Genomic DNA, 144,179 nt, shown 5'->3' with positions numbered 1-144,179 from the left:
AGCTTGTAAAGTATGCAGGAGCTTGTCAAGTTTATACTCCTACTCCTTCTAGGGAAAGACTAGGAGATGGGATTTTTGCCTGCTTCTTCTTGCTAAGCCCTGAGGTGATAGGCAAGGTAAGTGCTTATGCACCTGTTAACAGCTGCTTCTTTGTTTGCTATAGTCCTGTGGGGCTCATGAATGCAAACCCCTTGGGCTTTCAGAACCAGGTGATTTGAGAGCCCCATCGCTTGGGTGGAAGCCTTAAAAATTGAGGAACCAGTTTTGTGGTCCAAATCCTCTGCTCCTCAGGGACAAACTGGGAGTTGGGCATTCCCTCCTGTCCATATGGCACTGTACTGGGGGTGGGATTTATGAGAGAGAGAGAGAGAGAGAGAGAGAGAAGTAGAGGGGAAGGAAAGGGAGAAGGAGAGAATCTCCAGCAGACTCTGCTGAGCACAGAGCTCAACATGGTGCTCAATCTCATGATCCTGAGATCATGACCTGAGGGAAAACCAAGAGTTGGAGGCTTAATTGACTGAGCCACCCAGGCATCCCTTGGAAGGGAATTTTTAAATAGGGGTGTTAGGAACATAACAAAATAATTTTTAAAAAATTAGTATTATTAAATGAAAATGTAAAAGTTACAACATGTACAGATATTCAAAATAGATACATAGTGAGTTCTGATATTAATTTTCAATCTCTCTTTCTTAGAGAACTAGAAACAACTGGAAAAAGTAAAGCTAAAGTAGTAGTCTGTTTCATACTGGATTATCCTCCTGTGTTGTCAGAATCCCTCCAGGCGATATGGTAGTGCTTTTCTTTCCTAATTATTTTATTCAAATTGCTAATAGCCTGTTTTACTACTGAATAGAAATGACCATTAAGAATCATAGATGTGACCTAGCAATGTTATAGCCGAAACATGTTCTATTGATTTCAAAATAAGAAAATAAAATCACAAAATTGAAATCAATATATATTTAATTAAATGTTTGCAAAATATAAAATTTTGTCAGTTAGTCAATAGCAACACAGCACAAGAATCTAAAGTTACATATATACTCTTTTCCATGAGGGGTATGGATACACTTTAATATAATCTATTTACTATGAGTTGGGGCTATAGCGCATGAAATTGAGGAGGATGTATGAATGGCTACTAAGCACATGAAAAGATAGGTGGTCAGCATTATAACCATCATTGAAGTGCAATATAAAACCAAAAGTAGATATGTCATATCCACTCCAAGGGCTAGAATAAAAAAGACAGGTTATAACAAGTGTTACTGAGTTTGGAGAAATCAAAAGCCTCCTCATATACTGCTGGTACAATTTTAAGATGGAGCATTCACTTTGGAAAACAGTGTGGCAGTTCCTGAAAAGGCTAAACATTAAGTTATCATGTGATCCAGCAATTTCACTTTTAGGTATATACTCAAGAGAAACGAAAAATTGTGTCTACATAAAAAGTTGTGTATAGATGTTCATAAATATATCTTTCATAATAGTCCCAAAGTGGAAATAACCCAAATGTCCATCAATGATGAATGGATAAATAAAATGTAGTGTATCCACATAATGGAAAATTATTTGGTAGGTAGAAAGAAATGAAATGCAAATGCATGCTACAACATGGGTAAACTCGGAAAATAATGTTAAGTGAACAGGGGACCACATATTATATGATTTTATTTGTATGAATATCAAAAAATAGGCAAATCTGTAGAGATAGAAAGTTGATTAGTGGTTGCCTAGAGATAGGAGGAGGGGTTTTAGAATTAACTGTGAAGGAGTATGGGGTTGGAGGAGGAGTTAAGATAGCAGAGTAGTATGCTTGCCTAGAAGTACTATGCTTGCCTAGTCCCTCAAACATAGTTAGATAAATATCAAATCATTCTGAACATTCAGGAAATCAATCTGAAGACTGAAAGAACAAACTGCACAACCAGAGAGAGTAAAGAGGCCACATCATGGAAGGTAGGAGGTGCATAGATGTGATCTGGGGGAGAAGAGAATCACTGGTGCTGTGGAGGGGAGTGAGCCTTGATCAGGGAGAGAGTGACAGAGTGCACACAGTGTGTGGGATTGCACAAGAAAAACACTTCCCCAAAACAATTGACAGGGAAAACAAGAGAGACTGATTATCACAAGTTTTTATAAATAGCAGCACTCAAAATCTGAAGTTATAGAAACTTGTGTCATTGCCAGGGTAGAGCTTGGTAGGCATAGAAGTGCTCCTGTAGAGAAAGAGGGCAGAGGCCTGGAGCAGACCGTGAAGTCTAAGGATCCCTTAGGTCATATTGAGGGAGACAGTTCCCCTTCTTGGAGTGCATTTAGGAAAGGTTGCACTGTCTCTCGAGAGGACAAAAGAGCCAGTGGGCACCATTGGGCTGCCTCATTCATTAGCATAGGAGCAGAGGCACCTGCTGAGGGGAGCTAACCTTGGACAACAGCTTTTTACTGCATTTTACCATAAACTCCAAGCCCCTGCATGTTTGTGCTATGGCTCTTCTGGGACAAACTGGCACCAGCCACGGTGTGATAAGACCCTCCCCCAGAAGATCAGCATGGGTCCTTGCCACGTAGGATCCCTAAAATTTGGAGTTTTGAAACCCAGCCAGCGTGTCTGAGGTTAAACACAGGAGCACTGCCCTGCAGAGTAGGTGGATGGCTTGGACAACAAAGGTGAAGGCAGGGATCTGAGGGATTCTGGGGGCACATGAGGGGAGATTGTTTGCTCTTCTGTGAGGGCTCCCTGAACAGTGGCAGGTTCAAACTCCCAGAGAGTGGGTGGTTGACTCCCCCCACCCCACTCATCAGCACAAATGGACCTCAGTGAGCAGCACAGTATCTACAGTAGAGGCTTGAATTGTTTACACCAAGCCCCACCCCCTGTGTTTACAAGTGTATTTTTACTAGGCAAGTGTGCCTGAGAGAGCAGCAGTGGGCCCCTCCCCCAGAAGACCAGCACAAACCCCCCACATGGACCAAGTCTACTGACCATACAGTGCTGCAAAGCTTCAGCTCTATGGGAAATAGGATCTAGCCTCTTTTAACAAAGAAACCAAAACACATCCAGCTAAAACTGGCCACACACTGGACAAGGTCCAAAGACTCCCCACTGCAGGCAAGGAGAAACCATGCAGAGGACTGACCTGAAGGAAAGAGCAGAGTTTACACAGCACACACTAGAAATACTTCCTGAAGCATCATGCCCTGGAAAGTATATGACCTCCTCTTAATGTATCATTACTCTCAGGAGCAGAAAACATAACAGCCTTTCCTAACATATAGAAGACAGAGACCTAGACAGAATGCCAAAGTGCAGAAATTCACCCCAAAAGAAAGAATGAAAGTAGGTCATTATCAGGGATCTAGTCAAAACAGATATAAGTAATATACCTGAACTAGAATTTAAAACAACAATCATAAGGATACTAACTGGGCTTGAGAAAAGCATTGAAGGCACCAAGGAGTCCCTTACTACAGAGATAAAAGACCTAAAAACTAGTCAGGCCAAAATAAAAAATGCTATAACTATGATGCAGAACTGACTGGATGTAATGACCATAAGGATGAAAAGAGCAGAGGAATGAATAAGTGATATAAAAATAAAATTATGGAAAATAATGAAGTAGAAAAGAAAAATATTGGATCAAGGATGTAGATTCAGGAAACTCAGTGACTCCATAAAGCACAATAACATTTGTACCATAGAAGTCCCAGGAGAGGGATGCCTGAGTGGTTCAGTCGTTGAGTGTCTGCCTTTAGCTCAGGTCCTGGGATCAAGTCCCACATCAGGCTCCCTGCAGGGAGCCTGCTTCTACTTCTGCCTATGTCTCTGCCTTTCTCATGAGAGACACACATGATTTAAGATTTTTAAAATCTTAAAAAAAAAAAAAATAGAAGTCCAAGGAGAAAAAGAGACAGAAAAAGGAGCAGAAGTTTTATTTCAGCAAATTATAGCTGAAAACTTCCCTACCCTAATATGGGGAAGGAAACAGACATCCAAATCTAAGAGGTGCAGAGAACTCCCATCAAAATCAACAAAAGTAGGCCAATGCCAAGATATATTGTAGTAAAATGTGCAAAATACAGAGATAAGGAAAGACTCCTGAAAGCAGCAGGGGAAAAAAGGGAAGACAAAGCAGCAGATCTATCCACAGAAATTTGGCAGGCCAGAAAAAAGTGGCATGATATATTCAGCATGCTGAATGGGAGAAATATGCAGCCAAGAATACTTTATCCAGCAAGGCTGTCATTCAGAATCAAAGGAGAGATAAATAATTTCCAAGACAAACAAAAATAAAAGAGTTTGTAACTACTAAACAAGCCCTGTGTGAAATATTAAAGGGGGTTCTTTGAGTCGGGAGGAAAGAACAAAAGGAACAAAGACTAGCAAGGAACAGAGAAAATCTCCAGAAATGATCTCATATGTTACTTTACAGGTAATACAATGGCACTAAATTTATATCTGTCAATAATCACTCTGAATGTAAATGTACTAAATGTGCCAATCTAAAGACATAAGATATCAGAGTGGATGAAAAACCAAGACCCATATATGCTACCTACAAGAAACTCATTTTAGACCTAAAGACACCTGCAGACTGAAAGTGAAGGGATGAAGAACCATTTATTATGCTAATGAATGCCAAAAGAAAGCCAGAGTAGCCACACTTATATCAAACAAACTAGATTTTAAACCAAAGACTGTAAAAATAGATGAATAAGGGCCCTCTGTCATAATAAAGGGGTCTACCCAACAAGAAGATCTAACAAACGTAAATATTATGCCCCCAGCTTGGGAGCATCCAAGTATACAAATCAATCAGTAACAAATAAAAGGAAATAAATAATAAATCGGTAATAAATAAAATAATAGCAGGGGACTTTAAACCCCACTTACAGCAATGGGTAGATCATCTAAGCAGAAAATCAACAGGGAAACAATGGCTTTGAATGAGACACTGGACCAGATGGACTTAACAGATACATTCAGAACATTTCATCCTAAAGCAGTAGAATATACATTCTTTTCTAGTGCATTGGAACATTCTTAGAATAGATCACATACGTGGTCACAAATCAGGCCTCAACAAGCACAAAAAGATTGAGATCATACCATGTGTATTTTCCAACTACAATGCTATGAAAGTAGAAGTCAATCACAAGAAAAAATTTGGAAAGACCAGAAATACATGGAAGCTAAAAAATGTCTTATTAAAGAATGTAGGGTTAACTAGTAAATTAAAGAAATAAAAAATTACATGAAAACAAATGAAAATGAAAATATGATAGTCTGAAGCCTTTGGGATGCAGCAAAAATGGTCATATGAGGGTAGTATATCGCAATACATACCTACCTAAAGAAGCAAGAAAAGTCTCAAGTACACAACCTAACCTTATACCTAAAGGAGCTAGAAAAGGAACAGCAAATAAAGCCTAAAGCTAGCAGAAGGTGTGTGGGAAATATCAGAAAGGGAGACAGAACATAAAGACTCCTAACTCTGGGAAACGAACTAGGGGAGGTGGAAGGGGAGGGGGGGGGGTGAGTGGGTGATGGGCACTGAGGGGGACACTTGACGGGATGAGCACTGGGTGTTATTCTGTATGTTGGTAAATTGAACACCAATAAAAATTAATTTATTTAAAAAAAGAATAGAACAGGGACATTATGAATTCAGAAAAAATAAAGCTAGCAGAAGGAAAATAATAAAGGCTAGAGAAGAAATAAATTAGAAATGAAGAAACAAAAACTAGTAGAACAGATCAATGAAACTAATAGCTCATTCTTTGAAAGAATTAAAAAAAATGACAAACTTCTAGCTAGACTTATCAAAAAGAAAAGAGAAAGGAACCAAATAAATAAAATCATAAATGATAGAGAGATCATAATCAACAATACAGAAATACAATTACAAGACATTATGAAAAATTATATGCTAACAATTTGGGCAATGTGGAATAAATGTATAAATTCCTAGAAACATATAAACTATCAAAACTGAACAGACCCATAACCAGCAAAGAAATTGAATCAGTAATAAAAAATCTCCCAACAAACAAGAGTCCAGGCCCAGATGGCTTCCCAGGGGAATTCTACCAAACATTTAAAGAAGAGTTAATACCTACTCTTCTCAAACTGTTCTAAGAACTAGAAATAGAAGGAAAACTTTCGGGGATTCCTGGGTGGCGCAGCGGTTTGGCGCCTGCATTTGGCCCAGGGCGCGATCCCGGAGACCCGGGATCGAATCCCACATCGGGCTCCCGGTGCATGGAGCCCGCTTCTCCCTCCGCCTGTGTCTCTGCCTCTCTCTCTCTCTGTGTGACTATCATAAATAAATAAAAAAAACTTAAAAAAATATATAAAAAAAAAAAAGAAGGAAAACTTTCAAACACATCCTATGAGGCCATCATTGCCTTGATTCTAAAACCACAGACAAAGACCCCACTAAAAAGGAAGATTACAGGCCAATATCCCTGATGAACATGGATGCAAAAATTCTCAACAAAATACTAGCAAATTGAATCCAACAGTACATTAAAAGAATTATTCACCATGATCAAGTGGGATTTATCCTGGGCTGCAATGGTCATTCAATATTTGCAAATCAATTAATGTGCTACACCACATTAATAAAAGAAAGGATAAGAATCATATAATCCTCTTAGATGCAGAAAAAGCATTTGACAAAACACAACATCTATTTTTGATAAAAAAATCTACAACAAAGTAGAGATAGAGGAAATATACCTCAAATATCATAAAGGCCATATACAAAAGATCTACAGCTAATATCATCTTCATTGATGATGATGAGAGCTTTTCCTGTATGGTTAGGAACAAGACAGGATTGTCCACTCTTACCACTGTTATTTAACATAGTACTGGAAGTCCTAGCCTCATCAATCAGACAACATAAAGAAGTAAAAGTCAATGGAGTCATCAAGGAAGAAGTTAAACTTTCACTATTTGCCGACAACATGATATTGTAGTAGAAAACCTGAAAGACTCCACCAAAAATTGCTAGACCTGACATAGGAATTCAGCAGAGTCACAGTAAGTAAATCAATATACAGATATCTGTTTCATTTCTATACAGCAATAATAAAGATGCAGAAAGAGGAATCAGGAGATCAATTCCATTTACAATTGTACTTAAACTCATAAGATACCTAGGAATAAACCTAACCAAAGAGGTAAAAAAACAAAACAAAACCCTGTATTCTGAAAGGCCCTTTATGATAAAGATACTGCCCACCTTTCACCTCATGTTTCACTGATTTCAGTTTCCTAAATATTTTATATTCTCATCTATTTCAGGCCCTTGTGTATGCTGTTCCCTCTGTCTGGAATTTCCTTTTTCATCTGGTTTCTTTCTTTCTTTTCTTTCTTTCTTTCTTTCTTTCTTTCTTTCTTTCTTTCTTTCTTTCTTTCCTTTCTTTCTTTCTTTCTTTCTTTCTTTCTTTCTTTCTTTCTTTCTTTCTTTCTTTCTTCCTTTCTTTCCTTTCTTTCCTTTCTTTCCTTTCTTTCTTTTTAGAGAATTCTTATTTTATCCCTCAGGATCCACCTCATGTCTCATACTCATTTGGAAGCTTGTCTGCTTTCCAAGCATAGTTACATGCTCCTGTGTGAGTTTCCACATACCCTGAATTCATCTCTATCACAGCACTTATCAAATTCTATTGCATTGTTTGTGTTCATCTGTTTCTTTGGTAGACTGTGAGTTCTTTAATGACATGACCTCTGCTTTGCTCAACTCTCTGCCCCCCAGCACTTTATTTCATACAAGGCCTCCAGGAGGGACTCACTGAGTGTGTACTCAGTGAATGAAGTATGGAAATCTTATCTCTTGAATAGGAAACATGCATAGGACATTTCCAAATTTAGCCAAGATGAGGATTAATTCTGTGTCTTGAGCATCTCCTTAAACTATCATTTGGGTACAAGGCCCCTAGAATATGATCCCATCATTTGGGTACAAGCCTTATGATAAAAGTGATATTCATATTTCAGAAGAAGAAGAGGATAGCAAAGAGCAAGGAATTTTCATGTGAAAAACCCAAGAGCTGCATATGGATTGATCTGGTTAAATGATTTCAAAGGGAACAACATGCAGAGTAATTGGCATGTGGAAAGACACCAGAAAAGAACATTCATCTTCAGAATTTCATGTACTCTTAAGGTTGTGTGTAACTTTGAAGGACAAAATGGTATCATTTTGAACTATTCTCTGCTTCACAGAAATAGCTTTGTTGCATAGAAATCCTATAATGCGATTTTATTAGTGTCTCTAAAAAATAAAAAAGTATTAAAAAATCATTTGTGGTTCTAAGGAAATTGGTAATACCTAACTGTAGGAGGCAGCATGAATAGTGGAGAGGTTTCCCAGATCAGCCTCTAACTAGATTTGTAAACTTAGGCAGACTTTAAGCCTCAGTTTTACCATCTATGTGTAATAAAGGAGTTGGAGTAGGTATAGAAACTATAGTGACTGTATCCCTTGGCTATTTGATGTGTGTGTGTGTGTGTGTGTGTGTGTGTGTGTGTTTCTGTAATGGAAAAAATTGGTCTCTGGAAGACTAATTATAGATTATTTATAATTACAGTATTGTTAGTATTTAAGGTTTATTTCCCCAGTGGGACAAGGGAATGATTAATTTAAACAAAACACAGAGAATATATTCTGATGTCTTAAGGGATGCTTATTTGGTATAAAATTCCCCAACTCAGAGAATAAGTGTTATTTATGTTTGACAATTGTCAGTGAGTGACTGGCCAAAGGAAGTGATGTAGCATAAGGGAAAGAACATTAAGCTTAGAGTCAGGAGGCCAAGAGCCCTGGGATCTGATTCCAACATTATTACTTAATGAGCTTTGTGACCTTTGCAAGTTATTTTTCCTCATGTAAATTGAGGGGAGACTTGAATTATTTTATTGCTAAGATCCAGTGCATCTCAAAATTTCATGGTTTTTTAAATAATACATTTGGTTGTTACAGTTGAAAGCTAAGGTCTCAATTTTGTGTTTCAGAATCAAGCTCCTGAATAATTGAGAGCAAAAGCAGATGATCAGATTGATCCAGGGTATAATAAGGCAGCAAGTTAAGACTATAAGCATGCCAATTGTGTGACTCTCAGGATTGACTGTGCTTACAGGGATCCAGGATAATAAACCTTAAAATGGCACAATAAGTAACAGATTGGCTATGAATCTATGAGTTGGTAATTTTGGGGGCAAAATCAGGATATTAGAGATAGAGGTAAAGTTGAAAAATAGATGTGATGGGAAATATGGTGGTAAGAGATGTGTAGTAGAGTACAGGTTTTGGTCAGAAAATGGAATAATAGAGCCTGATATCAGAGGTAGAACAATTCTACATGTTGACCAGGAAGATCTAATGTTGGCAATGGATTTGGGTTCTGTGGTGAAAGTAAAGCAAAGGTCACTGGTACTAAGGAATTCAAGGAACTGTGTGACCACAGCCTGTGTATGTTGTCCATACCCATATCGGAATTTACCAAATGGTGGTGATGTTAAGAGTGGAGAGGAAAACTAATCAGATGTCAAAATTCTCAGTGAAGGTGAGGCTGGAATCAGAAGAGTGGTGGATAGCTAGCACAGCAGTGTTCATGAGGGGAAAAATGGATGACTTGAGGGACTTTTGCATAAAGATGGAAGAGGAAATTTCTGGAAGTAACAGTGGAGATAAGAGCGATGCTTATTTTATATTCTCACTTGGTAGCAGTGTGGGAGAACAAGCAGTTCCTATTTGAGAGACCATACAATGCTGTGATGCTGTTCTATCTAGAGATCACTGCTTTCACTTAAGGAGTGTGCCATGGTAGAAAAAATAGGCACTTGAAACTTTCAAATAATTTGGTGGCCTTACTTTTAAGACTTTTTTTTACCATCTAGTTTCCACAACATTGACTTTTTGGGGGGCTTAAATATTCTCCTCAGTCCTCAAACTTCTTTTGAAGAGTGGTAGATATGTGGTTCCTCAGCCTTAAAAGAAACTGATTTCCTGGGCATCCTGGGTGGCTCAGTGGTTTAGCGCCGCCTTCAGCCCAGGGCTGATCCTGGAGACCCGGGATTGAGTCCCATGTCAGGCTCCCTGCATGGAGCCTGCTTCTCCCTCTGCCTGTATCTCTGCCTCTCTCTCTCTCTCTCTTTCATGAATAAATAAATAAAAAATCTTAAAAAAAAGGAAACTGATTTCTTTGAATGGAAAATTCAGGAAATCATTGTAGTAATGCATATTGATTCCTTCTGCTCCAGCAGCTGGATCAATGTGAGGAGTGAATGTCATTATTTTCTGTGCTGTCTATAATCCCATATGTGTTCACAGAGAAGTTTCACTTGGAATAATTGTGAAATAGTTTGTTTTGCCTCTGGAAAACTTAGGGCAGATATCTAGTTATGCCTGTTTGTGACCAAGGCATTGGCAAAGATCAGGAAGTCTGGAATCCAAAAATGGTGGCCTTCAGTTCTTGCTTCTTCACGCTATAGGATTATGGGATGAAATCCTAGAAATCAAGATTACCTTAAACTGCTTACCTGTGAATATGTAGAATTGATACCTATACTTTTTCTGAAATGAATATCATCATTTATCTTGGATTGAGATTGAGGTAAATATGAACAAACTGCATCATCTTATAGTAAATTATATACTATAGAAACAAAACTTTAGACCATAGTTTAATGTCATTATTTTGCAACTGAGTAAACAGAGTCCAGAGAAGTAAAGAGACTTCCCCTAAGTTACCATCCAGTTAGAGGAGTATTGAACCTAGGACCAGGTGTCCCCATTCTTCTTTGGTTGCCTAATGATCCTTAGTGGGGTATATGTATATAAGTGGGAATAGTATGTAGTTTGAAGATAAAACAGTACTTTGTTCCATGTTGGTACTTGATCTGTTTTGAATTTTAGATGATGTCTAAAGAAAAATAAAAAATGTTTGAAAGACACTGAGGTTTTCTGGGAAGTCTTAAGACCTCTTATGGTAAGAGAAAAAGGTCATTCTCAGAGTGGCCTTGTGTGCAGAGAATGGCATTGGTGTGGGGTCCAAGACAAGTTGGGTGTTGGTAAATCTGGAGGCCCTGGCCTGGGAGGCAAAGAAATATAGCCATTTAAGGTCCAGGAAATGTTGGAAGATGACACCAAGATAATGCTAAACTGAGGGAATGGATCCACTATGGTGAAGAGAATAGCTAGGGTTGGGGCATCCAGACAAAGTGTCCTGGTCATCCTTCCCATGATGATGTTATGTTACAAAATTTCTGAACAGTCTTAAAAACTATCATGTGGTTTTTTTTTTCCTTAGGAGAAAAGTTCTGGGGAGTTTAAGGAGATAGTAATAATACATATTTTTAAAAAAAGGAGATAGTAATAGAGTGCCTAGAGTGAAATTTCTCAGTATTTTCAAATAGTATCATTTAGATGCTGTTTATTTTTCCTAGAGATCCAGAAGGAAAGTATGTGTTCAATTTCCTTTTCTCAAGAAAAAGGTTATTGTCCATAACTCTATCTATTTTAACATATTGGGAAATAATTTTTAAGTTATGTTGTTTTGGGCACATGGATTGCTCAGTTGGTTAAGCATCTGCCTTCAGCTTAGGTCATGATCCTGAGGCTCTGGGATTGAGCCCCAAATTGGGCTCTCTGTTTAGTGGAGAGTCTGCTTGTCTCTCTCTCTCTCTCTTCCTCTGCTTCTCCCTCCCACTCATGCTCACTGTCTTCCTCTTAAATAAATAAATAAATAAATAAATAAATAAATATTTTAAAGAAGGCTATAATATTACTGCTACAGTTAGTTGAAAAAAGAAAAAAATCAATCAGGAAAAAATATTGTGGAACAAATGAATCTACTTTGATTTTTTTTCTTGGTGATTTGGCTGCTTTTTGGGCAAAACTGGTTAGCTACTTTGGCACAATTCATTCACAACCTAGGATAGCCTTTACAACACAAAGTGATTATAATAAATTCTTATTTTATTTGGAATTGTAGGGGAATAGTATATTCTGGTGAACTGAGAGTTATCACTGAGGTTACATCCTATGTTGAAAATAACATAACTTTTATAGGTCCAAATATGGACTCAATCAGGTTTTTTAGAAGCATGCACCAGAAGCTGGCTATGGCTGACTAAGCAGAAAAAGAGATTGTTGTCCCAGTGGAATAAGTCAGACAGAGAAAGACAAATACTATAAGATTTTACCTACAGGCAGAATCTATAAGACAAAGTAAACAAACAAACAAAAAGCAAAATCAAACCCATAAATACAGAGAACAAACTGATGGTTACTAGAGGGGAGGAAAGTGGGGAATGAGCAAAATGAGTGAAGGAAAGTGGGATATGTAGGCCTCCAGTTATGAAATGAAAAAGTCATGGGAATAAAAGATTCAGAAGGAATATAGTAGAATTATGGCATTATGGTAGAATTGCATGGTAATAGATAGTAGCTACATTGTGGTGAGCATAGTATAATGTGTAGTTGTTGCATACGTGAAACTAATATAACATTGTGTATCAACTATATTTAAATTTTAAAAAATGAAAAAAATGTGTTAAAAGGTTATTGGGAAGCTTATAGAATCATTGGCCTGACAGGAGAAACAGGACTGAAGGTAAATTCTCAGGAATCATGTCCAAAACCATACCTCAGTAGCACCACTGGCAGTATCCTCAGCTCCCATGACAGGCACAAGTAACTTGGCTTTGTTATTATTCCCAATGCTAAATCTGGACATCTTTTCTGTCACCTGCAGAAAAACAATATGGATTTCTCCCACATTAAACATTATTAAGTTTCTCATTTCTGAATCTTAGTCTCACATGGGATCCAGAACACATGTCCATGTGTTATCTTCTAAGAAGTTTGGGGTAGTGATTTTTTTAAGATTTTACCTTGATATGAGATTTGTCTTAGAAGATTTTCCAAAGATAGCAAGGTGTTCAAAATGTTCTGGGTCTCTAGAAAGCATTATAAATACCCACTATCCTGTGTGTCTTTGGGAAGATAATGTATTTCATTGAAGCCTCAGGTTTTTCATTTGTAAAGGTTATTTTTCCTCATATCCTTTGGAAAAATTGATATATAAGCAAATGGTATCCAAATAAACATCCAGGGACCCAGAGGTACTTATTTTTTTCTCCTGGGAATTTATGATTAGCCATGGCAGATTTGATTTTCATACTGGCTCCCAAGCTTTCTGGAGGGTAGTAATGACATCATTATGAAAATTTATAAGTTTATTTAGTGCTCTATTTATCACTACATTTCCTATTATAAAGGATTGGCCTGCCAGAACAAAAGATAGGTATACCATGGCAAAATATGTTGTCTTCCCCAACTGAGGATTCAGTATTATATGTGTCCTACTTCATGAGTATTGGAAATGAAAGTTATGGCTCAGCACATTACAGAGCTTTATTTACAATAGCTTCTTCCAAACTGACTTAAGAGGATTTTGGTCCTCAGTGTGGAGAAATATAATAAGAAAGGCTTAGGCTGTTTTATAGCTTGATGGAGCATTCACTAATTTCCTAGAAACTGCTAAGTGCTTCCTATATATTATCTTATTAAATTCTTATTATACTTCTATGATGCATACATATAATCATCCTCATCCTATAGATCAGGAAACTGAGTCTCAGAGGAAATATGTTATTATTCCAAAGCCACAGGGATGTAAGTGACAGGTCCAGGGCTTGAGCTGAATAGTTAAGTGCTCTTAACTACTGTTTATGGTGTACTGTGAAGCCCTCAGAACTGTGTTCACACAAAGGACTGGTAGTCCTGAAACATGGAGCATCACTGAAGCCCTCCAAATAATGTTTGGTTCCAGTGAAATCATAACCTCAATCTGCCCAGCATTTCTAATTTTGTTCTAAGCATGTTTTTTACTTCTCATTTGACCCTACCCTGTGACTTGATTTAGACTCAGATGTGCTCTCCTTTCCCAAGGAGAACATTCCCTTTTCCTATTTTTAACATTGTTTTTTCTGATCCAGTTTGGTTCTTGTCTTGGATAAAGATATTTTTTCTCATACTTTATTAATTTCTGACCTTGGATATCCTGGGACTCCATTCCTGAATCTTCCGGAGGGATGGTGCCAATATATGATGATTCCTTGGCCCTTAAAACTTTGCAAGTGGATGTAGACCCTTCTCAAGTCATGAGAAACACTGTCTACTTCATCAGTTTCAACGACATCACCCTACCCCTTTCCTTCGCCTCTATTTCTGCATTCCTCAAAGCACAATTGATACCCTTTGATTCTTTTTTTTTTTTTTTTTTCTATTCTCTCACCTTTGGAAAGGAAATCTTATCCATTCCGAGGGCTTCAATGAGCCCTTATGCTAAGGATTTCCAAATCAAGACTTTTGGTTCCAACTTCTTTCTCAATTTCTATTTGTATATCTCTAGTTTCTAGAGATATTATCTCCATTTGTAAAGGTTATTTTACACTCTAACTTCCAGCATGACTAAATAAAACCCCTTATCTCATCTCATCTCATCTCATCTCATCTCATCTCATCTCATCTCATCTCATCTCATCATCTTATCTATCTTTCTCTTCTGCCCCATTCTTTCTTTTCACTTTATTTCCAACTACTTTTATCCTATATTAGAACCACTAGTGTACCTATTGGTATCTTAGGAACAGATACTCTGCACATGGATAGCTCAGCATTTTTTATAGAAGGATTATAAATTCTTATTTAATAAAATCTATTTCTCAGAGTGTCAGTAGTAAGCAAGGAAGTTCACAATCAGAAGTGTTTATCTGACAACAAATGAATATGGGGGAAAAAGAGAAGAAAACCAAGAAACAGTCTCTCTCTCTTTTTTTTAAAGAGATTTATTTATTTATTTATTATTTATGAGAGAGAGAGAGAGACAGGGGCCTTGATCTTACAACCCTGAGATTACCACCTGAGTTAAAGTCAAGAGTTGGCTACCTAACTGACTGAACCACCCTGGTGGCTGGAGAAACACACTCTTATCTACAGACAACAGACTGATGGTTAACAGAGGGGTGGGGTGATGGATTAAACACGTGATAGGGATTAAGGATGAGATGCACTTGTGTTGAGAACCAGGTGTTGAATGGAAGTGTTATGTTACTAAATTATTATAATATGTTAACTAACTGGAATTTAAATAAAAACTTGGAAGGAAAAAAATTGGAGTTTATCTTAGATACTGAGAGCTAAGTGAAATCAGAAGGATCAAACCATAGAAACACACTAGAGTGGAACAACCAGATAACTGGAAATTTAAAACATTATTATTCTTTTTTAAACGTGCTGCTGATATGAGCTCACTGAACTGACCTCTGGCCAGTGGATTTAGTTCACCCTTAATATCCCATGTCATTAAATAAGCAACCTCTTCTGTCTCTCTGAGTCTAATTCTCTCATTCTAACACATCTTTCAACCCAACAGTAATAGGATATTTTTTTGGCAGGGTGGTGGTGTCAGGGTGGTGGTGGGTGGTGGTGGTGGTGGATGGCTGTGGGACTTATATCAACTTGTTAGCTCTAAAAGCTACTGGATTGATTGCTAAGTTTTAAATGGATTTGTCATCCACCTTGGCAGATTCGAAAGCAGATTTTATAGCTTGCTTTAAAATAAAGTTCAATTTAATTCTTCCATTATATCCCAAGAGATTTGCCTTTTTGAATTATTTAGGTCTTGCTAACAATCCCATGACATATTATCCCTCAGCTGTGATGGATTAAGATAGGATAGATCTGCTTTTAGTGCCAAAGAATTCCGAAGACACTACTTCAAGTCTAGTTCATGAATTATCTCCTTTTTGAGTCTATCACATTATTAATTACAATCAGGAATAATTTACGTGTCTATTCTGAAATCATGAGTTGTTTCCTTAGTGTTGAGAAGTTATGACAATTTATCAAATAATGACATCATGTGATATAGGGCTCTAATACCCAAGGTAATAGCAATATTTGGGGACACATTTGCAATGTTTAGAGCTGGCCAAATCTATTAAGATACCTGTACAATGTGGAAAAGGATGTCTTCTGTCATTATTATGAATAAAAACTACCACAGGATGCCAAAATTTATGTGTAGCATAAATGTCTCCTGATCTTATCATGTGATGACAAAATGGGCTCAGATTTATATTTATATCATATATACATAATATATATTACACAATTTATAATATATTTTATAATTACAATAATTTATAATTAATGTAAACCTGTATTTATATCCATTCCTAAATCAAAATGACTGTTGAAAGCTTTCTTGGCATTAACTTAGTCCATAAAGTATTTCCCCAGACATATTTATGAACCCCCAAGATATGTGCCATATACAGATAAAACTGCTTCATCAAATGTAGGGACTCTTAGTGTTTTTTTTTCTTTTTATTGTGGTAAAAACCACATTACATAAAGCTTAACTTTACATTTTTAAGGATAAAGTTCAGTAATGTTAAGTATAATCATAAACATTCCAAATTCCCCACATTTTCACCAGCACTTATTTTTCCTTTCCTTTCCTCCTCCTTTCCTTTCCTCTCCTTTCCCTTTCCCTTTCCCTTTCCCTTTCCCTTTCCCTTTCCCTAACCCTTTCCCTTTCCCTTTCCCTTTCCCTTTCCCTTTCCCTTTCCCTTTCCCTTTCTCCTTTCCTTTCCTCTCCTCTCCTCTCCTCTCCTCTCCTCTCCTCTCCTCTCCTCTCCTCTCCTCTCCTCTCCTCTCCTCTCCTTTCCTCTCCTTTCCTTTCCTTTCCTCTCCTCTCCCTTTCCTCTCCTACCTCCCCTGCCCTGCTTCTCTTTCTTTCGATAATAGCCATCTTGACATGACAGATGTAAGGTGATTTCTCATCAGCTTTTAAATTTGCATTTCTCTAATGATTTGTGATGTTAAACATCTTTTTATATTCTTTTTTTTCTTTTTATATTCTTGTTGGCTATTTGTATACTATCTTTGAAGAATTATGTAAGTCCTTTGACCATTTTGATTATTTGATTTTTTTGTTGAGTTTTTTTGTTGTTGAGTTTTAAGTGTTCTTTATTTATTCTAAATATTAGCCATTTATCAGATATATGATTTTTAAATATTTTCTCTCATTTCCTACCTTTCCTTTTCACTCTATTTATCATGTCCTTTGGAACACAAAGTTTTAAAGTTTGATATAGTTACATTTATCTATTATTGCCTTTGTTGCCTGTGCTTCTGGTATCATATGCAAAAATTGTTACAAAGTCCATTGTCATGAAATGTTTTCCTATGGCTTTTTTTCTAGAAGCTTTACAGTTTTAGTCTTCATTTTATGTCTTTAAACTATTTGAATCAACTGTGATATTCGTTTAAAATGTGCTTCCAATTTCATATTTTTCATATTTGGATATCCAGTTTTCCTAGCACCATTTGGTGAAAGACTATCCTTTCTCTATTTAATGGTCTTGCTATCCTCATCACACATCATTTGACCATGTATTCAAGGGTTTATTTTGGGGCTCTCTATTCTATTCCATCAGCTTGTTAGTCTTTATGGCACTACTATGTTCTGATTACTAGAGCTTTGTAATATATTTTGAAATTAGGAAATGTGAGCCAATGACTTCGTTCTTTTCAAAACTGTTTTGGCTATATGGAATCTCTTGAGATTCCATATGAATTTAATTTTTTAAATTTCTGCAACAAAAAAAATGCCATTGTGACTTTGACACGGATTGCACTGAATCTGTAGATTGCTTTGAGTAGTATGGACATCTTAACAATATCATGTCATCCAATTCCTTAACTTAGGATGTCTTTCTATTTATTTGTGACTTCTTTAGTTTTTTTCAGCAATGTTTTAAAGGATTCTGTCTTCAAGTCTTTTGTTTCCTAGGTTAGATTATTCCTAAGTATTTTATTTTATCTTACTTTATTTGTATTTTTTTAAATATTTAAAAAGATTTTATTTATTTCTTTGATAGAGAAAGAGAGCAAGAGAGCACAAGCAGAGAGAGCAGCAGAGGGAGAGGGAGAAGGAGAAGGAGAAGCAGGTGCCCCACTGAGCAGGGAGTCTGATGCAGGAATCAATCCCAGGACTCTGGGATCATGACTTGAGCTGAAGGCAGATGCTTAACCAACTGAGCCACCCAGGCACCCCAAAACAAAGTTTATTGAGGATAGTAAAGTTACAGTAAAAAGCCCCTGAAGAGGGAGGGGACCAGAGAGTGTTACTCATTTTATTTTACTTTTGATGCAATTGTAAATGGAATTGTTCTGATCACTAGTATTTACTTCCATACCCTCGACTGACTGTATATGCAAAGCTGTTTGAGGAGAATTTGCCACTCTGTGTTGCAAATGCCCATTCTGGACATGCCATTGTCCATTCCAAGGGCATTGTCTACTTATGTCAGTGATAAGGAAACTAGAATGCTGTCAGATTCTTTGCAGAAGTAAAGTGAATGGTTACCTCCCTACATGGTTCCCTAAACCTCCAGTCTGTTCTGCTCATGCCTCATCTCTCATAGTCCATTTCTTTTTGTTCATCTGCCCATGACCACAGTATGTAGAATCTTACATCAATTTTAGGACTTCATTCCATAATCATAACTTCAAATCTAATATAATGGCTTCAATCCAGTTATTCAGAAATAGCATCTGTTACTATCTATACTTATATGTATATCAGTTCTCTTCCTCTCCCTCTCTCACTTCCTCTTATCTGTGCAGCTTCAGTTTAACTTGAATGGACAAGGTGATATTATGCAGTGAAGATGGAACCCAAGAAATTTGGTAAAACCTATCTGCTCCAGAGAAATCCTAGAATCAATTCAACATATCTTTTAGCTTTTTAGCTTTTTTGCCCCCAACTAATTTCTAATGCCCATGTGTTAGGGATATTTCTTTGCAGATTTTAATAATTTCTTGGGCAATAAGAGAGGCTGGTATAGATTGAAATGATGATGAAATTTCCTGAGTAGCTTCCTTTTCTAGAAAGATGAAATCCTAGAAGGGTCATGGGCCAAGGAAGTTCTCATTGAGAACAGTATGGCCACTGCATTAGAAGATCTAGGACTGAAAGGATCAAGGCTCTCTCTTCCCTTGTGTCCTAGGCATCCCTAGTATTCACCACGTGAATAGGTGGCTTGCTGGGAAATGTGTAGCCTGGAACCAAGGGATGCCAGTCTCTAGACATGCAATAGAAAGACAAGCAGTATGGGAAAGTGTGTTTCTGAGGTTAATTCAGGTAAAGATGACTTGATTTTGCTGACTTGTACCCTCCATAGCTCCTCTCCCTGCATGACACACACACTTAGGGAGTAATTCAGATTTGTGTGTGTGTGTGTGTGGGTGTATATGAATATGTGTAACTTCATTGACAAGTGTCAAGATATGCATGCTTTGCCATTTGTGTGGGTGTTAAGACTATATTTTTTGGTTGGGAAGGTGGATCTTGTTTATAATGTATCTATGATTTGGTTGTCTAGATGAGAAATGTCTAACACATATTTTTTTTTCTCCCAGAATAACTTATCAAGACTAGCTCCACAGAATTGAATTGAGAAAGAAGGGCAATACATTCATTTCAGCAGAAAATTGACTCAGTTGAAAAAGCATGATATATTGACATCTTAGGTCATAAACATGATGAGTACTGGGGAGAGATTAAATTCTTCCCAAATTAAAAAAAAAGTAATTGTGGATATTAGTTTGGTACATGTGATTCATTTCTCCTATCATGCCTCAAACACAATTGATTTGGGAGAAAAGATGAAGTAATCATGAATATACAACTATTTACTTACTGGAAATAAAGTCACCAAACTTTATTGCAATTCAGTGGCAAAGATTGTTCAGACATCCTAGCAATGAACCAATAGAAAATAAATGATTTCTTTTCTCATTGAATAGGAGTTCTGATAGGGTGTTTGGCATGTCTTCCTTGTACCATAGATTGGGTGTACCTCAATTATTTTGGATGATTTCACTAGTAGTGGTTATAGCACCTAAATGATTACAGCAGTTGAGGAGCAGAACAGCCAAATATTTAGTTTAAGATTAATAGACTTGGAAAGTTCAAAGTCAGAATCATGCTTCAGTTTTAGACATGGCAGTCCCCACTGTCCTGAAGGAACTTAATTCAATAAAAATTTGAGTTTCTACTGTATGCTATATACTATACCAGGCACTGGGGAAGTAAAAATAAAACAGGCATTATTCTTGCCCTTGAGAAATGCCAAGTGCTGATAGACGAGACATATACACAAAGAGTAATGATGATATTAATAATGCTATTATGATAGGCAATGCTTATATGATGCATACCACATACCCAGCGCCATTTTAAGAACTTTATATATATTAACAAATTAAAATAATAAACTAAAATTCAGTGAGATAAGTGAGACATATATAATAATTAGGGAAACATAAAAAAGATTGTGGGAGCTGAAATGAAGGATCAATTTATTCTGTCTATAAGGATGAAAAGATAAAAGAAAGCTATAGAGAGGAGATAATATTTTATTTCAGCCTTGATGAATGGAGTTCACCTAATTGATAGAAGGTGGAGTAGAGGGTTTTCCAAATGGAATAAAGATCTTTAGCAAAGTAATGAAAATATGGTAGGTGCAGGACACAGTTGATATGTCCTCCAGTGCTATAAATGACTGTCAGAAAACCTTAGAGGGGGGCAGCCCTGGTGGCTCAGTGGTTTAGTGCAGCCTACAGCCTAGGGTGTGATCCTGGAGACCTGGGATCGAGTCCCACGTCAGGCTCCCTGCATGGAGCCTGCTTCTCCCTCTGCCTGGGTCTTTGCCTCTCTCTCTCTCTCTCTCTCTCTGTATCTCTCATGAATAAATAAATAAAATCTTTAAAAAAATTATTTCTAAAAAAAAAAAAAGAAAACCTTAGAGGGAAGTACTAGCATGGCTTATGATACTGGGACGAGGAATGGGTTGAGAGAATAAGGGAGGGAAGAATGTATTTCTTCCCACAACCCAATATAACAAATTGGATAAATTCTGGGATTCTGAACATTTCAGAAAGTTAGTTCTTTTTTCCCAAAATTAGCCAAAGAACAAACAGGTTTTCATCAGAGAGGGGTTCCCATTTTTAATGTTCCTTTTCTCCTTCTCTCAATCAGTTAATGACATTTATTCTTTCTTTGTAGGAATCAGGTTCTCTTGCAAATTTATTTCCAGAGTTATGTATACCTGCTTTCTGCAGGTGAACCACATATATAGTTAGAAAAAACAAGTTTTTAGAACAGTCTCCAGTTTCCCACTTGCATGATATTCACCTGAGTCAGACCAGATTCCTGATATATGAAGCCCATGATTCTGTCTGACAATAATAGAAAAGAGGGCATAATATCAGATGATAAGATTTTCCTCTGTGACATTAGCTTCAAAGAGCATGTATTCTCTCATAGCCTCAGTTTCGCTTAACTGACTAGGGGATGGTCATCCTAACTTATTAATAGTTCCAGACACGGGATCCTTGGGTGGCGCAGCGGTTTGGCGCCTGCCTTTGGCCCAGGGCGCGATCCTGGAGACCCAGGATCGAATCCCACGTCGGGCTCCCGGTGCATGGAGCCTGCTTCTCCCTCTGCCTATGTCTCTGCCTCTCTCGCTCTCTCTCTGTGACTATCATAAATAAAAATTAAAAAAAAAAATAGTTCCAGACACCACTATCTCTTGGGGATAAAGAGTTCTTTAAATTTTCAGACATGTACAAAGCACTTTGGATAATATGTTAAGAATTTTTTTTTTTTTTTGGTAATTTAGGTGCTATTTTTCAAATCCTGTATTCCAATTCTGATAAAGAGAATCAAGATCAGAATAATTGGGAAAACATTATATTCATAGTTGAATATCATAACATTGTAAATTTGTCATTTTCCCACATATAAATATATAAAAAAAGTTTAAGTCTATATTAAAATTTTATCAGAACTCTGGAGAACACAGAACATTTATTCTAACATATACGTTAGTGATCTTGTATATACACAATCCTAGAGACTCCACCAAAAAACCTGTTAGACCTAATAAACAAATTCAGTAAAGTTTCAGGGTGAAAAATTCAACATACAAAACCAGTTATAGTTCTATTCACTAATAATAAACTATTTGAAAGAGAAATAAAGAAAACAATTCCATTTATAATAGCATCAAAAACAATAAAATACTTAGAAATAAATTCAACTAAGGAGGTGAAAGATTTATACACCAGAAACTGTAAGACATTGATGAAATAAATTGAAGAAGACACAAGTAAATAGATATCTCATATTCATGGCTTAGAAAAGTTAATATTGTTAAAATGTATATATTATCCACAGCCATCTATAGATTCAATGCAATCCCTATCACAATTTCCATGGCACTTATTACAGAAATAGAAAAAGCAATCCTAAGACTCATATGGAACCACAAAAGATTCTGAATAGCCAAAGCAATCTTAAGAACAAACAAAGTAGGAGGCATCATACTTACTAATTTCATACTGTATTACAAAGCTATAGTAATTTAAACAATATGGTACTGACATAAGAATAGACACATGGATCAATGGAACAGAATTGAGAGCCCAGAAAGAAACCCAAACATATATGGTTAACTAATATTTGGCAAGGGAGCTGAGAATACTCATTGGGAAAAGGATCCTTATTTTAGTCACTAAAATAAGTGTTGCTGGGAAAACTAGATATCTACATGCAAAAGGATGAAATTGGATTCCTATTTTACACCACTTACAAAAATAAACACAAATGGATTAAGAACTTAAACATAAGACTCAACCACAAAACTAGAAGAAAACACACAAAAAATCCTTTGATGAAGATTTTGGTGGTGATTTTCTGGTATGACATTAGAATCACATGCAACATAAGTAAATCAACGAGTGGAAATACATCAAACTAAAAAGATTTGTTTGTCAAAAGAAACAACTGACAAAATGAAAATGTAACCTACAGAATGGCAGAAATTATTTGAAAACTGTTTCACTGATGAGTGGTTAATATCCAAAATATATAGGGATCTCATACAGCTCAATAGCAAATAAACAATTCAATTAAAAATAGAAGACTTGAATAGATATTTTTTCCAAAGAAAACACACAAATGGCCAAATATATGAAAAAGTGTTCTGCATCAGTAATTATCCAGGAAATGTAAATCAAAACCATAATGAAATATCACCTCACATCTGTTAGTATAGCTATCCAAAAAAGAACAAGAGAAAACAAATGCTGGCAAGGATGTGTAGGAAAGAGAACCTGGTGCACTGTTGCTGGGAATGTAAGTGGTATAGCCACTCTGGAAAAAATATGGAGGTTCCTAAAAAAATTAAGAGTAGAATTACCATTCCACCCACCAATCCTACTTCTGGGTATTTGTCTGAAGGAGATGAAATCACTGCACCAAAGAGATATCTGCATTCCCATGTTCATTGCAGCATTATTCACAATAACCAAGATGTGGAAACAACTTAAGTGTCCACTGGCAGATGAATGCATAAGGAAAATATGGTATATATACATACAATGGAATATTGTTCAGCCTTAAAAAAGAAGGTAATCTTGCCATTTGTGACATGGATGGACCTTGAGGGCATTATGTTAAGTGAAATAAATCATAAGAGAGAGGAAAATACTGTATGACCTCACTTGTATGTAGAATCTAAAAACATAAAATTCAAATTCATAGAAACACAAAGTAGGCAAAGAAGAGGAACACTCCCTATTAGATATGAAGATATGAAGATATACAGAAAACTAATAGCAATAATAACAGTGAAGAGTGGCACATAAATAGACAAGTAAACCAATAACAACAGAATTGAGAATGCAGATGGAGAGTTATATATATGTGACCTTAATATATGATAAAAGAAACATCACAAACCAAGGGTGGATTTTTTGGTCACTGCTGCTGAGAAAATCTACTCCTTATATGGAGAAAAATAAAGTTGAATTCTTAGCAATTACTATATATGAAGATGGACTACAAACGAATTAAAAAGCCAAGCATAAAAATTTAAGTCTATAGAATTAAATTTTGGCAAACATCTTTGGTATGGAAAGGATCTTTATTTATTACTTTCAATCCTAAACCTTAGGGTGAAAAATTTATACTGTTAACAGTTGGGGAGAAACCAGGAGAAGATATTTCCAATGTATAAAACTGCTAAGAAATGAATATTAAGAATATTTAAGGGGTGCCTAGGTGGCTCAGTTGTTTATATGTCTGACTCTTGAATTTGGCTCAGGTCATGATCCCAGGGTCATGAGATCGAGCCCTGCATCAGGCTCCAGGCTGAGCAAGAAGCCTGCCTAAGATTCCCTTTGTTTGTCTCTCCCTCTGCCCTTCCCACCCTGCTCATGTGTGTAAGAATATTCAAGAAACTCTTGAAAATAATCAGGAAAAAGGCAGTATATCTGATAGAAAAGTGAATAGAGTTATAAACTGGGAATTTATAGAATAGGAAGCCCAAAAGCTAATGAATATATGAATATGTGTACAAATTAAGATTTATAGATATGATTCTACACCAATCAAATGGGCAATCACTATTGAAGATATAAAAGAAATTCACTTATAGACTCCTTTACAAATCATATGCCAGAATATTCACTATAATTGGATTGTTTGGGTTTTTTTTTTTTTTTTTTTTTGGTGTTGAGTTGTATAAATCCTTTGCATATTTTGGGTATTATTCCCTTATGAGATACATCATAGACATTTTTCTAAAGAAGATATATGGATGGTCAACAGACACATGAAAAGATGCCCAACATCACTAATCATCAGGGAAATGCATATCAGAACCATAATGAGATATCACCTTATATAAGTCAGAATATCTAGTATCAAAAAGACAAGAAATAACAAGTATTGGTGATGATATGGAGAAAAAGTAGCCCTCATGCACTGTTGGTGGTAATGTAGATTAGAATAGAGACAAGGGGAGCCTGGGAAGATGGTGAAGTAGGAGGATCCTAAGCTCATCTCTTCCCATGAACACACCTAAATAACAGCTACATCACTGCAACTAACCCTGGAAACTAACTGAAGCCTGACAGAACAGAATCTCCATAGTTAATCATAGGGTGGAGGCCATGTCAAAAATAGGGGGAAAGGTGGAGTCAAAGCTGGGAATCAAACTAGTTGGTGAGACTAACCATAAATGGGAAGGAGACAGCAAGCATGGAGAAGGGAGAGGAACAGACCTCACCACAGGCACTTCGGGTACCCCAAGCACCCCAGGCATAGGGGACCTGCAGTGGAAGACAAGTCCCCATAATACTTGGCTTTGAAAACCAGCGGGGCTTAACTTCTTGAATTTTTACAACTGTTAGAGTTCAACACTGGGAACTTTAGAAATCAGGAGTCTCAGCTCTGGGAGAGCTGGAGGGCATAGGAACTGAGTCCCTGACTTTAAAGAGCCAGCATAACAAAAAAACGAAACAAAACAAAACAATCCCAACCTAGATACCTATGGACACCTGTGGGAACCAAAAAAATATTCTCAACATAGCTTCATAACATTGTGCACTCTGACCCCACATTCTGCTGTGGACTTTCCCCATCCAACCTGCCCTGCTCACCAGAAGTCCCTCCAAAGGTACTTTATATGTCTAATTCTGCAAGCAACCCCAACAGTGACCAGCACCACTGCAAAGTGACTCTTGCCCTGAGGAGAGGGGAAGATAGCCACACACCAATTCAACTGCAGTCCCAATGGTGGGCTAGAGGCAGATATCTGATCTGACTGCTAGCCCTATCCACAAATAAAAACCTCAAAGGGCAGCACAAGGAGAGAGCCCTGTAGTTCAAGGTCACTGCAACCCAAACAGACGGACTGAGAGCAGACATGTGGTCTGACTGCAGGCTCTGTCCACCAACAAAAGCCTCTCTGGTGACAGTGTAGGGAGAATACTCTGAAGTTCAATCCTGGCAAATGGACTGAGAGAGGCAGCTAGCCTGACTCAACTACAAGACTATGGCAGTCCCAGACTGGCCCCTAATAGCACAGGGACCAAACTCTGCCCACAATAAAGAACGCCATTGCAGCTGACAGGACTGAAGAAAACATACCACAGTCACAATAGTACAGTGCATGCAACACACAAAGAGTCACCCCTGAAACACTTGGTTCTTGTGAACAGGGAACATTGTACCACAGGGCGCTAGAGGACCTCTTATTCATAAGGCCACTATATTGAAGATTTGAGAAGTAGTTGACTTTTCTAATATATATATAAACAAATACAGAAAGTTAGACAAAATGAGGAGACAGAGAAACACATCCCACATTAAAGAACAGGACAAATCACAGCAAAATGAAACAGAGATAAGCCATATGCCCTATAGAGAATTCATAGAAAGAGTCATAAAGATACTTACTGGACTTGAGAAGAGAGTAAAAGATCTCAGTGAGCCATTCAACAAAAAGAGAAAATGTAAAAAATAATCAGAGATGAATAATTCAATAACCTATTTTAAGAATACACTAGAGGGAATAAATAGTTGAGTAGAGGAAGCAGAAGAATGGATCAGTGACCTGGACAACTGGGTGATGGAAAGCGACCAACCCAACAGCATAAAGAGAAAAGAGTAACAAAAAATGAGAATAGATTAAGCGAACTCAGTGATGTCATCAGGTTAATAATATTAACTTAAAGGGATTCCAGTAAGAAAAGAGAGGAAAAGGGGGCAGAAAATTTATTTGAAGAAATAGGATGAAAATGTCCCTAATCTGGGGAAGAAAACAGGCATCCAGTCCAGGAGGCACAGAGAGCCCTCATCAAAATCAACCCAAGGCAGTCTACACCAAGACACATCATAATTAAAATGGCAAAAAGTGCTAGAGAATTTTAAAATCATCAAGAAAAAAGAAAACAGTTGTATACAAGAGAAACCCCATAAGGCTCTGAGCTGCTTTTTCAGCAGAAACTTTGCAGGCCAAAAGTAAGTAGCATGATATCCTCAAAGTTCTGAAACAGAAAAAAACCTACAACCATGAATAATCTATTTAGCAAGGATATCTTTCAGAATAGAAGGAGAGATAAAGAGTTTCCTAGACAAACAAAACTTAAAGGAGTTCAGCACCACTAAATGAGACTTACAAGAAATATTAAAAAGAATTCTTTGAATGGAAAGAAAAGGCCATAATCAGGAGTAAGAAAATTAGGAAAGGAAAAGTTTCACAGGATAATACAAATATAATAAAAGTAGATTAATCATTTATAAAACCAGTATGGAGGTTAAAGCACAAAAGCAGTAAAATCAGTTATATCTATAAAAATCAGTCAAGAGATTCACAAAATAAAAGGATGTAAAATATGATATAATATGTATAAAATATGGGGGAGAATAAAAATTGAGTGCTTTTAGAATGGGCTCAAACTTAAGTGACCATCAGCTTAATATAGACTTATTTATACACCTAAAGGCAATCACAAATCAAACAGTAGTAGATATGCAAAAATAAAAAGAAAGGAATCCAAGCATATTCCTAAAGGAAGCCATCAAACCACAACATAAGGGAGCAAGAGAAGAAAGGAACAAAGAACTACAAAAACATCTGTAAAACAAGTAACAAAATGGCAATAAGTACATACCTACTAATAATTACTAATAATGTAAATACACTAAATGCTCCAATCCAAAGACATACAGTGATGGAATGAATAATACGAAAAAAAAAAAAAAAAAGCAAGACCCAATTATATGCTGACTACAAGAGATGCATTCCGGACTTAAAGACACATACAGATTGAAGAGGAAGGGATAGAAAACCATTTGTTATGCAAATGGAAGTGAAAAGAAAGCTGGGGTAGCCACACTATATTGGACAAAATAGACTTTAAAACAAAGAATGTAACAAGAGACAAAGAGGGACACTATATAATTATAAAAAGAACAATCCAACAAGAATATACAATTGTAAGTATTTATGTACCAACGTGAGAAGCATCCAAACAAACATAAAGCAACTATTAACAGATATAAAGGAAGAAATCAATAGTAATACAATAATAGTAGTAGACTTCCAACATCCCAACTACATCAATGGATAAGTCATCCAGACAGAGTATAAACAGGAAACAATGGCTTTGAGTGACACATTGGATCTGATGGATTTAACTGATACATTCAGAATACTCCATCCCAAAGCAGGGAAGTATACATTATTTTCAAGTACACATGAAATGTTCTCCAGAATAGGTCACATGTTAGACCACAAAACAAGTCTCATCAAATTCAAAAAGATTGAAATCGTATCATGCATCTTTTTTGGCCATATGGTATGAAAGTAGAAATCAATCATAAAAAAATATGGAAAGAACATAAATACACGGAGTTTAAATAACATGCTACTAAACAATGAATGGGTCAGGGTCCTTGGGGTGGCTCAGTTGGTTAAGCTTCTGCTTTCAGCTTAGGTCATGATCCTCAGTCTAGCATCTGAGCTCCCTGCTCAGTGGGGAGCCTGCTTCTCCCTTTACTCCTTCCCTCTGCTTGTGATCTCTCTCTCTCATGCACTCTCTCTCTCTCTCAAATAAATAAATAAAATCTTTTAAAAAAAACCAAGACAATGTATGAGTCAACCAAGAAATCAAAAAGAAAATAAAAAAGTACGTGGAGACATATGAAATTGAAAACACAATGCCCCCAAACCTTTGGGATGCAACAAAAACTATTCAAAGAGGGAAGAGTATAGCAATGTAGGCCTACCTCAAGAAGCAAGAAAATATCAAGTAATCTAACCTTACACCTAAAGGAGCTACAAAAAAGAACAAAGTCCAAAGTAGTAGAAGGAAGGAAATAATAAAGATTAGAGCAGAAATAAATGAAATAGAGGCTAAAAACCAATAAAACAGATTACTAAAACCAGGAGCTGGTTCTTTGAAAAAATCAACAAAACTGATAAACCTTTCACCAGACTCATAAAGAAAGAGAAAGAAAGAAAAGAGGACACACACACACACACACACACACACACAGAGAACTCAAATAAATAAAATTAGAAATGAAAGAGAAGAAATAAAAACCGACACCATAAAAATACAAAGGATTATAAGAGAATAAAATTATAAAAAAAAATTATATGCCAACAAATTGGGAAACTTAGAGGAAATGGATAAATTCCTAGAAGCATAACCTCCCAAAACTAACTCAGGAAGAAAGAAAATTTGAACAAAATACTAGTAATGAAATTTAATCAGTAATCAAAAACTCCCAACAAACAAAAATCAATGACTAGATGTCTTCACAGGTCAATTCTACCAAACATTTAAAGAAGAGTTAATACCCATTCTTCTCACACTATTCCAAAATATAGAAGAGGATGAGAAGCTTCCAGATTCATTCCATGAGGCCAGCATACCTTCATTCCTGAAAGAGAGGAAGACACTATGAAAAAAGAGAACTGCAGGCTAATATTCTGAGGAACATAGATAAAAAATCCCCAATGAAACATTAGCAAACTGAATCCAACACCAAATTAAAAAAATAATTAACCACAATCAAGTGGGATTTATTCCTGGGTTGTAAGGGTGGTTCAATATTTGAAAGTCAATGTAATAAATCACATTGAGTCTTCTTGGTTTATCTCTCTCTCTCTTTTCCTTTGCTTATTCACTTTTTCCCTTAAATTCTACATATGTGTGAAATCATAGCTATTTATCTTTCTCTGACTAACTTATTTCACTTAGCATTATACTCTCTAGCTCCATCCATGTTGTTGCAAACAGGAAGATTTCATTCTTTTTTAATGGTTGAATAATATTCCACTGTATATATACTCCAATTCATTGTCCATTCATCTATTTATTGATGGATACTTGGGTGGCTTCCATAATTTGGCTCTTATTAATAATGTTGCTATAAACTACAGGTGCATGACTCCTTTTGAATTAGTGTTTTTTGTATTTCTGTGATAAGTACCCAATAGTGCAATTACTGGATTTATTTATTTATTTATTTATTTATTTATTTATTATATTTTTATTGAAGTTTGATATGCCAACATATAGTATAACACCCAGTGCTCATCCCTTCAAGTACCCTCCTCAGTGCCCGTCACCCAGTCACCCCATCCCCCTGCCCTGCCTCCCCTTCCACTTCCCCTTGTTCATTTCTCAGAGTTAGTCTCTCATGTTTTGTCTTTCTAAGAAACCTCCATACTGTTTCCACACTGGCTGCAACAGTTTGCTTTCCTACCAACAGCACAAGAGGATTCCCCTTTCTCCACATCTTCACTAACACTTATTGTTTCTTGTGTTTTTGATTTTAGCCATTCTGACAGATGCAAGGTCATATCTCACTGTAGTTTTGATTTGCATTTCCCTGATGATGAGTGATATTGAGCATCTTTTCCTGTGTCTGTTGGCCCTCTGTATGTCTTCTTTGGAGAAGTGTCTGTTCATATCTTCTGCCCATTTATAATTGGCTTATTTGTTGTTGTTTTTTTCTCATGTGAGTTGTATCAGTTCCTCATATATAGGGATACTAACCTTTTATTGGATATGTAATTTGCAAATATTTTCTCTCATTCCATAGGTTGCCTTTTAGTTTTGTTGATTATCTCCTTTGCTGTACAAAAGCTTTTTATTTTATTTTGATGTAGTCCCAATAGTTTATTTTTGTTTTATTTTCCTTGCCTCTGGACACATATTTAGAAAAATGTTGCTATGGCCAATGTCAGAGATATTACTGCCTGTGCTCTCTTCTAGGAGTTTTATGGTTTCAGGTCTCACAGTTAAGTCTAATCCACTTTGAATTTATGGTTGAATTTATGGTTCTAGTGTAAGAAAGTGGTCTAGTTTAACTCTTTTGCATGTCCAGTTTTCCCAACACCATTTGTCAGAGACTACCTTTTTCTCGTTGCATATTCTTTCTTCCTTTGTCAAAGATTATTTGACCATATAATCGTGGGTTTATTTCTGGGTTTTCTATTCTGTTCCATTGACCTATGTGTCTATTTTCATGCCAGTGCCATACTGTTTTGATTACTACAGCTTTGTAGTATAGTTTGAAGTCTGGAATTGTGATACAGCCAGCTTTGTTTTTCTTTTTTCAAGATTGCTTTGGCTATTCAGGTTTTTTTGTGGTTCCATACAAATTTTAGGATTGTTTGTTCCAGTTCTATGAAAAATGCTGTTGGTATTTTGATAGTTATTATATTACATCTGTAGATTTCTTTGGGTAGTATGGACATTTTTACAGTATTTGCTCTTCCAATTCATTAACATGGAGTATCTTTCCTTTTTTTGTGTGTGTGTGTATGTGTGTCTTCTCCAGTTTCTTCCATCAATGTTTCATAGGTTTCAGAGTACAAGTCTTTCACCACCTTGGTTAAATTTATTGCTGGTGCTATATTATTTTTGGTGCAATTATATATATATATATGTATATATTTTAAATATTTTATTTATTCATGAGAGGCACACACACACACACAGAGAGAGAGAGAGAGAGAGAGAGAGAGAGAGGCAGAGACACAGACAGAGGGAGAAGCAGGCCCCATGCAGGGACCCCGACATGGGACTCGATCCCAGGACCCCAGGATCACGCCTCAGGCTGACAACGGCACTAAACCGCTAGGCCACTGGGGCTGCCCATTGGTGCAATTATAAATGGGATTGTTTCTTAATTTCTTTTTCTGCCGCTTCATTATTAGTATATAGAAATACAACAGATTTCTGTATGTTGACTTCGTATTCTGCAACTTTACTGAATTCATTTATTAGTTCTTGTAGTTTCTTGGTGGTCTTTAGGGGTGTCTATGGTATCATGTCTTCTGAAAATAGTGACAGTTTTATATCTTACTTGTCAATTTGGATGCCTTTATTCCTTTTGTTTTCTGATTGCTGTGGCTAGGACTTTCACTACCATGTCAAATAAAAGTGATGAGGGTGGACATTCTTGTTTTGTTCCTCACCTTAGAGGGAAAGCTCTTAGTTTTTCCCCAGTGAGTATGATGTTTGCTGTGGGTTTTTCACATAAGACCTTTATTATGTTGTGGTATATTCCTTCTAAATCCACTTTGTTAGTAGTTTTTATTATGAATGGATATTAAATTTTGTCAAATGCCTTTTCTGTCTATTGATATGATCATATAATTTTTATCATTCATTTTGTTGATGTGGTATATCATGTTGATTGATTTGGGCATATTGAAATATTCTTGCATCATTGGAATAAAGATTTCCTTCCAATTTTAAGACTTAATAATATTATGTTGTGTTATGAAGCACATACCCACATTTAAAAAGAAACATTTCAACAGATATTTAGATTTTGTTTCCATGTCTTGGCCACCTTGAATAATGCTGCATTGACCATGGGAGTGCAAATATATCTTTAAAAATACTGATTTTATTTATTTTAGGTAATTACTCAGATATGGGATTGCTGGATCATATGGTGGTTCTATTTTTTTTAAAAATTTTTAAGGAACATCCATACAGTTTTCAATAGTTGCTATACCAATTTACATTCTCACCAACAGTGTATAGGAATTCATTTTTTCCACATTCTTGTTGTCTTCTGACTTTTTGATAATACCCATTTTAGGAAAGTGTGAAGTAAAATCTCATTGTGGTTTTATTTACATTTCCCTAATAATTAGTGATGTTGAACAGCTTTTTATGTAACTCAGTGCCTATTTATATTTCTTCTTTGGAAAAATGTCTATTCAAGCCCTTTATCGAATTTTAAGATTGGGTTATTTGTTTATTGCTATTGAGTTGAATGAATTCCTTGTATATTTCAGTTATACAGAATATACAGTTTTATCAGATATACAGTTTTCAAATAATTTCTCCTATTCCATTGATTGCTTTTTCATTTTCTTTACTGTTTTTTTTTGTTATACAGAAATATTTAGTTCATGCAATTGTATCTGTTTATGTCTTATTTTGTTTTGTGTGGTTTTGTGTCACATCCAAAGCATTATTGTTAAGGCAAATGTCAGGACCTTTCTGCTTATATTTTCTTTCATGAGTTTCTTGGTATCAAGTCTTACATTTATTAATCAATTTTTGAGTCAATTTTTGTGTATGGTGTGATTTAAGGGTCCAATTTCATTCCTTTTTTTTTTTTTTTTTTGCTTGTGGATATGCAGTTTTCCCAACAGTATTTATTGAAGATACAATCCTTTCCCCATCAGTACACAGTATTCTTGACTCAGATGGTAGATTTTTATATAAGAGTAGAACAAATTTTATCTTATTTTTAAGATTTTTTCCCAATATTATCCAGTATTTTCTTCTTCTCTTTGTCATGACAAATGTAATGAATTGCTCTCTTAGTAATATTTTTAGTCTGTAATTATTCTTGTATTTCTTTCCTATCTAACTACAACTTGGATTTCAAAATTTTATAGGCATATATGAATTCATTTTCTTTTAACAAGTATATTTAATCCTGATCTACATTGCATTTCATTTGACAATTTTCATTTCACTTACATGATTTATTCCTATTGGCTTGGCATTTCACTACCTGGAAGAACTAATATCTTCTGCAAATTTGGCTGTACTGTTGTGAATTGCCTTTTTAGATCTCTTATAATAATGTTAAATAAGAAAGGTTTGTGTAGGATGTCATTATTATTTTTTCCCCCAAGAGAAGTGCCTATTTACTTATTTTTAAGATATCTTGGTGTAATATGGTTTTTAGTCCACCAAGAAATGCTTTCTCTAACCTACCTAGACCCATAGTATATATTTTTTGTTGTTTTAAATTGTCTTTGCCATGGAACTTTTTCAGATATTTCTTTAAAACTAAATAAGTTATGACTATTGCTTCATTAGGTGTCTATGTATTTATTATTTATTTGAAGGACCCTGGTATATGAGTTTTGGAATGATCATGTTAGTTCTGGCACACTTTCACTGTTACCATATAGTTTGCATTTGTTCAATAAGCTAGAACTTCATTTTATTTACCATCTATCTAAATTTCTAATTTAATTTGCTTGTGAAAATGGTCTGTTTTAAGATCCATGATTATTTTCAGAAATTTCCATATTGCCAAAGTTGGTATTTAGCCAGTGTACATATATTTTATTGTGACCAGTGTATATTCTGACTGGCTAGTGCTAAGCTGTACTGGTTGTTAAGTATTTTGGATGTCATCTAGACATATACAGATATATGTTAGGTGTGTGAGTGAGAGAGAGAAACCAGCAGAAGAAGGTAAAATTAATACAAAATTAATAGCAAAAGACTCAATAATAATAGTATCTAATATTTAATGAGTGCCAAGGAGGTACTTTGTGCTGTATTATATATTCTTTCCTTGAGTCCTGGAAACTATACTTTATCATACACATTGTATAGAATAATAAAAGCAGGGAGGAGGTGAGACTTACACAATGTTACATAATAGTTAGTGGTGGAGATCAGATGTGAATCTAGTCTATTTGGCTCCCAAATCTATGCTCCTAAACTATATGCTATCCTGCCATGTATTAAGCTAAGTTCCTGATAAAGAAATAAAGACATAAAAAGCTGAGAAGTGAATGTTCCTTTTTTCTTAGAGAGATTAGAACAGGAAAATTAATTCATCTTTGTCTGAGTGATAAGTCATATTCTAATTTTTTTCAGAATATAAAACAGAGAAGAGCTATAACCTTACTCTCTTTTTCAATCTATTTCCCATTGCCAAGGATGCAGTGATGTTCCAATGAAACAGATTTTTTATTTTCCCCTTTCACATTCTGTAATTTTCCTCTTATGTGCTGTTGCTCATGCCTCTGTCTAGGATACTGTTCCAGCCCTTGAGTAGACCCTAATTCATTCTTTAATGTCCAGGTCAAGAGTTATTTCTTTCATGACAATTTTTACATTGCCCAGATAGAAGTAGTCTCTTCCTTTCTTTAATTGCAGCAAAATTTTACTAGTGCCTCTCTAAACACACATCATGTTTTCCTTGGATCATTGTTATGTATGCCTAGCTCACAGTCAATGGAGTTGACATAACACTATCTGTGTTCAAGTCCCAAGTGTGCTACATGTTACTGTGCAATTTCTGAAAGTTACTTAGCTTTTCTGTGCCTCAGCCTGCTTATCTTTAAAATTGGTACATATTTCACAGGCTTCCTGGGAGAATTAAGTAAGTTGGAGTTAATATTGATAAAGTTCTTAGAATATTCCCTGGCACATAATAAGTGCTATTTAAATGTTTTCTATAATTGTCATCACTTTTATTGTTATTATAATATTTTTTTCTGGTAAAATTTCAGCTTCTTCAAAGGGAAGATCCAAGATGGATTTATTTATCTTTATATCCTTTAATTTGCTTAAAACAATGGTTGGCATGTAGGGGCCATTCAATAAAGTTTTATTGACTAAATGAAGAGAAACATAGAGACAGTGGAATATTTTGCTTAAAAACATAGGCCTTTGTTTTTTATTTTTTTAAATTTATTTATTTTTTGAAAAGATTTTTATTTATTTATTCATGAGAGACACAGAGAGAGAGAGGCAGAGACATAGGCACAGGGAGAAGCAGGCTCCATGCAGGGAGCCCGACGTGGGATTCGATGCCGGGTCTCCAGGATCAGCCCTGGGCTGAAGGCAGCGCTAAACTGTGGAGCCACCCGGACTGCCCTATTTTTTTTTTTTAATTTAAATTCAATTAGCCAACATATAGTACATCATTAATTTTAGATTGTAGAGTTCAGAAATCCATCAGTTGCATGTAACACCCAGTACTCATCACATCATGTGCTCTCCTTAATGCCCATCACCCAGTTACTCCATCCGCCCCCCCAATTCCCCTTCAGTAATCTTCAGTTTGTTTCCTAGAGTTAAGAGTCTCTAATGGTTTGTTTCCCTCTCTGATTTTTCCCCACTGTTTCCTCTCCTTTCCTTATGATCCTGCTGCCCTATTTCTTATATTCTGCACATGAGTGAAACCACATGATAATTGCTTTTTTCTGATTGACTTATTTCACTTAGCATAATACCCTCCAGTTCCATTCATGTTAATGTGAATGATAGGTATCCATCCTTCTGATGGCTGAATAATATTCCATTGCATATATATTTTCACCACATCTTTATCCATTCATCTCTTGAAGGACATGTTGGCTCGTTCCACAGTTTGGCTATTGTGGACATTGGTGCTATGAACATTAGGGTGCAGGTGCCCTTTCTTTTCACTTCACCTATATCTTCAGGGTAAATACCCAGTGGTGCAATTGCTGAGTTATAGAGTAGATGTATTCCTCACATATTGAGGCATCTCCTCCGAAATGTTTTCCAGAGTGGCTGTACCAGCTTGCATTCTCACAATCAGTGTAAGAGAGTTTCTTTTTCCACATCCTCACAAATATTTGCTGTTTCTAGTGTTAAATGGTATCTCATTGTGGTTTTGGTTTGTATTTCCCTGATGGCAAGTGATGTGGAACATTTTTCATGTGCTTATTGGCCATTTGTATGCCTTCTTTGCAGAAATGTCTGTACATGTCTTCTGCCTGGATTGTTTGGTTTTGGGTGTTGAGTTTGATAAGTTCTTTATAGATCTTGAATACTAGCCCTGTATCTGATATGTCATTTGCAAATATCTTCTCCCATTCTGTAGATTGTTTTTTAGTTTTGTTGACTGTTTCTTTTGCTGTGTAGAAGCTTTTTATCTTGAAGAAGTCCCAGTAGTTCATTTTTTTGCTATTTTCCCCTTGCCTTTAGAGACGTGTCTGCAAAAGTTACTGTGGCTGAGGTAAAAAAGGTTGCTGCCAAAACAGGGGCCTTTGAACTAATTTGGAGTTCTGGTGTTATCTTTGCCTTGCTGTGTTGCTTTGAGGTACTTAATGCCTCTGACATCAGCTTCTTTATTTATAAAATGGAGATAATAATGGCATATAACTTATGGTGTGGCAATGAAGATTGCATGCGATAACTTATGTAAAGTACTTGCACAGTACATTGATATAGTGGGCATTTAATGCTATTAGCTATTGTTTTTACTAAATTTTTAGTTGAAAGTAGCACTCAGAGGGCAAGTGAATGCCTTTCCATTGGTCATCTTGGAAGCATGAAATTTGAGCTTGTAAAGAAACAAGGGCAAGCCTGTAGCCAATAATGCTAGAAGCTAATGAAAAGCAATTAGCAAAATCTTTGACCCAAGGTCAAGATTCAGAATGATTTGTGGAGTTTAACTTTCTTAATTTCTAAATATTACATTTAGAAAAGTGAAGAAATATGTGTGATGTGTTTCATATTTTCTCTTGCTGTGATCTTTTTTGATATCTTATGAAGTTTGGCTACTTTAAAAATATTTCCATTACAGTGTATGCTGAAACACATGGTTGCACTTCACTGAGGTCTTGAGGAAGGAACACCACCTTAGATCTGAGGGGAAGGGGAATCCCATCTTTCAGTTACCTCCTCTGTGCTTTTCGGACATTCTTTTATTTTATCCTTACAACTCTCTCTCTCTCTCTCTCTCTCTCTCTCTCTCTTTTTAAACACAGTTTTGCAGACAAGAAAAGTGAACCTGGCTAGGGCCAGTAAGTATAGGAGTGTTTTGAACACAAGTCATCTCATTCTCTCTGCTTTTAACACATGCTTACTGTGGAACTTACTGCATATGACCTGAGAATTCTTTTTTGTCTCTTTGCTGCCACCATTTCTGTTTTATTCTAAAGAATAACTTTAGGACCAGGATGAATAAAAACAATCTCCCAATCTTCCTTTGGCCTCCTTCTGTGGTAATGAGGTTAGATATTTCTTGCAAAGGCCTTCTTCAAGTTCTTTGTCTGCCTCTGACTCACCTTCCTTCTCTCTTTTGACTTGTGATAAATCTCTTGCACTGGAATAACATTCCTATTGTGTTGGAGGAGTGTCATCTCCCATAAAGATATGATTCAAAAAAATAAACTGGGTTTATCACTGGAAAGGTGACTGTTGTCTGGTGGTAATGTAAAGAGAGATTTACCCTTCCTAATTGTGAATCCAGAGGCTGAACACTCTGGTCTCTAGGTGAAAGATTGAGGTAGACTTGAGTTGGCCTGAAAAAGGGAAGGGATTTCTAACCATCAGATACTCATTTGGACATAATATAATAGAGGGGTTTTGAAAGTCAGATAGAACTTGTTAGGTTCCAACACTGTGTTGCTATGATTTTAAGAAGGAAATGATGAGAAAATCAGACAAGGGAGGGGAATGAAAGGGAGAAGGTGAGAAGGTGAGCGAGAGGCAGAGATGGAGGTACGGGAATATATGAGAAAGAATGTAAGAAGGAAGAGGATTTAAGAAGGGGAATATTCAAAGAGAGCAAAGGGAACAGCCTTAAGGTGTTTGGGCAGCCATGTAGTAGCCATTGGAATTTCTTTCTTTCATTCTTTCTTTTTGACAAATTTATAGCATGCTTTATTGAATTTAGTGATGAGAAATAAGCTATTTTTATATCTCTAAGAGCAACCTAAAGCCCTAGGACTGCCCTGTCTAATCTTTTAGGGTAGGAGTCTGCATATGTTTTCCAAAAGGGCTGGTTAGTATTTTTGGCTTTGTGAGGCTATAAATTCTCTGTTTCTGCTCCTCACTTCTGCTATTGTAGCATGAAAGCAGCCATGCCATCAAAGAGAGCACTGTGTTCTTTTTTCTTTAATTTTTTAATTTAAATTCAATTTGCCAACATATACTATAACACCCAGTGCTTATCCCATCAAGTGCCCTCCTTATTGCCCATCACCCAGTGGAATTTCAAGTGGGGTTGGATCTTGTGTATCCAAAAGTGGGCTCATAGATCAGAGATGTGGGAGTGCTGCTCCTTTCACAGAATTTCCTTGAGTGTTAGATTGTATGTTTCTTATAATGACTGCTGCTCTTTGTGTCAGGAAGGGACACAAATGCTGAATTTAAATGGGCTTTTATAAAAAAAAAAAAAAAAAACGCAGAAAGCACTTATCTAGTAGAAGAGAGAATAGGAAAAAAGATTTACAATGAACGTGCTTTCTCCCTGTCAATGAGTAGCATTCTTAAGCAAAACCTGAGGGCAGATGAATGTGAAATGTTATTTCAAATGACTAGACATTTATTTTAAACATGATTTTTCTCTTTTAGCAGAAAGAGTGGAAAGGGTAAAAATACATCTTTAAACTGTTGCTAAGTATTCGATTGTTAAAGAGCAGTGTGTAAGGTGATGGGAATTAAGTTCTCAGGGAATGGCTTTCGAGACTTCTTTAATTATAGATTAAGGCAGACCTTGACAGTGTCCTTTTGGATCAATATGAAATACAGAGCATAAATCAATACTATTACACAGTATAGTGTAGAAATTCTTAAAAATAATGAAAAATACAAATTGTCTTAAAGAAAAAATGATTTTACTTGACAATAAATCCATTTTGACCAAATTAAAAATTACACCGTGCAGATGCAGCTCTACTTAGATTTCCTATTTGTTCATCAGGATGTGCTCATTTTTCCCTTTGTGAAAATGGCCCAGGATTAGACATCTGTCCAAAACCAGCTCTGCTATTAATTAGTGAAAAAGTTTCTTAATTTCCTAGGTCCTACTTCCTTACCTTCCTTACCAAGAGAATTGGACTAGATGACCTCGAAGTGCCCCCATTTCTCAACTATGTTAAGATCTTTTTATCAGAAGGATCTTTGAAATTTACTTATTCCAAAGGGTTTGAGGAAATGCTAGATATATAAAAGTATTGAGATTACAGGAAGAAACTGGGTAAAGAAGAGTAAAAGTGTCTATTTGTCTATAGCAGAGAGGAAAAGCTGGCTTAAAAAAACTGGTGGAGATGTTGAAACTTTTACTTATATTCAATTTCATACTTGGAGAAAAGTTTCTGGTGCATTGTTGTGTATGAGACCTTTGATAAGGAGTTTCCAATTTGATAGATGCTTGGAAGTATTGCAGGTTTTTGAGGAGGATGGTGTGTTTGAAATGATTCTTTAGTAATTTGGTGATTTAATATTTATAAATGAGTTAGAACAGTGCCTGGCATATTGCAAGTGTTTGTGAAATAAAATATAACTGAGTCATCTAATTATTCTTTCTTTTTCTGAATTTATTTTTTAAAAAATATTAGAACTATAGATAATGGAAAACTGTATCAGACTCCAGGAACTGGGTAGTCTTTTTCAAATAAAGAAACTTACTTTGAATAGTTTCAGGGAAAAATATGTCTAGTTTGCAGAAAGTTTGGATAATAAAGACCTTTAGCTATTAGTTAAGAGTCCTTGGTTAGTCCTTGCTTTGCCATCAAATAACTTGGTGTGATATTGGGCAATCATGTGACTTTTTTCTGAGCCTTGGTTAATTCATTTGTGAAATAGGAATGAAAATACCTGATATCCTAGCTGATGAAACTGTTATCAATGTCTAGAACAGTGCTTAGCATATGCAATATACTTGGTATATATTTCTTGAATGAATAAGTGCATTTAAATTAGATAGCATATATGAATGGATATATACATACAAGCTATTATTACTTTAATTGATTCCCTATAATGGAGATTCCTGAATTGTCTGTAGAAAAAGTGTTCTAGGTTTCTATCATTTCATTCTACTCCCTGCCAGAAGCTCAATTTCAGGATGGTATGAAATGTGTTTCTATGCAAAGTTGCCAGCTGGCCTTAAGGAAGGTGATAGTCACCACGTACTTTTCTGGGAATGAGACAGAGAAATGGCAGGACAAAGTTAGTAAGTGGACTGTGAGGGTGAAGTAGAGTTGCTTGGATTTGAATCTTGGCTCAACAACACTTGCTGTGGGACTTTGGAAGATTCTTTAAATTTGCATGCTTGAGGTTTTTTATCTGTTACTATTATATAGATAGTATAAGTGGAACTGTGAGAGTGAAATAGAGTTGCTTGGATTTGAATCTTGGCTCAACAACACTTGCTGTGGAATTTTAGAAAATTCTTTAAACTTGCATGCTTGAGGTTCTTTATCTATTTCTATCATTATCCTCAGATAATGTGTTTTTGTGACATAAAGTACTTAGCAAAATATATGACAGCTAGTAAAGATTCAATAAATGTTAGATATTTTTTTGTTATCCAAAGGAAGGATGAATAGTATTACAGACTAAAAATAACAGAATAAAGGTATCTTTAGTGCCTAGGATTTGAAAGAAGTAGACAAAGAAGGATTGGCCATGAATATCCAAGATAGGGACATTCTAAGTTTGGAGCACATAGAGTTCTCAGAAGATACCCAGGTAGCCAGGGAAGAGTTTGGACTATATAATCAATGTTCTGCTTCTATATCTTGGGCCTTATTAAATTTAACATAGCTTTGATCATATTATTCAGAAAATTGCTATGGGAATAACATAGAGAATGATTTGGCCATGAGACTTTTGATCCTTTGGCGCATTAGAATGGTTCAACAGTGAGATGATTATTTGAAGAAAGCCTGCTAGGAGTTATAATTATTTTTATTATTAATTTTGTTCAATTTGGGGCATGAATGAGACCCAAAGAATAGCCATGTGATATAATCTTAAAGCTCTCTTTGTGGGCCATGATTTCTAATCTCACCTCACCTTACCCCCCAGGAATGAATAAATCTCTCTATCTCATATATGATAAATACATTTACTCATTCAATTATTGTTAATTGACCAGGTACTATTTATATAGGTATTTGGGATACAACAGTGAACAAAACCGTCAAAGATCTTACCCTTCTTAAAATTAACATTTTACATCGAGTTTAAGTTAAAATTAACAGTTTTAAGTTCCATGGAGAGGAGGTGAGGAGACAGTCAATAAAAAGGAAACTATATAATATGTTATATAATATAATAAAAAGAAAATTATATAATATGTTATAAGATGGTAAGTGCTATTGAACAGAGAAATACCAGAACAGAGAAAGGGGGATTAAAATGTAGGGTGCAAATTAGTTTTAAATAGGATAGTCAGAGTAAATTTCATTGAGACAGTGACATCATAGACTTGAAGGTATCAAGTTAGTTATTTGTATATATGACAAAAAAAATTTTAGGTGACAGGAAGAGTCAATGCAAAGACCATGGTGGTGAGCCTTGTCTGGTCTGTTTGAGGTAGAATAAAGAGAACAGAGCAGCTAGAACAGAATCAATGAAAAGGAGAATAAGGGGTTAGGTCAAAGAGGTAAAAAGAGATGGTATAGATCATGGAGAGTCTTATAAAGATTATAAGGATTTTGGCTTTTAATCTAACTAATATGAGGAGGAACATGATTTGATTTAGTTTTCAAAAATTTTCCCTCCAGCTGCTGTGTTGTACATAGGTGGGGAAGAGGTGGGGATTCTAGTGAGGTTTTGTTGAATAATTCAGGAAAGAGAAGATGGTTTGAAGGGCATTGGCAGTGAAAGGAGTGAGAAGTGGTCATATTTTGTGTATATTTTAAAGGTAGAGTCAATAGGACTTGCTGATAGATTAGATATGTCATGTGAGAGAAAGTGAGGAGCCAAGAATGACTTCGTGGTATTTAAACTGAGCAACTGAGATGGAGAAAGTTAAAGATGAAGCAGATTTTAATGGTCAAATAGCAGAGGCTCAGTTTTGGACATTCTGAGTTTGAGATGTCCATTAGATATTGTAGTTGGCAGAATTCTAATAATGTTCCTCTTACCCAGACTTCCTATCCTAATTCCTGGGACAATAAATACGAGGTGACATCTTGCCTGTGAATGCTATGTTACACGGCAAGGGGACTTTGCAAATGTGATTAAAGTTGCTTATCAGTTAATCTTAAGGTAAGGCGACTACAACATCAGCTGTTTAAAATCATAGTTTTTCTCTGGCTAGTGGTAGAATAAGATAGCAGAAGGGAAAGCCATTTTTGAAGCATAAGAAGATTTCTATCCACTGGTGGTGGCTTTAAGATGGAAGGAGCCATGTGATGAGGAATGTGGGTGCCCTCTAGAAGCTAAGAGTGAGTAGTCCCTAGCTAACAGACAGCAAGAAAACAGGGACATCTGTCCTATAGCTGTAAGGAACTGAATTCTGTCAACAACTTGGAAGGAAGATGGAAGCCAATTTTTCCAGGACCTCCGAATGAGAACTCATTCTAGCCAACACTTTGATTTTGGCCTTATCAGATCTCAATCAGAGAACCAATTCAGTTCACCCAGACTTCTAGCCTACGGAAACTGGAATAATAAATGACTATTGTCTTAAGGAACTGTTCTTTGTAATTTATTCTACAGCCATAGAAAAGTATGGGAGACATATAAGTGGAAATGTCAAATAAGCAGTTGAAGACTGGAGTTCAGGGAAAAAAATTTGGATTACAGATATCTGTTTGAATGTCATTAGCATAAAGATAGTATCTAAAAACCATATAACACTTATCACCAAAGGAGTGAGTAAAGATGGAGTAGAGACTTCAACCAAGAGTTAATTAGCTATATTTTAAAATTATTTTTATTTTTATTATATTGAAGTAAGAACACTTAATACAAGATCTATTCTTCTATGAGGTTTTTAAGTGTACAATAAAATGTCAAGTATAGCCACAATGTTATATGGCAGATCACTAGAGCTTATTCATCTTGCATTACTAAAGCTCTAAACCCATTGATTAGGAACTCCCCATCTTCCCCTCCTCCCTCCAACCTTTTAGCAACCAGTATTTTTCTTTCTGCTTCTATGATTTTGACCATTCAAAATACCTTATATAATTGGAATCATATAGTATCTGTCTTGATTTCACTTAACTTAATGTCTTCCATGTTCATCCGTATTGCTGTATATTGCAGGATTTCCTTCTTTTCAAAAGCTTAATAGTATTCTATTGTATATATTTTTTGTTTATATATTTTTTCTATTCATTCATCTATCGATGAACATTTAGATTGTTTCCACATTTTGACTATTATGAATAGTGCTGCAACAAACAAGAGAGTGCTAATATCTCTTTCAGATTATGATTTAAGTTCTTCCAGATAAATATCTAGAGTGGAATTACTGGATCATATGGTAGTTCCATTTTTAATTTGGGGGGAGTTCCATATTGTTTTCCACAGGGAATACACCATTTTGCATTCCCATCAACAATGTGGAAGATTTCCAAGATTTCAGTTTCATCACATCCTTACCAACACTTGTCCTCTGTTTTTTTTTTTAATAATATCTATCATATTATGGGTGAAATGATATCTCATTGTGGTTTAGATTTGCATTTCCCTGGTAATTAGTGAGGTGAACATTTTTTCAAATACCTTTTGGCCATTTATCCATGTCTTCTTTGGAAAAATGTCTCTTCAAATCTTTAACCCAATTAAAAATCAGATTATTAGGTTTTTGTTGCTGTCATTGTTTTGCTAATAAGTTGAATTCCTTATATGTTTGGAGAATAACAAAGCTACAATAATCAAAACAGCATGGTACTGGCATAAATATAGACATATAGATCAATGAAATAGAACAGAAAGCCCATAAACAAATTCATGCATATGCAGTCAATTGACATTTGGCAAAGGTACCAAGAATACACAATGGGGAATGAATAGTCCCTTCTACAAATGATGTTGGGAAAACTGGATATTCACATGCAAAAGAATTAAATTAGATGCTCATCTTGTACCATGTACAGAATTCAACTCAAAATGGATCAAAGACTTAAATGTGAGATGTGACACTGTAAATTTTCTAGAAGAAAATAAAGGAAAAAGTTTCTTGACACTAGTCTTGGCAATAGTTTCACGGATACGAAATCAAAAGCAAAAATAAACTAGTGGGACTTTGTCAAACTAAAAAGCTTCTGCACAGCAAAAGAAACAATCAGTAGAGTTTAAAAAACAACCATGGAATGGGAGAAAACAATTTCAAACCATGTATCTGAGGTCCTTCAATATTAAGAGTCAGAAGGAAAAGAAGTAACAAGGAAAGGAGACTGAGAAAGAGGGAGCAGTGAGGTAGGAGGAAAATCAAGAGATTATGATAGCTTGGAAATCATGTGAAGAAAGTATCAAGGAAGAGTTATGGATTGTGTCAAATGCTGATAAGTCAAGTAAGATGAGGTCTAAAAATTGACTATTAGATTTAGCAACATGGAAGTTTTAGTGACCCACTCAAGAGCAAGCAGTTCTGGTGGAGTAATATAGACAAAGAAGAGCTAATTGAAGTGAATTTAAAAAAGAATGGAAAAAGAAGAATTAGAAACCCAAATTATAGAATACCTTTCTGAGGAGTTTTGCTGCAAATGATATAAAGGAACTGGGCAATAACTTCTGGGGCAAGTGAGTCAGTATAGAAGGTTTTGTTTATTTATTTTTACATGGAAAAAATAATGGCATTTTTGTGTTCCTTTGGAAAGGTTCAGCAGAGATGAAAAAAAATGACAAGGGGAAATTTTCTGAAGATGTCTTTGAATGGTGAAAGGGGTGGGATTTAGTGTGAAATTGGAGGGAAAAGCTTTAGATAGGAATATTTTAGTACATCTTATTAGGTGGGAAGGCAGAGCACAGAGGGATAATGATATCAGGAGGATTGAAAGGAAAGTTGGAGTCTGTGTATTCTAGTAATCAGAAATGAGAAAGTCTAGTATATGACCATGGGAATCAATAGTTGAGATAGGGAAAGGTTAAGATGATGTAAAAGAGGAGGTAAGGAATGTAGAGGCCAGGGTATTGGAAGGATCATTTATATTTGTGTTGAAATTGTCAAAAATTAAAATAGGAGTAGTATTAGGATAATAGTGAACCAAGAGCTAAAATTAGTGAGGAATGAGGTGAGGTTGGTCTAGGGGTTGCTGGATGACAGTAATAATGAGGGGTAGGAGTGGATATAATATGATAACCTGAGATTCAGAGCTAGAGGATTTTAGGGAAAGGGGAGGGAGAATTAAAATGGTAATGAAGACACAGGCTGATACATACCACACCACTAAGTCCAGTGGTTTAATGGCTGTAGAGGAAAAATAAGCTCCATTGTAGGAGACTCAGGGAAGTAGTAACCTTATGGGAGATTTAGTTAGAACAATATATTAAGGGAACTCTCAGAGAGGTAAAGATAGAAGTAGAAGATAGAAGGATTTTTCTGATGACTGACTGAATTCCAGAGAGCATACCAGACTGGTTTCAGGAGTTGGGGAGGGGTGGTAAGGAGGAAGAGATCGGAGGTATGTACAACCTTTTGAGGATTAGAATGTAGAAATGAGGAGTTATCTTAGAGTCTTGGGATTCTTATAGTGACTGTTATAATCAGGGAAACAGGCTTAATTAGATTAGTGCTATGGGATTCAAGCAAATAGCAGCAAGGCTGTGAGTGTTGGGAAGCAAGGAGCGCAATTATTAACATATTTTGTCCATATTGGCATGCCCTGCAGCCAAGTTAAACATGATCTAATTTATTATAAACAAACAATCCTCACTTGCATAATAGGAGCCTGTTGGAAATGCCAACTCCCTACTGGAAAGTCACCAGTGGCTTAGCTCCCAAGAAAAATGTCAAACACTTGGCTTGATTCTAACCGGGAAAAAACCAGGAAAATAATTTCCCCTCAAGTGATTCATCCCTTAGCCAGGTTATTATTACTTTTGATATTTTTGATAGGCAAGAGTTAATAGGAGAGAAACAGGTCTTCGTGGGTATGAGGGCACTCTATTTTCCAGGAGGAAGGGGATTATCTCTAAACAGTGACATCCAGCCAGGTATGAGCTACTGCAATGAGCCCAGATGGATACATTCCTAATTTTCTGGGAAACCTTCCAAATTTAAGTTTCTGGTACCTCCACGAAAAGCTTGTAATGATTTCATAGCAGAAGCTGAATATGGAAAACTTTTATGGGTGTGAACTCACAGAAGTATTGATAGAAGCATAAAATATTAGAAATAAGACGGGTCTTAAAATGAACAGGGATCATTTAGTTTTATGGTTTCAAAAAGTTTTGCATTTTGCAGGGAAAGCCGTATTGTATCTTATTTTTTAGAGACCTTATGAGGAACTACAATATAGATAAAACAGATAAAAATAAAACCACATTGGATGGATTTTGAGATGCTTTTGCATTTCTACTGTTTGTTCTCTATCACTTTATGAGAGTGAGAACCTCTGGGGAAACAAGGGATTGTGTAACATGAAATTTGACAAACATTGATCCAAATGCCTTGTCTTGGCTTGGGTTAAAAAAGCATACTCTGTTACAAGGGTTTGAATGCCAAGTTGTTTCTTCAGGGGGTGATCCCAGGGAGTACCAGTAGGGGAGTAGGGGAATGATACAGGAAGAGGAAGACAGCCAATACAGAGTACATTAATGTATAGATCACCATGGTGGGCAACTGGGAAAGCAGTGTAGAACAAACCTCAAAACTGCCCTACCTGAGGAGAAAAGAAACTGGTTTGTTTATCTATCAACCACCATGTGATATTGGTCAAAGTCACTTCAGGTGATAACTCCTTGGCACTTCCTCCCTACTCTGCGTGTGGCAGAGTACACCTCTGTGGTCAGGGAAAGCCTTCAGGTAGAGAGTTGGAGGTGCTTGCAGCAGGAAACTCTAAGTGTGCACTGAATGGCAAGTATGAAGGGCAAATAGCTGGGGCACCAATACTGTCTGCACATCCTTCTTTTGAAAGGTAGAGAAGTGGGTGTCCTGAAGAGGGAGAGACATGATGGTAGAGTATGACATTGGATATTTATTCTCTTAATGCTCATGCTTCATGACATTTCCCTGTCTCTTAAAAAAGTACATGTGTTAAAACATATATGAAGTTGTTCAACAAATATTTGTTAAACATCTAATATGTACCAGCTAGTATTTTAGGCACTTGAAATATATTAGTGAACAAAACATTCCTGGTCTTATTATGCATGTATTCTAGTACAAGAATTAAGGTTATAAATAATAAATGTAAGCAATAAATAAAGTACATAATAAGTTAGAAGATGATAAGTAGGGCAGCCTGAATGGCTCAGTGGTTTGGCACTGCCTTCAGCCCAGGGTGTGATCCTGGAGACCCAGGATCGAGTCCCATGTCGGGTTCCCTGCATGGAGCCTGCTTCTCCCTCTGCCTGTGTCTCTGCCTCTCTCTCTGTGTGTCTCTCATGAATAAATAAATAAATAAAATCTATTTTAAAAAAGAAGATGATAAGTATTATGAGGAAAGGGTAAGGGAAAAAAGGCGTGAAATAGGAGATTGAAAAGGGGGAAATTAACCAGATTCTGGATGTAGATTGAAAGCAGAGCCAACAGGGGTTAGGGTAGCAAGGGGAGGGAGGATTGTAATTTTAAATATGGTTGGTTAAGGGAGACCTCATTGAAGGGCACCATTCATGAGAGGTCAGGGAAGTAGCCATATGGGTATTTTCAGGAAAGTCCTTCAAGCAGAGGGAATAGTCAGCACAAAGGCTTCAAGGAAGGAGCCCATTTTAGCAATAGTAAGGAACCACACTAGCTAGAACAGAGTGAGTGAAGAGACAAGCAGTAGGATATAAGGTTAGAGATGAACAAGGAAGCCAAGAAAATGTGAAGTTTTATAAAACTTTGGGTTTAGTCTGAGTGGGATGGAGAATTTTGAGCAGAGGACTGAGATTATCTGATTTAGGTTTAAAAGGGATCAGTTTGGTTGTTGCTTTAAGAGTAGATGTTAGGGAGCCAAGGGTGGAAGCAGGGAGACCAATTAGGTTTCATAGCAATCCAGGTAAAAGATGAGGATGACTTGGACTAGGAGGTAGCAATGGAGATAATAAGAAGTGGATGGATTATGGACATATTTTGAGGTGTTTACAACTGTTGAAGATAGTTTTGGATGTAGGGTATGAGAGAAAGAAAGAAAGAAATCAAGTATAATGCCAACATTTTTGGCCTGAGCAGCTAGATTAGCGCTGTCATTGTTTAAAACGGTGAAGACTACCAGTGAAGTTGGTTTCTGGAGGGACAATAGGAATTGAATTTTGAACTTTTTGAGTTTAAGATATCAAGTAGACATCAAATGGACACGTTGAGTAGGCATTTAGGTGTGTGAGTCTGGTATTCTGAAGAGATGTGTAGGATAGCATGTTAAGTTGAAAGAAGTTAGGAGACAGATGGTATTTAAACCCATCAGACTGAATAAAGAAGTCCCCAAAGAGCATGGATAGCTAAGGAAGAGTTCTGTGTCACTACAAAAGTGACAGGACTGAGATAAGAGGAGGAACCTACAAGGAAACAGAGGAGGCACTTATGAGGCAGGAAGAAGTCTAGAAAGTGTGGTGTTTTGAAAGTGTCATAGTGAAGAAGACTGAGATTGCATTGGAATGAGGATCATGGAGGTCATTTGTAATCTTAACCAGACAAGTTTCATTGGGGTTACATAAGAAAACATCCTATTTGAGTAGGTTTAACTGAAAATAGGAAGAGGAATCTGTGAAAGCAAACCTAGACAACGCTTTTAGGAAGTTTTGCTACAAAGGAGGGAAGATAATCAAATAGATGTCAAGGGAAATAGGTTTAAAAGATGGTTTTATTTTTAAATATGGGAGAAATGAAACACATCTCTGATAGAAAAGATCTACCGAAGTGGGAAAATCAATGTGAGAGAATGTTGAGAATTGCTAGAATGATATCCATGACTGGGCTTGAGGGGATAGCATCTAGTGGATAAATGGGAACATAGGCTTTTAAGATAGGATTATAAATAGTTGAACTTTGGAACTTCAGGAAGGCACTATGCCTTACATACACTATGTATGAGTACAGATACTGTAGATGGGTAGATAAAATACTGAGGATTTTCTTAATCCTCAAGAAGGAATCAAGGTCATTGGTTGAGAATGATGATTAGGGGTATAGAGTTTAGAGGCTGAGAAGAGAGGAGGATATATGAAATAATAACCTAGGTTTATGGAAGAGTGACCAAGAAAATAAAGTATGACTGTTGGACAACATTAAGAGCCTACTTGAGGTTCATTCTTATGGATTTGAAGTGAAACCAGTTATAGATTGTAAGTTTTTCTTCAGTCATATTCAGCTGCACAGGGCAAAGGCATAGCATAGGCAGCAAGTTGGATTTAATGAGTGTTGTGATTTTGGCACACCCAATGTAATGAAGTAAGAGAGAGGTCAGGCAGATGAGGGCATACAAGGGAGTGAATTTATTATAATTATTTACCATGAAATATGCTAGGTAAAGAGGAAGAGAAGCTATCAGTGGGTCAGGGAGAATAAGTTGGCAGGACCAATTAATTGGGGGATCTTATCAGAGGTCCTAGGTTGATAAAGTCTGGGTACCAGAGTGTGTGAGCCAAAAAGGTATATGGTGGTCAGGGAGTAAGATGCATGAAAGTTGATTAATAGAGGTGCAATTATTGGTAAAGACAAGGCCATTATAGACATAGTCAAAGGAGTGAGTGGCTGAGGTAAAGTGAAGGACAAGGTCATTTGTGGAGAGGAGTTCTAGGAATGAAAGGCTGGGATGTTGGAATCATATGTATATTGAAATCTGCATTAATTAGGACCAAAACAGTGTTGTACAGGAAAAAGAATAGAATAAAAATGTATTAATACGTCTGTGGGGTGTTATCTGAGTGGAGAATCATTGTTGCTTTAAATTTATTTCTTACAATTCATGTATTACTTTATAATCAGAATTAAATGATTAAAAAAGATAAATTTTTGTTTCAGTTGGAGTTCATCTAGGAAAACAGGAATTTATATAATTTTATGCAAGTATTCATATGGGAAGCCTGGAGGAGTGAAATTCAGAGGATCAGCCATAAGTGTTAATTTTGCCATACTCCTATGGTCCAGAATCAGAGTGCTGTCACCTTAGAGGCAGAAAGCTGCAGGAAATTGCTGCTGGCTTTACTGCTTCTTAACATCCTGAGATGAATGGATAGCAGGGGAAGGCAGAGGCTGTTGAAAAACTTGCTTGTGCAAAGCCTATGTATTTGATGTTAGTGCTGGAGGAAGAAGGAAATGGCTACTGCCTCCTTTACTCCTTTCAATTCTTATGTGAAAGCATCTCCCTGGCACAATGTAAATCATATCCATCCCTCTGCAGGCAAGGAAATCTGCACATAGTAGTTCTAGGTACCAGCCCCTATGATATCAGGGGAGATCATAGGAATGGAATGGGAAGGAATGCTGATTATAGAACAAAACAAAGCAAAGCACAGTAAGTAATATCCAGTCTACCAAAACATTGCTTCATGGAATCAAAATGTGTTTCATGGCTCTATTTGTACTGTCCCCTCTTAAGGTTGGGATTATGTCTTCATAACTTAAATTCTCCCTGATTTGTATTCTAGTGAGTCTAGAGAGAAGGACCTTTCTCTTTCTAGCATCATTTTTGGAGACTGTAGGATCCAGCATCAATGGAGAGATTTCTTAAAAATTACATGTATATGTGCGTTCAGGGCACAAATATGTTTACCCCATAAATATTCCCTAATCTTAAATGAGGGAAGATATTGGGTTTTGGTGGAAGACAGTCACCAATGTATCCAGATAGAGTTTAAAGAATCATAATAGCAGAGTAAAGGGAGAGAGCAAAGTGGGCCAGCATAGTAGGAGATATCTTTGTGTAAAAGGTAGAACTTTATCTAGGCCTTGAAGGATAGGGAAGTGGAAAAACTCATAAACAGTGCTGTAGTTTTGACTCAGTACTTAACTAGCCATGGTGACTCTGGTTGTCCTTAATGCTGTTCACAAACATTGCTGCTCTCTTCCTTTTGGCTGGGATCCAGGAAAGCATTTCTCTATCCTCTTAGAGAGGGATTGAGCCCCACATCAGGCTCCACACTCAGTGCAGAGTCTGCCTGAGATTTCCTCTCCCTCCATCCTTCTCCCTCTTAAAATCAGATGTGGCCTGTGACTTCCTTGGGCAATGAAATGTGAGTAGAAGAGACATACATCATTTGTGTGTAGAAGCATCAACTTGCTAGTGGCTGATGACATCTTTCCTTATCTTGTTTTGTTAATCATATAAGCATACACTGGGGGATCCCTGGGTGGCTCAGCAGTTTAGCGCCTGCCTTTGGCCCGGGGCACGATCCTGGGGTCCAGGGATCGAGTCCCACGTTCGGGCTCCCGGTATGGAGCCTGCTTCTCCCTCTGCCTGTGTCTCTGCCTCTCTCTCTCTCTCTGTCTATCATAAATAAATAAATAAATCTTTTTTAAAAAATCATATAAGCATATACTAAGATGGAGCCTCTGTCAGTCTGAGTCTCTGAAGGATTATAAAGAGATGTGTCAGAAAGACATATGTGTAGTGTGAGAAAGAAATACACCTTTGCTGAGCTAAGTAAGCCACTGGGATTTTTGAAGCTCTTGTTAAAGTGGTGTAACCCTGCCCATCCTGGTCCTTAGGGTGACCTTGAGCAAATCTTTCCTGTGTGGAAGCACCAGTGTCCATGGTTAAGATGAAAGACTTAGAATAAATAGATTGCTTTAAACAATTTTTCTTTTCCAGCAGTAGATTTTTTTAAAAAAATTACCAAGAAACCTAAAGTGTAAATGGATGCAAATAATGCTTGGTGTCCTCTAGGTGAAAAATCCTGGTTAGAGACCAATTACATTTTGTCCAGCCCCAGCTCATTATAAGTCTCTTGGATGACCCAGAGTTTGGCAATTCTGGCAGTTTGGCCAACTTCTCTTTCACTGGAGCAAATCTGACTAGTATAAATTTCAGTAGCACACAGAAGTTTTCCTGGGATTTCCACTCCTAGGTAAAGTGAACATTGTGATTCTGGCTTACAGAACAATCTGCAGAGTCTGACTTAAATGCCTTCCATGTTTCTTCCTGACATGCCGTGATGAAGGCAGGTAAGATGACCTACTCCTTGATGGGAAATGAGGCATGTGATTGGGAGATAACACTGAGGATTTGCCACTGAATTCCATTACTAATGCTAGAGTGGACTCAAGTGACCTCAGCTGGGGAGATACTGGACCACTTTATCAGGGAGTGTGATGGTGTTTCAGAAGCTGGAGGGTGGCAATGCTGAGTGGCTCAGTTGGGTAAGCATAAGCTCCTAATTTCAGCTTGGGTCATGATCTCAGGGTCCTGGGATTGAGTCCCACATCAGGCTGCACACTCAGTGCAGAGTCTGCCTGAAATTTCCTCTCCCTCCATCCTTCCCCCTGTTCATGCATGCCTGCTCTCTCTCTCTTTCTCTCAAATAAATAAATAAAATCTTTAAAGAAGCTAGGAGAAGAACTGTTAAATAGACTAGTGTGGGTTTCAGAGCTATCACTGGTTTGAGCTTTTTCTAATAAAGGGGGGCCTGTATGTCTCCTGACATCTCTTTCTTCCTCTCCTAGTCCTCAGTGGAAGAATGATAATTGGATTCAGACAGATCTGGGGTTGAATCCCAACTCATTTAATGGTTGTCCCTAGGCAAGTACTCTAATGACTCTGTGCCTCAATTTCTTCAATTGTAAATTGGAATAATAATAACTACTTGGTTAGGAAATTATGAGGATTAATGAGATAAAACATGCACAACACTAGACACATACTTCCTTCTCACTTCCACCCTCCTGATCTCCTTCCCTTTCATTTCAATGTATTTAGCAATTCCTATGGCTCATCTTTCCTATTTAACATATTGCTTATATCTTCAGAAGTGCTATGTTTTTATTTATTGGAAATTTGTGGACATCACTTTGCACTTAGGTAGAGAGGACTTTGGAAAGTTCTATACTTTGATATTTTATAAGGATGTGTGTTCAAGATCCATCTTAGCTGTTGCCAAATACTTTCTTGCATAGTGGATATACCTAGCTGCATTTTTTTGAAACTAGAGGGAAGTCTTAGAACGCAGTCAAATCTGTTTACATTACAACTGGTTCTTAAAGCTCTTTCTGTGCTGAGTTGGACATATGCAGAAAATGAATGATAAGACATCCTCAGCAAAGGGAAGAAAAGTTTCTTGATTCAGTGGCATTCACCCTTCGTTTGCTAGGGGGTAAAAATGGCAGTCAGGAATGTGGTACAGAAATCATGAGAGGCCCTAAGTTTGTAAACCGGGGAGGTCACTTCAGTTTAAAATGAGAACCACATCTAATGGGAGGGCCTGTGGCTTAAGGGGTGATATGGATGAGAATGAAATGAAATCAGAGCAAGATTCAGAGCCAGAAAACCTGTGTTCGATCCTTGACTTCAATACCAACCTTGAAGAAATTTTATTTTGCCGATTCTCACTTTACTCATGTGTAAAAGGGAGACAGCATTACTTAAGATCAATGTTATCTGCTTTAAAGATAAGGTACATGAAAAATACTTTGTGGACTCTAAAGCACTATACAATGTTTAGAGTTATGATGGTCATCTCCACACTTATGTCTTACTGGGTAAATATATGGGTAATGTCTTACAGGGGCCCCAGGGACCATATTAAGCAAGAGACCTCAGAGGCAATGCCTGTGAGGTAGGGCTGTTGACTTTGGCTCTACCACTCTCTGGTATGTTTGGCATAACTCCTGTTTGGTGATTGTGGGACTCAGTGTAGGTTGTGATAAGTAACTTGATGATAATCTTATAGAAATTGTTAGCAGAGTTGAGACTAGAATTTATATTGAGTGTATTCTTGTATCCTGGTTAATCAACTACTGCTCAGAGAATGAGATTAGACTTGGCATAAACGTGTAAGAGCTCTGTTGTAACTTCCTAGTGGACTTTTGTGTGTTTATAAAATGGCTTTCCAGAAAACAGATAATAGGCAAATTCATTCATAATGAATATTGACAACATTTGGAAAAATTTGGGGTCATTTTCCTCAAGTATTGTATTATACATCCATTGCATCTGAGGAAAAGACCATTTTTCTCAGGTATTGTATTTTATTTAAATTCTATTGAGGGCAGCCCGGGTGGCTCAGCAGTTTAGCGTTGCCTTCAGCCCAGGGCGTGATCCTGGAGACCCAGGATCGAGTCCCACATCAGGCTCCCTGCATCGAGCCTGATTCTCCCTCTGCCTGTGTCTCTGCCATTCTCTCTCTCTCTCTCTCTCTCCCTCTCTCTCTGTCTCTCACGAATAAATGAAATCTTTAAAAAAATTTTTTTGAAAAAAAAAATCCTGTTGAGATTTGTGCTATTTCCATTCCTGGAAATTATCATTTGTCACTTATGGCTTTATACAGCAAACATGTATTGAGTATCTTCTGTGCTTAAACTGCTATGTTAAAATACCATGGATAATTATTTCCTTCAACATTTTATTATAAAAATTTCAACCATAGAGAAAATTGAAACAATTTTATAACCAGCAACTGGGTTATATAATTACATATCTAAACACATTTATTTTTTCTGTTTATCCATAAATCTACTGTTCCCCTACACACTTGAGCATGCATATCAGAAACCACAAAATGTTTTTGATCAGGGACATAATAAAATTTAAGTTGCCTATTACATAAATGTTTTCTATTAAAATATGGATGTGATGGTGCTGGTCCTGGTGGTTGTGCCCTTCTCACTGTCTTTTACCTTCCTTCTCTTATTTTTAGGAGAATCAGTCATTGACTGATTAATGGGAAGGGCAGAGAGTTCCTATAAGGTGGATGGAAGAGATTAGGATGATGCTGAACAACACAGATATGCTTTCATACATATACTGGAAAGATGATACTGGGATGTGATCATGTGGCATAGAGCTATTTAATGTTTCTAGGCCTAGTTTATCTAGAGCATCATTTTCCAAAGTGTGCAGCTTCTGTGCTAGGAGTTTTATCCATATTTTTTCTTCTCATCTTTGAGATAGCCCTTTGAATTGTTATTATTCTTCCCATTTTACTGATGTGTATACTGAGTCTCAGAAAGCTTAAGTCACTTGCTTGAATTATTTGTCTGGGAGGTGGTACAACTGGACTCAGACTCTAAAGACAATGTTCTTTCTCCTTCATTCACTGTTGCCCAGAGCTGACGTTTGTTCTATTACTTGTAAACCACAGTACTTCAGAAGGAAGTGTTAAAAGAACAAAGGTTAAAACAAAGTGTTAAAAGAAAAAATGATGTCTCTTCTAATAGACAAATTATAGGATCCCTACAGTCATATGGCAGCAATTATCCAATGTTCCTTTTAATCTGTGGATATTGATGAGGAAAGATTTTCCTCTTGAGCATTCTTCTAATTTGATATTGCTGGCACACTATGCACCTCTCTCCTGGCCTGGACTCAGCTGATCTGATTGGCTTCTGTTCACCAGTAGTATTAATTTCCCCCCACATAAGGCACTCATTGCCTTTCCTGGCCCACAAATGAGAAACCTTCCTGATTTCCTAACCTCGTGAGGGACTAGGTCCTTTCCTAATGCTCATTTCCTAGCAATATGAGGTCAGATTAGCAACTTCCTTCTTGAGAGCAGCCTGCTTTGTTTTGTAATAAAAGATGGATAAAGGGATCCCTGGGTGGCGCAGTGCTTTAACGCCTGTCTTTGGCCCAGGGCGCGATCCTGGAGACCTGGGATCGAATCCCACGTCGGGCTCCCGGTGCATGGAGCCTGCTTCTCTCTCTGCCTGTGTCTCTGCCTCTCTCTCTCTGTGACTGTCATAAATAAATAAAAATTAAAAAAAAATAAAAGATGGATAAAATATGGAGAGACTGTTACTTTTGAGAGATTTACATATGCCTTTTTTTAAAAGAATAGTGATAAAAATATATATAAAATATGCCATCTTAACCATTTTTAAGTGTATAGTTCAATGGTGTTTTATTTATTCACATTGTTGTGCAACTGATCTCCAGAATGTTCCTATCTTGAAAAACTAAAACTATGCCCATTAAACAACTCCCCAATTTTCCCTCTCCTCAGCCTTGGACCTTCTGTTTGTATGAATATGGCTACCTTAGATACTACATATAAGTGGACTCATACAGTATTTGTCTTTTTGTGACTGACTTCACTTAACATTCGTCTTCAAGGTTCAGCCATGTTGTAGCATGTGACAAGATTTGCTTCCTTTTTAAGGCTGAATGATATTTCATTGTATGTATATGCAACATTTTATTTATTGATTTATTTGTCAATGGACCCTTGGGTTGCTTCCATCTCTTGGTTATTGTGAATAATGGGACTATGAATATGGGTGTACAAATATTTTTTTGAGATTCTGCTTTCAACTCTTCTGGGTAAATACCCAGAAGTGGAATTGTTGGATCATATAGTAACTCTATTTTTAATTTTCTGGGGAGATTCCACACTGCTGTCCACAGTAGCTGCATCATTTTATACTCCCACAAACTGTACAAGGGCTCCAATTTCTCCACATCCTCACCAACATTTATTATTTTTTTTCAGTAGTAGCCTCCTAATGGATGTGAGGTGATATATGATTGTGGTTTTGATTTGTATTGCTCTAATGATTAGTGATATTGGGCATCTTTTCATATGTTTGTTGGCCATTTGTATATCATCTTTGGAAAAATGTCTGTGTAAGTCCTTAACATTTTTAATAGGTTTATTTGTTATTGCTAAGTTGTAGGTTTTTGAGAGATTTATTTATTTATTAGAGAGAAAAAGATTGGGAGGGGAAGGGTAGAAAGAGAGAAAGAGAGAGAAAATCTCAAGAAGACTCCCCTCTGAGAGCAGAACCTGATGCAGGGCTGATCTCACAGCCTGGATATCATGACCTAAGCCAAAATCAAGAGTCAGATGCTTAACTGATTGAGTCACCAGGGTATCCCTGTAAGAGTTCTTTAGATGTTGTGAATATTAATCTTTTCTCAGGTATATAATTCAAATATTTTCTCCCATTCTGTAGGTTGCCTTTCACTCTGTTAATTGTGTCCTTTGATTACATTTACCTCTTATTTGAAGATCAGCTTCTATGTAAGAAGAGCTTCTCAGATTAGGACTTATTACCTATCCTGGTGTAGCATCTACTACATGCAACTATCAATTAAGATGTTTAAAAAAAGGTACTGTGTACCATTCAACTCTGTATTCGTAGTGCCTAGATCAATAAATGTTTAAAATAAAAATGAAATTAAATTAATTTTCCCCTTAGCTCTCATTTATATACTTAAGTTTTCTTCACCCAGAGTCAATTTCCTCTTTTTGCTAGAGCTTTCAGGGCAGGCCAATTCATCAGTTAGGCCTTGAGTGGGAGGGTTCAAGCAAGGAGGACTGATAGGAACATGGAGTGGTCATCATCCATTTCTACTGGCAAAGCATTTTCTAAAGTCTGAAGATTCTGTAGGGTCAGGCATAAAGAGTACCAAGATAGTCTAAGAGATATAAAGAACTTTGGGCAGAATTCAGAAGATTTGAATTAATTCTAGAGAGGCTTCTTACATAGGATGTGATCTTGAGTTTTGGGCAAGTCATTTAGTCTTCCAGGCAATTTGTTTCCTTGCTTTTAAAATCAAAGTTTTATTTCTGCTGGGTGGTACAGTTGGCTAAGCATCTGACTCTTGGTTTCCACACAGGTTGTGATTGCAGGGGCCTGAGATTGAGCCCCATATCGGGCTCCGTGCTCAGTATGGAGTCTGCTTAAAACTCTCTCTCTAATTGACAAATAAATCTTAAAAAAAAAAAAAAAAAAAAAAAAAAAGAAAGCTTTGAGCTCTAGGTCTCTTTTAGTTTTCATGATTAATCTGTAATTCTCTTAGGTATTTTCTAATTGTTCATGGAATTGAAGTGCCGGCTTGCTTTTTCACCTGATGTGGTATTCTAGGAATTCCTGAACTTACCTGTAATCCTTTCACATTTCTGAAGAGGAAATAGACAAAGTAGCTAGGGCAACTGTTATCTATTAGTAATTTTGACATGAATTCCTATAATATTTTCAATATTGTGTTCCTTTATAAAAGGATATACTGGGATCCCTGGGTGGCTCAGCGGTTTAGCGCCTGCCTTCAACGTACGGTTGTGATCCTGAAGACCCGGGATCGAGTCCCACTCGGGCTCCCCACATGGAGTCTGCTTCTCCCTCTGCTTGTGTCTCTGCCTCTCTCTCTGTGTCTGTCATAAATAAATAAATAAAATCTTAAAAAAAAGGGGATATACTAATATTATTTATTTGTTTTATCTAATAGCTACTTGTCTAGTAGCTTTACAATGGGCCCAGAGGCTAATAAATTAATACTAATTATGGCACCATTTTCATTTCCTTATTGACTCTGACAAAGACTAATCATGATTTTACACTGGGTTAGCATTTGTTTACTTATTCTGCAGATTTTAAAGTGATTGGAGGAACTGGTTAAAAGTTCCCATACTGAGTTAGTGTTGATATACTGAATCACTTATCCTTTCAAACACACAATTTCGGAAAATATGCATGTTTGAAATGTCTTGGAAGTCTAAAAATGTTTCATGGTTCATTTAAAAGGACTATTAGATGGAAAGCAAAGAGTCTTTAGCTGTAGTTGTTGTTCCCAATGGGATCCTGCCGCCATCAATTATATCAGGGAAGAGTGCAAAGTCATGGCGCGTCATTGCTAAAAATAGTCCAGACTGTGGATCAAGTCCAAGTCATTGCTTATGCGGCAGCTACATACCAGGCTTGTTTTGCTGCACCTGAGCCTAGGGAAGCCTGGAGCCAGGCATTCAGTCACATTTCCCCCTTCTCCTTGCCCAAGCAGACCCCACCACAACATACATCTACAACACCCTCCCCCACATGCATACACCGCACACAATACCACCTACACAAATAGGTACCATACATCACCACCACATACCCCACAAACACGTAGAACACGCATACATAGAAGCTGAGAGATCCGATGCCTCACTGAGCATGTGTGTGGAACAAAAGATCCATGAGCAAGAGCAGCTAATTAAAGCAACCAAGTTGCTGTCAGGAATGGGTAGGACTCCCTCATTCGCCTCCCTCCCTGGCCACTCTCCCTCCACCTTTCTGTATTTGCTCCTGCTTATGCTCTGTTCTCCAAGTCTTTGTCATCATACTGCTGAATCTGACTGAATTCCCTTTCAGAATTAAAGGGTCTTTGTGCTTTAAAACACTCCAGCACAGCTTGGTGTGAATTACCATGTATTAAGGGGGCAGCCAGGGGCCAATTGGGTCTGCTCTCCTGTGATTCTCTAAACGCTGCATCTGGGATCCCTGGGTGGCGCAGCGGTTTGGCGCCTGCCTTTGGCCCAGGGCGTGATCCTGGAGACCTGGGATCGAATCCCACATCAGGCTCCCGGTGCATGGAGCCTGCTTCTCCCTCTGCCTGTGTCTCTGCCTCTCTCTCTCTCTCTGTGACTATCATAAATAAATATAAAAAAAAAATTAAGCGCTGCATCTGGTTACAGCAGTGTTGCCTGACGCACAATTTTGTTTTCCATGAGTGACTGACACTTCTCCTAGGAGTTTCATCAGCCAAGTCCTTCTGTGCTTGAAGGCAATGTTTTTAGGAACCTAGAATAAAGTGAAAGTCTTCCTAGAAATTTTAGTTCCTTGTCATTTTGATCCAATGCCCTAGTAGTCTAGCATTGTGGGTTTTGGGCTGGTTGTGCAGGTCACATGAGAGAGATTATAGATCATCTAGGACATGAAAGCAGTCTCACTGCATTAATTATTTATCAGAAATCAAGTGAAGGAAGGTAGGGGTGAGATTCAGAACGCAATAGTAAAATTCTGCACTTTTCAATTTCATCATTTTTATGCCCTCAAGGCAGCAGGAGTGAGTTGGGCTGAGTTTTAGCTGATTCTATACAGGTTCTGCATAGATGGTATATAAGTTTCCTAGGGATGCCATGAAAAATTACTATAATCTGGGTGGCTTAAACCACCAGAAACTTATTCTCTCACAGTTTTGGAAGTCAGAATTCCAAAATCAAGGTGTTAGCAGGTCTATACCCTCTTTGAAGGCTGTAGGGGAGAGTCTGTCCCTTGACTTTCTCTGTTCCTGGTGTTGCCAGCAAAGCTTGGAGTTTCTTGGCTTTTAGATGCATCATTCCAATCTCTGCCTCTGTCATCATTTGGCATTCTTTCTGTGGGTCTCTATGTTTCTATTTTTATAAGGACATCAGTTATATTGAATTAGAGCCTGTCCTGAGTATGACTTCATCATGACCTAAATATATCTGAAAGACTTTATTTCCAAATAAGTTTATATTCATAGGTACTGAGTGTTAGGACTTCAGTATATTTTGGGGGGGGGGCATAATTCAACTCATGACATATAGGTTGGTAAGTGAAGCTGGCATCCACAGTCTTAGAGCTTCTATTAAAATTTAGACAACAATGATTGCATTTCTTCATGTCGAGATTTATTAAATATCTTGGATCTATTGGTTTATAGCTTTTTTTTTATTTTTTTATTTTTTATTTTTTATTTATTTATTTTTTTTTATTTATGATAGTCATACAGAGAGAAAGAGAGAGAGAGCCAGAGACACAGGCAGAGGGAGAAGCAGGCTCCATGCACCGGGAGCCCGATGCGGGACTCGATCCCAGGTCCCCAGGATCGCGCCCTGGGCCAAAGGCAGGCGCCAAACCGCTGCGCCACCCAGGGATCCCTGGTTTATAGCTTTTCATCAAACATGGAAAGTTTTTGACCTTTATTTCTTCAAATATTTTTCCCGTCTATTTCCTTTCTTCTATCCTTCAGGGACTCCCAATTACATTTATATTAGGCCGCTTGAGTTCCACAGCTCACTGATGCTCTGTTGTTGTTTATTCTTTCTAATTTTTATTTAAATTCAATTTACTTAACATATACTGTATTAGTTTCAGAAATAGAACTTAGTAATTCATCAGTTGCATATTAACCCAGTGCTCACTACATCAAGTGCCCTCCTTAAAGTCCATCAAACAATTCCCCCATCCCCCACCCACCTCCGCTCCAGCAACCCTCGGTTTATTTTCTATAGTTAAGAGTCTCTTTTGGTTTGCCTCCTCTGTTTTCCTCTTATTTTATTTTTTCTTCCCTCCCCCTACGTTTATCTGTTTTGTTTCTTAAATTTCACATATGAGTGAAATATTTGTCTTTTTCTGATTGAGTTATTTCGCTTAGTATAATACACTCTAGTTCCATCCATGTCATTGCAAATTGCAAGATTTCATTCTTTTTGATGGCTGAGTATATATATATATATATATATATATATATATATATATATAGTATATATACAATATCTTTATCCATTCATCTGTTGATGGACAACTCGGCTTTTTCTGTATCTTGACTATTGTGGACATTGCTGCTATAAACATTGGGGTGCATGTGTCCCTTCAAATCTTTGGATAAATACCTAGTAGTGCAATTGCTAGGTCATAGTTTTACTTTTTGAGGAAACTCTGTACTGTTTCCCAGAGTGGCTGCACCACTTTGTATTCCTACCAGAAGTGTAGGAAGGTTCCCCTTTCTTCACACCCTCATCAACGTCTGTTGTTTCCTGAATTATTCATTATAGCCATTCTGACTGGTGTGAGGTGATATCTCATTGTGGTTTTGATTTGTATATCCCTGATGCTAATTGATGCTAAGTATTTTTTCAAGTATCTGTTGGCCATTTGTATGTCTTCTTTGAGAAATGTCTGTTCATGTCTTCTGCCCATTTCTTGATTGGATTATTTGTTTTTTGAGTGTTGAATTTGATAAATTCTTTATAGGTTTGGATCAGCCTTTTATCTGATGAGTCATTTGCCAATATCTTCTTGACCATTCTCTAGATTTTCCTTTAGTTTTTTTTGACCGTTTCCTTTGCTGTGCAAAAGCTTTTCATACAGATAAAGTCCAAATAGTTTATTTTTGCTTTAGTTTCTCTTGCCTTTGAAGATGTGTCTAGCAAGAAGTTGCTGTGGCTGAGGTCATAGAGGTTGCTGCCTGTGTTCTCCGCTAGGATTTTGATGGATTCTTTACTAGGTCTTCCATCCATTTTTAATCTACTATTGTGTATGGTGTAACAAAGTCATCCAGTTTAATTCTTCTGCATGAGGCTGTCCAGTTTCCCCAACACCATTTGTTGAAGAAACTGTCTTTTTCCATTGGATATTCTTTCCTGTTTTGTCAAATATTAATTGGCCATAGAGTTGAGGGTCCATTTCTAGGTTCTCTATTCTGTTCCATTGATCTGTGTGTTTTTGTGCCAGTACCATACTGTCTTGATTATTACAGCTTTGTAATACAGCTTGAGGTCTGGAATTGTGGTGCTTCCAGCTTTGGTTTTCTTTTTCATCATTACTTTGGCTATTTGGGGTCTTTTCTGGTTCCATACAAATTTTAGGACTGTTTGTTCCAGCATGGTGAAAAAAGTTGATGGTATTTTGATAGAGATTTCATTGAATGTGTAGATTGCTCTGGGTAGCATAGACATTTTTCACAATATTTGTTCTTCTAATCCATGAGTATGGAATGTTTTTCTATTTTTTTGTGTCTTTCTCAATTTCTTGCGTAAGTATTCTTTAGTTTTCAAAGTACAGATTTTTGGTTTTTTGGTATCATATGGTTTTTGGTACAATTGTAAATGGGGTTGATTCCTTAATTTCTCTTGCTTCTGCCTCATTGTTAGTGTATAGAAATGCAACTGACTTCTGTGCATTAATTTTATACCCTGTGACTTTGCTGAATTTCTGTAACAGTTCTAGCAATTTTGAGGCCGAACCTTTCGGTTTTCTACATAGATTATTATGTCATCTGCAAATAGTGTAAGTTTGACTTCTTTTGGTTTTCTACATAGAGTATTATGTCATCTGCAAAGAGTGTAAGTTTGACTTCTTTGCCATTTTGGCTACCTCTTATTTCTTTTTGTTGCTTGATTGCTGAGGCTAGAACTTCCAGTACTATGTTGAACAACAGTGGTCAGAGTGGATATCCCTGTTGTGTTCCTGACCTTAGGGGAAAAGCTCTCAGGTTTCCCCATTGAGGTCGGTATTTACTGTGGGTCTTTCATATATAGCTTTTATGATATTGAAGTATGTTCCTTCTATACCTATATGGCACAGGGTTTTTATCAAGAAAGGATGAGTATTTTTTCAAATGCTTTTCTACATCTATTGAGAGGATGATATGGTTCTTGTCTTTTCTTTTATTAATGTGGTGTATCACATCCATTGATTTGCAGATGTTGAACCAACCACCCCTGCAGCCCAGGAATAAATCTCACTTGGTCATGGTGAATAATCCTTTTAATGTACAGTTGGATCCTGTTAGCTAGTATTTTGCTGAGAATTTTTGCATCCCTGTTCATTAGGGATATTGGTCTGTAATTCTCCTTTTTGGTGCCCTTTGTCTGGTTTTGGGATCAAGGTCATGCTGGCCTCATAGAATGAGTTTGGAACTTTTCCTTCCATTTCTATTTTTTTTTTTTTTGAACAGTTTCAAAAGAAAAGGTATTAATTCTTCTTTAAATGTTTGGTAGAATTGCCGTGGGAAGCCATCTGGCCCTGGACTCTTACTTGTTAAGAGATTTTTTATTACTGATTCAATTTTTTTTTTGCTGGTTATGGTCTGTTCAGGTTTTCTATTTCTTCCTCTTTCTGTTTTGTTTGTTTATATGTTTCTAGGAATTTATCCATTTCTTTCAGGTTGCCTAATTTGCTGGCATATTGTTGTTTATCATATAGCCTTATAATTATTTGTATTTCTTGGTGTTTGTTGTGATCTCTCCTCTTTCATTCATGATTTTATTTATTTGGGTCCTTTCTCTCTTCTTTTTGACAAGACCTGTTAGGGGTTTATCAATCTTATTAATTCTTTTAAAGAACTATCTCCTATTTTTATTGATCTGTGTACCATATTTTTTATTTCTATGTCATTGATTTCTGCTCTAATCTTTATTATTTCTCTTCACCTGCTGGTTTTAGGCTTTTTTTCAGTTCCATTAGGTATAAGGTTAGGTTGTGTATTTGAACTTTTCTTGTTTCTTGAGAAAGGCCTGTATTGCTATACTTTCCTCTTAGGGCCATCTTTGCTGCAGCCCAAAGGTTTTGAACTGTTGTGTTTTCATTTTCATTTGCTTCCATGAATTTTAAAAATTCTTTTTAATTTCCTAGTTGACCTATTCATTCTTTAGTAGGATGTTCTTTAACCTCCATTTATTTGTGGGCCTTCCAAGTTTTTTTTCTTGTGGTTGAATTCAAGTTTCATAGCATTGTGGTCTGAAAATATATATGGTATGATCTCAATCTTTTTGTGCTGGTTGAGACTTGAATGTGATCCAATACATGATCTATTCTGGAGAAAGTTCCATGTGCACTCGAAAAGAATGTGTGTTCTGCTGCTTTAGGATGAAGTGTTCTGTATATATCTGTTAAGTCCATCTGGCCTGGTGTGCCATTCAACACCCTTGTTTCCTTGTTGATCTTCTGCTTAAATGATCTGTCCCTTGCTGTGTGTGGGGTATTAAGATCTCCTACTATTATTATATTATCAATGAGTTTCTTTAATTTTGTTAATAGTTGGTTTATATATTTGGCTGATCCCATGTTAGGGGCATAGATATTTATAATTGTTAGATTTTCTTGTTGGTTAAACCCTTTTATTATGATATCCTCCTTCATCTCTTTTTACAGTCTTTGGTTTAAAATCTAGTTTGTCTGATGTAAGGATTGCTACTTCAGCTTTCTTTCGATGTCCATTGGCATTGTAAGTGGTTTTTCTACCCCCTCATTTTCAATCTGGAGGTGTCTTTGGGTTTAAATGGAGTCTCTTATAAGCAGCATAATGATGGGTTTTGGTTTTTATCCATTATGATATCCTATGTTTTTTGATTAGAGCATTTAGTCCATTTACATTCATACTAATTATTGAAAGATATGGATTTGGTGCCATTATATTACCTGTAAATTTGTTTTTGCTGTAGATTGTCTCTATTCCTTTCTGGTTTTTGTTACTTTTGGGCTCTCTCTCCATTCAAAGGATCCTCTTTAATACTTCTTGCAGGGCTGGTTTAGTGTTAACAGATTCCTTTAGTTTTTGTTTGTCCTAGAAACTCTTGATCTCTCCTTCTGTTATGAATGACAGTCTTGCTGGATAAAGTATTCTTGGCTATATATTTTTCCCATTTAGCACACTGAATATATCATGCCAGTCCTTTCTAGCCTTCCAGATATCTGTAGACAGGTCTGCTGCCAGCCTTATGTTTCTACTCTTATAGGTAGGACCTCTGGTCCCAAGTTGCTTTCAGGACTTTCTCTTTCTGTTTGAAATTTGGAAGCTTCATTATCATATGTAGAGGTGTAGACCTATTTTTATTGATTTTGAGGAGGATTCTCTGTGCCTTCTGGACTTGAATACCTATTTCCTTCCCCAGATTAGGGAGATTTTCAGCTTTAATTTGTTCAAATAAACTTTCTGCCCTTCACTATTGCTCTTCATCTTCTGGGATCCTTACTATCTGGGTATTAATTTGCTTTATGGAATTGCTGAGTTCTCTAAGTCTCCCCTTGTCATCTAGTAGTTTTCTTTTTCTCTTCTTTTCAGCCTTCTATTTTCTACCATTTTATCTTTCTGTATTACTGGCTCCCTCTTCTGCCTCATTTGTTCTAATTTTTAAAGACTCCATTTGGGACTACATCTCAGTAATAGCATTTTTAATTTTAGCCTGACTAGATTTTAGTCATTTTATCTCTTCAGTAAGTGATTCTCTGGTATTTTCTATGCTTTTTTCAAGCCCAGCTAGTATCTTTATAATCATTATTTTAAATTCTAGTTCACACATCTTACTTATATACATATTGATTATATACATATTGATTAAACTCACTGGCTGTGAGTACTACATCCTGTTATTTCTTTTGGGGTGAGTTTCTCCATCTTGTCATTTTGTCCAGAAAAGAAGAAGGAAAGAGAAAAAACAATAATAACAATATCAACAACAGAAAAAAATAGAAAACAAAAAAAAAACCCCAAGCCAAACCAAACCAAAACTAGATCTTGGGCATGTTTTGGTCTGCCTGTTAAAGGAAACTATATCCCAAAATAAGAAAGAAAGAAAAACTAATATATGTGTGTGTGTGTGTGTATATATATATATATATATATATATATTATACTATATATATAGCATAAAATACAATGAAAGGAAATAAAAAGTAAAAAGTATAAGAACATATATATATAAATAAAAATTTAAAAGAATAAAAAAAGAATTGAAAAGAGATGATAACTGAAAAATAATACTAAAAGACAAAAGAATAAAAATACAAAGAAACCTATATATTGTTATCCCTAAGATCTGAAGCTTTGCAGCCCTCTATGATCAGTACACCTGATGTGAGTGGGTTGTTTGTTCTGGTCTTCTGGGGGCGGGGGTGCTGGTGCACTGATTTTCAGGTGGACTTACCCTAGTGCAAATGCATCTCCAGTGTGCACAGCAGTGCTCAGTATAAGCAGCTCTGGATTCCACTATGTGGAGCTGTTTTACTTCCTGAAGGCCTTCAGCACAGATGAGTAGGAAGAATGTAGCTGCACCTTGCTCTCTAGCCTTGGAGCTGAAAATTCTCCCCTTCCCCACTCTTCAGTGAGTCCACACAGAAAAGCAATCACTCTTGTTTCCTCATTCTTCTTGTGATCCTGGGGATCCTGAGGCTATACTGTCACTTCTGGGATTCCACCCTGCTTCACCACCTGAACGTTTTTAAATCTGGGACATCCCCCATTAGAGCAGACTTCTAAAGGTTCCTATTTTGTACTCCTCTGCCTATAATACTTTGCAGTAGCCTCCTTAAGCAGGTTTCCTCCCCTCTGCCATATGCTCAGCTATATCACATCAGATTCAAGTCTGCATCTTCTACCTTCCAAATGGTGGTTTCTTTTCTACTTGTAGACTTTCAACATTTGTTTTCTCAGACTCTGATTGATTTCTTAGATGTTCAGAATTATTTGAAAACTATCTAGTTATATTCAAGGGAGGAGACAAACTTAGGGTCCTCTACTCCTCTGTCTAACTCCACCCCCTGCTTTGTTGACTTTTTCTCCTTTGTTGTCTTTTTTGTATTTCATTTTGGATTTTTTACTGCTATATCTTCAAGTTTACTATTTTCTTTTGCAATAGCTCATCTGGTGTTAATCCTATGTAGTGTATTTTTTATCTTGGAAATTATAGTTCTTATCTCTAGAAATTCTATTTGAGTCATTTTTATATATTCTATGTCTTCACTTACCACATTTAATCTTTCTTCTAGCTTCTTGAACACATGGAACTCAGTTATAATAACTTTTAATATCCTTATCTAATTTATTACCTATGTCATTTCTCCATTGGTTTCAGTTGATTTGTTTTGTTATGGATTCCACTTTCCTGTTTGCTTGCATTCCTGATAATCTTTGATTGGGTATCAGACATTGTGAATTTTAAATTGTGACACTAGATATTTGTGTATTCCTATAAATATTCTTGAGCTTTGTTGTAAAATGCAGTTAAATTATTTAGAAACAGTTGATCCTTTAAGGTCTTGCTTTTAAGTTTTGTTATGTAAAGATGAGAGCAGCATTTAGTCTAGTGCAGAGTTTCTTAATCTTGTCACTATTGACATTTTGGGTGGATAATTCTTTGATTTGGAGGGCTGTTCTGTGCATTGTAATATGTGTAGCAGTATCATTGGTCTTTCTATACAGGTAACATCTCTCCAATGTGATGATCAAACAATGTCCTCAGATATTGCCACATGTCCCTGGGAGGCAGGATTTCCCATGATTAAGAGGTATTAGTCTCGGGCTACTATTTTTCCCCAACTACTGAGGCCAGACTTTCTCAAACACTCTATCTGGTGCCTTGGGTATCCAGAATGAGGTTTCCCATTCTAGCTAGTGGGAACAGGAACTATTTCTGGCTCTGAGACCAAAGGATTGTTCTCTCTGGCCCTCTTTGAGTTTTTTTATCCTGGCCTTAGCTATAGTTTCTTCATATGCATGTGCTGATTACTTAAAACTCAAAAGGGACACTGCAGATCTCCAGAGTAGCCTTACTCTCTGTCTCTGCCTTTGTTTCTGTTTCTCTGAACAGTTCTATCATCTCTGGTGTCCTGGTTTGTGAATTTTAGGTGCCTTGGCTTCCCAACTCTGTCTCATTAAGAAAGTCAGCCAGAACCTGCCTATGTTCCCTCTTTTTTTTTTATCACAGCCTGGAGACTTTATTCAAGCATTAAGTCAGGGCAAGCATAAAGCTCACCTTGCCTGTTTCATTTTTCAGGGATTATTGTCCTTTCGTTGTCTGATGTCTAAAGTTTTGAAAACTATTGTTTTATGGATTTGCCTTTTTTAGTTGTTTCAATTGGAAAGATATATATGGCTTCTGTTACTACATCTTGGCTAGAAGCAAAAGTTAAGACTATTCCATTTTAACACACAGACATATATAGAGTGCATATATGTATACTGATATGGAATATACTTTTTAATGTTTTTTGAGACTCTGATCTTGCATTATTACTCTTTTTATTTGATAGGTTTGTTGTCCAAAGGGGACACAGCTACCTATGGCCATTTAAATTTAAATAAATCAAAACTAACAAAATAAAAAATTCAGTTCCTCAGTTGCAGCAGCCACATTTCAAGCCACATATGTCTGATGGCTACTGTATTGGGCTGTGAAGAGAGAGAACATTTCTATCATCACAGAAATTTATATTGGACAGTGCTGTTCTAAAGTCTATTTGGAAGAACTATTTCAAGCCTATGACTTTAATTATTATTTGTTTTCTAAGAACTACAAATCTATATTTTCACTAGATGTTTTTCCATCATCCCATATCTGTGTAACCAATACCTATACATCTTTATATGGCTCCTTAAATACATTTTGTCTCAAATTAAACTCACCAGGGTCTTCTTTCTGCTCAACTATGCCCTAATATTTCCTCTCAGTGAATGGTATCATCCACTTCCACCCAATTACACAGTCCAGAAACTGGACTTTTGCTCTCACTCAATGTCTCATCCTATCAGAACTGAGTTATATTATTTTAAGATTTCTAGTGGCCACATGCCCAACTATAGCACTCCTTTTTCTGCCTTAATAAAAGCCCTTCTGCCTTGATTCCAGTGTAGGTCTGCTAACTGAATTTTTCTCTTTCCAACTTCCTATTTCCAATGAAAATGCCTCAATGCTACCTAACTTCAAGAATGTGGAAGATTATGATCCTACTAAGCTGGAAGGAAGAGAACCAGACCCATTGCTAAAAATCACTAGTGACTATCAAAGAATATAAGAAAATAACTCCCAATTCTTTAATTTTATATTCTGACTTTTCAATTAATTTTCCTACTAGATTTGGAGAATGGGTTGCCTCCAACTATTTATCAGGCTTCTTTGTATCTAATGTCACCCATCCTTGGCTTAGCTAGTTTGTACATGCAATCAAATTGTCATAACTTTATTAAGCATGATGGGGCTTTTAAACTACTCTATGAAAAGAAACAGTTGATATTGCTTGATATTCAGGCACCTGCCCTAGAGAGTTTTAAGTTGATTTTTCAGCACTTAGCACAGTGCTTGAAACATAAAAGTATTCAAAAATATTTCTTGAGTAAAGTGAGTTTGCTCTGCATATTAAATATTAAGTATTTTATCCTCCCAACCTTATTGTATAATAGGTTTTATTTTAAAGAGAAAAGTATGGAAGGACTGAAATATTAACACTGATTATTTCAAGAGCTAGAATGGTGGGAAGGGGTAAGTTTTTAACTCCTTATATAAAAAGAGTTTTCTCTGTATTTTTTAACTTATTATCCAGAGCAATGTATTTAATTTAATAAATACAGTGAGGTGAAAACAACAATAATAAAAATTCTCCACACTCTGAAGGAAAACTAGAATGAACCACTAATGGCAGCTGGGTTGTGGACTGATTAGATGGAGAGCCAGACACATTCTGGAGTTAAGACTATGGCTGGATAGTAGTTCTAAAATGAGAAGAAGGGAAGACAAGGAAGAGAAGAGATTCAAATAATGGAGAAGGTGTACTGATAGTTGCAGCTACTTAATTTTGCCATTGTAGTGAAAGAACAGGCACAGATAATATGTTAACAAATGGATGTGGCTGTGTTATTATAAAATTTTGATTGCAAAAATCAGTCAGCTGGCTGGATTTAGCTCACATGCCACCATAATTTGCTGACTTTTATATCAGAGGGAGGGAAAGATTGAGGTAAGGTTGGAAATAATCTGGGATTCCATTTATCTGGGATAACAAAGAAGTTCTTTGCATTCAGGGACTTCCAGTGATAGGCATTCTGGTTGCCTGTGATGCCTCTAGCTATACTAGTGTGAGCTGCTGAGACCCACAGCTCTGGGTTTCCATTAGCCACATAAACAATCATACCTCTCTGGGGAGGTATGTGACTAATAAATTTAAATAGTTAAGTGTTTCAACGAATATAATGTACTTTGGATATGATATACAAAGTGAATTTAACTGTTACCAACATAACCTTCTCAAACAGAGAGCTGATGAGGAGCATGGGTCAGTCCAGGCTAGGCCAGACTTGGTCAGTGTGCATCTACTTTATTTTCTTGTGAGTCTTATAAGGTGCTCCTAGCATCCCTTCACTATGTCTTTGTATCTGTGGTTTGCTGACCTCTTTTCACAACTCATTGTTTGAACTCATTCTTGATAATGCTTTTTTCTTTTGGACAATTTCTTACCTGCTTGATCTCCATGTGAGGAGGTAGGGGCTCTCTCCTGCTTCCTTTGCTCTTCCTCTTGTTATTGGGACTTTTAAGTTGTCAGCCTCTCAGTGATAATGAGATCTTATCATTAACACCTTTGGTGTTATTTCTGTTGTGTGGATGCTTTCTCATTTTGCTCACTTTAGGTAGTCTTTATTTTCTGCTTCTCAGGACTATGCCAGCATTTAGAGGATTGTCTTGGACCTTTCTTAGCAAAATCCACAAATAGTATATGGAGTAATTTTGGAGTAATAAATAGGACTCTGAGCTCTTTTTAATGGGCTGTCAGGGCAAAAGAAAGACTTTTATATTGTCCTAATCTCTGAAATATTTCCTGGGCACTTTATTTCAAAGCAACCTTGAAAGATGAGAATATCAAAGAGTTTTTCAGCCCCCTGACTTTTAGCATCCGTGGAAGAGCTGTTTGGTTGTAATTCTTTACTGAAGTCCTTACAGCTGCTTCTCTTCCCTAATGCTCCATTGCAGGGGTGAACTTAAAAAGACAAGATGTTCTGACACAGTCATGCTGAAGTCTGGTAGAAGGCCCTCAGGGTCTTGACGTATTTTATGCTAGAATCTATCCTGATGTTGATTATGGTTCTGTTAGGACTGTGAAAGAACCTCAATCACCCTGAGAAGGTCCTAACAGAGGTGGAGAAAATTTTGTTGTCTGGAATGATGCATCAAGAGATCTTACAAATGTTTACCTTCCAGGACAGTTCTCACTGGCTGATATTATGGATCGTAATCTTGTTTTCAGGACAGAAGACTCAACGTAAGGTCAAGTCTGACCTGTATTTCACTTAGAATCAGAGGGGGAAAAAAAGCTAGTCTAAAAAACTTTAGTTCAACAATAGTAAATACAGCATTGAAGATGTCAGCTGCTAATATTGGATAAAGAGGGGGGCACTTGATGGGATGAGCACTGGGTGTTATGCTATATGTTGGCAAATTGAGCTCCAATAAAAAAAAAAACGATTAAGTAAACTGAAAAAAAATAATATCGGATAAAATACCCTCAAACTAACTATATTGTAAGTTTACCTCTTTTTCTATAGGCATACATCTTTTCAGGATGTCTTTTGCATTCTGCCACAAAGTATGTTTGTATATTAATTTTTTAAAAAATATTTTATTTATTATTTATTTGAGAGAGAGAGGGAGAGCACACAAGTTGAGGGCGGTTGCTGAGGGCATAGGGAGAGGGACAAGAAGACAATCCACTGAGCAAGGAGCCCAATATGGGGCTCTATCCCAAGACCCATGGAATCATAACTTGAACTAAAGGCAGATGCTTAACTGACTGAGCCACCCAGGCACCCCTGTATATTAATTTTCTTATTTCTGTCTTAAAAAGATTTATTTACTTATGAGAGAGAGAGAGAGAGAGAGAATCTTCAAGCAAACTCTCCATCGAATACAGAGTCTATGTGGGGCTCAATCCCAGGACCCTGAGATCATGACCTGAGCTAAGATCAGGAGTCAGGTACTCAACCAACAGAGCTACCCAGGTATCCCTGTAGATTAATTTCCAATTAGCCATCAGGAAAAGAATAGTTGCTATCTGTTGAACAAATATAATTAGAAACAAAATCTCTCTTAACCCAGAAATCCTCTTCACAAGGGTAGTAGAGAAAGAAAACAAATTTACTAATGAATAAGCATTAAACCAGAATGTCCTGCACATGACAGGCAATCTGCTAAGAAATTGTAGGCAGAAAAGAATCACACCCCCTTATAGAATCAATCACCTACAACCAATTACATATATGTTTTCAAGATAAATAATAACTGATTCTTAAATAAGAGGACTTGACAACTCCATTTGTTACACATAATTCATCCTAACTTTACCTGGTAATTGGGGTGACCATCTGTGTTAGCTAAATTGCTTTGATCCAAAGGAAAAAGAAACTTCTCTTCTTTTTATAACAGGAGGCAATTTTACAAATTTGAGTAAAATGCCCACTGAAATTTGGCCCCTATTCTCCATTAGAAAGAAACATTATGCTCTCTGTTGTTGGGATTTCAAAAAGATAGTTCCCAGGTACTTGAGAAAGCCATTCTGGGTCATAAGATAGACAAAAGACCAGCTGACAAAGGTTTATTTGGGCTTCAAAAGGATTTGTATACACTTCAAAGAGCTGAGGAAATACAATTCTGTTTTTTAAGGTAAATGCTCAAGGAAAAAGGAGGAGAGGAAAATCTCTTCCCCCTATTTTCAATTGGGAGAATCGACTTATTTTTAATTTGTATTTGTCTTTACTCACCTAAACACTCTAGAGTAAGAGGACTCCAAGAAGGCTGAACAGAGCTATAAGAGTTAAAGTGATAAAAGAATAAAATCTACCTAGAATATTTATTCTTCCAATCCACCTACTCAACTCTATAGTCAACTAATATTTGACAAAGCAGGAAATAATATCCACTGGAAAAGGGACAGTCTCTTCAATAAATGATGTTGGGAAAATTGGACAGCCACATGCAGAAGAATGGAACTGGACAATTCTCTTATACCATACACCAAGATAAAATCAAAATGGTTGAAAGATCTAAATGTGAGACAAGAATCCATCAAAATCCTAGAGGAGAACACAGGCCACAGTAACTTCTTGCAAGATACATCTATGAAGGCAAGGGAAACAAAAGCAACAATGAACTATTGGAACTTCATCCAGATAAAAAGCTTCTGCACAGCAAAAAAACAGTCAACAAAAGTAAAAGACAACCTACAGAATGGGAGAAGATATTTGCAAATGACATATCAGATAAAGGGCTAGTTTCCAAGATCTATAAAGAACTTATCAAATTCAACATCCAAGAAACAAACATACAATCGTGAAATGGGCAGAAGGCATGAACAGAAATTTCTCCAAAGAAGACATACACTTGGCCAATGAGCACATGAGAAAATGCTCTGCATTACTTGCCATCAGGGAAATACAAATCAAAACCACAATGAGATACCACCTCACACCAGTGAGAATGGGGAAAATTAACAAGACAGGAAACAAATGTTGGAGAGGATGTGGAGAAAGGGGGACCCTCTTGCACTGTTGGTGGGAATGTGAACTGGTGCAGCCACTCTGGAAAACAGTGTGGAGGTTCCTCAAAGAGTTAAAAATAGAGCTACCCTATGATCCAGCAATTGCACTGCTGAGTATTTACCCCAAAGATATTGATATGTGAAATGCCAGGACACCTGCACCCCAATGTTCATAGCAGCCATGTCCACAATAGTCAAACTGTGGAAGGAGCCAAGATGTCTTTCGACAGATGAATGGATAAAGATGTGGTATATATATACAATGGAATATTACTCAGTCATCAGAAGAGATGAATACCCACAATTTGCTTCAATGTGGATGGAACTGGAGGGTATTATGCTGAATGAAATAAGTCAATTGGAGAAGGACAATCATCACATGGTTTCACTCATACGTGGGATGTAAGAAATAGCAAAAGGGATTTTAAGGGAAAGGAGGGAAACCGAGTGGGAAAAATTAGAGAGGGAGATAAACCATGAGACACTCCTAGCACTGGGAAACAAACAAAGGGTTGCAGAAGGAGAGGTGGGTGGAGGGATGGGGTAACTTGGTGATAGGCACTGAGGAGGGGTTGAGCACCGGGTGTTATACTATATGTTGGCAAATTTAATTTAAATAAAAAGTGTAAAAAAATAAAAAAGTAGACTTACAAGAAAAAAAAATCTACCTAGAAAATGGGTAGGGGGGTTCTTGGGAGGAAGGAGGTAGACTAAGCATGTGGCTCACTCTTATATAGATCCAAATAGGATTCCCTTGCAGTAAAGAAATATATTTGCCTAGGAAGGAAATGGAAACTCTAGGAATTAAGGGTGGTATAGAAGCAGTAAGGAACTGATTTCACTGAAGTCCAATTGACTATTCTTTCCATTCCTGATCCCAAGCCTGTGAGTTACAGGTATTATTTAGTGATTTCTTCTCTTTGATATTAAAGACATTTCATTATGTAGCTTCTTTCCATCCTTTCCATGTTTATTCTTCTTCTCTATGTCTCAGTCTTTCTTCAAGCCTCAGCTTACTACAGATTTTAGCCAACATCACAGCATTTTTAAAGTAATTCTAACATTTATATCCATACCCAATGATGCATCTTATTTCCAATTTTTCTACAATTTTAGAGATTTGGGGCTCACCAGAGAACCTCCAGGGCATCTACACTAGTCCCTCCTTACTTAATCTTCTTTCTCCTATTCTCATTTTGAAAAAAATCTCATATATCACATATTTGAAAAATTTTATATTCTTTAGATCAGGATTTGATGCTAAATAATAAAAATTATTTAAAAAATCTTCCAACTTTGTGAGTTTCTTTCTTTTCTGAAGATCAGAGTATAGAATAAATTTTACTTTTATTTTGAATGTCTTGGAATCTGGCTTCCCAAGTAGTATATATTCTTGACTGGGCCAACTTCCCCTTTTGCCAGCTGTTGCAAAATCCAAGGTTATGTGGTTACTTTCTCTCAAGGGTTTAACATTTCTTTTTAACCAAGTCTTTATTTCCTGTTAGAGAAGCAGTTTTACAAGTTACTTTCTACACTTTCAGAGAGAAACACATTTCAGAAGCAAAGTCCAGAATTTCTAAGATAGGATTTGAGCAAGTGAGGTGTCTTGATTATTGATCTCCTATATCACTTGTATAACTTGTGCTTATAAAGTTTATAATCTATATCAAAGTTCATTCACATATTTTATCAATCCAGGATGTGGTGTGTTGTATACTTATAGAATTATTTCCTTCTTCCTCCAGCCTCATTTTTCCTAAAATCAAATACTCTGCAGCTTCCTTCTGCTCCCAAATTTATATATTTTCTTATACGTATATACTTTCTTAATAATTAAATTTATTACGTATTTCTCCTAATCGGCTGTTTTTTTCTTAAATGTGGTTTCTATTTCCTCTGCTGTATTCCAGCTGTATCTTGGTGAAATTTGTGGGGTAGACTTACCACTTTCTACCTCATTGACTACTTGTTTTAATAACTTTTTGCTGTGCTGCAACTTTTATAATGGGCAGAAACTGTCTTTATTTTTATTTTTCTCTATGGTATATATCATAAGGTTTGATGCATAGGTGGTTGGTAACTATAAATAAAATAGTGAAGGCAGGGTCTGTTAGTCCTAATTATAAATTTTTTTTAATATATTTTTTAAATTTTTTATTTATTTATGATAGTCAGAGAGAGAGAGAGAGAGAGAGAGAGAGAGAGAGAGAGAGGCAGAGACATAGGCAGAGGGAGAAGCAGGCTCCATGCACCGGGAGCCCGATGTGGGATTCAATTCGGAGTCTCCAGGATCACGCCCTGGGCCAAAGGCAGGCGCCAAACCACTGCGCCACCCAGGGATCCCTTAATTATAAATTAATATAAGACTAATATTTGAAAATATTTTTTTATCTTCTTAAGCCAAAATAGAGTAATCAGGCAGATAAGGAAACAGGATACTTAAATCTAGAAGTGTGAAAACAGGACAAGCAGACCGAAATTGACAAATCAGAGACAAAGATCAAACGAGAGTAAAGTAGGTATGTTTATAGGAACAAGAAGCAAATAAAAATGGAAGTATATTCAGGGCAGAGTGATTCATAAACCAAAACTAGTTTAAAGGTTTTATTTATTAGAGAGAGAGAGAGAGAGAACACATGATGAGACCAGGGGGAGAGAAAGAAAGGGAAGGAGAGGGAAAGAATCTCAAGCAGATTCCACATTGAGCATGGGACTCGATCTCATGGCCCTGACATCATGATCTGAGCTGAAACCAAGAGTAGGATGCTTAACCAACTGAGCTACTCAGGTGCCTCAAACTGAAGCTAGTTTAGAAGGCCTTTTATAATTGGTTATTTTGTTTATCAATACCTATATAAGTAATACATGCAGCAATAGTATTGAGTGGAGTTCTTATCTACCACATTCATAATTCTGAACAGAATAATGTCTGATAATCCCATGCTTTGAAGTCTCTAGATTCTCAGCCTTTGAATATATATTGTGGTTTATTTTGATGGTAAGTGTGAAAGAGTAATGGGAAAATATCCCCTGAGTTTAAAAAGTAATTTGTAGAAAAAAACAAAAGCAAAGTCTTCCTTTGGGTACTCAATGAGGTTAAGGCCTTAGTAAATTTGTTAGGTTTAAACTCGTCATATGCATATGGTAGATTGCCTGAGTAGGTATGTATCTTCCAGTGATGGATATGCTCTGCCAGGAACTTAGCCTGCTTCTTTATTAAAACAATTGCTAAAATAGTTCAAATTCAACAACACACTTTGCCATGGAGTGAGGATAGTAGAGGGTGATGATATGAAGAAACACATGGAATCTTACTGAATTTTAATATGGGAGGTAGGAGGAGTGAGACTCGGATTTGGCGTGGACTCAGACATGGACCCTGAGGCTTTGTCTCTTTCAGCTTTTATTAAGAAAGATAGCAGGGATGCCTGGGTGGCTGGTTGAGTGCCTGCCTTTGGCTCAGGGCCTGATCCCAGGGTCCTGGGATAGAGTCCCATATGAGGCTCCCCACGGGGACTCTGATTCTTCCTCTGCCTATGTCTCTGCCTCTTTCTCTGTGTCCCTCATGAATAAATAACTAAAATCTTTTTTTTTTTTTTTTTTAAAGAGAGAGCTAGCAGATTAGCTATAGGAATGATTAACTTTGGGAAGCAGAATAAACATGTTTACTTCAATGGGTTAAAAAAAAAAATAGGCTATTAACTCAAGGTGGGGGCAGAGGATCTGAATTTGGAGAACAATGTGGAGAAGAATCAGTGGCCTGACTCAGGACCTCACATATCCCCAGTGCGCCTAGGACTATGACACTCATTTCTCAGATAAGCTCTGGAGCTGGTTCCCCACAACACCTAAACAAAGTTATAGGATATAAATACCATGAAACCATATAAAATAAAGATTCTTCACTTTTGAAGAATTTTGTCCCTTTTTAGGTGAAGTTCAATTATGGGTAGTATCTAGGGAAATATTTTGGGAGTTAAAGGTATTTAACTCTCAACTACAAATCCTACCCCATAAGCTGCTTCTGCCTGTCCATCAGGCAAGCATGGCTTTAGTAAAGAGAGTTTTCCAATTGCAAAAGCAAGATAAAAACAGAATATGGGGAAAATAAATTTGTCTGACCTGTATGCTGATGTCCCAGAAGAAGGCAGAGAGGGTGCTTTCTGTTAGTGGGTACAGAGTAGGCAATCAATCCAGACAACAGAAAACTTTTACTTGTTGGAATAATAAATTATCCTACCACTGTGCTTCAGATGCTCCTGAGGGTACCCTTTGGAGTTTTTCTTTCTGAAAAACAAGTGAGAAACACACTTTTCAACTCTTCTGGCCAGCCCATGTTCCTTTTCAGCATATCTTTGATCCCCTCTCCTAGGAAACGGACTTAACCTTGCTGTGCCAGGTTATGTGAGTAGGTGGAGGATGGGTTAGATGGGTATGGATATTAAGGAGGATGCTTGTTATAATGAGCATTGGGTGTTGTATGTAAGTAATGATTCACTGAATTCTACTTCAGAAACCAATATTTCACTGTATGTTAACTACTTGAAATTTAAAATAAAAACCCCAACAAAACAAAACAAGACAAAAAGATAAGACAGATTAATAAAATGCTCTGCTTTTTGAAATTTAATAGGAGAATACCAAGAAAAAAAGTTGTAAGCTGGTTCCCTTTTAAAACTTCCAATGGTAAAACAAAACAAAACAAAACAAAACAAAACAAAACAAAACTTCCAATGGTTTGTCTTGCCTCATATACATCCAATCAGAATGTCTGAGCAGGGGGAGAGCCAGACATTAGTATTTTTAAAAGATAGCTGGTAATTAAGAAACACTGCTCTTGAAAAAAACAAACATAAGAAATATTTTTTTACCTTGTTAATTACAGGAGCTTTCTGGACCAGAGGCAGGGTATTTTTTTCTGCCTTTGGTGGTTCTTTACTTTGGAAAGTTGACACCGTTCCTTTTGCTGACATTATTGTAGTTTGGTGTATAGATCTATTGGCAATTGTCTTTATACACCAGAAGTTTTGGTGACAGCTGTGTTTGATCTCTTATTGATAATTTGGGTGCACTATGTGTAGATCCAATACCTGGTTCTCTACATGGAGTGATTTCTTTTTGAAGGGAATCTTTAAGATCTACCTTTAAATATCTTCTTTCAACAATCTTTCTAAAACTTTCACATTTGGGGGCACCTGGGTGTCTCAGTCAGTTAAATGTCTGCCTTCAGCTCAGGTCATGATCCCTAGGGTCCTGGGATGGAGTCCTGCATCAGACTCCCTGCTCAGCAGGGAGTCTGCTTCCTCCTCTGCCCATCCACCCTGCTCGTGATCTTTTTCTCTTTTGCACTCTCTCTCTTTCTTAAATAAATGCATAAAATCTTTAAAAAATTAAAAAAATAAAATTCTCACATTTGGAAAAAGTCCAATTTTAAAAAAAATCAACATGTTACCCTTCTTTAGTTAATATGTTCATCAAACAAATATTTGTTAATCACTCATTCCATTCCTAGGACCTCTTCCAGTTACTGGAAATATGGAAATAAGCAAGACAGAGATGGTCACAAATCTCATGGATATTACATTGTAGAAAGAGAAGGGAGTGATGAGACTGAAAATGAACAAGGAAGTAAATGTACAAATTCTATGATATAATTTAGGATACTCTAAATGCTTTGAGAAAACCAAAATGAGGTAATAGGATAAAAAGTATTGGAGGTAGGGTGAAAGTCACCACTTCAATTGTGTGATCTAGAAAGATATCTATGAAAAAGTGACATTTGAGCTAAATTCCAGTGACAAGAAGGATCCACTATGGGAAGGTCTGGGGGCAGATCATCCAGGTATAAAGGGACTCAATGACAGATCCTCATATAGAATGAGCTTCGTAGGTTCAAGAAATTGAAGGCCACTGCAGCTAGAACTAATAAATGAGGGGAAGAGTGGGAGGTGGAAGGGATGGGATCTGAGAGGTAGTGACCCAGGATGATCTTAAGTGTGAGAAACTGAGAACTATGACTCAAGTCGTTGCAGTTGGTTTAGATACTATATTCAAGCACAATACATGCAGGCGAATATGTGTGGACTCTACCAAAAAAAACCAAAAACCAAAAAACAACGACAAATGAATAAACAAACAAAAAGAAGAAACACTGTTACAAATGTATAGAACAAATTGATGGTTGCCAGAGGGAGCATTATGGGCAAAATGGGTGAAGGAGAGTGGGAGATACAGGTTTCCAGTTATGAAATGAATAAGTCATAGGGATAAAAGGCACAGCATGAGGAAGACAGTCAAAGGTATCATAATAGCATTTGTATGGTGACAGATGGTAGTTATACTTGTGGTGAGCATAGCATAACATACGGACTTATCAAATCACTACATTGTACACCTGAAATTGAAGTAATGTTGTGTGTCAACTATAATTTTAAAAAAAGAAGAAGAAATACAAGACTTAAGGAATCAGAAATTCTGGACATGTCATCCAGTCATCAATGTTTTCACAAGCTTTCCAAGTGATTCTTAGGTACACTCAATTGTTATTTTTAGCCTTTAGCCATATTACAGTTAGTTGATATAGGTTCCTCTTGGATATGATAGTTTCTCAGATTTTCTTGTTTTTGCTGACAGTTTTGAAGAGTACTGGTCAGGCATACGTAGCATGCTTTTTGACTGGAATTTGTATTATGTTTTTCTTGTGATTAGACTAGGCTTTTGGGTTTCTGGGAAGAAGGCTACAGAAGTAAAATGTCATTTTCCCCAAGAGTACATACTATCCATATGATTTATGACTATTGATGCTGATCTTGATCATCTGGGCTGAAGTAGTGGTTCTCAGATTTCTCTTTTGGGTGGAATATCTACATAATTTATTTGGAATTCTTCTGCATGAGAGATTTGTCTCCTCTCTCCATTTGTTACCTACCCATTCATTTATAGATTTTATACTTTGAGTTATAATCCAATACTACTTTATTTCATTGCTCAAATTATTACAACTTTGGCCACCAGAAGCTCTTTCAGGTAGCTCCTGTGCTCCTTTGATGTATTTACATCAGTAAGTATGTGTTAGCACTTCCTTACTTTATGATGTTACAAGATGCTCCAGGCTCATCTTGCATATTTCCTGTCTCAGTCCTAGAATCATTCAAGTTTGAGAACAACTGTTTTAGACTAATCATTTGAGGAAAGAATATATGCTTAGGAGGAAAACATAGGTTCAGACCATCAGAAATGTAGACCAAAGTAAAGAGTTAGATATTATTCTAGCCATCTTAAACACCACTGGAAATTTTAGTCAGGGGAGACATATTCTTTGATATATTTCTAAATGGAGAATAGATTGTAAAGGAAAGCAAGAATGAACATAGAGAGACAATTTAGGAATTTAGAGAAAACTAACAAAACTTGAACTAAAGTGGTAGGAATGGATATAGTGAGAAGTGGCTGGATATAGTGAGAAGTGGCTTGAACTAAAGTGTAGGAGTGGATATAGTGAGAAGTAGCTGGATTCAGAATGTGTTTTGGAGGCAGAACCCAAAGTATTCATTGATGGACTGATAAATGGCACATGGAGATAGAGTAGAGAGCTGAAGGGAATGAAGGAAACAAATCATAGATAAAAAATAAAGGACCCAACTGCATGAAAGACCTAAATATGAGACAAGAATCTTTAACCTCAGCCACATCAACTTCTTGCTAGACATGTCTTCAAAGGCCAGGGAAATAAAAGCAAAAACAAACAATTGGGACTTTATCAAGATAAAAAGCTTTTGTACAGCAAAGGAAACAGTTGGCAAAACTAAAAGCCAACAGAATGGGAGAAAATATTTGCAAGTGTCATATTAGATAAGGGCTAGTATCCAAAAGTCTATAAAGAACTTATTAAACTCAATACCCAAAAGCCAAATAATCCATTCAAGACATGGGCAGAAGACATGAACAGACATTTTTCAAACAGGACATACAAATGACCAACAGACACATGAAAAAATGCTCAAAAAAATAAAAGAAAAAAGAAAAAAATGCTCAACATCACTCACGTCATCACTCACATCAGGAATTACAAATCAAAACCATAATGAAATATCAACTCCCATCTCTCAGAATAGCTAACATTAACTATTAGGGAAGCAACAATGTTGGTGAGGATGCAGAGAAAGGGGAACCCCCTTACACTGCTGGTGGGAATGCAAGCTAGTACAGTCACTCTAGAAAACAGTATGGAGGTTCCTCAAAAAGTTAAAAATAGAACTACCCTATAACCTAGCAATGACACTAACTAGGTATTTATCCAAAGAATACAAACATAGTGATTCAAACGGCACCTGCACCCTAATGTTTAGAGCAGTAATGTCCACAATAGCCAAAACTATGGAAAGAGCCTAAGTGTCTATCAACAGATGAATGAATAAAGAAGATGTGGCATATGTTTATAATGGAATATTACTCAGCCATCAACAAGAATGAAATCCTGCCATTTGCAATGATGGAACTAGAAGGTATTATATACTAAGTGATAAATATCTGACTGATTCTTATCAGTCAGAGATAGACAAACATCATATGATTTCATTCATGTGGAATTTAAGAAACAAAACAGATAAACATGGGGGAGGGAAGGAAAAATAAAATAAGATGAAATCAGAGAGGGAGACAAACCATAAGAGATTCTTAACTATAGGAAACAGGCTTGCTGGAGAGGAGGTCGGTAGGGGAATGGGGTAACTGGGTGACAGGCATTAGGAGAGCACTTGAGGTAATGAGCCCTGGGAGTTATATGCAACTGATAAATCACTAAACTCTACACCTGAAACTGATAACATACTATATGTTAATTAACTGATTTTAAGTTAAAAAAAAAAAGACCAAGAGTTAAGGAGTCAAGAACAGGTGAGGTAGGGAAGTTTGCAGAGGAGTAGGTTTGGGGATTGAAAATCAATTTCTGTGTTGGACATGTTAAATTTGAGATGTCTATTAAACATACAGGACACATTAAGTGAACGAACAGCTTGCGTATTTGCAAGTAGATAAGCAGGTATGAACTTGCAGAAAGTTCAGCATTGGAGATGTAAATTTGGGAATGCTTAGCACTGAGATGGTATTCAGAGTCATGATAATAGTATTCCAAGTTGTGTAACTGCATAATAATGTCTTTCAGCAGAGGAACAAGACTCAAGAAAGGAGACTATGAAAGAAAAACCGATAGAAGAAAACATGGAATCTGGTGTCACAGAAGCCAAGGTAAGAATGAGTTTCAGGAAAGAGATAATAACATTGCAGAATGCTGCTGAGAGACTGAGGAAGATGAAAGCAGAGAATTGCCCATGGAATTTGGCAAAAGCAGTATAGGCGATAATTTTGACAAGAGTTCTTTCAGTGGAATGATGGGGATGCAAATTTGTTAGGAGTGGTTTCAGAGAGAGTAGATAGTGAGAAAGTACGAATAACTATGGACAACTCTAGATTAATTTTATTGTAAAGGGGGTCAAAAATGAGATAGTAGCTGTAAGTTAATATGGGTATTGGTTTGCACACTGTCCCTCTTACATGGAATGGCAGAACACTCCAGATCAGTAGGTGGCAGGTTTTAATAAGCAAGGGAATTTGTTTATAAGCCTTGTTTTGGGGAGCTGCAAGATGAATAGATCCCTGCACCCTCCTGCCAGAATCTTAAAGTTTATGTGGAAGCCTTAACCTGGGTTCAGTCACATAATATATCCAGATGATCTCAATAACACTTTATTCTCTAAAGGCTGTGTCCATAGTCAGCCTCTAGTGCAGGGAAAGCAAGTGAAATGCATATTCCAAGGACAAGGAAGTGAGCAAGGAGTCTCTGATTGCCTCAGTCCTGCTTGGGGTCAATCAGCTGTCATATCCTTTCAATGACCTCTTCAAACTATGGGCTCAAGGAATATTTTTTTAAAAGATTCATTTGTTTAGGAGAGATGGAGAGAGAGAGAGAGAGAGAGAGAGAATCTCAGCAGAGTCCATGCTGAGCTCAGAGCCCCATGTGGGGCTCGATCTTGTGACTCTGAGATCATGACCTGAGCTGAAACTAAGAGTCTGATGCTTAACTGACTGTGCCACTCAGGGACTTCTCAAGGAAGATTTTTTTAAAAGATGTGAAATATTTGAATATGCTTGTATGCCAGTGGTAATGGTCCAGTTGAGAGTAATAAAATGATAACTAGAGAAGAGAGGAGATTATTGTTATTTAGCAGAAAACCAAGAGACTTTATTATGGGATGGTTACATTTGTTAGAGAAAGAGAATGTAAAAAGGCCTGAGTAGTGAGAGGTCCTAGAAACTAAAAAGAGTAAGTGAAGTATGCAGAAGACAAACTTTAACTTAAATTTAGGATTTGGGTTTGCTCCAGTTCTGATGTTTAAATCTGTACCTAAGTTTGGATAGATATCTTTTCTGCACATGTCTTAAACTGAAAGGTTATATAGGGATGAGCATGTTGAAAGGATGCAAAGAAGTACAAATGAAATTTAGTTAAACTGAAAAGCATGTTGGCTAATGAATGAATGAACTATAGTAAGATAGCAGTATAAACAAGAAAAGGCATACACTCAAAAAATCAGGTGACTATTGTAATTGCCTTTTGAAGGATAGATAACTTGGATCAAATTGAAAGACAGGGAGAGTAGAGGGTTAATTGGACATGGTGATTTATAAGTTTGTATATCTTACATTTCTTAGTCTATGAAAGTACAGACTCTGTTATGGTTATGTAGGCAAGAATTGTGTATGAAAAAAAATAAGCACATTCTGGTGATTTTTCAGAAGTATACTGACAGTATCACCTTTGAAGAATTGCATTGTGACCCTTCTAGGACAGGACTGAGAGCTCTGCAGTTGACAACTTGGCCTGAGGGGAGAAAATGAGAAGGACAATTATCAGGATACTGGTAGCACATGTACCACACCACATCATTACAGACACTATATTCTTCCTTCTCAATACTTCATTTCCACCCTGTATGCACACCAATATTTCTATCAAAGATGATAAGGAAGAAGGTAGCTATTTTAGAGAGCTGGTAGTGGGCTGTTTAAGAATTTGGGCTTTGGAATAGATAACCTGTGTTTTTTCTATCTCAGTTTTATTACTCATTACTTAACATTTTTTAGCTTAAATTTTCTCACTTGTCAAACTGTAATAACAATAGTACTCTCCTACTCAATGGGATAGGTGTGAGGTTTACATCCAATCCTTCCCAGAATCATACCTTTTAAAAGAAAATATACCTTAATTCATGGAAGAGGAAGCATATAAAGTTGATGACCTACAATGTCTATGGTGTTTTATGTATATTATGATATTTACTATTCTTAAAACACTTTGAGTTAGTTGGTTTGGTTTTATCTCCATTTTAGAAATGAGGAGACTGAAGTTGATCAAACTAAAGACTTGCCCAAACACACTGAACCAGAGAGTTAGTCAACTATGTTCTTTCCCTTACATGATGTTACCATTCACTCCACTGATTTTAGGTTTAGACCATAAATAAATTAAATAGCTATGATTTTAAAGCCAGCATAATTGTGATTTGTATTTATTCTGGCATACTGTTTATACAGACATGCCCACTGCTATTCCCACTGTTTATTTCAGAAGTATTTTTCAGTGTTGGTTGCAAATTGGAATCATCTGGGCAGATTAACATCATCGTTTCTTGGTTCTCACCCAGAGATTCTGAATGAATTGTTTTGTAGACACAGAGTTTCCAGCTCTTTAGGTTATTCTAATGTGCAGCCAAGATTAAGAAGCACTGCACTAAAGGAAACTGCGTTCCCTACAGTCTTTGTGAGCAGCAGTGGTTATTTTAGGATCATATGATCCTGCAATATTCACTCTTTCCCCCACAATTGGTTGGGTTAAAATTAGTCAATTTATAGGATGGTTAAACTCCCATCATATAGTTGTATAAAACTGGACAGCAACACAGAAGAATGAAAGTGGACCACATTCTTACACCATACACAAAATAAGTTCAAAATGGATGAAAGACCTTAATGTGAGATAGAAAACTATCAAGATCCTAGAGGAGAACACAAGCAGAGCCTCTTTGACCTCAGCCACAGCAACTTCTTACTAGACACATCACCACAGACAAGGAAAACAAAAGCAAAAATGACTTACTGGAACTTCATCAAGATAAAAGCCTTCTGTACAGCAAAGGAAACAATCAACAAAACTAAAAGGCAGTCTATCAACTGGGAGAAGGTATTTGCAAATGACATCTGATAAAAGGTTAGTATCCAAAATCTACAAAGAACTTATCAAACTCAACATCCAAAAACCATATAACCCAGTTAAGAAACGGGCAGAAGACATGAAGAGAAACTTTTTCAAAAAAGACATACAGATGGGCTAAAAGTCACATGAAATGATGCTCAACATTATTCATCATCAGGGAAACATAAAACCACAATGAGATACCATCTCATACCTGTAAGGATGGCTAAAATCACCAACAAAAGAACAAAAGAAATAGGTAGTAGGAAAGATGCAGAGGAAGGAAAACCCTTTTGCACTGTTGGGGGTAATGCAAACTAGTACAGCTATTCTGGAAAATGGTATGGAGGTTCCTCAAGGAGTGAAAATAGAACTACCCTATAATCCAGCAATTGCACTACCAGGTATTTACCCAAAGGATACAAACATAGTTATTTGAAGGGACACCTTCACCTCAGTGTTTACAGCAGCATTATCAACAATAGCGAAACTATGGAGAGAGCCTAAATGTCCATCAATTGATGAATGGATAAAGAAGAAATCATACACACACACACACACACACACACACACACACTATATCTAAAATGGAATATTACTCAGCCATCAGAAAGAATGAAATCTTGCCATTTGCAATGACATAGATGGAGCTAGAGTGTATTATGCTAGGTGAAATAAGAGAAAGACAAATGCCATATGACCTCACTCATCTGTGGAATTTAAGAAAGAAAACAGATGAACATATGGGAAGGGGGGGAAGAAAAAATGGAGAGAGGGAAATAAGCTATAAGAGACAACAGAGAACAAACTGAGGGTTGATGGAGGGAGATGAGTGGAGGATGGGCTAGATGAGTATTGGGTATTAAGGAGTGTGCTGGTTATGAGGAGCACTGGGTGTTGTATGTAAGTAATGAATCACTGAATTCTACTTCAGAAACCAATATTGCACTGTATGTTAACTACCTAAAATTTAAATTTAAAAAAAATCAACAAAACAAAAATATGGGTTAATCAAGTGCTCTCATTTTTGAATTTTTAAAAAGATTTTATTTATTTATTCATGAGAGACACACAGAGAGGCAGATACATAGGCAGAGGGAGAAGCAGGCTTCCTGTGGGGAGCCAGATGCGGGACTTCATCCCAGGACCCTGGGATCACACACTGAGCTGAAGGCAGAAGCTCAACCCTTGAGCCATTCAGTCACTCAAACACTGAGTACCCAGGTACTACATCGCTTTAAAATTTAATTGGAAAATACCAACAAAAGAAAGTTTTAAGCTAGTAGTTCCCAGATTTTATTAGGCATTAGAATTACCTGGAGGCTTTAAAAACTCCAGTGACCTGCCTTGCCTTATATACATCCAATCAGAATGCCTAGGGTGGCAGCCAGGCATTAGTATTTTTAAAAGATATCAGGTTATTACAAGGTGCATCAAAATTTGGGAACCACTGCAGTGAGAGGTAGGAGTTTAAGTCTAATGGTCATGCTATCAGCATTATTTCTCAAACTTAAATGCTGATTCTGATGTAGTAGGCCTGAGATGGGGCCGAAAGTTTCTAAGAAACTTCCAGGTGAAAACTAATAATGCTGTTCCAGAGACAACACTCTAAGTAGCAATAAGAGTCTAAGAAACTGTGAGGGAGGCACAAATTAGAATGAGGGAAGTGGAGATTATGAGATTAACAACAACAAAGATGTAAAATAGAACTTCACTATAATAAAGATCTCTAAGCTCCAGATGTGAGATTTGTAGAGTTTCCTTGGATATAGAAAGACCTTTAAGTTCTTGTTGTGCCTTAAAATTAAGTTTAGATTTCCTGAGCTTATTGGTATGTTTGTTTTTACACTAAACCTTCATTAACTGAAGCGAGTTAAACAAGACAGTTCGGTTGCTCAAGATGTTTTTTCTTTTTCCTCTTTCCAATTTGCCTACTTATTGTATTATCTATTTTTGCATAACAAAATATCCTCAAAATTTAGTGGATTACAACAACATTTATAATCTTATAGTTTCTGTGGGTCAGGAATTTAGGAGCAGCTGATATGGGAGGTTCTGGCTTAGGATCTCTCATGAGTTTGCAGTCAGGATAATAGCAAGGGTTGTGGTCATTTGATGACTTGTTTGGAGCTGGAAGATCCATGGGCAAAAGGGCTCACTCACATGACTGTTGGCTGGAGACCTCAGATCTTTACCATGTGGGATTCTTTAGAGTGTCCTAATGACATGGCCATTTGTTTCCTTCAGAGTGAATGATTCCAGAGCAAGATAGACCAAGATGGAAGCTGAAAATTGTCTTATGACCTACTATTTACGTCATAGACCATCACTTTCACTTTATGCTACTTTTTAGAAGTAAGCCATTAAGTCTAGGTCATAGAAAAGGGGAGTTAGAGTCCACGTATTGAAGGGAGTTTTATAATTTGTGGACATATTTAAATAATCATAGATGTTTACTAATACAAAGCCATATATTTTAGAGAAAGCTGCTCTAGGCAGTGGTTCTCAAAGTGCATCAAAATCATCATAACTTGGCAAATGAGTATGAAAACACTTGGGCTCTAGCCTAAAAGTACTTAATAAGAAACTGGGGGTGGGACTCAGTGATCTGTAGTTTAATTAGCTATACAGGTGATTTTAATGCAACCTCCAAATTTAAGAACCATCAGCTTCATCTAGTCTTGTTAATTAAGTTACTATTGTTAGGTTGGAACTAAATTCTGGCCAATTACCTTTGGGTATATATTGGGGCTTCTGGGAAAGGCTCATTGCTCTTAAGGAGCAGCTATTGGATGTGTTGGGATGTATAGTATTGAAATGGATGCAAACTGCCTTGTTACCAGACTAAGGTGGAAGACATCAGTGAGAGCAGTTTGGCAGAATTTTGGAGATGTATGGCTGCACCATGGGTGTACCTTTATAGAAGTCTGCCTGTGTTATGGATTTCTGACTGTGTAAGTTAATAAATTCCTTTATTATTTATGCCAACTTGAGGCAATGTTTTCTCTTGCTGTTGAAATCATGATTGATAATCTAAAGTGAGTATTTATAACTTAAAGTGGTCAGCTCAGTGATTTTACTCAATCCTAACTGCATATTTGGGTTATGTGGGAAATTTTTAAACATGCAATTTTGGGTCAGTTCTAGGGAATCTAAATAGCCTGGCTTAGAGCTCTAATGTTGAATTTTTTTCAGTATGTGATTCTGAGGTATAGGCAGTGCTGAGAACCATGGAAAACTACAACTACTGAAAGTCTGCTTGTCCAGCTATTGACCACTTTTCTAAATTTGCAAACTAATTTTCTCTGATATTTTGAGTTTCTTTTCAGTCTATGGGTAGTTCAGTCTGGATGGTTAAAGGAAGACATTGGTGTGGAAGCAATTCTTGTTAGTGTCTTGAGTCATTTTTGTTGTTTGCTTACATAAAAAGTCAACTCTGGCAACACATCTCTAACATCATTGAAAAATTAAGTCTTGTGTTACTTCTCCACTAACTTCCAACCATTACTTCTCATTTTGTAGTTATTATTCCATCCTGAAATAGCCTGGTAGAAGGTGGGTATCAGGATTTACATTATAACATTGCTGGAGGTAATTGGGCATTGGTGGTAACCTAAGTATCTATCACTTGGGGAGTTGGAAAATGAAATAGGGTAGATGGAATACTGTACTGCAGTTAGGAGTAAAATACTGTACTCCATGGAATACTGTACAGCAGTTAGAAGTAAAAAGTGAGCTATACATCCATCTGCTTGGTTAGGACTTAAAAACCTCTTGTTGAATGAGAAACATAAACAGCAAAGTCTACACCATAATATAATTTTTGGCAGTTGAGAAACAGATCAACTTCAAAATACATTATATCTAAAGGATTATATGTAGCTTTGTATATTTCTACATACATGCATACATTTGAATATATATAATCAGTGTTAAACATACTATGCTTTCTGTAGGGGAGGGGAAAGGAGAAAAACTAGTGATGAAGAGAAGAAATGTAAAACAAGAGTCTTGTTGGTTTGAGCCCACCCAGGAATGCCAAAGGGAGGAAAAAGCCCCCAAGAGTCTGGCAAGGAACAACAATAAATGTATCCCATGAACAAGGGAGTAGTGTTATCCATTCTTTGTACCTGATATTACTATCCACACCCCAACCTTACAAAGGCCTCTAAAACCTTGAAATATGCTATGGAATTTGAAAACCTGTAATTGAGCTTGAGAATTTCATATTAAATAGGTATAAAATTTAAGCCTAAGAGCTTTGTTTAAACAGGAATATCAGGGTGACTGTCTGCCTGTCTTTGTTCAAACAGGAATATCAGGTGAAGGAATTATTAAAATGTAGCTAGTGCTACACTTGCTGCATAGGAAACTTTTTTTTTTTTTTTAATTTATGGGAAGACACCATATGGACTAGTGGAGCCCCTGTTGTAACTTTGATTTTAGTAGTTTAGTGCAAGCTCCAGGAAGGTGGAGATTGTTTCCTTCATATGCTGTGCCAGTAATTCACACAGTGCCGAGTCATATGGTTAGTCCCTAATAAACATTTTGAAACAGTAAATTAAAAGTGTTTGGCACAATATTTGGACAGTTTGAAGCTTCTGGAAGTCTAATTTAAGTGGAATATTGGTGAATCCTCTTCAAGACTCTACTACATATACATATAAATTAAACATTTACATGGTGGTGTAGAAAAATGCCTTAAGCAAAACTTCATCTTAGTAGACTAGGCACAGTATGGTCTATTGGTCAAGAGTTTGGGCCCTGGACATGGGCAGGGTAAAGTAAGAATCTTAGCCTTGGATCACCATCACCAACACCTGGTAAAACCAACACTTGTTAGCACTGTGTTTTTGGGGTTCTTACCTAGGCAGGAATTCTGGAGGTGGGGCCCCAGCAATCTGATTGAGCACCCTCTCCAGGTGATTTTGATGCCTGGCTAACATTTGAGAATGCCTAGCTTGAACCATTTATTATACTACATTCTCTCTACCTTTCCTCTTTTGCAACCCATGCTTTTACTTTAACATTTGCTTAAAGATCAATTGCTGTGTTTAGACTGTATCTATTTTTTTCCATTTGCAGATAGTGGGAACCAGTCTTGTGATATATCCTATTCAGATGGGTTTTGCATTCAATGGAGCCTGATAATATGTATTGTTCAGTTTATTTCTCTGAGTGATGCATATACAATCTGGAGACTAAAAGACCTATTAGAAAAAGGGGTAATAAAAATAGTCAACATTTCATTGTAACAAATCATTCTTTCTACTCCTTTGTTTTAGTATGGTTCAAGGAGGCTATGGTGGTTTTAAAATATGCAAATGATGAGGTACATAGGAAGAGAGGGCAAATATTTAATAGGTTAAAAATTATGGTGGGAGAAAAGAATAAATCAATTGCTTATAAATAAACATTAAGCAGTAATAGTAAATCAGTAGTGAAATATGTGCTAAAGAAGGCACTTGGGAAATAGCCTCATTATAGGGAAAGTCATGGTACTGAATTAATTTTTGAGTTGAGGAAAATTAAGTTTCATCTTAGCTTGCTTTGTGATGCTACCAATTAATGGAACATAAAACAACTGCCTTTTAATACCATAGACCTAGAAACTTTTCTAAAGTGAAAAATGGTAATACACTAGTCAACAAGAAGTATACTGTATTATCATTGGCCTACATAAGCCTCTTATTTTTCTTTTCACCTCTCTTTCCTGCTCTTCCACTTCCTCAGGTAACCATTCAGATGCGTTTTATATATATTTTATTTCTTGTCTTTTTTTCTTTTTCTTTTCTTTTTTTTTTTTTTTTTGTAAAATTTGTGTTTTGTATACAAGCATTTTTAAAGATTTTATGAGGGAGGGGGAGAGACCAGCAGAGACATAGCAGAGGGAGAAGCAGGCTCACTGCCTGGGAACCAATGTGGGACTGGATCCCCGGACCCCAGGATCATGACCTGAGCCGAAGGCAGATGCTCAACCACTGAGCCACCCAGGCGTCCCTGTATACAAGCACTTCAAAAAATAATACAAAATTAATTACAATTAACTCTCCATACTCCTTTCCAGCTTGAGTAATAAATTTATGGGCAGATAACTCTTCCTACTCTTCATTCATTCCCACCCTAGCCAGATTATTTTGAAGCAAATTCCAGACTTTATATATTTTAAACTTCTATAAATGAGCTTGTAGTATTTTGTAAGTTTATAGTATTACTCGACATTGATTTTTAGGGATCCATCTCTGTATTTGTGGGTACATCTAGTCTAACTAGTTCATAGCACTGTGGTGTATCACATATTATGTATCCATTTTTCAGGAGTGGAAGTAGGGAGGTAACTGGATGGCTTTCAGCTCCATCTTACCACAAATAGAACTGTGATAAACTTTTCTTTTTCCTTTTTTTTTTTTTTTTTTTAAGATTTGATTTTATTTATTCATGAGAGACAGAGAGAGAGAGAGGCAGAGACACAGGACAGAGGAGAAGCTGGCTCCATGCGGGGAACCTGATGTGGGACTCAATCCCGGACTACAGGATCACACCCTGGGTGGAAGGCAGGCACTAAACCTCTGAGCCACCCAGGGATCCCCTGTGATAAACTTCTTAATACATGTCCCCTAATGGGCCTGTGAAGAATTCCTTTGTGATGTATGCTCAGGTATAGAATTTTGAGTTGAAAGTAAATAATTCATCTAATGCTGCCACACTGGTACAGAAATACTGGAGAGCAAGCTGTACATGCACCAGGAACATTTGGCATTATCTACCATTTCCCCCTGGTTTATTAGGCATAAAATGATACTGCACTATTTTCATTTCTATTTTTCTGATTAGTATTAGGTGTGACCATACATTGATATATTTGTTAGCTTTTTCAGGTTCCCTTTTCTGTAAATTGCTCTTATCCTTTGCCCTCACTGGAGTTTTTAATCTTAGCGATTCATAGGAATGCCTTAATTTTAAAACATATCAGACTCTTGTTAAGTTTGCACTTATGTAGTTTTTAAATTTATGATCTGTTTAACTCTTTCCATCTTGACCTTATATAGAAATTCTTTTTTTTTTGTATATTTTTTTAATTGGAGTTCAGTTTGCCAACATATAGCATAACACCCAGTGCTTATCCCATCAAGTGCCTCCCCCCCACCCCCTCAGTACCCATCACACAATCACCCCATATAGAAATTCTTAATCTGGGTAAAAATTCAGTCTTTATCCATGTGATATGTTTCTGTTATTCTAAGAAATTCCTCTCTGCCTTGAGGATGTGATTCCATATTTTCTTTTATTGACTTTGGTTTACTTTTCCTGTTGAGGTCTTCATTCCATTTGGATCCCACTTGTTTACAGTTAAATAAGAATTTATCTTAGTTTTTCTCTATATGAACCAGTTTTTCAGGATCCGTCTAAATCATTCTTTCACCATTGATTTGTGGGGTGATTTCTTCTTACATACTAAGTTCCTTCAAGTAAATGAATCTGGCAGCTCTCTATCTCATTAGATCATTAGTTTGTTCTAATACAAGTACCATACTAGTTTTTCAGTGTTTATAGTATATCTTCATGTCTGTAGTGTAACATAACATTTTCTTTTCAAAGCTGTTATTCATGCACCTTTAGTTTCAGAGACCACTTAGAATAAATGAATTCCTTGAGTCCAACTGGAGTTTGGATTGGAGTTACATTCAATTTGATTACCTGTGGGATGAAATAGTATTTCATAATGATTACTATCACCTGTGATTATGGAAATATTCATGTATAGTCCTCTTCTTTATTAGATTAAAAAGTTTGCTCTACATGATACTCTTTAAGCTAAACCTTAGATACTTGATTGTTTTTGTTATTAAAAATAGTAACATTTTCATGTTTTCTAGATTTCAGGTTTAGAGAACTGCTATTAGGGTGTGTGCTCATGTGCATATGGGGTATGTGTGCATGCCCAGCCAGAGTTTTGAATTCAATCTTAATGGATATTCCCAATCTAAGAGTTATATCTCCTTTTTCTCAAGATTTTCTGACTTTTTGGATGGAAAAATCATAGGCTTGGGAGATTCTTCTCTATTTCTGGGTTGCTAGTATTTTTTAAATTCATATATGAATGAATTTTAGCAAAATAGTTTTACCTCTATTAAGATTTTTCTATTAGAATAAGTGCCAACAACTGGCTATCTTCCATATACTTGATCTTTTGAAAGCTTTCTCATTTTTTCTTGTGTCCTGAGTTCAGTCTGAACTTCCAAATCCCTAAGTCTTCAGTTTTGCCATACTTATTGCAAATGTTTAAAAATTCATTTTAATGATTTGATGAAGTTATTTGTTCTTTGTCTTGCTAAGGAGTTGTAAGAGTTGCTTATTATTTTGAATATTAGCCCTTTAGCAGATACATGACTTATAATTTTCTTTCATAGGTTGCCTTTTAATCTGTTGATGGTTTGTTTTGCTGTGCAGAAGATTTTAGGTTTATAACCCCACATCTGCCTTTTTTTATTTGTGTTTCTGGTGTCCTATCAAACAATTGCTATTTGGTGAATGTCATGAAGCTTTCCCCCTATGTTTTCTTCTAGGGGCTTTGCAGATTTAAATATAATATCTAAATCTGGAATGCCTGGGTGGCTCAGCGGTTGAGCGTCTGCCTTTGGCTCAGGGCATGATCCCAGATTCCCAGGATGGAGTCCCACATTGGGCTCCTTGCATGGAGCCTGCTTCTCCTCCCTCTGCCTGTGTCTCTGCCTTTCTTTCCGTGTCTCTCATGAATAAATAAAATCTTAAAAAAAATACCTGAATCTTTAATCCATTTTGAACTGGATTTTGTACATGGTATAAGATAGAGGTTCAACCTCCTACTGCATGTGAAATCGAGTTTTCCTAGCATCCCAAGCATCAAAAACCACTGTTAACACCCCTCTGGGCAAAAGTCTGGTTAGGTTTTTACCTTCTAACTCCTAGAGATGTTAAACTCAGGATATAAGGGGATGGGGATATAAAATAGGAATCTTGAGGTTTCAGAGAAGTAGTGAGTGATAAATGATTGCTTAAGCTTGGCTGGACTATCTCTTCTTCTCCTTTATTTCTTACTTCAGGACAGCGTTATGCTACTCTGGTTTTCTGCTACTCTGTCCATCTTGGCCGCAAACCTAATGCTTTGTGATGAAGAGGCTGGCAATCTTTTTTTCAATGCAATCTGGGAAGAGAAATGAGAACTTAATTTCACCATATTCTTTTACTGCTTTTACTATCACCCAAGACCTTAATATTGCAGGAAATTTGATCCTCCAAGTGCAAAGCCACATAAGGAAGGAAATAGTAAGTTTATGATAGTCCAAAGTTAACAATCTTGTACATGAGGCCAGTAGTGAAAAATATTCAATGTGGCTAAGAAATTTAAAGAGGAAGGTATACTTTTTTTTCCCCTCAGGGAATTGTATTTCTTCCAGTAATAGGACTTAATAGGACTTAAATATAATTTATGGCTCTTGGCTGAAAATTCAGGAATAACATATTGTGCAAACTTGCAGAATCTGACCATGATGTTCCGACTCTGAACAGACTTTTGGGTGATAAAAATTTTGGTAGCATTGAGTGAGAGTCATTTATGGATAAGGAAGAGAATTGGCAGTAAGGCTAAATCAGGCAGGTAGGAGTTAGCCCAAGGCACCTCCAAGTTAGAGTTGGGCATGGGAGCATAAGGGCAGCATATAGCGAATCTATGAGGGAGGCCACATATAGTATGAAGGGGATGTGATTAGATGAGAAATTATATTGGGGAATGAACTGGGGGCAAATCAGGCTGTATACAGCATGGTAGGGATTGGAGCTTTATCTTAGAGGCAATGAAGTTTGATAGTGTTAGTTAAAAGTGAAATATATTGTAACAGAAAAGGAGAGTTCATGTGGTTAAGTAATACATAAGGGTAATTTTGTTTGATTTTTTTTTTTTTTAACTCCACAATCACTTACATCTCCCCCCCCCACCCATAGGTGAGTTTTTTTCAGTAGATAGGTATGTTGCCAATTTCAAATAGTACATACTCATACTTACCTGAAATGCATATTTATTTAACTGGGCATTGTATTTCTTTGAATCAGGTGAACATGGCCCAAGTAATAAGAAAATATCTTGATTACAGAGATATGAGAGACACTAGTTTGATAAGGTTTGTGATATTTTAGATAATAGAGAGAAGCTGGCTTGAATTTGGGAACAAATTTGTGCAGGTGACAATGATCAAGTTCCTATGGCAAGGGGCTTGAATTGTGGCTGAGCTTCCAGCTGTTAACTTCCCTGGAAGTTAACCAAAAGATAACTGTTCCAGGGGATAACTGTATCCTGTGAGGATCTTACAGGATAGAATCAGTCCCTTAGTGGAAGCTAATCCTTTTTTTGGGCTCTCCATCCTTGCCTGTTTTTGCTTTTACTGTTAATTCTATGGGATTATAGATCATATAGCTGAAAACACCTTTACAGAAGGAGAAAAGGAACTAGAAAAAATCTCCACTAAAATAGTAAACAAAGCAAAATGGCATGAATAAAACCAAATACTTAAGCACTTTCAATAAACACAGTAAAATCACTGGAGACTATTAGAATAGATGAAAATCAATCACTGTCCTATCCAGAAAGGCTATAATATGCCAGATATATACTAAACAAAAATAAAGCTGTGGTAGCTACACATCAGACAAAAAGCAGTTGTAAGGGTATATAAGATGTTTACAAATTTTAAACTTAAGGGAACTCAATAACCCTAAATATTTAAAACAGAAGTCCTTAAAACCAAAGAGATAAACACCATTGCAGTTGAGTTGGGATTGGAGCAAAATATACAACCTCCATTGATCTAAGTAAATCCCACTTCTCAAGGAAGGAAGCAAGCAAGCAAGGAAGGGTGAGACCACCTAGAGTTGAAGGTTGAGAGGGTAGTTACCCAGCCAAACCTTGATAAGGCATCAAATAGAATGAACACTGGAAAAGAGTTAAAAATAAATTGCCGGGGATTTCTGGGTGGCTCAGCGGTTTGGCACCTGCCTTTGGCCCAGGGTGTGATCCTGGACTCCTGGGATAGAGTCCCACATCAGGCTCCCAGCATGGAGCCTGCTTCTCTCTCTGACTCTCATGAATATATAAATAAAATCTTAAAAAAAAAAAATTGCCGTAACCTCTGTAGAACTGGTTTTAGAGAGGAGCAGAAGTCACATTGTAGAAGGTCTAAAACTAAATATGGGTGACAATGTAGCCATTGGGAGCCCTTGCATTTCTTTGATACCACTGGCAGCCACAGAAATCTTGGAGGGATAACGAGCCTCCTTTGGCTCGGATGTAACCTGTTGCTAATTCTATTGCCTTCAACACATCCACATTTTATTTTTCTCTCTGAGGCAGTAGCTCTCAAATTCCCAGCCATAAGTGAGGCACAACTATACTCCATTCTGATTTTCAAATTTGGAGAGTCTCAAAAAAATTTACTCTCCTTCGATCACTCACTTGACTAAATGACTCTGATGGACCCTGACTGAGACAGTCTGATTCTATCAAGGAAAAATAATCCACATAACCTAACTCAATGGAAGCAATTTAATACAGGGAATTGTTCACATAGCTGATGAAAGAACTAAAGGAGCAACTAGGGGATCACATAGGAACTTAAGGCCAACTTGGGCTAAAGGGAAGCAGGAAAGAAAGTATAGTGCTACCAGAACGAGGAGGCTGGTAATGCCTTGAACCATGGAGAAAGCAGCCTTCATGGAATTGCAGACAGAAGGCCTATCAGGTAGCTGCTAAACCCAAGGAGCCAGAATCATTGCTGAAGGTATTGCCTGAATTGGAAGAAGCAGAAATACTCTAGCTTTAGCTCTTTACTTCCTCTAGTCTTTCATCAGTGCCTCCCCATTAACTGCTGATACCTGGAAAGCAAATGGAAAGGGAACTGAGGCAGGAGAAAGGAGTGACATAGATGTGAGAACAAAAAAGCCATGACAAACCCACGTAGGCAGGCTTACGGCATAAGCATCCTGCCCTTCTTTCTTGTTTCTGCTCTGGGATAGTTCTTTCTCCTTATCTAATTAGGGAAGGAAGAAATACCTGATATCCTTATTTGTAAGCAGTACTTATTGCTGCTATCTCCTACAGCCTTTCCAACTTGGGTATCTTTTTCTCTGCAGTCAAATCCACAGCACTAAGTAGTACATTACCTATCTAGGGAGAGTAAAAGGGAAACTACCTAGTAGAGACTATTGATTTGAGAGTCTTGTCAGGGCTTGAGTTTCCAGGTAGCATTTAGATGATATAAACCACAGATCTAGCACATAAAACCATACACAGTGCTCCAGCTGTGGCTTATCTGCTTATAAATATATTAACTTTTGATTAAAGGCATTCACCAAGACCATATAGCTTCATCAGAAAATTATGACTTTGTTAATTTTAGTCTGGGTTTGTTACCTATTTAGTCTTTCAACACAGTTATTAGAAGTTTGTCTTTTTTTTTTTTTTTTCATCAACTACTAGCATGCATGGTTTCATGAAAGACTCTTGGATGTTTTATTCTCTTGGTTGTAAAGGAAAGCTCTTCATCTCCATTAACTATCTTTGTGAGATTATTAGATTTTGATTTTGATTTTTTTCACATAATTATTCCTCCTAGCTTATTTACAAAATTGATAAACCTTTTATGTATTTTTTCCAGGATGTTGATAAAATACCGATACTATTGTGTTTTCTTAATATCTTTCATTAACTGGTCTTCTTTGGGCATAGTACAATTAGAAACATTTCTAGCTACATTTTCTACAAATCTATATTTCTCCATCTTATTCAGGAATGTTTGTAATCTATATATAATCCATCAATGTCACAAACCTATGTTTTTTTTTTTTAACTAAAGCCATTTATTTGGCAGGACTTCTTAATGAATTTACACTGCTTTATAGTAATGACTGTTTCCTGTAGTGCTCAAAAATCCCTTGTTTGATAGCTTACTAATAGAATTGCATATGGGAATGAAGTAAACCTACTGGTCTACTGCACTAAGAAAAAATATGAAACATATTTTCTTTAATATCATTAAAAATTGCCATTGTCTATGACTTTACAAAGGAAAAATTACTTTTAGAAACCCATAGGCAAGGTCTTGTAGTATTATGAATTGGTAATACAAATTGAGGGGTGGAAACAAGTTATGGGCTTTTCACACAGGGATTCTTTATAAATTTGGAAAAATGTAAAGCATAAAGAACAAATAAAATCACACTAATACCACTGTATCACAAAGTGCTTACATTCAGTGGGGAGTATCAGAAACCTGAGAAACTGTGGCTTAAATTTGGAGTTTTATATACTTGGTAAAACTTTCACAGATGGGCAGTCCCAAGCTGGCATGGCATTCCATGATGCTATTAGACCCAAGATCCTTCTATCATTTTCCTTCATTAGGGCAAGATAACTGCCCCACCTTCAACCTTGTCTACATATCCCAGGCAGGAAGAAAAGATATGTGCTCACTTTCTGAAATATGGTGGGAATAAATATAAATTATTGTGTATATGTTGCAAGCTAACCTATCACTCCTGGTTTACAAATGAGAAAATGGAGGCCCAGTTTCTCCAGGTACACAGGTAGTAAAGGAGGAAATCTGAGGTTTTATTACCCATTTCTCTAATTCCTAGATACATGCTCAAATTGACTTTACTACCATTTTAGTAGCAATGGTTTAAGTTGCTTTGACTTTTAAAAGCCCTCAAAGTTCTTGGTTTTGACTTGTTTTATGGAAGAACCAAACTTCAGTGTCTCATGTGACCCTTCTTTCCCTCATAATTAGAATGGTCTTTTTCTGAGAGCAATACTTGACAGAATGTGGTCTGGGAGCCACTTCTATTAGCTTGACTGCTGGTGGTGGTGGTGGTTATGGTAAGGCTTGTTAACAGCATGGATTATTGGACCCAATCCCAGATCTAGTGAATGAGACCCTAGGGGCTTGGTTCCATAAAAATGCATTTTTAATAAGCTGGACAAGTGAATAATATGACCATTAAACTTTCAGAACCACTGTACTAGAAGATAATTTTCTGCCAAGCACAAACTTACTCTGAGTTGCAGCTGTTTCCAGGTCATATAGTACTCATATAGTGAAATGAAGCAAGAATATTATCTACTCTTGGAGCAGAGGGTCTTTACTCTGAAAAGTGGTCCCACACTTCCTGAAAGCTATGGAAAGTATTTCTGCAAGCAAATACAGTTGGTGAGACTGGTATGTGTATGTTTTCTGTAATATAGGTCTTGGCTAAAATTGCAGGATCTAGAGTCCAAATGACTAGGTTCAAATCCTGACTCTGCCACTAAACTGGCTGTAAATCTTGGGCAAATTACTTAAATCCCTGTATCTTAATTTTCTAATATGTAAGGTGGGGATAATACCTATCTCAAGATTGTAGGATTTAGAAGAGTCAATACAGGTAAAGCATTTACAGAAGTGTCCAGTATTAGTTTTCAACAAACATTAGTTATTGATGTTTTTGTGATATCATTGTCAAAGCTTCAATACCTATGTGGATGGTCTCTTACCACCCTTGTACCTGATAATCTTTTTTATTTTTAAGGGTATATGATATAGGATCAATCTGCATGATTAAACTTAATACTGGTAAACAGCTTATGGCATAGAGCCTGTTAATGGCAAAGAACAGAGCTTATGGAAGTTTTCCTGCAGACTGTCCTTGTAGCAGAGTTAGTTGAGATTAGCTGGCTGATTCTTCAGTTGCTGCCTTAAAGCAACCATGCAGTTGGGAGGAGATGGGTCACGACTTCTCTGAACCTCAGCTCTTAATTGAGGAATACTTGATAGTATCCCTCCTACCTTGGAGGAAAGCTGAGAGACTAATTAAGCTATTTCTGTGGCTCAGGATCTTAAGCTTTTAAGAGCATGAACTATGTTAAAACTTTACTAATTGCAGCCTGTGGTTTCTATTACTGCGATCCCTGAAGCTTCTCCTGCTTCCATTTTGGAATATGTACAGTAACCTAAAATGCAAGAAGGTGGCAGGTACTCAGATGGTAAGTCTGTTATGTATGTGCAGAAACAATGCACTTTATAATTAAGATCAAGTGATTGGATTGAGCAGAAGACAGAATCAGAGGCTTTAGTTGAAATATCTAATGAGGTAAATGAGAAACTTTGTTCTTGCTGTGAAGCTGAGCGTAAGTGAATATAAACTGGACTATCCTAGTCATGAAGAAGAAATGACAGATGAATAAGCTTATTTGTGAGGTAAACACCTTTTCAGATACTGTGTCCTTCCCTTCCCCCCATTGATTCTGTGCTTTTAATTCTATGACACTTTAACTTATAATATGTTCATCTAATACCTTCCTCTATCAACTAAACACCCTGCTTGGAATCCCTGTCGAATGGTTAAATAAACTTATGCTACTCTGAGGTTGATATAAGCATTGTATGGTAATCACTTCTACATTGTTGTCAGTAAGGTTCCTTTAATTTCCCATCATCCCCATGTATTCCTAGTCTTGGATGTGGAATGGGTATTTTACCTGTCATTAATACTGCTTTCTGATGATGGTTCATTTCTCCCCTGCCTCTTCTCAGGCCTTTTGAAGTATCTTAGTGACTATTCCAACTTCATGTAATAACCTAGGACTGTAATTTTCTTTTATATTTTGATGAGATTATCACCTGATCTACTGTCTTTTCTTTACTACTACTACTACTACTACTACTACTACTACTACTACTACTACTAGGGTTTCTGAAAATTTCAGTATCCATAAGGATGATCCATCCAACATCCTGGCTTTTCAGTTCTCTGAACTCCTCTTTATTACTTCTGTTTTCCATCCTACCTCAACCACTCCTTTCATTGTCCTACCAGTTTAGAGCCTTCTACACTGACCATTACCTCCTATTTATCTAACTTACTCTCTACAATGAACTCTCCAATAACTTCACTACTCAGAACATTCTTCAGTTGACCTTTTAACTGTTCATAAAGTCCTCAAAGGGACTGGTTTCCCTTTTTCCAAGTTAAGATTTCATCATTATTACCTCCATTATTACCTTCATTGTTTGGTATCTGTACTCCTGAGACCCTCTTTACCTCAAATTTCACATTTTAACACGAGTACATGAAGAAAGTTGGGATAACCTATAAACATGTTGACTAATTTCATATTAAATTCCTCTGTTTGTTAAATATGTGAATAGGCTTTTAGTGCTGCCAAACAATCCTATTTCATTTTCTTTGTGACTTCACCCTTTTTCTATCTTCAGAAACCATCTCCTACCTTTTTCAGTCTGCAATACCCCTTCCTTCTCTCCACTCTCAGCTAATGACCTAGTTGCACTGAGAAAATAGAACTATCAGAATAAAATATCATATCTTCCCAAACACAAAATCAACATATATGCATTTATACCCTTATACTCTGCTTCTATCCAGTGTAGACATCTAAGGCCAACACTCCAACTTGTGCAATGGATCCCATTCCTTCTCACCTGCTTCAGGTCTTCACTCATCTATGTATTTATCTTTTTCATCCCTTCTCTCTACCACTTTCATTGTGGGGCACCTGAATGGCTCAGTGGTTGAGCATTTGCCCTTGGCTCAAGTCATGACCCTGGGGTCCTGGGATCACGTCCCACATCAGGTTCCCTGCAGGGAGCTTGCTGCTTCCTCTGCCTGTGTCTCTGCCTCTCTGTGTGTCTCTCATGAATAAATAAATAAAATCTTTAAAAAAATTGGACATTGTTCCAACATGTTTACAGTTTGGGGTCACTTTATCACATGTGTAAATTACATAAAACTATTCCATCAGATCTAGGGAACGTCCAAATTTTTACCAAAGTAGATAGTCCTTTTATATTCTTAACATCCATTTATGACTAATCCAGTTTTTTAACCTCCTCCCTGGCATTTGATATTGTCATTTTTTTAAAATTAGCTCTTCTAATCAGTAATGTCTCACAACAGTCTTAATTTCCATTTCCCTAGGACTAGTGATGCTGAGCTTAATTGACATCCATATATCCTCTTCAGCAAAATGTTTGTCATATGTCCATTTCCCCCCCTAGTTCTATAAAAATAAAGTTGCCCTTTAACACTATATAAGTTTAAGGTGTACTACATGTTTACTTGATATATGTTGCAAAATGATTAACACCACAGTTCAAGCCAACTCAGTCCTGTCATGTAATCACCATCTTTTTTTTTTTTTTTTTTTTTTTTTTTTGTGGTAATAACATTCAAGATCCACTCTCTAAGCAATATTTAAATATATAATACAGTATTGAGTATAGCCTCCATACTAGACATTAGATTCCTCAAACTTTGTTAATTTTACAACTGGAAGTTTCTGTCCTTTGACGGATAGTTGCCCATTTCTCCCACCCCTAAACTTCTGGTATCTACCATTCTGTTTCTCTGAGATCAGCTTTTTTCAATTTCATATAAGTAAATTTATAAAGTATTCATCTTTTGTCTTTTATATCACTTATCCTAATGCTCTTAAGAGGTTCATTTGTTGTCAGAAAGGCTGGGATTTCCTTCTTTGTCATGGCTGAATAATACCCCAGCGTGTGTGTGTGTGTGTGTGTGTGTGTGTGTGTGTGTGTGTTGGGGGAGTATGCATTGCATCTTCATCCATTCATCTGTTGATGGACCTTTTTTTTTTTTTTTTTTTTCTGTTTTGGATAATAAATCTGGAGTTTTATTTTTTTTTATTTTTATTTTTTTAAATTTTTTATTGGTGTTCAATTTACTAACATACAGAATAACCCCCAGTGCCCGTCTTTTAGTTAATACCACATCTTGGCTATTGTGAGTAGCGCTGCAATAAACGTGGGAGTGTAGATACCTCTAAAAGAACCTGATTTAATTTCCTTTGGATATACACAGCAGTGGGGATTGCTGGGTCATACAGTAGTTCTATTTTGAATTTATCGAGGATTCTCTATACCATTTTCCATTGTGGCTGCACCAGTTTACACTCCCACCAACAATGCACAAGGGTTTCCTTTTTTCTACATCCTTGCTAGCATTTGGTATCTCTTTGATGATAGCCATTCTAATGGATATGAGGTATCACAATGAGGTATCATTGTGTTTTTTGATTTGCATTTCTTTGACTAGTATGTTGATGGCCAACAGTGACATTAAAAGGTCATCTGTTGTCCATCATCCTTGGAAAAGTCTATTCAGTTCTGCCCATCTTTACAATGGATTTTTGTTGTTAGAGTTGTAGGAGTTCTTGTATATCTTGAATATAAATCTCTTATCAGTACATGATTAGCCAATATTTTCTCATTCTGTATGTTGCTTTTCATTTTGATTGTCTCTTTTCCTGTGCAGAAGCCTTTTTTTTTTTTTTTTTAGTTTGATGTAGTCCCACTTTTGCTTTTTGATGCTTGTGCTTTTGCTATCATATCTAGGACATCACTGCTGCAACCAGTGTCAAGGAGCTTTATCCCTATATTTTCGTATAGAAGTATTATAGTTTCAGATCTTAAGTTGAAATCCTCAATTCATTCTGAGTTGTTTCTTTTGTGCATGGTGTAAGATAATGGTCCAATTTCATTCTTTGGTATGACAGTCCATTTCCCCCAACACCATTTATTGAAGAGACTGTTCTCTTTCCATTGTATATCATTGGCTCATTTGCTGTAAATTAATTGACCATACATTGACCCATAAACCACTGTGGGTTTATTTTTGGAGTTTTTAATCTGTTTATCTTTGTCTATTTTTATGCCACTACCATACAGTTTTGATTACTCTGGGTTTGCAGCATAGTTAGAAATCAGTAGGTGTGATGGTTTTGGCTTTGCTCTTCTTGAACAGAATTGCTTTGGTTATCTGGAGACTTCTATGGCTCTAGACAAACTTAAAGATCTGTTCTTTTTTGGGGGGGAAAATGCATTGGCCTTTTGATGTATATTGCATTGAATCTGTAGGCAACTTTGAGTAATATGGACATTTTGATGTCATTCATCCTTCCAAACCTATAAACAAGGGATATCTTTCCATTTATTTGCATCTTAAATTTCTTCCAGTGAAGTATAGTTTTTAACATGGAGATATTTCACCGCCTTTGTTGAACTTATTTCTAAGCATTTTACTGTTTAGTGCTATTGTGATAGGTTGTTTTCAGATTTTTCATTATTGTACAAAAATGCAACTATTTTTTGCATGTTGATTTTTTTAACATTGCAGAATTTATTAATTCTAGCAATTTTTTGGTGGAATCTTGAGGATTTTCTAAAATATGTAAGACCATTTCCTCTGCAAATAGACCATTGAATTTCTTCCTTTTTGATTTGGCTGACTTTAATCTCTTTTTCCTGCCTGACTGCTCTGACTGGAAATTGCTACTCTTTTATAGAGTGATCTCTTAGAAATAACAGTAAGATAACATTATCCCTCAGGCTCAGGGCCACTCCTATTCCTTCTTCCTTAAGCACTCTTCCTTCATAAATACTTACTTCCCCACTTTACTTATGTCTGCATTCAAATGCTGCTTGCAGAAAGGTTTCTAGGACAACTGTACCTAAGTAGTCTACCACTTTTCTACTGTCCTGTTACTATACCTTAAATTTCCAGCACTTATACTACCTAACATTGCTCATATCAATTTGTTTGATTCTGTAATGAAGATAAGGAACATTAAGATACATACTTTAGTGATAGATCCTTAACATTTATAACAGTAACTAGTACATATTAAGATATTACCAACTACTTAGACTGAATGAATGGATGGCTATGAAATACTATCACTGTCTCTAATACTGACTAGTTTTTTTTTCCAATAAAATTTTATATCACTTGTGATAAAATCATTTCAAAAACCCGGAAGAACAGGTTTTGTTTCCTGAAACTACCAGTCAAGTTTTCAGCAATAGTAGGTGATTTGAGGAGAATTTAAAACATAGATTATTTAAAAAGTTGTGGGCAGACTGTTGAGATACCACAAAGAATGGTGCCAAACATGAGGTGAGTGGCAACTGGAAGTTACTGGCTCTGAGCTTGAAGGTGGAGGTGAGGAAACCTTGCCAAGAGCCTGGAAAGAGAATCCTGTCAAGAGCTCCCTTGACAGGAACTGTGATGTTGGTTGGAGGGGTGTCCTTGGCCTGAAATGACACTGCATAGGAGGGACCTAGGGAAATAAATATGCTGACCTCACTCTGTTTTATTTCTCTGGTTTCTTGTTGGGCTCTTTAGGACCAAACCCGACCAGAACCCTGAAGGAAAAGGAGATGATTAAATCCACATAAGCTGGCTTCGTTAGCATAGAGCAAAATAAAAAGAAATAGAGTAGATTTAGAAGGGCAAATGGAAGATAGAAAGCATAACTAGAAGATAAGTTACTTATCTTGCATCTCATTAATTGACAGGATGAATACATTTATAGTAATATGACCAGTTTTAGTGTTCTGAACAATCTCCCACTTGACAAGTCCATTCTAATCTTCCAGATGTGCACAGAATGACTTCTCTATAATGATCAGAAGTGTTGCCTTCTGGCTTATGTTTCCTTTGCTCTGGTGCCTGTTGCTTTTTGCTTTTTATGTTTTGGCCCTTGACTGACCAGGCTCTTGGCCTCTCTGGCTTGTATAAACATCTTGATATTAATCCCCTAGTCTGTCCAGCAGGAAGTCTCTGCTCCATTCCAGCACCAGCTCATTCTGAAATGTTACAGATAGTAGAGCAGCTGGACCCTGGTGACATGATTGTGTCTTATCCCTCATTCTCTTGTAGTTAAGAGTTAGTGAGGTTTAGTTGAAGGTTGGTTAGAGGAGAAAGCGATTGAGGGGTGGATAGATATAGCCTCACACTGGACCTGGAACTATTTCCTTGGATGCAGGTCTTGTCCCTGTCTGATCCACTCTGCTAGACCTCTATTTACATTCATAGGTCCAGTTATCTGTTTTGTTTTTTTCTTTTTTCCTGTCCAGGGGCTTCTGTCAGGACCAATGGATGGATGGACTTTTCTACCTGAAGGATCTCACTGTGGACTGAGATAGAGATGATTATTTCTCAATGGGCTAAGGTCAAATTTCACACAGGATGAAAAAAATAGGCTAAGTTGGGAGCACACTGTTTGTATTTTGACTTTTTAAACTTGGATAGTTTTCCGTAAGAGTACACAAAAGTGTCTTTATTTTTTTAACTCTGAAGATATTCCATTTGGTACATATAAACAATGATGTATCCATATAATTGAATGCAGTATATCAAACTAGTTTTTTTTAGACTAATTCTAGTCTTTTAAAATTATAATCCTACCATAATACTTTAGATTTGTTTGTACATATGAGTATACACATAGAAAAAAACTGTGGTATTGTGAAGTCAGTTAAAGGCATTATAGTTTTGACATAATCAAATTAGATAATTCTTTCAACTGTGTAAGCTTGTTCCAGTCTTTATATCACTTTTTTAAAAACTTTTGACAGAGAGTGAGTGAGAGAAACAAGCCAGGGGGAGCAACAGAAGGAGAGGGAGATGCAAGACCACTGCTGAGCAGGGAGCCCAATGCAAGACTTGATCCCAGGGCCCTGAGATCATGCTCTGAGCCAAAACCAAGAGTTGATGATTATTAACTGACTGAGCCACTGGTGCTCATGGTCCTTACATCTTTAAGAGGGATTTGGTGTATATAGGTCCAGAAGCCATCTAGAGTTCTGGAATGTAAAAGTGGCTTGCTTATGGTTGGCTTCACAAAGTCATTCTCCTTGTTTGTTTGGCTAATTACTATTGAACTATCTACTTTATGGTTTTTGAAAGTTTTGACAATTGGGGCAGTTGTCTATTTCTTTTTATTTTTTTTTAGAAGCAATAAATTTATTTCTTATTGGTGTTCAATTTATCAACATACAGAATAACACCCAGTGCTCATCCCGTCAAGTGCCCCCCTCAGTGCCCGTCACCCATTCACCCCCACCCCCCGCCCTCCTCCCCTTCCACCACCCCTAGTTCATTTCCCAGAGTTAGGAGTCTTTGTTTTGTCTCCCTTTCTGATATTTCCCACACATTTCTTCTCCCTTCCCTTATATTCCCTTTCACTATTATTTATATTCCCCAAATGAATGAGACCATATAATGTTTGTCCTTCTCCGACTGGCTTATTTCACTCAGCATAATACCCTCCAGTTCCATCCACGTTAAAGCAAATGGTGGGTATTTGTCATTTCTAATTGCTGAGTAATATTCCATTGTATACATAAACCACATCTTCTTTATCCATTCATCTTTCGATAGACACCGAGGCTCCTTCCACAGTTTGGCTATTGTGGCCATTGCTGCTATAAACATAGGGGTGCAGGTGTCCCGGCGTTTCACAGCATCTGTATCTTTGGGGTAAATCCCCAGCAGTGCAATTGCTGGGTCGTAGGGCAGGTCTATTTTTAACTCTTTGAGGAACCTCCACACAGTTTTCCAGTGTGGCTGCACCAGTTCACATTCCCACCAGCAGTGTAAGAGGGTTCCCTTTTCTCCTCATCCTCTCCAACATTTGTGGTTTCCTGCCTTGTTAATTTTCCCCATTCTCACTGGTGTGAGGTGGTATCTCATTGTGGTTTTGATTTGTATTTCCCTGATGGCAAGTGATGCAGAGCATTTTCTCATGTGCGTGTTGGCCATGTCTATGTCTTCCTCTGTGAGATTTCTCTTCATGTCTTTTGCCCATTTCATGATTGGGTTGTTTGTTTCTCTGGTGTTGAGCTTAATAAGTTCTTTATAGATCTTGGAAACTAGCCCTTTGTCTGATACGTCATTTGCAAATATCTTCTCCTATTCTATAGGTTGTCTTTTAGTTTTGTTGACTATATCCTTTGCTGTGCAGAAGCTTCTTATCTTGATGAAGTCCCAATAGTTCATTTTTACTTTTGTTTCTTTTGCCTTCATGGATGTATCTTGTAAGAAGTTACTGTGGCCGAGTTCAAAAAGGGTGTTGCCTGTGTTCTTCTCCAGGATTTTGATGGAATCTTGTCTCACATTAAGATCTTTCATCCATTTTGAGTTTATCTTTGTGTATGGTGAAAGAGAGTGGTCTAGTTTCATTCTTCTGCATGTGGATGTCCAATTTTCCCAGCTAGGTTGTCTAATTTGTTGGCATATAGTTTTTCTTAATACTCTTAAAATTATTTGTATTGCTAGGGCGTTGGTTGTTATTTCTCCTCTTTGGTTTATGATTGATTGAAGCGCCCCCCCCCCCTTCCTTCTTTTTGAGTCTGGCTAAAGGTTTATCAATTTTGTTTATCTTTCCAAAGACCCAGCTCCTGATTTCAATGGTCTATTAATTAGTTTCTGTATCATTTTTTTTTCTTCTCTAATCATTATTATATCCTTCCTTCTGCTGATTTTGGTTTTGTTCTTTTTCTAGCTCCTTTAGGTGTAAGGTTAGGTTATTTATTTAAAATTTTTCTTCTTGCTACTTCAAGAAGCAAGTATTGCTATAAACTTAAAACAGCTTTTGCTGTATCCCAAAGATACTGGACCATTTTTTTCATTTTCATTTCTTTTCATGTGATTCTTTTTTTTTTTTTTCTTTTTGGTTTTGGTTTTGACCCAGTCCTAATTGAATAGCCTGTTATTTAACTGCCATGTATTTGTGGTCTTCCTAGATTTTTGTCTTGTGGTTGATTGCTAGTTTTATTGTGTTGTGGTCAGAAAAGCTGTATGTAATGACTTCAATCTTTTTGAATTTGTTGAGACTTGTGGCTTAATATGTGACCTAATCTATAGAATGTTCCATGTGTACTTGAAAAGCATGTGTATTCTGTTTTAGGATGAATGTTCTGAATATATCTGTGAAATCAATCTGTTCTAGTGCATCCAAAGCCAGTTTCCTTGTTGATTTTTCTGTTTGTATGAGCTGTCCATTGATGTAAATGGGGTGTTAAGGTCTGCTACTATTAGTGTATCACTACTGATTACTTCCTTTGTTAGTTATTGCTTTATGTATTTAGGTACTTCTATATAGTGTGCATAAATATTCACAATTGTTATATCTTCTTGTTGTATTGTCCCTTTTATTATACAGTGTCCTCCTTTGTCTCTTGTTATAATCCTTGCCTTAAAATATATTTTATCCAATAAAGGTACTGCTGTCCTGGCTTTCTTTTGACACCCATTTGCATGATAAATGTTTGTTCATTCCATCACTTTCAACCTGCAGGTTTTTTTTAGGTCTGAAATGAGTCTCTTGTATATGAGGCAGCATATAGATGGGTCTTTTTTTTTTTTTTTAATTCATTATCCTATGTCTTTGATTAGAGTACTTAGTGCATTTATGTTCAAAGTAATTATTGATAGGTATGTTTATGGCCATTTTGTTACTTGTCTCATTGCTTTCTCTGCTTCCTTTAGCCTATTTGATCTAGTGTCTTTTAAATTTCACTTACTGTGTTCATCTCTCATTGGTTTTTAGCTCTTTGTTTAGGATCTCACTGATGTCCCTCACTCCTCAGTCTAGTATGTTTCAGACCATTATTTTAAATTCTCTCTCAGGCATATTTCTTGTCTCATTTTGCTTAGGTCTTTTGCTATGGTTTTGTCCTGTTCTTTCATTTGGGACATACTGTGTCCTCATTTGTCTGTGCCTGTTTCTATGTGTTAGGAAACTCTGCTATACCTTCTGGTCCTGAAAGCAATGATCCTATGAAGAAGAGGTCCTGCAGAGCAGTGTCCACTGTTCACCAGAACTGGCCTTTCAAGCATATCTCCTGTAACCTGCTGTTGTGTCTTGGCTTATTTCTCCTTCAATTCAATCATATGCTATGGCTCCTGGTGTATTTTGGGCAATGTTTGATTCCTGTGTTAGTGGACCAGACTGGGGCCACTTTGGCCTTGAGTTTAGTCAGACCATGCACTTGCCAGAGATGCAGTAGCACCAAACTGTAGGGTGCTTTCCCTGTGTCATCCCTTGAGAAGCTTTTGTTGGTGAGTGAGGCCTGCAGTTGGACCTCTTCTCTGCCTGCAGCACACTGTTGGGACCTCTGTTTGGTGTGTGTAATTAGATTCCCCTCACCCCAGACCAGAAGGGACTTTGGAGTGGTGCTTGCCCCTGTCACTGTTAGGGCTGCTTGCATACTGCCAGGCTTGTGGCCCCAGTTTGAATGGGCTCCAGCTAAGAGCAGATTGGAGGGGGCTGGCTGTGCAGTGTCCACAAAGTTTGTGTGCCTGTGAGAGGAAATATGCTGCTACCAGGACTGGGCCAATTGGGGTGAAGCATGCAGTTTTAACAAGGTGTGTGCAGGTCCCCCCTTAGAGAGGGCGTGCCACTACTGCCATGACCAAGGCCTCATAAAGCACATGATTGGGAGATGTGGTATTGGTAAAGTTTATGCAGATCTTCTGGGGGAGGAAACCTGTAGTGTAGGGACTGAGGCAAGCATGACTGGAAAAGGCAGCTCTATCAAGACCCCAGGGTGGGTGCGTGGGTGAAGGGTGAAAGGAAGTACAGGGCTTGGTGTAAAGAAGTTAGTGAATGTCCAGTGTGGCTCCGGTTCCTGCAGGTGGCTATATGTTTATGCTGGGGAGTGGGGGAGGGAAAGAGCATCTACTTGCTCCTTTGTTCCTGGAGAAGTCCCTCAGGGAATCTGCTCTTCCAGATTGTGTTGAATTAAGTTCACCCTCTAAGTTGAAATTCTAACCTCTGGTAGCTATGAAAATGACCTTGTTTGGAGATGAGGTCTTTGCAGATAAAAATAAGTTAAGGTCTTTACAGGGAGCTCTAATCCAACATAACTGTTATTCTTATAAGAAGAAAATGCTCTGTGAAGACAGACACATGGGGAGAACAGAGTACTATGACGACTGAGGCAAAGGTTGGAAAGCTACAGCCATAAGCCAAATGACATCTGGCTACCAGAAGCTAGATGAGACAAGGAAAGAGCCTCTCCTAGAGGCTTTAGAGAGAGCATGGCCCTGCCAACACTTTGATCTCATATTTATAGCCTCCAGATATGTGAGAGTAAATTTGTTTTTAAGCCTCTCAGTCTGTGGTAATTTGTTGTAGCAGCCTTTGCTAACAAATACTGTACTCATTCCTACCTCAAAAAGTTTTTGTGAGGGCCAGATGATGTAGTGTATTTGCATATATGTGAAAGCAATCACATACTATAAGGTGAACAAATGGAATGAACATTCCCATTCAGCATGAGGGAGGAATGCATTTTTTCAGCTCGACTCAGTAGGACTAGCACCACGTTTTCTTCCAGCCTGTGACTATTTAATTGGCTACTGCTGGCCATTCTGATGAACCCACCTCACCCCCTTACTCTTAGCACAGATGTAGACTCTCCTGTGGAAGTCCTGTGTTATTTCATTTCCAGAACGTTCTTGTCCTGTGACACTTGATGTTTTCCCACCCTCCAGCTTAGAGTAACTGTGCTAACAATTATTTAGGGGAAATAAGCTGTCTACCAATTCATTCATGAGGAAGGAAAGAAAGTTCTTAAAATCAAGAACTGTAGGTGATTCCTACTTGGAATATTCCTATGAAGAACTTGTACGTAATGTCCCACAGAAGTTAAATTTAACTGGATGGACTTCTGAGAAATGAACTTCATCCTGGAGCCTTCCTCATTGACCTGCCAAATTTGGCACTTTTTTCCAAGTCACCTTAGCTGACTTTCTCTGTTAGTGAGATTATCAAAAAGGCATTCTGCAGGTCTCTGTACCAGAGATGGCTGTGAGATAACCATTTAGAACTTGCTCTATGAATCAGAAGTTACCATACCATGGTATCTTCTTTCTGGGTTAATATGTGGTGAATAGCTTGATGGACAATTCTTGCTCCTAACTTCCATTATCATGTGGTTTTTCCCACTGGCTTGAAGTATTATAGGGTACTAGCAAAGACAACAGATGAAATGAGGAAACAAAAATCCATTTTCTGCCAGAGAGAGAGAGAGAGAGAGAGAGAGAAGATCTAGATAGTGTTTACATTTCACCATTTTCTTCTTGAGCATCTCCTAGTGCTCCTCCCTATGACAAGCATTATATAATGCTTACTGTGTATAATTACAGTGTATCTGTTCTATTTGAAGGGGAGATTTTCCTTGAGGAATGATTAAAATGACCTATCCTTAAGTCCAGCTATGTTTATTCTTTTTAGTAGAGGGTACCCTTCACTAAGGTTATTCAAGGCAGGGTTTCTTTTAGGATTTAGGGGGAAATAATACATAGGAATTCTTGAAGATTTCAGCTTAGAGTTTGGGAAACCATATAGCAATATAGAGCAAAAGCCCAAACAAAGAATAAAAAACTGATTGGTAATGTTCCAATTGGCTATTTATAATAATGTCTAATAACCCTCCAAACACAGTGGCTTACCCAAATGAAGATTTCTCACTTAAAAGTTTGTAGGTCTATTATATCTTTCTTGGGCTTGGCTTGAATTGACTGCCCTTGATAGGGACAATATGGATTCAGATATTTCATGCTTATCTTTCTGTTTTTGGATCAGTATATGAGACCTTTTTCTCATAGTACATCATACACACTTCAAGAAGCTTGCAGGAGACTTGCCAATCCTCCTTAAGGCCTCGGCTTGAAACTGTCACACTGTCCCTTCTATCCTTACTTGGCTAGTCTAAAAAGTGTCTTATTTTTTTTTAATTCAATTTCAGAGTGTACAAGCAGGAGGGGGAGCAGGAGAGAGACTCTTAAGTGGACTCTATGCTAAGCCCAACTTGGAGCTCAATCCCATGACCATGAGATCAGAATTTGAGCCAAAAACCAAGAGTCAGATGCTCGGTCTATGTTGCCAACCAGGTACCCCAGAATATCAAGCAGGACCCTGTGCTGAGCATGGAGCTTGACATGGGGCTTGATCTCAGGACTCAGATCATGACATGAGCCAGTACCAAGAGTCAGTCACTCAACTGACTGAGCCACCCAGACGCCCTTTATTCTGAATGAATTTATAGCCAAGCCCATCAATGGGGGTGAGGAAGCATTTTCTTGTACTCAAATGGAAAGCACCTGCAGAGTTATAGGGCAAGGGGCATGGGTTTCTCATGACTGGGAAGAATTGAAGAGTTGAGAATGCTATGTTTGTCAGGTGGTTTCTTAAGAACTTTAGGGGTGGAGATAGAAGAGGATGGTGCAAGGGGCTCGGTGAACATAGATATTATAACTGGTGGCCTAATTATCACCTGTACAAGCTTCTTAGGGTTGCCTACCAAGATGCCACAAACTGTAACCTAACACAACAAAGTCACTGTCATACAGTTGTGGAGTCCACAAGTCCAGAATTTACATACAGGGCCATGTGTCTATGAAACCTTGACTTTTCCTGGCTTCTGGTAGTTTGTGGACAACTGTTGGCATTCCTTGGTTTGTTAGGTGTATAACTCCAATATCTGCCTTTATTATCACATGGAATTTGCCCTGTGTGTCTGTCTTTACATGACCATAATCTTATGAGGATACCAGTCATACTAGATGACAGACCCATACTGCTTCAGTACAACCTCATCTTAAAATAATTATATCTACAATGACCCTATCCAAATAAGGTCATATTCAAAGGCACCAGGAGTTAGAACTTCAACATCCCTTTATAATTTTTTGTGAGTGGGAACATAATGCCATCTACAACTTAATCAGTATAAGCTTTTTATGACCACTATGCCAAATGTTAAGAACTGGAATTGCATCCTTATGCTGTTTTTCTGCTTATCACAAATAGACCTGATGTAGTGAATGTTTTCTTTATAAATAAATGCGAATAATCATTTATAGATATACATATTCCCATTAAGGTAATAGCATTTATTTATTGCATTTATTATTTATTGATCTACTGTTTTAAAGATTTATCTATTTTAGAGCACATTAGCGAGTGAGGAAGAGCAGTGGGAGAGAGAATCCTGAAGCAGATCACCACTGAGCATGGAGCCTGATGTGGATCTAGATCCTAGGACCCTGAGATCATGACCTGACTCAAAAACAAGAGTTGGCTACTTAACCAACTAAGCTACTCATTCACTCCAAGAGTATAGCTTTTAAAAACAGTTGTCTATCTGAATTTTTATGCCAGTAGAAGGAGCTGAGAGGGAGGATACTTTATTTCATAAGATATTTTTTGGAAAAAAATAAGGAACACAAGGTACTGCTCTATTAAAATTCCACAATCATATTGATCACATTTTCTTCAGTAACAATGTTCAATACTGAAAGACAGCATTTTTAAAGTAATTGCTTAAAAAAAATCACTTGTTTTGCAAAATCATTTCAGGCTGCTTCAAGGACATAGAATAAGTCCTAAAGCTGTTTATTAATCTTGCTTTGTCTAATACATGAATATTCCTAGGATATACTTGCTAAGAATCTAATTTTAATTTTCTTTATTAAAATATAGTATTCTGTTGTGATTTCCTCCCCCTCTAAATCCTACCAATCTTTGGACAGGAAATGTCACCTTTGCCTAAACTAGTGGTTCAGCTACCTACTATATATTTTAGCACCTTAGCTCTTAAAAACTCCAGTATTTCTGGTAGTCCTCAAGGACATAGCATATGCTCACAAACAGTGCTCTCAATTTTTACTCAGTTCAAGCTCTGAGTTCATCTTCCCCTTACTAATTTCTCCTACCCTCACAGCTATGCAGAGGGCTTGCAGTGAGGTGCTTTCTAGTCCTCATAGGACATTGCTGATGTTCTTGATCCTAGGGACCTCTTCTGATGTGCCCCAAACTTCCCAACCTTAGGAGTTCCAACATGGTCTGGCTTACCCTGGGGCCTCACTGTATATTGTACATGAGAAGGGAGTGTTTTCCTCTTCCCCAATCTATAAAGTGCTTTGAACTTTGAGCTGCTAAAGTCTACCATGGGGCCAGCTTCAATGTCCTCTTGGAACCCAGCTTAGAGGGCTGTTTTCCTTTATGAAAAAATTTTCTTACTGTGATAAGAATTCATAATGTGAAATCTACCCTCTACTAATTAAGTGCATGGGATAATGCTGACTATGGGCATGCTCTTGAACAGAGGATCTTTAGAAATTAACAGAACTGAAATTGTATACCTATTAAACAGTAATTACCCATTCTGCTTTTCCTTTAGCCCTTGGAAACCACCATTCTACTATTCGAGTTGGACAAATTTACTCATGTAAATCATGTAATATTTGTGCTTAGTAACTAGCTTGTTTCATTTAGCACAATGTCCTCCGGGTTCATCCATGTGGTCACATAGGGCAGTATTTCTTCCTTCTTTTTTGAAGTTTATTTTTAAGACTGAGTGATCTATTATGTGTACATACCACATTTTATCTACCTGTTGATGGACATTTGGGTTATTTCCATGTGTTTACTATTGTGAATAATCTATAATGAATGTATGGTGCAGTTATCTCTTCAAGATCCTGCTTTAAGTTCTTCTGGTTATATACATCCCATCAGCAATGGGATTACTGGGTTATATAGTAACTCAATTTTCATTCTTAGGAGCTTTCATACTGTTTTCCGTAGGGACTATGTCATTTTACACTCTTATTAACAGTATACAAGGGTTCCAATTTCTTTGTATTCTTACCAAAACTTGTCTTAAAAATAGCAATCATTGTAAAAGGTATAAGGCATTCTCTCATTGTGATTTTGATTTGCAGTTCCCTGATTACAAACTAAAATGAAAAGTTTTAACATACTAATTTTAAAATTATAAATGTTGGCCACTGGCAATTTCTCTTTGGAGAAATTAAGACCTGAGCTGCTAAGATTACCCTGGGATGCTTGTCCTCATAGAATCCAGTTTGAGTGCTGTCCTACCCACTTTCCCCTCATCTCAAATGTATGTACAAAGTTCTTATTCTCCTGCAACAAAATTTCAAAAACAATTTGAAGAAAAATAATGTAAAGTTTAAAAATAAGGATACCCTTAACAAAACTTCTGAAGGTCACATGCTAATCAATTTATTGGTCATATCTGAATATCTTTGTATGCTTGTATTTTTAAAAATTCACTACTTTAATATATAAAACATCAAAATAATAGAATAATAGAAACTTGGGAATAGTTCTGAGAGGAAACTATTGCTGGTGACAACAGCAGAGGTTGGGTAAAAAAATGTCCAACTCTGAGAAGAACAGACACCTAGTTGGAGCCTGATTAACTTGACTGATAGGCCTAAATGAAATTCAAATCTTAACTCTCTGACCTACTAATGTGTGGGTAGGATGCTGTTTTTTTGTTTTGTTTTGTTTTTTTGTTTTTTAACCAAATATGAAGATAAAGTAGAGTGATACAAAAATGTTATGAACTTAATTTCTGGGAGTAATCTAAGTCTGGAAGTCAGGGACCTCAGCTACGATCTTGGATTTGATAACAACCCTCCGTGATATTCAGATAAGCCACATGCCTTCCTTGTGCTTCACTTTCCTCATATGTAAAATAAGACTATTTGCCCTGCCTCTTCCTCATGGTGGATGTGAGAATAGCATGTGGCTAGTTAATGTAAAAAGGTTCTGAAATAAGCAGAATGAGGATAACTGACCAAGTGACCAGTGCTGTGGTTGTTGCTTTCTGTAAGTCTTGGTTTATTTAGAAGATGGGTATGGCTTCTGTTGACTCTAGATGTCTCTCTCAATCAGTCTATGAATGATCAAGGGCATTTCACCTTGGAGGCATAAGTCCTCTTATTCTTCACCTTTCTACTTTATGGGGTGAAGCTAGACTGGTTGGTCTTCCAGATAGCTCCAACAGACCTCTCAGTTGTGGGAAGAGTAAAAGAGAAGATTGTGGTATTATTGGGGGAAAAAAAAAAAACAAAACTTGTTGTGGCTCTTATTTCTATTGGAGAAAAACAGTGTTGACAATAGAAACTGTTGGTCTCATTAGGCTAATACTAACAAAATTAAAATGTAAGAACAATGGCTATGTCATTGGAGGCATTTCTCATTTTGGCAGAAAATGAAAGATCTGAAAATCTGTGACCTGAGCAGATGTTAAAATATCACTAGGTCAAGGGAGAATATACATGGAAATTTCTTTAATGAAGGGCAGGAAGGTTGACTTTTTGGATAAATATTTGTTATGGAGTTAAGAAATTTGGGTTTGCCTTGTAGGGATATAAGTGTTCCTTTCTAGTTCTCTATCTTCCTATCATCGAGTACTTACCTAGTCCATGGACTTGATCTTCACACTGACTCTATGAGGTAGATGTTTTCTTCCAGATAGAGAATCTGGGTCCCAGAGTTGTTTGTACATGTCAAACACTCCATAAATATTGGAGCCCCTAGTCCATCCCATGGCTAACTCTGAATCAGACTACAATTTTCTTTTCTCTGATGACTTAAGTGAGAACTATTGATGAGCTTTTATAATCAGACCTTTCTTTTACTGCCATGCTTAGTGGAAGAAATGATGAGCTATTCTGTTTTAAACTGTGACCTAAAGGTTCTCTCTAGGAGGTTCTGGGCAAGTGAAAAACCCATGAAATTACTTCATGACTAACTCATTTAGCATAGCCTAATTTTTGTATTTATGGGTTGCATTTATATTTCAGAATCAAATCAACTTATGCAGACTTTATGGGGTAAAGATCGGAGGAATGGCAGATCTATGGACACATAAACATAGGGATTATATTTGGGTTGAGCCTTAGAAAACAAAGCTTTTAGAAGAAAACAATGGGAATGGGGGTGCTGAAAGAAGAGCATTCATGCTAGGACTAGAATAATTCATAGAGTCATGGTGATACAGTGTACTGGGTGGGCATGCATTTGGGTATAGCACAGGGTACATTTGTAAGATAGCAGAAGATGCTAAAAGTATAACTTGGAGGCCAAGTTTGAAGAGTTTTGAATGCCATTCATAAAGGTCTAGACTTAGATCATGTATTCACTCAGGTACCCATTCATACACTTAAACATTAAACTCCTAATGTATGCTAGGTCTTGTGTTAGAACTTGGTCATATAGATACCATTTTGGTTCTGAAGATCTGGTGTTAGGAACCCATTAATGTTGTTGAAAGGAGTATGAATAGAGTTGTGTGGGAAGATGTAGAGAAGGAAGTTAGAACTAATGGAAGCTGGAAGGGTTTTCCAGAGGAGGCACTAAGAATTTCAAAGGATGAATAAGTATTAGACAGAGTATGAGTTGCTAAGTGGAGAAGGCAGAACAGGAAGAGAGCCCAGCATGTAGAGAAGCATGAAGATAGGAAAAATGTGATCCTTAGAGGGAACACCTAGTAGGATAGACTGTGTAGAATAGAGCTGGAGTTGGAATCCAAGGCCAATCTTAGAGGCTGGAGATTAAGTCCAATTATCTAGACAATCACACTTACGTAATAAAGCCCTAATACAAACTCTCAACACTGAAGTTGAAGTGAGCTTCCTGGGTTGACCATACTTGATGTGTATTACCACACACTGATGCTGTGAGGATGTTGCATTCCAAGGACAATTAAAGCTCCATGCTTGGAATCCTCCTAGACTCTGCCCTATGCCTCTCTTCCTTTGGCTGGTTCCTGTTTTCCTTTGCCTGTAGAAATGTAATGATGAGTAAAATAGGTTTCAGTGAATTCTGGGAATTTTCTGACAAATTATCGAACTGAGGAAGGCTATAGGAAACTCCCAAACCTGTAGTTGGTGTCAGAAGTGAGGATCTTTTTGTGGGGACTCATCCATCTACCCTTATAGTTATTCCTGAATTTGTGGCAGTTGGAAGTCAGGAGTCATGGGCTAAGTGGTCAGTCTGGAGTACTGTAGTCTCAACCTTGCATTTAGTTAACCCTGGGTAAATTTTATAATAAAAGCTCTGTTGAGAGACATGAAAACTTTAATTCAAAGACAGCAGGAATGGAAATGAGAGATTGGATTCAAGAAACATTTTAGGGATGGAACCAATAGAATTTGATTAGATGTGTGATTATGTGGGAATTTGGTTTGGGCTGGAAAGGGGAAGGAGGAAAATGGGTTTGTTCAGAATACTTAGCATTTGAATATGCTTATGCATCTGCCATTAAAAAACAGTTCAATAAAAACCATTCCTTGAAGCCATATCAACTCCCACCAAGCAAACTGGCTTATGGTTCTATGCTTTATAACTTAGCCTCTCTAATAGAGTTGTCAATATTGCCATTCTTATTTTTAAATTTTCAGTCATTTTTCAAGTCCGTCTCGTCTGGATTTTACTAACACTACCTAACTACTCTTGGTAATGTCAGAAACTTTTTTTGTTTGTTTTTTTGTAAGAAACTTACTTATTTGTAATATTTCATGAAGAATTTTGAGTCCTTAGATAACCTTGAAACTTCTCATCTTTTTCTTAAACGTTGGTCTCTTGAAGTTTAATACTTTTTCCTGATTTTCTACGTACCTAACTTACCTTTTTTTTTTATTTTTATTTATTTATGATAGTCACACACACACACAGAGAGAGAGAGAGAGAGAGAGAGAGAGAGAGAGGCAGAGACACAAGCAGGCTCCATGCACCAGGAGCCCGACGTGGGATTCGATCCCAGGTCTCCAGGATCGCGCCCTGGGCCAAAGGCAGGCGCCAAATCGCTGCGCCACTCAGGGATCCCTAACTTACCTTTTTATGCCAGCTCCTTTCCACTAAAAACCTCTAGATGTTGGTATTCATCAGCATTGTTGGTTTTTTTTTTTTTTTTTTCTCCTTTCACTTTGTCTTTTAAAAACCGTTGATTTTTCTTGGCTTAAAATACCAGTAACTTCTAAATTTATTTTTATACCATGTAATCTTGCTTAGCTTTAGACTCCTATATCTAACATTCTGTTACAACGTCATCTTGGGTATCCCATAGTTCTCCTAAATCAAACATGTTCCAGAGAGAGCACTCTTTACCCCAGCACTTTTACCTGGTTGATCATCTTTCCTACCAACCTATCATCTTTTCCTCCTACAGAAGCCTGTCATATGGCAGTCATTAGTTACTGACCCTCCATCACTATTCATCTTTGCCTTCTAACCATTATCACATTTGCTAATTCAACTTCAAAATCTACCCTATTATTTATTTCCACTGTGATTACCTCCTGCAGGTCAGGACTTGTCCTGCTGACTACAAAGGTGGTTCGAGAGGGTCTTGTTGCTTTGACTTTTTGTTCACCAATCCCAATCCATTCTCCCCACAATGTCCAGAGGAATACAATTAAAATGTAAATATGTCTACACTAAATAAAAATCTCAAGTACCCTCTACTGTATTTAGAAAAGACAGTCTCTTAAGATCTTGAATAATCTGGCCCCAAAAGAGTTCTCCACCCTCATCCCTCAGAACTTCCCTTCTTACATTGCTCACTATGTCATACCTCCCTGGTGTTCTTCCCATTTCTCAAATGAATCAATATCTTTACTACTTAAAAGCTTTTGGACTTGGTATTCCTTTTCCTAGAATACTCCCCCACACCTCCACTCCTGCTGTGTCCTATTTATCTTTTGGGTCTTGGTTTAAGTCTTTCTATACTCCCTGTAAGAGTCAGATTAGACTATGTTCTTTTTAACAACCATAAGATGGGCAGCCCTGATGGCTCAGTGGTTTAGCACTGCCTTCAGCCCAGGGTGGGATCCTGGAGTCCTGGGATTGAGTCCCATGTCAGGCTCCCTGCATGGAGCCTTCTCCCTTTGTCTGTGTCTCTGCCTCTCTTCATAATAAATAAATAAAATCTTTTAAAAAAAATAACGACCCTAAGATATGAGAAACTTTTTTTTTAACAACTTCATTTCTAATGTGAGTTGCCAAGGAAACTCTTAGTCAACTCTTAGTCACTCTTTCAGTTTGAAAGAGACTGGATTATTGAGTAGTATACTAATTTGAACCTGAGATCTGTAACTGAGGTAGAGGAGAAGCATGGGGAGGATTGTGATCCTGTTCTTAAATGCATCTGCCTGGAAATGATACATCATTTCTGCCTACATTTCATTGGTGAAGGCTCTGGCATAGGCAACTTTAAGGGACCAGGGAAGTATCATTTTCTCATAGGCCTGGAAGGAGAAGAGATCTGGCAATGTTGGTGATCTGAACCCTGGGATTGTCAGTGGACACTCACTACCTTAGTTCTTCATTAGATCTCCCAGCACTCTGTTCGATTTTTTTAATTGTATATCTCAGAATTGGAACACATCCACAAGTACATATAATTTTCATGTTTGAACTCCATGTTTGAAGTCCATGACTATTCATCACTTTTTTATACATTGTGCTTATCACAATGTCTAGAATATGGTAGATATTCAGTAAATATTTGGTGAAGAATAATCTGCATGTGTAGAAAAGCCTTTGATACACAGTAGGAAATTGGAAACTCAGGTCTAGAACAGGTTAGAGATCATTCTTCTGTCTCCTGGGCAGTTTTGAGTTTTTGCTGTTTGTTTTAGTGTTCTATATTTTTTTTTCCTCAAGGCTATGTCTCTGAGGATGACTCTAAAGAATACAATGTAATTTGTTAACATATAGTCTACCTTAAAATAGATTACAATGTGAGAACTTTGTAAAAGTTTAATTCTACTTATCCCAGCTTCCCATTCTTAGTACTATTGTCAAATATTCTACTCTACATGTGTTATAATCACAATATGCTGTTTATTTTGGCAGATATAAAGATAATGTGATATTGACAGAAAGATAGCGGCCTAATACACAGCTGCCGAAAACTAAAAGCAACTCACATTCTTTTTAGTTAGTAAATGAATAAACAATTGTGGTTCATCCATATGATGAAATACTATTTAACAATAAAGAGATTAAATTAGTGTTACATGTAGAAGAAGCATGGATATTGCATGAAATATGCTAAAAGAAACCTAAACACAAAAGATGACATAAGATTCCATTTATGTGACATTCTGGAAAAGCCAAACTATGGGGACAGAAATGAGATCAGTGCTGGACTTGGGTTGGAGAAGCAAACGACTACAGAAAAGAATGAGGGAATTGGTTATAAAAGTCTATATGCTTCTTAGTCATCAAACTCTATACATAAAAAGTATGTGTGAGTGAATTTTACTGTATCAACCCAGCATATACACATATTCACATGTATATATACACATATTTTTAATTCCTTAAATGTTTTCCTGTTTGCTCTTTTCATTCCTTTCTTGCCTTCGTTGTATCTGATGAAAAATTAAATTTTGTTCTCAGTATAGTATCTCTCTTTGTAATGTGTCTCCCACCTGCCTCTGCCCCCATGGTTACTCGAGTTATTTTGTGTTTTGTGGTAGGTTTGTTTGTTTTAACAATTTGACTATAATGTTCCCAAATGTGGTTTTCTTGGAATTCTTTACCAATTTATCACTTGGACTTATTCTCTACCAGTTTTTATCACTGCTTTATTTTTGGTAACTTGTAATGACCTGTAGTCAATTGACTGATTCTTTCTTCTGCAGTCTATAAATTATCTATAGTTATAAACCACTACAAAAAATAGTTGCTTAAAACAGTAACAAGTTATATGTAACAAATATGAGTTGACTATGCAATCTTCTGCAAGATGCATCTAAGTTCACATATGTAGCTAAATTTAACAGGTAGGTTGGCTAGAAACTAAACAGCTGGGAGATCCCAAATGGTTGTACCTCTCTGTCCACATGGTAAATCATCCCAGGCTTCTTCATGGCATGACACTCTCGAGACAGTATGTGAAGTGTTTCTCTTTAGGTCTAGTCTCAGATTATGGCCTAGTTTAGAAGAAAGACTAATAAAACCACTGCTGCATTTTCTTAGTCAAAACAAGTTGTTAAGCAAACTTATATTCAAGGGATATAGCAATTTTCTCTATCTCTGTATGAGAGGAGAGGCAAAGCCCTTTCACAAAAGGGTGTATGCCTACTGGATTAGGAGTAATTTCTGGCCTTTAAGCGATTTTTTACATGCAGTGTTCAATTTGCTAAGCCATCCAATGATTGTTTTATTTCAGCTATTTTTTCAGCTCTAGAATTTCTATCTTTAGTTTACCTTTCCCTTCTGAAATATCCTTTCACATAATCTTTTCCTATAAATTTTTTAATAATACATATATTTATATATCAGTTGATTTTAGAGTCCTTTGCTGCTAATTTCAATGACTTAGATCACTATATTTTCTTTGATTATGGGTCACATTTGTCTTTTTCTATGTCTGAACTTCTTATATCCTAGATATTATGTGTAATACAAGGAGACTGAATTATTGGGTTTCGTCTCTAGAGTGATGGCTTTTGTTCCATGAAATAGTTAGAATAAAGGGCTAACCATTTTGATTCTTCCTATGATCTAGTTGAACTGGGAGAGTAGCAGCTTGAACTAAATTGATTCATCTCTGTTCAGTCAAAACCCCAATCTCCTGCAACACTGCTGCCTCTTTGATCTGGCCAGTGGTTCATCTGGGAAGGGATTGGGGTGTAACACCAGCTATTGTTGGTCTACCTTATATTCAAATCTGGCAGGATCCTAGGATAAAAGCTCTATGAGAATGTGTAAGATTAAGGTTTCTCTCTGCTTCATAGCTCTTCATCTACTGCTGCTTCTGGGGTGGAGAATCATTGGGTCAATTTTTTTTTTTCCTTATATTTTGGGCTCTTTGAGATTCAGATTCATACTGCCATTGAATGTTGTGTTCATCTCTACAGTCTGTTAGGCTGCAGCAGCCTGGTTTCTCATTGTTCCTATCTAGACCAAATGCTTTCTTATACAAGCTGCTACAGCTCTCAGCTCACAACAGTATATTTTCACTCTGGAATTCAGTTCATCAGTTTTTTTTTTTTTTTTTCCTTCTGCTCATTGTAGCCCTAAAGAAAAAATAAAATTTAATTGAATCTGGGTTTATCTTGTTATCCCACGAATGAGGTTCTTTCTTATCCTTCTCTGTCGTAACTGGAAATGAAAACCAATCCTGGATGATTTTGACATTATGGTTAGAAATAGCTACTGAACTATGCAGGTATTTATCTATGTCTTGGAGATTCTCTAGTTTCAATGTTAGTGCTTATTGAATTTTTCTTAATTAATGTACTTCTTTGCTGTAGCACATTTGGTTTAAGTTAGCAAGGAGTTTTGTTTTTTTTTTCCCTGTAATAAAGATGTGTGTGTGTGTGTGTGTGTGTGTGTGTGTGTGTGTGTGGCCCATAGGCACCAAAAAGATAATGTGAGAAACTAAAAGAAACATGGAGAAAAAAGTAAAAATTATGAATACTTATGGCTAAATGGCATAACAACTAACTACATTTTGAGGGTAAAATTTTCAGGCATGTACATCTAGATTAATTGAGCTGTAGGTATGTATTATAATAATGTAAAATGGTCTAATATACTCAGAGACAAAAGTTCTTGCCCTTATCAGTAGGAAGTAACTTTGGAAGACGTTCTTGTCTAAGAAATAAAGGCAAGATCTGTATTTCCACACCTGACACAAGAATTGGGCTGAGGGATCTCATCCATGATGACAGTGGGGGTAAAGAACACATGAAAAACTATAGAATGCATTTGGAAGAGGAAGATGCCAGACAAAATTTATATCACAAGATGACAGCATTGCTGTCAAAATTATCGTTGGAAATACAATCTGGAATAAGTGTTGCCAGAATATGCAGACACAATCTTCTATTACATAACAGCCCAGTGTTGACCTTTTGGTTGACAAAATAAAGTAGGGAATTTTGGGCTGTACAATACCAGCAAAAATGGGTTCAAGTATGGCTATACATGCTCTTCACAAAAGAGCATGCCTGCTTTTACCTTCTGTTTGCCATTACTTTACATTTGCTCATGAAATGGAGGCCATAGTAATATTGACACTTTTTTGTCTTGTGAGTAGAATGTCTTCAATGGTTCTGATACTGAAAAATCTTGTCCTAAGTCCCTCCTCATCAGTGGCAATATTAATATTACCTTTATTTGTTTTGTTTTGGGTTTTTTTTTGTATATTTTTTAATTGGAGTTCAGTTTGCCAACATATAGCATAATACCCAGTGCTCATCCTTCAGTGCCTGTCACACAGTCACCCCATCCCCCTACCCACCTCCCTTTCCACTACCCCTTGTTCATTTTCCAGAGTTAGGAGTCTCTTGTGTTCTGTCACCCTCACTGATATTTCCCACTCATTTCCTCTTTCCCCTGTAATCTCTTTCACTATTTTTTATATTCCCCAAATGAATGAGACCATGTAATATTATCTGTAGAGCAAGGATAGATATTCTTTTCCTTCCTTGCCACCCATTAAATTTTTTTCTTTTTAAGATTTTATTTGACAGAGACAGAGAAAACAAGCAGGGGGAGAGGGAGAAGCAGGCTCCCCGCTGATCAGGGAGTCTGATGTGAGGCTTGATCCCAGGGCCCCAGGACCATGACCTGAGTCAAAGGCAGATGCTTACCAGACTGAGCCACCCAGGTGCCCCTAAAATCTGTTTTTGAGGTTTAATTGAATTCAAGTGTACAACATAGTGATTCAACATTCGTGTATCCTGTGAAGTGGTTATAACAATCTGTTCTCTATATAAAGTCTGGATTTTGTTTTGTTTCTGTATAGTATTTTAGATTCCACATATAAAAAAAAAATCATGCAGTACTGGTCTTTAACTTATTTCACTCACCATAATACTATCAAGGTCCATCCATATTGTTCCAGATGGCAAGATTTCCCTTCTTTATGGTTGATTAGTATTCCATTGTGTATATATACCAAATCTTGATCCATTCATTCATCAACAGACACTCTGGATGTTTCCATATCTTGCCTATTTTATTTTATTTTTTAAATTTATTATTTTTATTGGAGTTCGATTTGCCAACATATAACACCCAGTGCTCATCCCATCAAGTGCCCTCCTCAGTGCCCATCACCCAGTCACCCCATCCCCCTTCCCACCTCCCCTTCCACTACCCATTGTTCATTTCCCAGAGTTTGGTGTCTCTCATTTTTTGTCACCCTCTAATTTTTCCCCATTTTCCCTCCTTTCCCTTATTATCTCTTTCACTATTTCTTATATTCCACGTATGAGTGAAGCCATATGATGATTGTCTTTCTCCAATTGACTTACTTCACTTAGCATAATACCCTCCAGTTCCATCCACATCAAAGCAAATGGTGGGTATTCATCCTTTCTGAAGGCTGAGTAATATTCCATTGTATACATAAACCACATCTTCTTTATCCATTCATCTTTTGATGGACACCAAGGCTCCTTCCACAGTTTGGCTATTGTGGACGTTGCTTCTATAAACATTGAGGTGCAGGTGTCCCGGTGTTACACTACATCTGTATTTTTGGGGTAAATCCCCAGCAGTGCAATTGCTGGGTCATAGGGTAGTTCTACTTTTAACTCTTTGAGCAACCTCCATACTGTTTTCCAGAGTGGCTGTACCAGTTCACATTCCCACCAACAGTGCAAGAGGGTGCCCCTTTCTCTACATCCTCTCCAACATTTGTTGTTTTCTGTCTTGTTAATTTTCCCCATTCTCACTGGTGTGAGGTGGTATCTCATTGTGGTTTTGATTTGTATTTCCCTGATGGCAAGTGATGCAGAGCATTTTCTCATGTGCTTATTGGCCATGTGTATGTCTTCTTTGGTGAAATTTCTGTTCATGTCTTCTCAAAAACCTGTTCTGAGATTCATTGATATTTTCTATTGTGTTTTATTCTGTCATTGACTTCTTTGACCCTTATTTCCTTCTATTAACTTAGGCTTTATTCTTCTTATAGTTGTTTTAGGTGTAAAGTTACGTTGTTTGAGATTCCTCTTGTTTTCTGGGGTAGGCCTGTATTGCTAGGAGCTTCCTCTTAGAATAGCCTTTGCTGCATCCCATAGATCTTTCATATGTTGTATTTGAGTAAAGTGTTAAAGTGGATTGTGTTAAATTCCCCCACTATTATACTGCTAATTTCTCCCTTTAGATCCATTAATGCTTGCTTTATATATCTTCGTGCTCTTATGTTGGATGCCTATGTATTTATATATGTACATTTTATTAATACCTTTTATCATTTTATAGTGTCCCTTTTGTCTTTTATTAGTTTTCATTTTTGTCTGCTTCGTGTGATCGTGTAGCTACCCCAAATTTCTCTTGATTTCAAATTGTTTGCAATATAATATTCCATCCCTTCATTTTGCCATCTGTGTGTCTGTGTGTGCTTCTGAAGTGAAGCTCTGTAGGCTGCATATAAATGTGCTCTTTTTAAAATCCATTCAGTTGTCTGTTGATTAGTAGATACAGTCCATTTATATTTAAAGTCATTATTGATATGTACTAATTACCATTGACCAAAATTTTGTGTGTGTGTGGCTATTTTTTAGTTTCTCTACTTTTTTTTCCCTCTCTTCACTGGTGGTTTGATTTTTCTTTAGAGTTATAGTAAATGCACAGGGAAATAAGACATCTAGTCATAAGTTTTTGCTTTAATGCTACTGTGACATTCACATTTATCGTCCTGCGTATATAAGTTTCTTTTAGGTTGATAGCAACTTTATTTGAATACATAAGAAAATTCCACACTTTAATTCCCCTTATGATGTATTTTTTTGTTTTATCTTTGTTTTTTTGAAGTATAGATGACATACAGTGTTACATTTAGTTTCAGGTGTACAACAGTGATTAAACAAGTCTACATATTATGTTATGCTAATCACAAGTAAAATTACCATTTGTTACCATATAGTGCTATTGTAATTCATTTTGTCTTTGTCACATTTTACATCTATTTTATGTATTTTTTAAATTTTTTTTTCCATTTATTTATGATAGTCACACAGAGAGAGAGAGAGAGAGAGGCAGAGACATAGGCAGAGGGAGAAGCAGGCTCCATGCACCAGGAGCCCGACGTGGGATTCGATCTCGGGTCTCCAGGATCGCGCCCTGGGCCAAAGGCAGGCGCTAAACCGCTGCGCCACCCAGGGATCCCCTATTTTATGTATTTTTAATAATGTAGTTTTAGTTTTACTATTTTTGTCTTTTAATTTTCATAGTAGCTTTAAGTGATTATTCCACTATTTTTACTATAGACTTAACTTTTTCAGTGAGAGATTTATACTATGTAATTTGTCATTAATTAGTACTTCTCTTCAAATGGGAAGAGAAGAATTCTCATTTGAAGAAGTACCTTTAGCTTTTCTGGTAAGACTTGTTTAGTGGTGATGAACTCCTATAGCTTTTGCATGTTTGGAAAACTTTTTTTCAATTCTGAATAACAACCTTGATGGGTAAAGTATTCTTGATTGGAAGTTTTTTCCCTTCAGCACTTTGAGTATATAATACCACTCTCTTCTGGACTGCAAAGTTACTGCTGAAAAATCTGATAGTTTTATGTATGTAACAAATTATTTTGCTTTTGGTACTTTTAAGATTCTCATCTTTAACTTTTGACATTTTAACTTTGGACATTTGAATTCCAATGTGTTTTGGTGTGGTTCTCTTTTGGTTCATCTTTTGGGAATTGTCTGGGCTTTTTGGACCTGGATGTCTGTTTCCTTCCCTATGTTAGGGAATTTTTTAGCCAGTATTTATTCAAATGAATTTTCTGTCCCTTTCCTTCTCTCCTTCTTTGGAATCCCTATGAGTGTTAGTCTGGTTGATGTTGTCTCATAGGTCCCTCAAGTTACCTTCTTCATAAAAATTGTTTTTGCTGCTCTGGGTTTCATTGCTTTGTCTTCCAGCTTACTGATCAGTACTTTTTTTTTTTTTTTTTTTTATGCAATCTGCTGTTAAGCCCCTTTGATTTTTTTTTTTCCACCTTTTCTTCCCCCTTAGTTATTCAACTCTGACTCCTATTTGCTACTTAAATTTTCTGCCCTTTTTCAAGCTTTCAATGTGTTCTTCCATTCTTCTGATTTCTTTGTTCATCTTTGTGGACATTAGTTTAATTCTTTTATTCCTTATTAGTTTAGTTCTTTTATTTATCTCTGTACCATTAAGATCTTTTTCTGGGCTTTTGTCATGTTCTGTCATTTGGAGAATATTTGTTGCTTCAGTTTTGCTTGACTTTGTATGTATTAGGTGAAGCAGTTATGTCTCTGCTTTGAACAAGCAATCTTCTGTAGGTGATATAACTTCTTGTTCATTCTTGTCCTGGGTCTTGGTTATCTCTAAAACCATTGTGATTGTCTAAATGCAGTATTGATTTATTCTTTATATGTCCCTATTGTTGAGGGAGTGCCAAGACCTATCAGCATTCTGCTTCCAATGGGAGGAATCTCATTGCTCACTAGTTTTAGGCTAATTGGAGGCCAGATCCTCAAGCACCATTCTTTAAAGTAGGCAAATACATACATACATTTCTGTGTGGTCACAACTATAATCCCTGCTGGCCTCTGGACTAGGAGATCTAGAGGTATCACCTAGGCAACAGTTGCAAAAAATCAGGGCTCCAGATCAATGCTTAAGACTTCATTTCTGGGAGGTATTGTCAAGCTATATTGAGGCCATGGAGGTATGCAAGGATGGCATCTCCTTATGTTCCCTGGGTTTGTTTGCTTAACCTTTAGATATGTAAGAAACCTGAAGCCTGTCCTCAGGCTGATGCTCCAGGCCAAGTAAATAGGCCTTTTTCATAGGAAGGCTGGGGTTGTGTCTAAGATTGTTATCTGTGCAATATGGTGGAATGGTGGCCTGCCAAGAATCTGACTGTTGCCTTTCCATGGAATTTTTAGGAATTCCAGGCCCCTACCTCCTACCAGGGCCAGATGATCAAGGGGCATTCCTTGTGTGGATTATGTGTGCCTGATGCCTTAGCTAGGCAGTTTGTGAGTGTAGAGGGTGGGACATGCTCAGTGGTTTCAGAAAGGCAGTGAAAATATGTCTGAACAGTACATACTTGTGGGCTTTGGTAATGCAATGGGAGCATGCCTCTTTGTGTGTGTATGCACTGACTTTAGATTGGGAGTTGGGAGTATGTTGGGACCATTTGTGCTAGCTTATCCTAGCCTGGTAGCAGGAAAGTGCTACAATTATTCTCTGACTTGAATAAGGCAATGAGATAGTGTTATAACTGCTCACCTCTGCTTGCCTTGGCAAGACAGTGGGGAGGATATAGCATCTCAACTTACCCACCTGGGCTAGCAGTGTAGGTGGAGAATGTAAAATAAATTGGTATGTGCCAACACTTCCCTCTTTGAAGAGTGTCAAACTTGTGTGTTTTTTTTTTTCTTTTTCAGGGTCTCAGGATGACTGAGACTACAAGCCTTCTAAAAGGGGAATCTCAGGGACACCTGGGTTCCTCAGTCTATTGGGTGGCTGGTTCTTGGGTCATGATCTCATGGATGATAAGACTGAGCCCTGTATCAGGCTGCACATTTGGGGAGGGTGGTATTTGGGATTTTCTCCTCAGCCATTCCTCCTCTCTCCTGCTCCTACATACTCTCTCTCTCAAATAAAAAAACCTTTAAAAAAATTAAAGGGGAATCTCAATTTCCTTTAATATTCAGGGTCCCTTGGACATAGCCCTATTGGTTTTTCTAAGCCAGATGTTTTTGGGGTTGACGTAGATCCCAGGTGGTGGGTGCTTGATGGGTGCACCACCCCCTTTCTCCTCTGGGAGGAGCACCAGACTAGTGAAATCTCTTCCTATTGTGTATTGTCACTCCAAGAGCAGGGTTTTGGTAAAGACTGTATCTCTGCCTCTCCTGCCTATCTTGATGGGGTATTTTTATCATTGGTTGTGGAGAAGCAGTCTAACTTTCATAGGGTAAATGATCCATAGGTAGATGCAGATTTGGTGTGCCTGGGAGCAGATGGGATTAGGATCTTCCTATGCTGCCATTTGCAGAAGTTATCTTCGCCATCCCTTTACAGCAAGTTTGACTAACTGCCAAGCCACAGGCCTTTCATGCTAATGAATGGAAAGAGCTAGAAACCCTCAGTAAATTAAGAGTTTCAGAGAGTAGAAGGGGCAAGAAAATCCATATTTCAGGATTGCTTTTTGAGGGGTATTGAGTTAGATAATTTTGGGGGAGGTAAGAAATGGCCAACATGGACTACCTTTTAAAGGCTTTTGCTATATATTAAGAAGGTAATTAACCCTTCTACCACAAATGAAGACTTCATTTTTTGAAAATGAGAGAATCAGGTGTTTTGTTTTGTTTTGTTTTGTTTTTGAATTGACAATATGCCATTAGTCAGGGGTCCCAGCTACATTTGGGATAACCCTTAATTAGTACTCTGCCTTTATGCAATTATCAGTAAGAGATGAATTACAATTTCTTCTCCATATCTTTCACTGAAAAACAAAAACAAAATTTTCTGTACCCCTTCACCCATGGACAATTGGATTTCCACTTTAAGAGCTTAATGCCTTTATTTTAAAGTTTTGTTCTACTTGAAAATATAGTCCTTGTGGGCCTTTAGTATTTCGCTAGTCAGAGGTACTTCTGTTTCAGGGTATAGGACATATTTTATAGTGGTGTTGAATGAAGTTTAAGAAAAACATAGATGAGGGCTACACAACACTGGGAGAGAAAGAGGAAAGAAAAGGGAAGACAGGAAAAAGGATGAGAAATGTGGCTAACTTCACAGTTTTGCTAAGACCTAGTTATACTGCCAACAATGTAGATTCTGACTTGAAGGCTCTGAAGGTTCATTACATTCTCACTTCTGTCATAAAATTAGAGAATTTTTCAACAAAAAGGAAATGGGAAGGGAAGGAATGGATAGATAGGGAAGAGTTTTCATTGGGACAGGTTTGGCCTCCTCAGTTAAGGAAGAAAACTAACATTGGGCTAGTAAGTAACATCAATAACATAAATAGTAACTATAACTTAGTGTAGTGCCTAGCTAAGTACTGTATTTCCTGTCACAATAATGAAGTTCACTTGTTTAGAGTGTATTAATCCATGTTTCTATGCAGTGCTAGAGACTTAAAGTTAAAACAGTGCCTCCTTTCTTTACATTTCCTTTGCCTTGATTTTCTTATTTAACTTTTTTTAAAACAATATTTTATTTATTTATTCATGAGACACACACACACACACACACACACACACACACACACACACAGGGGCAGAGACACAGGCAGAGGGGGAAGCAGGCTCCCTGCAAAGAGCCTGATGTGGGACTTGATCCTGGATCCTGAGATCATACCCTGAGCCAAAGGCAGATGCTCAACCACTGAGCCACCCAGGTGTCCCTTCATTTTCTTTTTAAAATTTAAGCTTACTCTATTGTAGGATTCATGGTAAACTGTTTGAATTTTTTTTTTTTTTTTGAACAAGACAAGTTAAAAAACAAACCTATATATGAACTAGGAAAGCTTATAGTTGCCTGGATATCTCAGCCTCATGCTATTATTTCTAGTTCCTTTTACTGGCTCTCATCAGAACCTTCCTTCATAGTTTCTCTGGCCTCTTTGGAAGTAGTTTGCTGGTGTGGCCTCTAGGCCATACTCCTCACCCTTGGCCATCTCCTGAAACACCAACTTCTGTCTCATTAAATTATTTCTTTGGTTATTACTCATGACTTCTTGGTCTATAAGGTCTTTTTGACTTTAAAATCCTATAATGTTCTGAGCCCCTGATATTGTACCTATTGCTTCTTGGTATGCAGCATCTTCTAAATGCCTAGGTATATTTATGGATCCTAAGATACCAAGGAAGATGTAGATGAAGGGCAAAATAAACACCTTGAATCAAGAATACCTTTTAACTCTCTACTCCTTTTGCAATGATTCTTTTTTTTTTTTTTAAGATTTTATTTATTCATGAGAGACACACAGAGAGAGAGAGAGAGACAGAGACAGAGAGACAGAGGAGAAGCAGGCTCCATGCAGGAAGTCCGACGTGGGACTCGATCCTGGGACTCCAGGATCACGCCCCGGGTAGAAGGCAGGCGCCAAACCACTGAGCCACCCAGGGATCCTCCTGTAATGATTCTTCTAAATACTGTCAACTCCCTGGCTTTATTGTTATGTTTTTCAGTTTTGATAAAACATAGGTCAAAATTCTATTTGTTTCCATTTTCAAAATTAGAAGAAAACTGAGTCACAAGGGGGCAAGAAAATTTCTGTGGGATATGAGAAATTAGACACCATGTAAATTGTAGATTCATAAATAATCAAGCCAAATCTCTACATTTTACAGACAAGTAAACTGAGGCCCATCACATATCAAATGAGTCAATGTTGTATGAGGGCCAGAAAACATAGAATATATCTTTGAGTCCTTTCTTCCTACGATGTGTGGTTGTAGGTAAGCCAATTCCTTTCATAGGGAGACGACCAGAGGAAGTCTCTTGGAGTTCAGGAATAAAAAATTTGGTGAGAAAGTTCATAATGTTTGCCAGTTAATATAATTTCTGTACAAGTACAAAGCATCATTATTGTGACTTGAGGTACTTGATAGTACATATGACTGTTCACAAATTAAACCTAAAAATATTCCAGCATGTGGGCTGTAACTTTGTAGGTGTCTGTGACAATAAATGCAAAACCAGAAATAAAACTGGGGGTATAGGGTGTTGCTTAGCAATACAAATGAAAAATGGGATGAAAATAGTTCTTTAGCAGAGGAAAATGTTGTTTACTAGAAGTAAAGACACAGTGGGGGCTGAGTTTTTCAGCTTTATGGTGATGCATATGAACTTTTTTCTCTAAAGTTACAGGTTTATCAGTAGCAACACCAGAAGAAACCTTTCATCCTTTCTAACTTTTTATGAGGGAGATAGGTGTGTGTGTGGATGGAGCTGGCCATATGCACTTCAGAGATTGACTTCATTTGCCTTTCTTAAAGGATATAGCACCTAGTGGAGAAGAACAGAACCAAAACACGTAATGCACATATTACTAAGGTGCAGATTCTCTAGTGATGTGAGTAAACACATCATGGAGTAAAGACCTCACAGAGGAAGAGAAAGTGAATAATTATAAAAATCATTGTGCTGGTTCCATTAAAATGTTGGTTTACTTGTCTCATCATAATTTCACACAATAAACATTATCTTCCCAATTTCACAGATTAGGAAGCTGAGGCTGAGAAATGACTTGTCAAAGTGGCAGACTGTGCAGGCAGAACCAGGATTCTAATTCGGATTCCTTGTACCAAGCTTTAGCCTTCTGCACTCAATTAAATTACCTCCGGAGGAGTCTCCTAGGTGCTATCGTCTGTGCTATGTGTGACAGATGAGCCTGCACACCGGGAATGCTTCCTATAGGAAGTTCTTAATTGGTTTAAAGGACTGCAAGGAAGAAGGGAGGAGGAAGGCAGCTTCTGTGAGACAAAGATCCTGTTCCAGAGTGAGATGATGTTAGTGTTTGATCACAATCTTACTGTCTCTTAGGTTTTCAACATTAACTGAATTGCAAGCACCTGAGTGCAGTGATCTCCTCTTATTTTTTTTTTCTTTTTCTTTTTTTTTTTTTTTAGTGATCTCCTCTTAAAGGGTTGGCAGTGCTTACAAAGTATCCTCCTATCAGATGTTTAATACTTGTTGGTGTAACTTATACTGTCACCCAGGGCACCTGGGTGGCTCAGTGGTTGAGCGTCTGCCTTCAGCTCAGGTCCTGATCCTGGGGTTCTGGGATCGAGTCCTACCTTGGGCTCCCTGCATGGAGCCTGCTTCTCCCTCGGCCTGTGTCTCTGCCTCCCTCTCCGTGTCTCTCATGAATATATAAATAAAATCTTAAAAAGAAATTATACTGCCACCCAAGATTTTAGGAAAAGGATGAATATAAAACTTTGTAGTGAACAATATTAGAAGCAGGAAATGTTCGCTCAGAAGAAAAGAGACAGGATTGGCCTTCCAGGATCCAGTTTAACTTGATGTGCCAGTAGTAAAAAGGCATAGGCCAAAAGTGAGAAGAAAAAGTCCAAGAAAAAAAAAAAAAAAGACTTAGGGAAAAAAGGTGGGGGGCAACTGAGAAATGGACTCCTAACTATAGAGAATAAACTGATAGTTTCCAGACGGGAGGTGAATGGAGGATGGGTTAAATAGGTGATGGGGATTAAGGAGTGCACTTGTTGAGGTGAGCATTGGGTGTTGTATGGAAGTGTTGAATCACTTAGTTGTATACCTGAAATTAATTTTTAAAAATTCAGTAGGAAGAAAACAAGACTTCAGCATTCCTCTGATGTCAAAGAAAATACCACCCATAAGCCATGAGTAAAGGTCCTTATCCACTGGAAACCTGCTTAGAACTCTTTATGGTTTACAGGTGGGTTTATTAGAAAATTTGTTCAGTCACTCCATTAACAGATGATCCTTGTGTGTCAGGTACTGGAGCTATTGAAAAGAATAAAACCTTCCTCTCAATATAAATGTGTCACAAGCAAATTGGTATGAACAGTGCTAGGTGTTCAGTGCGATATTTAAAGTATATAGGACATGAAATTGGTTCAGATGCTCCAGGAGCCCCTACACGTTCTTAGTGGTGGGCTGAGTCTTTGAGAATTAACCACTGATAATTCTTCCTTCTCTTTGAAAAACTGGAACTATTGTTACTGAAGCATGGATGACAATGCTTTAAACAAACAAAATATATATTTGTTCCTATAAATGAACAAAAGATGTGTTCTACCAAATGTTTAAATGACTTTCTGTTTAGAAATGATGCACACTTGCTATTGTAGTGATTCCTAGTAGAAAATGGGGGGAAATGCTAAACTTTTTTTTTTTTTTTTTTTTAGTTTTTTTTTTTTTTTTTATTGGTGTTCAATTTACTAACATACAGAATAACACCCAGTGCCCGTCACCCATTCACTCCCACCCCCGCCCTCCTCCCCTTCTACCACCCCTAGTTCGTTTCCCAGAGTTAGCAGTCTTTACGTTCTGTCTCCCTTTCTGATATTTCCCACACATTTCTTCTCCCTTCCCTTATTTTCCCTTTCACTATTATTTATATTCCCCAAATGAATGAGAACATATAATGTTTGTCCTTCTCCGACTGACTTACTTCACTCAGCATAATACCCTCCAGTTCCATCCACGTTGAAGCAAATGGTGGGTATTTGTCATTTCTAATAGCTGAGTAATATTCCATTGTATACATAAACCACATCTTCTTTATCCATTCATCTTTCGTTGGACACCGAGGCTCCTTCCACAGTTTGGCTATAGTGGCCATTGCTGCTAGAAACATCGGGGTGCAGGTGTCCCGGCGTTTCATTGCATTTGTATCTTTGGGGTAAATCCCCAACAGTGCAATTGCTGGGTCGTAGGGCAGGTCTATTTTTAACTGTTTGAGGAACCTCCACACAGTTTTCCAGAGTGGCTGCACCAGTTCACATTCCCACCAACAGTGTAGGAGGGTTCCCTTTTCTCCGCATCCTCTCCAACATTTGTTGTTTCCTGCCTTGTTAATTTTCCCCATTCTCACGGGTGTGAGGTGGTATCTCATTGTAGTTTTGATTTGTATTTCCCTGATGGCAAGTGATGCAGAGCATTTTCTCATATGCATGTTGGCCATGTCTATGTCTTCCTCTGTGAGATTTCTGTTCATGTCTTTTGCCCATTTCATGATTGGATTGTTTGTTTCTTTGGTGTTGAGTTTAATAAGTTCTTTATAGATCTTGGAAACTAGCCCTTTATCTGATATGTCATTTGCAAATATCTTCTCCCATTCTGTAGGTTGTCTTTGAGTTTTGTTGACTGTATCCTTTGCTGTGCAAAAGCTTCTTATCTTGATGAAGTCCCAATAGTTCATTTTTGCTTTTGTTTCTTTTGCCTTCGTGGATGTATCTTGCAAGAAGTTACTGTGGCCGAGTTCAAAAAGGGTGTTGCCTGTGTTCTTCTCTAGGATTTTGATGGAATCTTGTCTCACATTTAGATCTTTCATCCATTTTGAGTTTATCTTTGTGTATGGTGAAAGAGAGTGGTCTAGTTTCATTCTTCTGCATGTGGATGTCCAATTTTCCCAGCACCATTTATTGAAGAGACTGTCTTTCTTCCAATGGATAGTCTTTCCTCCTTTATCGAATATTAGTTGCCCATAAAGTTCAGGGTCCACTTCTGGATTCTCTATTCTGTTCCACTGATCTATGCGTCTGTTTTTGTGCCAGTACCACACTGTCTTGATGACCACAGCTTTGTAGTACAACCTGAAATCTGGCATTGTGATGCCCCCAGATATGGTTTTCTTTTTTAAAATTCCCCTGGCTATTCGGGGTCTTTTCTGATTCCACACAAATCTTAAAATAATTTGTTCTAACTCTCTGAAGAAAGTCCATGGTATTTTGATAGGGATTGCATTAAACGTGTATATTGCCCTGGGTAACATTGACATTTTCACAATATTAATTCTGCCAATCCATGAGCATGGAATATTTTTCCATCTCTTTGTGTCTTCCTCAATTTCTTTCAGAAGCGTTCTATAGTTTTGAGGGTATAGATCCTTTACATCTTTGGTGAGGTTTATTCCTAGGTATCTTATGCTTTTGGGTGCAATTGTAAATGGGATTGACTCCTTAATTTCTCTTTCTTCAGTCTCATTGTTAGTGTATAGAAATGCCACTGACTTCTGGGCATTGATTTTGTATCCTGCCACGCTACCGAATTGCTGTATGAGTTCTAGCAATCTTGGGGTGGAGACTTTTGGGTTTTCTATGTAGAGTATCATGTCATCGGCGAAGAGAGAGAGTTTGACTTCTTCTTTGCCAATGTGAATGCCTTTAATGTCTTTTTGTTGTCTGATTGCTGAGGCTAGGACTTCCAGTACTATGTTGAATAGCAGTGGTGAGAGTGGACATCCCTGTCTTGTTCCTGATCTTAGAGGAAAGGCTCCCAGTGCTTCCCCATTGAGAATGATATTTGCTGTGGGCTTTTCATAGATGGCTTTTAAGATGTCGAGGAATGTTCCCTCTATCCCTACACTCTGAAGAGTTTTAATCAGGAATGGATGCTGTATTTTGTCAAATGCTTTCTCTGCATCCAATGAGAGGATCATATGGTTCTTGGTTTTTCTCTTGCTGATATGATGAATCACATTGATTGTTTTACGGGTGTTGAACCAGCCTTGTGTCCCAGGGATAAATCCTACTTGGTCATGGTGAATAATTTTCTTAATGTACTGTTGGATCCTATTGGCCAGTATCTTGTTGAGAATTTTTGCATCCATGTTCATCAGGGATATTGGTCTGTAATTCTCCTTTTTGGCGGGGTCTTTGTCTGGCTTTGGAATTAAGGTGATGCTGGCTTCATAGAACGAATTTGGAAGTACTCCATCTCTTTCTATCTTTCCAAACAGCTTTAGGAGAATAGGTATGATTTCTTCTTTAAACGTTTGATAAAATTCTCCTGGGAAGCCATCTGGCCCTGGACTCTTGTGTCTTGGGAGGTTTTTGATGACTGCTTCAATTTCCTCCCTGGTTATTGGCCTGTTCAGGTTTTCTATTTCTTCCTGTTCCAGTTTTGGTAGTTTGTGGCTTTCCAGGAATGCGTCCATTTCTTCTAGATTGCCTAATTTATTGGCGTATAGCTGTTCATAATATGTTTTTAAAATCGTTTGTATTTCCTTGGTGTTGGTAGTGATCTCTCCTTTCTCATTCATGATTTTATTAATTTGAGTCTTCTCTCTCTTCTTTTTAATAAGGCTGGCTAATGGTTTATCTATCTTATTAATTCTTTCAAAGAACCAACTCCTGGTTCTGTTGATCTGTTCCACAGTTCTTCTGGTCTCGATTTCGTTGAGTTCTGCTCGAATCTTTATTAACTCCCTTCTTCTCTTGGGTGTAGGATCTATTTGCTGTTTTTTCTCTAGCTCCTTTATGTGTAAGGTTAGCTTTTGTATTTGAGTTCTTTCCAGTTTTTGAATGGATGCTTGTATTGTGATGTATTTCCCCCTTAGGACTGCTTTTGCTGCATCCCAAAGATTTTGAACGGTTGTATCTTCATTCTCATTAGTTTCCATGAATCTTTTTAATTCTTCCTTAATTTCCTGGTTGACCCTTTTATCTTTTAGCAGGATGGTCCTTAACCTCCATGTGTTTGAGGTCCTTCCAAACTTCTTGTTGTGATTTAGTTCTAATTTCAAGGCATTATGGTCCGAGAATATGCAGGGGACAATCCCAATCTTTTGGTATCGGTTCAGACCCGATTTGTGACCCAATATGTGGTCTATTCTGGAGAAAGTTCCATGTGCGCTTGAGAAGAATGTGTATTCAGTTGAGTTTGGATGTAAAGTTCTGTAGATATCTGTGAAATCCATCTGTTCCAGTGTATCATTTAAAGCTCTCGTTTCTTTGGAGATGTTTTGCTTAGAAGACCTATCGAGTATAGAAAGAGCTAGATTGAAGTCACCAAGTATAAGTGTATTATTATCTAAGTATTTCTTCACTTTGGTTAATAATTGATTTATATATTTGGCAGCTCCCACATTCGGAGCATATATATTGAGGATTGTTAAGTCCTCTTGTTGAATAGATCCTTTCAGTATGATATAGTGTCCCTCTTCATCTCTCACTACAGTCTTTGGGGTAAATTTTAGTTTATCTGATATAAGGATGGCTACCCCTGCTTTCTTTTGAGGACCATTCGAATGGTAAATGGTTCTCCAACCTTTTATTTTCAGGCTGTAGGTGTCCTTCTGTCTAAAATGAGTCTCTTGTAGACAGCAAATAGATGGGTCCTGCTTTTTTATCCAGTCTGAAACCCTGCGCCTTTTGATGGGGTCATTAAGCCCGTTCACATTCAGAGTTACTATTGAGAGATATGAGTTTAGTGTCATCATGATATCTATTCAGTCTTTGTTTTTGTGGACTGTTCCACTGAACTTCTTCTTAAAGGGGAATTTTAAGAGGCCCCCTTAAAATTTCTTGCAGAGCTGGTTTGGAGGTCACATATTCTTTTAGTTGCTGCCTGTCTTGGAAGCTCTTTATCTCTCCTTCCATTTTGAATGAGAGCCTTGCTGGATAAAGTATTCTTGGTTGCATGTTCTTCTCATTTAGGACCCTGAATATATCCTGCCAGCCCTTTCTGGCCTGCCAGGTCTCTGTGGAGAGGTCTGCTGTTACCCTAATACTCCTCCCCATAAAAGTCAGGGATTTCTTGTCTCTTGCTGCTTTAAGGATCTTCTCCTTATCTTTGGAATTTGCAAGCTTCACAATTAAATGTCGAGGTGTTGAACGGTTTTTATTGATTTTAGGGGGGGATCTCTCTATTTCCTGGATCTGAATGCCTGTTTCCCTTCCCAGATTAGGAAAGTTTTCAGCTAGAATTTGTTCAAATACATATTCTGGCCCTCTGTCCCTTTCCGCGCCCTCGGGAACCCCAATTAAACGTAGGTTTTTCTTCCTCAGGCTGTCGTTTATTTCCCTTAATCTATCTTCATGGTCTTTTAATTGTTTGTCTCTTTTTTCCTCAGTTTCCCTCTTTGCTATCAACTTGTCTTCTAGGTCACTCACTCGTTCTTCCACCTCGTTAACCCTCGTCGTTAGGACTTCTAGTTTGGATTGCATCTCATTCAATTGATTTTTAATTTCTGCCTGACTAGCTCTAAATTCTGCAGTCATGAAGTCTCTTGAGTCCTTTATACTTTTTTCTAGAGCCACCAGTAGCTGTATAATAGTGCTTCTGAATTGGCTTTCTGACATTGAATTGTAATCCAGATTTTGTAACTCTGTGGGAGAGTGGACTGTTTCTGATTCTTTCTTTTGAGGTGAGGTTTTCCTTCTAGTCATTTTGCTCAGTGCAGAGTGGCCAAAAGCAAGTTGTATTGGGAAAAAGAGAAAAAGAGAGGAGAGAAAGAAGGAAAGAAAAGAGAAAGAGAAAAAAAAAAGGGAAGAAAAAGAAGAAAAAAAAAAGGAAAAAAAAAAAAAGAAGAAAAAGAGAAAGAAAAAGAAAGGAGAAAAAAAGGGGGTGGGGGAAGGAAACAAATCAAAAAGCAAAACAAAATAAAAACAAAAACAAAAACAAACAAAAAAAGAACCACGGGGGAGTATCTTCTGATTCTGTGTACTTTAAGTCCCTTGGCTTCTCCTGGAAGTTGTCCGTCCCGCTGGTTTTCTGGGGGAGGGGCCTGTTGTGCTGATTTTCAGGTGTTAGCAGTTGGGGGAGCTGCTGTGCCCCTGCCTGGTGCAGGGCTCGGTGGGGGTTGTTTACCCCGTGAGGCCGCAGGAGGAACAGCCCCAGTGGCGGGGCAGCTCTGGAAACCTGGATTCAGCTCCGGCAGGAACTCCGTCTGCAGGGCCTGGAGGCTCCGGGGCGGGGCCGCTGATGTGCTCAGCTGGGGCAGGAGCGTCCTCGCTGTCCTGGGCCCTCCCGGCCTCTGCCTGTCCCAGAGGAGGCGGGATCCTGGGCTGTGTCCCGGCGCCCTGTGCTCCGGTGCCTGCGCTGGTGGATTCGCGCTCCCGGGCCGCGCAGCCCCCTCCGCGGAGCCGCCGCCCGAGCCCCTTCGAGCTGCTCCTGGAACCGCGCAGCCCCCTCCGCACGGAGCCTCTTTCTCTGCCCGAGCCCCTCCGAGCTGCTCCCGGGGCCGCGCAGCCCCCTCCGCGGAGCCGCCGCCCGAGCCCCTTCAGCTGCTCCGGGTCCCCCGTGCGCGCTGCAGCCCTTAGGGAGCTCGGCGCACTCTCCTGGGCGCGCAGTTGCTGTTACTGTCCCCGGGAGCCCGAGGGCATCCCCGCCCTCCTGGTTCCTGCTCCACCTCCCTGCGGGCCCCTTTCCGCCCGGGAAGGTCGGTGCAGCTCCTGCGTCTCCGGGACAGGGCTCTCCTGTCCTGGGGACACTCGCCCCGGCCTCAGCCCGGCTCCTCGCGGGGCCCCTCCCCCTTGGAGGCTTTTGTTCCTTTATGTCTTTTTCCCCGTCTTCCTACCTTGATAGAAGCGCGAACTCTTCTCACTGTAGCATTCCAGCTGGTCTCTCTTTAAATCTCAGGCCGAATTCATAGATTTTCAGGATAATTTGAAGGTTTTCTAGGTAGTTTGGTGGAGACAGGTGATTTGGAGACCCTACTCTTACGCCATCTTGCTCCTCCCCCGGAAATGCTAAACTTTTAGTGCATCACATGAGAAAACAAATCTTAAAACTAGATGTCTCCACTATAAATGATGACTTATTCCAGAGTAGAAATTAAGAGACCAAAATAATTATCTCCTTTGAAGTAGTCCCTGAGTTGAACCCTCTAATGTTGGCTTTGGGAAAAATCCTTCTTGGTTCTGAACTTTCTTATTAGATATCCAAAGCTGCTTGGACTTTAAAAAAGGAATTAAATATCACTAGTAGAGGGCTGAGGAAATATTTTGGTAGTAGAAAGTAAAAGGGGCTTGAGAAAAACCCTTTCACCTAATCTGCCTCATGTGGTTAAATATACATCTCATTTTGATTTTGTTCCAAACAATAATAAGTACGTCTAAGAAAAATCACCTGTGCTTGTGCAAAGATGCTCCAAAAACATTAGAAGGAATACTTGAAAGGATGAGAATGAGGGATATGGCTATCAAAAAATCTGTTTGGAGGGAGGTATAATAAAGATCAGACAACTATGCTTTCCTACCTGTCATTAGAACAAATTTATAAGTGTATAATCAATAAGTCATAAAACGATCATATTCTATGATGAAAGTA

General features: G+C 37.3%; 1 long non-coding RNA gene across 1 annotated transcript; it reads right to left on the bottom strand.

Moving 5' to 3' along the window:
• Nucleotides 1-58,794: 58,794 nt before the first annotated feature.
• LOC102152774 lies at nucleotides 58,795-120,148 on the bottom strand. Its single transcript, XR_005381685.1, has 4 exons — nucleotides 120,055-120,148; nucleotides 85,320-85,384; nucleotides 78,628-78,792; nucleotides 58,795-58,853 (listed from the first exon to the last, which is right to left on the bottom strand). It is a non-coding gene; the product is annotated as an uncharacterized LOC102152774 (long non-coding RNA).
• Nucleotides 120,149-144,179: the final 24,031 nt, after the last annotated feature.

The sequence above is a fragment of the Canis lupus genome, chromosome 30 (genome assembly GCF_011100685.1).
Source record: "Canis lupus familiaris isolate Mischka breed German Shepherd chromosome 30, alternate assembly UU_Cfam_GSD_1.0, whole genome shotgun sequence".
Lineage (NCBI taxonomy): Eukaryota > Metazoa > Chordata > Mammalia > Carnivora > Canidae > Canis > Canis lupus.
This window is presented reverse-complemented; position numbering and strand designations above follow the sequence as displayed.